Source organism: Hibiscus syriacus, unplaced genomic scaffold, assembly GCF_006381635.1.
Source record: "Hibiscus syriacus cultivar Baekdansim isolate YM2019G1 unplaced genomic scaffold, ASM638163v2 tig00110056_pilon, whole genome shotgun sequence".
Lineage (NCBI taxonomy): Eukaryota > Viridiplantae > Streptophyta > Magnoliopsida > Malvales > Malvaceae > Hibiscus > Hibiscus syriacus.
The window spans coordinates 1,753-145,931 of NW_024062580.1; the positions used below are offsets into that span (position 1 = coordinate 1,753).

A 144,179-nucleotide genomic window follows, 5' to 3' on the forward strand; every position below is an offset into this window, starting at 1 on the left:
GACCAAAACCTACTAATCTACTGGAAATAACGTGGTTTATGATTTTGATAACTATGGCTAGAAAAAGTTCAGAGTTTGGTATAGAAATTCTCTCATACGATCTTCTCATACTTGTTAATATTGGAGTGGAGTTTTCATCCATAATTATCTAGTACGAATTTAATTACCATTTATCACAATTTTCAAGTATGGATTTACACATGCATAATAATGATTAATGTTGATAATTATGAATGGCGGTTAATATCTCATAATCATTTATATTATTTAAAATTTTATTTATCCATTTTATTTTTGGGTAAAGTACATAAACGGTCCCTTAACCATATAGCATATGTTTTATTGTCTCACAACTATTAAAAGTTACAAAATGATCTTCTATAGGTAGTTGTTTTATTGAGTCTCTTGGCTATTAAAAGTTATAAGAAGGTCACCCAATTATTCATTATGTTTTAAACTCATAATTTTTCATTAAAAATTTGACGGTAGACTAAGTGTAGGTTAATCTGTCGACTAAGATATAATAAAAGTTGATCTCATTATCTCAAATGACTATCATATTTTAGTCAACATGTTAATGTCTAACTCAGATGAGTGTTAATTTTTTAACTGAAAAGGACAAGTTTGGAACATAATGAATAGTCGAATGACAATTTTTTAACTTTTAATAGTCGAGAAACTCAACAAAATAACTTCATATAGTTGAGAGATTATTTTATAATTTTTAATAGTCGGAACTCAACAAAACAACTTCATATAGTTGAGGGATTATTTTATAATTTTTAATAGTCGAGACTCAATAAAGCATTATCCTATAATCGGGATCATTTGTATATTTTATTCTTTATTTTTATATCCACTATTTTGTTTATTTTTAATTGATCTGAGAAGCCTTGCCAAAAAGTCTTGAAAAGCATCTTAATTTTCGATTTTCTCAATCAAATTGAAAAATTGTTTTATTATGTTTAAGCTTGTGTGGTGCTATATCATATAACAATTGTCATTATTTTCATTCCAGAACAATTTCCTCCTTTCTCTCATCTTTCTCGATAATCACTTTCTTTTTTTTTTCGAATTGAAATGACCGTAAACCAAAACGTTAGGCGAGATTACAAAGATGAATATAAGGCGGTCTTAAAACATCACGTGATAAAATTCCAAGTAGCTCTGTGGGACAATTGTCGTAGATTTTGAGATCGCCGCCGGGGACACCATTAACCTTGGCCAGAAAATCAGCAGCCATATTAGCCTCACATAGGATAAGTTTGAGGTTCATCCGCCAGTCGCTGTTGAGCAAATCAAAGATACTCCGGATTAAGGAAATCGGACTGTCATGGGTGGCCGATGCAACCATCTCAAAAGCCTCCATGCTATCCAACTGCAGTAGTAAATGACGGTAGCCTCTATGCCAAGCCAACTTCAAACCATCAAGAACGCTCCATAACACAGAGTGGAGCACAGTGGAGGAACCCAAGTGTTGGTTGAAACCTGCCAAGAAAAACCCATCTTGATCTCGTAAGATACCTCCAGCCGAACAAATATTGTTGATACCCAGACTCATCCGTATTTAAGTAAGATAACAACAAGAGGTGGAAATTTCTTGTAATATTAATCCAGTCCGACCCAAAGATCCATTGATTACGATGTCACGCGGAACCACCGAAATGGTCAACCCGAAACTTTCATTCAAAACATTTGTAAAACATCCATAACCGCTTACCATAATATGAATGAAGGATCATAAATTAAGGTTTACAAAATGTGGGAGTCTCCCAATAAGTACAAATACATCCATCGAGTTTTAAATCAAAATAGAGTTATGACTCGAAATCAAAACAGATTCAAGACATACTTTGAAACGGTTGATCTAGAATGTATCGGTACGATAGGCTCCTCATCGATCCTCTATTGACCTGCGCACATTCTATAGGCTGAGCTCACAAGCTTAGTGCCATGATAATAACTATGCAATACTACATGCATTCATTGCATGAAAATGTCGGTGCGTAGGGTCATGAACATGCAAAAGTATATAAACAAACATGAGATAGGTCCAACGATGTGGTCAGAGGATTTTAACATACGTCTCGGACAACATACTTGTTATCTTGAAACAGAATAATCTCAGGGTAAGAGCCGAAATTTTACATGCATTGAAATTTATCTCCCTTGTCTATTCCGCCTACTTGAGAGTTTCGGGGTGAGGACCAAAATTTTACGTGCATCAGAAACTCACATCTCGGGCCCATATAGGCTCTCGAGTATTAGGTACGATCCGAAATTTTACGTGCATCGGATGTGTACTTGGTCAAACAATATCCAAATATTTCACATAAAGGATGATCGTCATAATGCAAGAGTAACTCAGGTGCCCTAACCCTTTTCCAAAGCGTCACACAAAGGCCAATCTTATGTAATCCAAACTTGCTTAATTTCTAGGTGTAAATTAGTTATTGTAGTTGTTTTCACTTGTTTTCGAGTACATAAAGTTTATTCGACCTCAAGCCCCTAAATCTAAATACCCAAACCAAATGAACACAAATTTCCCAATACATGATAATGGTATCGATACAATGCCAACAATATCGATATTGACCCTTGGGTATCGATACTCAGGGTGAGTATCAATACCAAAATTAGCTTCGATGTTTTGAAAAATAACTCGGTATCGATACTCGTAATGGGAGTATTGATACTCTACCATTGGTATCGATACTCCCATGAGCATCGGTACCAAAATTAGCTACTAGAATCCTAAACTTGCCATCGGTATCGATACCACCCTTTGAGTATCGAGACCAGACCACAAGTATCGATACTACCCTCACAAATTACCCTTGTCTTTACACTGCACAAAGAATAATATCAATACTGTTCTTCAAGTACCGATATTGACGACCTGAAATGCCCTGTTTTAGGCACAAAATGTATCCCAAACTCACTCATTCATTTCCCTAAGGCCAAAAAATGTTATCATAGTCTTTTTAAGGTCTTAGAGGTCAAAAGGAGTCATCTTTCATGCTTACAAAATCAAACATATAACTTACCATGGGTTACTCTAGCATGTTTCATGAACTTAACTAACCATTTATGCACATATAATGATCTACATGTGGTATGAACAAGTTAAAAATGTGTTACCTTGCTGCTTAGCTATTGAAAATGTCCTTAACTCACCCAAAGACTAGCTTTTCCTTGCTCCTTGCCTTAGAGCTCTCTCCTTCCTCTTTCGCTAATCACAACAATGAAAATGAGTTGTTAACTCATTTAGGGACTTAGGGTGATGCTAGAAACATTTTCTAAAAACTAATTCTCCCAAAACGAACTAAAATCCCAATGTTCTATAATTTCCACTAAAACCCGTTTTTGGTTGATACACCCAAACCTTGCAAATGAGAGCTTGATTTGAAGCTTAGGAGGAGTAGTTTATGATTCTTACCTTAGAATTCTGAATTAGTCTTACAAAAATAAAAATCTTGAACCGTCGCCTTGACTTAGTGAGGAGAAGGTGAGAAGGAAGAGATGAAGAATATAAGCTTTTGTAAGGAAAAAGATGGGAAAAAGATGGTGATATAATCCCAATTAATGGGAATTTAGCCTTGTTTTGAATAAATGGGTTATTTACTCATTTAGTCCTCATTCTATTGGTCAATGATTAAAGGCATGCTTTTTAACTCCGATTGGGCTCATTCTAAGCTTAAACTAAAACCCATTTGGATCAAGCCTTTCACAAGCTAAGGGAATTTTATTTTAAAGCCTGATGGAAAAACCCAGATCTCTTAACTCAAAATTTGGGAAGTTACAACTCTCCCTTCCTAGGAAGAAATTTTATCCTCGAAATTTACCTTAATAGAAGAGATGAGGATATTGAAGTTGCATATATTCCTCGACTTCCCAAGTCGCTTCCTCTGTACCATGGTTTCTCCACAAAACTTTCACTAATGGAATTCTATTGCTTCTCAATTACTTGAAGTCTCTAGCTAGGATCCTGATCAGTTCTTTTTTATAGGCCATGTCTTGAGTCACCTCAATCTTCTATAGTGATATGATGTGGGATGGATGAGATAAATATCTCTGTAATATGGACACATGAAACAAGTTGTGGATACGCTCTAATTCTGGAGGAAAATCCAATCGATAAACAACTATCCCAACTCTCTCCAATATTTCATTGAGTCCTATAAATCATAGAGTTAATTTACCCCTTGCGCCCAAATTGAAACACATTTTTCTATGGGAAGACCTTGAGAAACACCTTGTCTTCTACTACGAACTCTATATCCTTATGCTTCAGGTCAACATGCAACATCTGTCTTTTAGAAACCTTTTTCAACCGTCTCTGAATCAACTAAACTTTTTCCTCGATTTCTCATATTAAATCGAGGCCTACGATCTTACCTCACTGAGCTTTTTCTAACACAATAGAGTTATGCAATTATGCTCATTTAGAGCTTTATACGGAACCATCTGGATGCTTGCCTGATTAGCATTTATTGTATGTGAACTCCATCAATGGCAAGTGATCTTCCCAACTGCCCTCAAGATCTAAGGCATTGTATCTAAGCATGTCTTCCAATATATGGATAATACATTCGAATTGTTTGTCTATCTAAGGATGGAAGACGGTGCTAAAGTGTAGCTTGGTACCCAAAGCTTCATTTAGGGCCTTCCAGAATCGAGAGGTGAAATGTGGATCTCTTTCGGATATGATCAAGGTAGGAACTCCATGCAACCTCACTATCTCTTGGATGTACAACAACGCAAAGACACACCATAACTTTGGTGCAGTAAGGAGTAAATAGATTGGATCTCATGATGGAACTCTTTACTAGTGTGATGTTTCTAAGCATACCAGGGAAAATACACGAAGATTATGTTCCATGGGAGGGATGCACCGACAAAATAAATGGTTGCAGTTGAAGAAAAATTAACCATGATCCATTCATTGATAGACAAAGAAAAAAACCTTAGGATGCTACTGGGATGAACGATGGAAGACCATAGAGCCCAGATAAAAGAACAATCATGAATAATGTGGATGATGGTTTCCTCAGAAGAGCCACAAATATATTAAAGATGGTCATGGCTAAACCCTATTTGCATCGATTGATATTGGATAGGATTTTGTTGATATACAAGCCAAAGAAGTATTCTCAGCCTTTCAGGGATATCTTGCTTTCGAATCAATACCAGTTTGTTTTTTCAATATCCCATGATTCATGTGCAAGAACTTTTTAGGCACTGCTAACCGAGAAGATACCTTGAGCGCTCTGTGGCCAGTGACAACGGTCAACACCAAGGAAAGCATTCATGGAGGTACATTCCAAATATAGTAGATGACATTTGCATCCAGGAGTGGAGAGATGCAAGACCAATCCCAACTGCCATTTGCATCCACAAAATTCGAGACTAAGACATCATTTGCCTCTACTAATTCAAATCCCCTACAAATATGAAGGGGTCAAAGATACACGACCCATTTATCATGCCAAACACGCGTGGATTCACCACTACCTAATGACCAATAGAGGTTAGCATATAATTGTGGCCAGATATTGGAGATGGATCTCCGAAGCGGGGAATAAGAAGATCGGTGGAGAGAATAGGGTACTAAGTCTAGAATCGAGTATTTCTCACACATGACTTTGATCTAAAGGGTTAGTGGAGACGTGACTATGGTATTGTAAATTTTCCAAATAAGGGTCGTATTATGCAACTGTTGTTCATTTAATCCCAAACTATCATTCTTGAAAGGTTGGCAAACAATGCTCCATTTGAAAAGAAGTATAATTTTTTCTTTGTCGCTTGATTTCCAGATGAAATTTCAGATTAGTTGTTCAATACTATTGTAGATATGAATTGGTAATAAACAGGACTACATGAAGTATGTCAGGATTACCGATAAAATAGCCTTGGCCAGGGTGATCCTCCCAGCGAATGAAAGAGCAGAAGAAGACCAATTGTGGAGCTTTACCTGGATCATGTCCAAGATGGTTGAATACAATCTAGAATGTTAGCCTCGATGTCGTACCAGAGTACCCAAGTATGTGTCCATCTCATCAAGTATATGAAATCCCAAGTGATCACAAATGGCATGTTTTTCATTAGGAGGGGTATTAGGTGAGAAATATATCCTGATCTTTCTTTTATCCACCGAGTGGCCCGATTTAGGAATTTCTGCATGTGTTATCTTCACTAAAATGAACGTATCTTGAGTTATCGATATGGGATTGATGTGATTCAAGAACCTTTGGAAAGAAAAGAGATAGATGGTTGTATCTCCAGAAGACATGTCGACCAGATAAAAACTGGATCCCTTCAAAAAGTTATTGTAAATCTGCTGCTATTAGGCCCTTATGGATGAATGCTTGAACTGCGATTTGAAGCTTGTCTTTAAGAAGTTTGGTTCGACCTCGTGTGATAAGGCCAAATGGTATAGTAAATTCATCATCCTTAGCTTTGGGGCGTGTGGTGCATGTATCATATCCCCTTCCTTAAAAGGATTCATCCACGAATTTGAAATATCAAAGGAGACAAGTCAGAAACATTAAAGGATGCACTCACGTTATACTCACTGGGAAGATTAATGCGGTAGGCATTGTCAAGGACATGGAATGGTCTATTGCCTCGTGGGTCTAGATTCGATTTCCTTTGTGTTAGGAACCACTATTTTCTCATGTGAACCCAAACCCAATCTCCTGGTTCAAAGGTGACATGTCATCGGCCCTTGTTAACTCGGTTTGCAATTGCCTCATAGGTTTTCTCCATCTTGAGTTTGACTTTCGCATGAATGTCTTTCACAAGGGAAACCTTTTTTTCACCATCTAAACTTGCAGCCTGATCTGTTATGGAGTGAATGGATCGGTTATAAACAAACTCAACAAAAGGTAATATTCTTCCTATTTACGAGTATTCTTACCTACCATAGTTCTTAGCAAAGATCCTAGAAACTGATTTATTACTTCAGTTTGTCCATCGGTTTGAGGATGAAAAGCGGTGGAATAGAGAAGTTTTATGACAATCTTACCCCATAATACCTTACAAAAGTGGCTTATGAAATTAGTGTCACGATCATACACAATGGTGCGAGGAATGCCATGAAGGCGGACTATTTCTCAGAAGAATAAATTAGCAACGTGTTTGGCATCATCCGTTTTATGGAAAGGAAAGAAGTATGCCATCTTTTAGAATATGCCCACAACCACAATAATACTATCTCGCCTTTTCTTAGTGCGGGGTAAGCCAAGTATAAAATCCATCGATAAATCGATCCAAGGAGAAGAAGAAATCGGAAAAGGCATGTACAATCCATTAGGATTTACCTTTGGCTTTTCTTGTTTGCACGTGATGCATGATGCAAAAATATTTTTCACTGTTTTGCGCATGGCCAAAAGAAGTGTTCCATAACCATATCGAGTGTTTTGTGACCACCAAAGTGTCCCACGAGTCCTCCGGCATGTGACTCGTGAATCAATAACTCTTGTAAAGAGCCTTGTGGTTTGCACAACATGTTCATGCGAAAAAGAAAGCCATCAACAAGATAAAACTTGTTAAAAACACCTTTTAAACATTGTGTATAAATCTCATAAAATCTGGATCGTTAGGATAAAGTTCTTTGATATGTGCAAAACCCAGAACAGTAGCATGCATTTGAGTGATAAGCGTGTATCGTCGAGATAATGCATCAGCTACGATGTTATCTTTCCCTTGGTTGTATTTGACGATGTAAAAAAATATTCAATGAAATCAACCCATCGAGCATGTGGTTTGTTTAACTTACCTTATCCATTTAACCATTTGAGTGTTTCATGGTCAGTGTGAATGACAAACTCTTTAGGGAGAAGATAGTGTTAGCACACCTCGAGTGCTTGGACGAGTGCAAGAAGTTCCTTGTCGTAGGTGGAGTAGTTCAATTATGCACCTTTTAACTTTTCATTAAAGTAAGCGATATGTTGTCTTTCTTGCATGAGGCCGACACCAATGCCTATGCCTGAAGCATCACATTCTTGCTCAAAGGTGTTATAAAAATTGGGAAGATGAAGAATAGGGGCAGAACAAAACTTATCTTTAAGAAGTTTAAAAGATTCTTGTTGTATCGGTCCCTATTTGAATTTAACCAACTTTTTGATGATCTCGGTTAATGGTGCAGCAATGGCTGAGAAATCTTTGACAAGGCGACGATAGAAACTTGCAAAACCATGAAAAGATATTGCCTCGGTGATGGAAGTAGTGGGCCATTCTTGAATTGCCTTGACATTTTCTTTATCTACATGGATACCCTGTGCACTAACTATAAAGCCTAAAAATATAAGCTTATCATTGCAAAACACGCACTTGTCCATGTTAGCATATAAATATTCTCGTCGAATAACTTCAAGAACCATTCGAACGTGAATGACATGAGAGTCAAGAGAAGACGAGTATATAAGAATGTCATCAAAGTAAACGACAACAAATTTACCTATAAATTCCTCAAGGACGTGATTCATCAATCTCATGAAGGTGCTTGGAGCGCTTGTGAGTTCAAAGGGCATAACAAGCCATTCATACATGCCGAACTTTGTCTTGAATGTTGTTTTCCATTCGTCACATTCTTTCATTCAAATTTGATGGTAACCACTCTTCAAGTCAATTTTGGTGAAGATACTTGATGTAGTTCATCCAACATATCATCTAGGCTTGGAATAGGATTCCTATACTTGATTTTTATCCGATTGATAGGTCGACAATCTACACACATTTGGAATGTGTCATCTTTCATTGGAACTAGGATGATGGGGACCACACAAGGACTAAGACTCTCACGGATGTGCCCTTTTTGTAACAATGAATCTATTTTTCATTTCAATTCATTCGTTTTGTAACATCCTCAATACCGGGTTAGTGACTAGATTAAAATTTTTTAGAAATTGGTGATTAAAGTAGGATAATTGAATAGTTCAATGACTTACTTGAAGATATTTTATGCATCATTGTTAGTAATTATTAGATGAAGTAAAGGGCAAAATGGTCATTTGACATGAATGATTTTTATTTTCCTTTATAATATAAGGAAGCCCACGTGGAAGAGAAAAGAAGGTAAAACAAACTTCCAGAGTTCTCTTCTTCTTCAGCCGTGAGTCACCATAGCAAAGGTAAGTTTTGTGGTTAGTTGATTATTTGTTGAAATTAAAGTTGGTTTATGATTATTGGATGATAATTAAGCTTAAGGAAAGCTTAAATTATCTTAAAAATAAAGGATGATAGAGTTATGAAAGATTAAAGATTAGGAGCTCTTGAATGAAAACTTGGAATAAAGTTCATAAATAGAATTGGAAGTTAAATTTGACTTGTCATCAATCTAAATAAGAGATATGAAGTGATAGAATTGGATTTAGAACATGTTACAAACTTGGTGTAATTCTTGAATTACATATGGAAGATAGGATTTTGAGATTTAAAGGGGTGATAAATGAGTTCAAATGGGCTTAAGTATGTGTATTTGAGTTTAGTATATGAAAAGGGGATAGAACATGAAGAATTAAAGTTGAAAAGAATGAATTTTTCGGGTTTAAATATGAATTCTGGGCTACTGTGCATCGATACACATTCAACATGTACCGATGCATCAAGGGTAATTTTTCAGAAATTATTCAGTGTGTATCGATGCACCCCTTAAAAATGGAAACATCGAATGCAGTTTGTGTATCGATGTATAGTTAGTGCATCGATACACATACTAAGGAATGTACCGATGCACTAAAGAGTGCACCGATGCACTAAAGAGTGCACCGATGCACTTCAAAGGGAAATTGGAAGTAGCCTTTCTTTTAGTTTAAGAAATGAATGATTAGAATATTGATATGGATTCATGTATTACTATGTAGATACCAATCGAGAGCAAGTTCTGAAATGATTGAAAGGTTAGAATTGATCCAGAAGAGAAAGTAAGCCATAGGAGTAATTGATAACAAGTGAGGCAAATGTGAGTGCATATTAGATCGTATATGATATTAAATGGAAATAAGACTTGCAACAAGTCTATTTCCTATAATGTTATGCATAAATTCATGAACATGAACATGTATTTGTTATGAATTATATGTTGTTGTATGTTTACATAAGTTATATGAATATATGTTTACATAATGAATAATATGCATATGTGATATATGAATATAAGAGATTAAGTGAACGAACATAGATGATATACATGATGATATAAGAATAAGATATGAATCATATAATATGGGTTATATGAGAAATATATGTGAACAAGATATGATATATATTTATGTGAAACCATGCAAGTGACATGAGCTATGTGATATGAATATGTGGAATATGATACAAAGTTATGTGATTATATGGTCACAAGAGATAAGAAATAGGTGAAAGTGAACTATATGATTATATGAATATGTGAATTGATATATTGCTAATGCCCATGTTATGTGTATAGAGATATAGAGATATAGTTGGCATGCCAAGAGTCGAGGGATATATAGTGGTCATTCGGGACATATACAGTGGTCCTTCGGGACATATACAATGGTCCTTCGGGACATATACAATGGTCTTTCGGGACAAATTTCATATGCCCTAGTGGGAACCCATATGAGCTGTGGTGATAGCATAGTGCACAACCTCAATAGACTCACATATCTATAGTTCTCACATATGTACATAGGCTAACAAAGAGATAACAATGAATATATCACATGTAATGTATATGCTTTTGTGATATGAATGATGTTATATGATTTGTATGATGATATGTGTATTGATTGGTTAAATGAATCATATGTTGATTAAAAGAATAAATATAAATGATAAAAATATTGATAGTGAAATAAAGTTAGAGATAGAAGTAGTGTGTGATATGTATATGTGTATATTACATTGTATATAAGGTGGTATTGTTTTGATGTAGCATCATTAGAGGATATGTTCATGCATGTTTATATAGTTAGAGTTCTTTTATAAGTTTAATGCCTCACTAAGTCATAGACTTAGCGTGTGATTGTTCCACACGCAGGTTACAGAAGCGAGAAAAGATGCTAAGAGAAGTAAGACAGGTCAACATTTTCCTTACGAATATCGGATCAGAAACATATTATATATTATATGTATTTTGTTTTATAGAATTTAGTTGGCATGTAATTACAAGATTTGAATTGAATATGCTCTGATTGGTTTGTAAGACAAATGTGATGGTATTTATTAATGTAAAGTATGCATTTTCTCAAAAGATGAATTTAAGATTTGGTGGATTTGTAAAGAATAGAATTTTGAAAAGTCAATGTGACACCTCGGACTCATATCCGGGTCGGATATGGGTTGGGGTGTTACACGTTTCCTCAGGATTACATCGGTAATCGGGGTGGGTTGGTATGACTGATGTCAATTTGATGATCGATTCTCTTGTAGGTGGTAAACCATCCGGTGGGTTGCTTAAGACATCTTGAAAATCTTGCAATATAGAATAAAATACACTAGGAAAATCTGTGATGTTAGTGATAGTTGATAAAACGGAGTCCTTGAAACAGACTAGAATGCACGACTTATTTTGAAAAATGATCTCTCTCCTATCTTTTGCACTCGCATAAATGTTTTGAGACACTATTTATTTTCATATTGAGGGTCACTCACTACCCGTGGGTCATTTGTTTGGCTTTTATCAGTTGTGACCTCTTTTTCCTTTTGTTTCAAGTTCCCAATCTCCTTGCAAATTCGTTGTTGATCTATGAGAATCTCTTTGGGGGGAGGTAGAGGGTTAAGTCAGAATGGTTTACATTTTATTGGAATTGTGTAAGTGTTCTTTCGACCATAATATGTGACGTCGTTGTTGTATTGCCAATGATGTCCTAAGAGGATGTGAATTGCTTGCATCAGAATTACATCACACCATACGTCGTCACAATACTTTCCCATCTTGATAGTAACGAGGCATTGTTTAACCACCTTCATCCTGGCATTCTCATTAAGACATTGCAAGCAATAAGGTTTCGGATGTCATTGGTAAGAAAGTTTTAGTGATTCAACAACATTGGAGCTAATGACATTGACACAACTACCATTGTCAATGATGATGGAAAATGGTTGTTCTTTGATTTGGCAGCGTGTGTGGAAGATGTTGGAACTTTGTATGTCAGACTCGTCGGATGCTTGGATGTTCAAGTTATGACGGATCACAAAGAATGTGTCATTTTACTCATTGCTTCCATAGTCATCACTATCTTCTTTGGCTTCAGCATGTACTGGAATGTCGGGGATGTCGTCATCGAAATCAGAATTGTAAGATCTATCACCTAGTATGGTTAGGATCTTCGTGTTTGGACAATTGCAACTGATATGGCCTCTTCCTAAGAATTTAAAACACTTGATGTCTCTTGCTCTGGTGTCGTCTTTAGGGGCTGAAAGTATGTCATTCTTTGCTGGTCGTTGTTTCTCCTTGTCGGGTTTGTCATCTCTCGACTTTTTTTGAAAAGATGGAGTAAAAGGTGAGGAAGGATTTCAAGGATTACCTTGGTAAGAGAATAAAGTACCTTGGTAATGTTCTTTGAATCAGAACCTCCTTTGGATTTGTACTTCGATTGTCATTGCCTTCTTTAGTGTATCTTCAAGGTTTTCATACCCATGGAGGTCAAGAAGATCAATGATGTTTGAGTTTAAGCCAAAGATGAATCTTGACACAGTGTCATCTTCTTCTTCGGTTATGTTAGCTCTATTGAGTAAGGATTGCATCTCCTTGTAGTAATCTTCAACTGAACTTCTACCTTGTCAAAGTTGGTGTAGTCATTGTTGAACTTCTCGTGTATAATGTATCAGTAGGAATCGGTTCCTTATGACTTGTTTGAGGTCAGTCCAATAAGTGATTGGTTGAATTTGGAAGTTATCGATTTTTTCCTTGTTTGTATCCACCAAGTGTGAGTATATCCTTCGAATTCCAAGGTGATGAGGGGAACTTGTTCAGTTTGGGGGTAGTCATGGTATGCGAACATGAGATCAACTTTTCCTTCCCAATCGATGTACTTGTCCGGATTGTAGTCTCCTTTGAAAGACGGGATCATGAACTTTGGTTTTGCAAAGAGTTCGGGTGCTTAAAAATGTGGTTGTTCTTGCCTAGGGGCCAAAAGTTCAACATTGTTTGGTCTTGGATTTTGGTTTGGTAGATCCAGTTGTAGTTCTTGTCGTTCTCTCACAGCATTGCTAAGTTGATCAAAACTTGTTTCAAATTGAGTTGTGAGTAGTTCAAGTACGACTAAGATAGTTGTAAGTGTCTTGTTGTTATTGTCGCCCATCCTGTAATCATAACACTCAAAAGAAAATTTTAAAGTAAAATAAAAATAAAAGAAAGAAAATTCAACAAAGATAGAAACCTTACAAGTCACTCCAAGAAAGTAACACAGCGAGAGGCAAGTAAGCCGATCTTGTACTCTTTAAAACTCATTTTAACAAGTAGTCTTCCACAGTTCGTATCGGAGTTTGATTATTAGCAAAGGCGATAAGAAAACCTAAAAGCTCTAAAAGACCAAACAAGGGTTAGACTCCAAAAGAATGAGAATGCAACGAAGGAAGAAATATGCAAACTCTTTAGTCCTACAAACACAAGGAGGATAATGTGTTAGATAATGTAAAATAACAATAAAAAGGAAAACAAATGAACCTAAATCACTAAGAGTCAAGAAAAAAAAAACAAAACCAGAAACCTAGAAAACGTTGGGTCAACTTGAGCAACGTTTTTGAGTGGGTTACCAGTGCCCAAAAATTTTGGAAAAATTCTTGAATGTCGTTTGATGTGTGTAGAAACCACCTGTAACTTTTCAGAACCAAATATCTTCAGTAGTATCCAGTAGACTCTGTTGAACAGTGGGTCCTCAAACAGTCTACTTTTCGCGATCGCTTTGTTCGAAGGTGTTATTGATCTCCAAATTTTGATTTTTGTGAATGATCTTCAATATATTTCAATTCAATATGGATATTTTTACCACGAAATTCCTCATGTATAATTTTCAAGAAATTCGACAAGATTCTAGATTGAATCTACCGATGAAACTTGAACGATGTATTTGAAGGCTCTAATGAACTCCGATTTGGGTGACTTTTGTACTGGAGATTAATCTTAGGATGAATATGATATCTGAAGAAAATAACCCAAAATTCATTCATTTGCAATTTTTGAATTTTTGTGATTTTTTCTTTTTTCGGCCTTTTTTTAAAAACAACAAACTAACAAGAAGAATTTGAATCTAAATTAAAATTAAATAAAAAGAACCTGAAATGATGAATCTTTTGTGAACTAGCTCCGTTAGGGTACCTTGAAGGTTTTGTGTGTAAGAACAAGCAAGATTGCTTGCTTCTTTCCAAGAATCGGACCAAATGTGATACCAATTAACAGGGAAGTGATGGTGGATTAATGAACGTTGCTCTTGTTGACGAATCAAACCTAGAAAGTTCTAGACTCGATGAAGAACAATGGGGAATGAATAAGTGAAGGTGGCGGTGGCAGGTAGGGTTCTTAGGGTTTCTTTTAGGTATTGGAAACAAGGTAAAAAGTATATTAGAATAATATAAACAAAAGATAAAGAACTTAAAAATAAAGTATGATAATCAAGAAATCAAAAGATCTCCCTTGTGAAGGTGGATGGCTAAGGTGATGATGGTGAGGATGGATTTGTGGAAAATAGATGGATAATGTCCTATCGAGCCCTCCTAGTCGCAATGAAAAGGCAAACACAATAATATGACTCTAACTAACCCTTCTAGTCGCGATGAAAAGGCAAATTAGAGTGTGAAGATTAATCTCCCTCACAAGAACTTGAAAGAACTCCAGGAGAAGAAGCTTCGAAGGCACAAGGCAATCAACACTTGCAAAAATGAACTCTCATTGTATTATTAATCAAAGAAATCTGATTTACAAAGTTGAACGAAGCCTCCTTTATATAGGGGTGAGTTCTAAAGGTCCTAAATAACTAATGAATAAAATAATAACAAACTAAACATGTCTTAACTCTAATTCTTAATAAAATAATAATAACTAAAAATAATGTTTTAACTCAACCTTAATTCCTAATAGAATAATAAATCTAATCTTAAAAGATAATGCATCATCCAATATTAAATTATATCACAAATAATCAATATAAATATTAAAAATTCGTAATATTTACAAAATCACGTATTAATCTCGTATATGAATTTCTGCATGCGTTATCTTCACTAAAATGAACGTATTTTGAGTTCCCGATATCATATTGATGCGATTCAAGAACCGTTAGAAAGCTAAGAGACAGAAGGTTGTATCTCCATAAGACATGTCGACCGGATAACAACTGGATCCACTTCAAAATGTTGTTGTAAATCTTATGCTATTAGACCCTTACGGATGAATGTTTGAACTACGATTTGAAGCTTGTCTTTAAGAAGTTTGGCCCGACCTCGTGTGATAGGGCCAAGTGGTATAGTAAATTCATCATCCTTAGCTTTAGGGCGTGTGGTGCATGTATCATCTTCAGGGATTTTAAATCATCTAATATCCTTCTAGACTAGCAATGGAATGCGAAGCTGTCAGACTTTTGATTAGCTAGGTTGGGTCCTTCAGAAGGATTATCTCATATCTCAACAGCGGTATGTTCCTTTTATTTTGTGTTCACTTTGAATTTTCTTTTCATCTCTAGTAGGTTTCTTAATGGTTAAAACCTCCAAAAATTTTCTATTTTTCATGAATCAAATGTTATTGGATTAGTTTAGATGTTGTTGTATTTGCCTTCAGAGCATACCTGAAACAAATGGATGGCTTCATCCTTTTTAAGATAAAAGAAGGTTGTCCTTCGGTAATCGAAAACACAACCAGGGTAATCTCAAGGTAACCGAAAACACAGTCAGGGTAATCTCAACCCACTCGAGGAACAAATGGCTTTAATTCTTTGTTAGGTGTTAAGTGTTCAGTTTGTGCAGTCAAAATTTCTTGATAGTACTTCAATATTTGTTCATCAATCCTTACATGCATCAAATTGGTGATCTTCAATAGGTTGTTGGAACAATGGGATATGCGGCTCCTGAATACACCCAGACGGGACATTTGACATCTAAGATCGATCTGAGGAGCTATGGGGTCTTCCTCTATGAACTCATTATGGGCAGGCGCCCCTTAGACAAAAGCAAACCCAAGAATGAGCAAAACCTCTTGCAATGGGTTAAACCATACCTATCTGATAAGAAATTCCAGTTGATATTGGACCTTAGACTGAACGGGAAATACCAACTCATGTCAGCGCAAAGGCTAGCGGTTGTGGCCAACAGATGCTTAGTCAGAAACCCAAAGTCAAGCCCCAAGATGAGCGAGGTGTTAAAAATCGTGAACCAGATCGTGGAGGCAACAGGATTCGGAAATCCGGAACCACCATTGAAGGATGTCTCTACTGAAACTTCAAGAGAACGTAAACGAAGGGCTATAGATTTCAGAAGTGAAAAGTTTGTTTGGTCATGGACTCCAATGCTCATAAGAACATGTTAACAGCAGGTAACTTGTATAACTTGAAAAACGCCTCAATAGAGTTGTAAAGGTTGTAGCTTGAAACTGACATAGCAATGCAGTGAAACTTCTTACACAAGTACATAGATGAGCAATATATTGTCTCCTTTACTACTATGTATCAGACTGCTCTCTGAACATAGATGTGAAAAGGCTCTATGATAATCTTTTGTATGAATGCATATTAATTTATTTTAATAATTAAGGTGATTATAAGAGTAATATATGTTCAGAATCTTTCTTATCCGTTAAAAGAACGTACACATGTCTTACAAATGTAATTGTTTGAACCCAAGACCTGAAGGGAGAATAATATTGCTTCTTAACCACTGAGTGTACTTGATGGGTTCATGCATATTAAAATAGAGTAAAGTATATAAATAGTCACCTAACTATAGGATATTACTTTATTGAGTCCTTTACTATTAAAAGTTACAAAATAGTTCTCCGAATATAGGATATTACTTTGTTGATTCCCTTGATTATTAAAAGTTTTAAAATGACCCCTCAATTATTCATATGTTCCAAACTCACTTTTTTCATTAAAAAATGATGATAGTTTGAGTTGAAAATTAGCATTGATAGTCTGACTTGGAAATTAACATGTTGACTAAGATATAATAGTCGTTTCAGATTTAAGATCATAGTTTATCATATTATAATCAAATTGTTAACGTCCAACACATATTGACGTCAATTTCTTAACAGAAAGGACGATATTGAAACATGTAAATAGTCGGTGGTTATTTTATAATTTTTAATAGTTGAAAGATTAAAAAAGACGATATCATATAATCAACGATAATTTTATAAATTTTAATAATTAATATACTTAATAAAACAACCTTCTATAATTAGAAGATTATTTATATATTTTATTCATTAAAATATTATCTAATGAAAGAGACATAGTTTTACATTATAATAACAATACTATGTAAATATAGTATATTGCATAGTACAGCTATGGATGAATGGATCTTAATTTGGTGACGATTTAAAAATGAGAAGTGGTACATATAATTTGGACGGTCATTAAATGTGCACTGCGACCTGTTGTTGTACCCTAGGCCAAGGCCAACCATGAAATTCAACACCCAAAGTTAATTATTTCTTTGGTGGCGGCAATTTTCAAGACTATTATTATTCATGCCGCTGTTTAAATTGTTATTATATTAATACTTCGGAACTCCTAAGCTGATGGCGGATTCGGTAAAATTGTTTCAATGCCAAGGTCAGAAACGTCATTTCATAGGACTAGACTTACAGCCGTAGATCTCCTAGCTTTTCTCATGTCGAACCCTTCGCTTTTCATAGTATTCTCTTCTCAATCAAAAACTAAATTACTCGCCTCAGAATTTAAATAAATTGAAAATGTAATAATAAAAAGGAAAAATCATGTCCGCTTGTTTGGAGGATCCAACGGTAAGAGGGGAGTCCGTGTACAACGGACGCGTGATCGTGGTTTTAATCAGCATCCGCGGGAAACAGCTTATTCTACAAGTACGTGAGTTTTATTGGTTTTTTCTATTCTATTTTTTTTTGGGTTTTCAAAACATTTCAACGTTTGATCGTTATCTTATGTGTCTAGTGCACTCCATTAATACAACAAAACTTCATTGTTTTCTTTCTTTCTTGGTTTCTTCTCTGGAATCCAAGGTTTCAAGCTTTTCTGGTTTTGGTGAGTGCTTATAAATTCCATATTTTCTAATCTTGTTTTGATTGAATTTGACTTGGGAATGATCATACATTTCTGGGTTTTGATTGATTGTTACTGTTCATTACTGTTTTCTGAATTATGGGTGTTTTTTCCTTTTTGTTTTTGAAGTTGCTTAATGTTAAAGCTTAGGTTTTGATTGAATTTTTGTATGCTTTTCCCTGCTAAGAATTGGATTTTTGATTCCATGGTTTTGTTTTGGTGGAGAAATGCAAAACATGTCTAGGCATGGATAAGAGAGTAAATAGAGAATCAACATAAGTTTTAGCCATTAGATTCATTATTTTATTGGGAATGAAATTCTATGTGGAGGATATTACGATTGAATGAGAATCTAGGCCAAAGGGGTAAAAAAGAAAAGAAATCGGGTTTATCTAATTTGACTGTTGACAAGTAAGGGTTTTCTTCCCCTTTTCCTTTTATTGAACTTTAGGAGGTAATACAATTGATTCCTCAAATAAATTTAGATGCCTGTGGCGAGCTTATTCTGTGGTATGATGGAATTCCATTAAAACAAACTTTAGTCTTTAAAATCTAATATTGGTTTTGGCTTTTGATAAAGTTGATTCCAATTTAGGGTTTAGTCTGAAAAGCTAAAACTATCTTTTTATACTTCTTTTGTTGCCTTCTTTTTAGACTAGGTTATCTGGATTCTTAACTCATAAGGAATGATGCTCACTTTAGTAATGGTATATGCAGGAGCAAGTATCCTTGGATTGAAGTAAACTGATAACTCATCATTTGTTTATTAAAATCATTTTTAGTTTCTTTTTTATACTAATTTTAATTGGTTTTAACTATATTTTTTCAAGGATTTATTTTGACAAACTTTCAATTTTTAGTATTAATAATAGTAGTTAAGTGAAGAACATGGTGTCATGTAGGTAATTGATTTTCAAGTAGTTTGACAATTCTTGAACAAGGCATAAATCAACTTGATCAATTGCTCAACTTCAGTGAAGATTAAGTTTTTTATAAAAACAAATATTATTTAAAAGATCAATGTTTCTCTAGGCTGGTAAACTAACCTGCCATAATAAGAATATATTTCTGGAGTATCTTAATTTGATGCTTGAAGCAGATCCCTTGATTTTCCAGGGTAATTGCAGTTTATATGAGTTGTTTCTTCATTCATGGAACCTGGATTCTGGATATTGAATTACTTTTCATGCGTGAACAAAAATCTAATTGAGAGTTGTTTGTACAGGCGGCGATCAGGTTTCTTTAAGTGGAATATTACTTGAAGTTGATGACTATGTATCAGCAAGATTCAGATTTTGTGCATTGGGTTCTCGGGGGTGACCCTTTTTACCATTGTGCATATAGTAGTGACATGGTGCAGCATGATGCTGGAGACATCTATCATCATCACACTCACTATTATAGAGGTCATACTGATACACAAAGCAGCCAGATAGAGAATGACGAGGTCATCGCTCGTACCCTTCAGGAAGAATTCTCACATCTTGCAGTGGCAGAAGCATCAGAATTTTCTCATGCTGGGGAAGAGCAATCACAATCATCCAGTGAACACCATGATTGGCATACTCCATCAACAACATACTATTATTCAGGTAGCTCGAAGGTTTTCCTGCCTATTTATTTCTTTTAAGGTATTTATCTGCTTATTGTTGTTTAGTAGTTAATTTGACACAACTTGCAGGCTATGAATATGGCCAGGATGAATCTGACGATTTGGTGCCACATAGTTCCTGCTCTAGCCCCAATGATTCAGAGGATTTTTCTGGCTCTTTGGAGCTAACAGAGGGTTATTTACTCGATGATGAGGAAGTAGGCAAGAGGTTTAATCAAATGATTCCTATTCCTGTAAGTTTACCTTAGAAGTTCCATTTTTCTCTAATATTTACTTTTATGTCATACATGTGATGTTCTGTTTTGGAGTTAAAATTTTTAATAGATGTTAATCTGTATTGATGCATATGACTCTGCATCTCTCCCATTTTCTTCAGATGTATTTAAATCTGTTTGTTTCAGCATGTCCCTAGAATCAATGGTGAAATACCATCAATTGATGAAGCAATGTCTGATCATGAAAGGTTGTTGAGCAGGTATTATTTGTATTGTTTTCCTTTTCTCATTTCTTAAAAGTTAAAATTTATTTTGAGGCTTTGAGCAACATGAATAAGAAATACATCTAGGTTTTTTCCCTCATGAAAGGTGTTGTTGATTGGCTTGTTAATTCGGTTTTATCAGCTACATAAGGTTAATGCTTAATATATTTCTTTTTCTATCCAGATTGCAGCTATACGGTTTTGCTGAGCTCAAGGTTCAAGGAGATGGCAATTGTCAGGTGTGCTCTCTTTTGTTTCTGGTTTGAATTCCGCGTTTCGGCTGTAATATTTATGGTCAATTTTTTTGCTTTTTCAGTTCCGTGCACTCTCGCATCAATTATATCATACACCTGATAATCACAAATATGTGAGACGGCAAATTGTGAATCAGGTTTGTTGTCCCGCAATAAATTGCTGGCTTACACAACATTAAGTTTGTTTATTAAGCTATAATGAATATATCGGTGCTGCTGTAGCTAACTAATAGTAGCTTGTTTTGCCAGCTTAAATCTAACCCAGAGGCATATGAAGGATATGTCCCCATGGATTATGCTGACTATTTGAAGAAGATGTCAAAGTATTTAATTTTTCTTTTCTTGCTACTTATATTTCGAGCTTTTGGGCAAAGCATATCTATGTTAACACTCTTTATGAATGATTTCAGGAGCGGCGAGTGGGGTGATCACGTTACATTGCAGGCAGCTGCAGATGCGGTATGCATTATAAAGTTAGCAAACACGTTCTTTGGAAGAACCATAAATTTATTTGCGATTGTTGATTTTTGTTTTGTTTATTGGTTCATTTCTTGCAAATGGATATTTCTCCTCATTCTTAGCCTACGCGATTTAATATCTTTTTAGTTGCCTGAATGTAATTCCAAGAACATTTTCGTTCAGTTTCTAAATAAGTGAAGAAATAGAGTAAATATCATGATACCATGTGTTTTTCCCAAGTGGAGAGCCCTTTTTTCTTTTGATTCACTTATGATCAAGGATCCATGCATTTTTCAATGTCTAAACTAGCAAACACTTTACATTTTTTTGGCAGTATGGTTTGAAAATTATTGTCATGACTTCCTTTAAGGACACATGTTACATTGAGATTCTTCCGAACTTCTGGAAGTCGAAAGGCGGTAAGATTTCCACCCTGTGCTTCTCCTGCAAGCATACCTCTTTATTTTCCTGTTGTTATTTTCTTCCAAATGTATTGTTTTCTTAGTTTCCAAACTGCATTTGTTTTGCAAAACCAAAAAGATAGTTATAGAAATAATAACATGAATGAATAAACTCTGTATGTGGTAAGACTAACGAGTTCTGATGTTACTGATGCAGTCATTTTCTTGAGTTTTTGGGCCGAAGTTCACTACAACTCAATCTATTGCCAAGGAGGTGATCATTTGACCCTTTCCTCTTTGTTTAGTGTCTAGCCCTACCTATAATCATTGAGCGACCCTGATCCTTCGTGGTAAAAGGGAGAACAACACTCCTTAGATGTTTGTCTGTCAAGATGTGTGCGTTATTAGTAGCTAAGAAATATTCTTAACAAATATTATTATCTTATAATCACCCCTATATTATTAAAAAAAATCTCTAACCCTACTTGAAATAAAAAAGAGGTTCGCTTGTTCCTGGTTCAAGAATCATTCCTTAAACATTGCTGTGTTCATGGTTGCAGATCATCCCTCAGCCGAGGTTCCAAGGAAGAAAAAATGGTGGACTTTTGGGAACTAACACAACAAAGATAAGCCAAGCTTCCATGCCATAGCATCTACTACTACTACTACTACTTAACAGTTGTATTGTAAAGAGAAACAAAACATTGTTCAATTTGGTCATGCATGAAATAAAGTGAAAGATAAAAACAGCTGTTATCAATAGCTTGTCTTTATTGATTCATTTTTGGTCTGCACAACGATGGTTGAACTCATTCTTTGAAAAATGCTCATGGATTTTATCGATGGTGGGTTCATTTTTCTCCTTTTTCAGCATTTTATTTACAACCAAAAGGATACCATTCAAAATACTACCCGATAATACATTATATATGTAGCTAATGGCTTTACTTTGGGATCTCTACTCTTGATTCCTAATATCTTCTTCCTCCTCCTGATGCTCTTTCTCCACCTCCGCCAACGGCGGCTGCAACAGTAATGCAGTAAATGGCATGTGTTGATACCCATTTCTTCCAGCAGTTGAATACTGGAACCCAAGAGGTTGGCACATGTCCAACCGGTAACTCGGCGCCTGTGGTGCCGTCAAGGCATACATTCCCGCAACGCCGCCGCCGCTACCAACCCCACTCGGGTGAAGTTGACAAGATTCCGAAGGCGAAGAAGCGGTAATGGGTCCGGAAGCACAAGAGATTTCATGGGCTGCAGGAGCGGTGCCGGACCCGGTGGCAGCTATGATAGAAGGCTCAGCTTGACGGAGCAACCACTCGATGGTCTCACCATCGGAGCGATGGCCGAGTTCTAGAGTCAGTTGAAAGATCCGAGCTGCACAAAGCGCCGGCATCCGAACACGACGGCTACGGCCATTCACTTTGGTGTGACGATCTTTAGAACTCAAAGAACCGGTTTTGCGATTAGGGAGAGCGAATTGGGTCTTGGGAGTCGACTCGTCGGCGACTACCGTGTCACCATTAGAGTTGCTCCGTTTAGAGGTGGCGGAGTATTTTTGAAACGCCATTTCAGAAGTCATCGGAGAGCTCACAGTAGGTTTAGAGGCGACCCCACAGAGAGAAAGGAGAGAGTGTTGTTAAGCGTGAGATGGGATTTTGATTTAAAAGAGGGGTGGGATTTATCTTGACGTGTCGAGCTAGGATTTCTTTGAGTTCCGTGAAGTGGCACGACCGAGTCGGGTCGGTCTTTGTTCGGGTTTGGATAGTGGGACCTACTCACCAGATATTGCTTGGGTGGATCCCACTTTTGGTTCCATGGATTGATAGTATCTTGCCAAAATTTTTGCATCGGTTACAACTCTACAATTACAAAGGTTTTTTTTAAGGAAAAATGGGGTTTTTATTAGGAATTTAATTCTTTTTATTCTTGCCCGTAAAATTCGAGATGTTTTAGTATTTTAATTTTTTTATATGATAATTTATGTCCTTTATTTATTATATTTTATCTTTTCTTTTAATTTTGTAAAAAAAGGGAAAATATGTATAATGGGAAAATGATTTATATTTGTTAACGATAATATTTAGGTTGTGGATTTTTTGAGATTTTGAGAAATTTCGGGGATATGATAGTCAAGAGGTATAGTTTAATGAGATTTGTGGAGGAGGTATAATAATTGTTTCTTTTCATAGAGACAATGTCATAAGGTGGTAAAATCTAAGGTAGAATACACTCTCTAATGGAGTTTGACACTGAGGTGTCTCTATAGAGTGGTTAAGACTTTGGTCTAGAGGGTACATTGGATGATTCAATTTTTTTCTTCAAAGATTTTACTAATATTTCATTTGAAATTTGACGAAATTATCTCAACGGAAGATCATTGACGTTTTCTATGAATGATAAAACAAAACGACAACATTTCGATACTATAAAGCAACAACGAAGAGGAGAATACCCTCCAGATCCTACTGTTGATCCTTTTGATCTTCCTACACAGATGGATTACGACGGCCCCCGTACAATTGTCTTATACAAAGATATCGTCACTGGTTCTAGCGAGTCCACTCACGCTTCCAAGAGTCATGAGCTCGATGATGACGATACTTAACTGCTTGATGAAGATATCACTGTCATCCTTTCGGATGGTATTCCGACCATTTATTTCTCAAAACGAGTACAAAATCTCACCATCAAAAGTATAGATTTAACGCTTGTTGTGAAAGTCCTTGGTCGTTGTATTGGTTACAACACCCTCCACAATCGAATCTATTGTATTTGGAAACCATCGCATCCTCTTAAACTCATTGACATTGAGAATGATTTCTTTCTCGAGAAATTTAATGACCAGAGAGATTACCTTAAAGTGTTGAAGAAAGGTCCTTGGACCATCTTTGGTCATTACTCATTACTTAACTGTTGAACAGTGGTCGGTTGATTTCCAGTCTTCTCAAGCTTTTCCTAGTCGTCTCATGATGTGAATTCGCTTACCAGGTCTGCCAGTTACGTTCTACAGGAGGAGTTTCATTGAAGCTATTGGTAACCAGATTGGTTCAGTGGTCAAGATAGACTTTCAAACTGATAACGACTGTCGAGATCGCTTTGCCCGCTTGGAGGTTAGCCTCAATCTCTGTCGTCCTTTAATCTCTAAGCTTCTTATTAACGGTCGGCTCCAAATAATTGAATATGAATCTTTACCATCTTTTTGTTTTCATTGTGGTACTTATGGTCATACCAAGGATTTTTGTCCACAGGTTCATTCTCGGGAAAAAACGTAATCAACGTCTGATAATATCTCTCCTCCACACGCTTCGGCAACCGCCAGCCTAGCATCGGATGAAGCTTTTGGGCCATGGATGCTTGCCGAAAGAAAGAAGCGAGTTTCACAGTCAACCAAGCAAGCAAAATCTGCCTTGAAGTATTCTACTCAAATTACATCGTAATTGAATCCTATTTTCGAGGAGGAGATCTCTGATCAGGATCAAGTCCCAGATTCTAAGGAGATTACCAAAGATCCAGGCCTTAAGTCTCTGCTCCTCTATGTGACCCTACAATCTATCGGGTTAATGAAGACATGAATCCTGTTCGTAGAAATCAAGCCTTAGAAAAGGCTAAATCCAAAGGTAAAGCTGTGGTCCCCATTAAAGTCTATTTTTGTTAGTTTAAAGAATCCTACCATGATTGGAGCCAAACTTGCCAAGCCTTAGCTTTCTGTTTCTAAAAATCCCATGCAAGGTGCACGTCCCTCCACTTTTCATGTAGAGACCTCATATGCAAAACTTGCTCGTACTAAATCGGGTGAGAACTTAGATCCTAACCAGCACCATGCTGTTAACTTCATGATGGTGATAATCCTAATATTCTTGTGGTCGTTGCTATGGGTACTCAAGTTCGAAACGACCTTGAGGCCATGGTTAAATAACTGTTTTGGTTTTTCTTTCTTTCCTCACTGTTTATCTATGAATCTCAAGATATTCATGTGGAACGCTCAAGGTTGTGGTCACCAAAATTTTGTTCGTGTTGCTTGCCAGTACATTCGTGATCATTCTCCGGATGTGATTGGCGAAACTCGTATTAGCAATGCCAATGCTGAAAAAGTTATTGCTTCTCTTAATATTCCTAATTTCTTTAGAGTCGAAGCTGATGGTTTCTCTAAAGGCATCTGGATTTGTTGGTTTGATCATGTTCATGTGGAGGTTCTCTTTAGCCACTTTCAGCTGGTTCATTGTTGTATTCTAAGCAATGTCTCCAATTGGTCTACCCTTGCTACTTTCATATATGTAAGTCCTACTCGGGCCAAGCGAAATGCTCTTAGGTCTTATCTTCGGTTCCTCTCAAATCATATCACAGTTCCTTGGATAGTTCTGAGTGACTTCAATGTCGCCTCGTCTCCTGATGATCGTAGGGGCTGTATTGGTTCTCCATCTGCTAGAAATTTTATTAGTGTGATTTATAACTCGAGCCTCCATGATCTTACCTATCAAAGTCCGGACTTCACTTGGTATAGTGGTAACTGTGTTGTTCGCCTTGACCGTTGTTTATGTAATAATCACTGGGTTGAAGCTCATCTCAACACGATGGTTCAACACCTTTAGAGAATGAAATCCGATCATCACCCCCTCTTATCTATTGGTCAATATCCTTGTAGATACCTTTTTGTCCGAGTCTTTTTTATTTTATTATTATTATTTACTTATATATATATATATATATATATATATTACATTTTTCAAGCCTAATCTGGAGCCCAAGACCATTACCAGACTAACCCACTCAAGCCCGGTTCAGCCCAATTACAAGACCCAGAACCCATATCCGACCCAACCCTGCTACAATCTAGAGACCTGATCCGACCCGACTTATTGAAACTCTAAACATATTAGGGTTTCTGATGGCGCCACACAACTTCAACCCATGGATCTGGACCCATCCAACGGTCCAAATCACTCAGGAAATTTAGGATTTTAACCCTAGTACATTTGATGCCGCTGATGTGATTATTGTTGCTGTCACCGACTGTCTCTGATGCCGTCGTTTCATCTAGGGTGACAGAAGATCCGTTTCAACAGTGAATAAATGACAATAAACAAATAAAAAAAGCCAAAGATATCCCGAGGATATCTACCATATCAATAAACCATAATAGGGCACTCATACCCCTATTTTCGGAACTCAAATAATCAAATCAGATATAGAGAGAGAGGGGTTTTAAAAGAAAAGAGACAGAGGGATTAAGTGAAACGTAGTCAAACACAGAAAAAAGGGAGAAATTAGAAAGAAAAAAGCCTAGAAAAGAAAAACCAAAGAGCAAACACAAAGAAAACCAAAAAAAGAAAAGAGGAACGAACCTTAAAGATCCGACCATAGAGCTTTCATCGGAGCTAACCTATCCCTCATCGAAGGTAAAGCCTTTCTCTTTTCTAGGTCTAGTTAGGATTTCTCTGGGTTTAGGTTATCGAAGAGGTTAGCTTTAGGGGTGAAAGGAAGCTAGAGGGAAGAGAGAACCTTTTCTGGGTATGGGTTACTCCCCGTAGCCATCGATATACAGTGGCCGGGGAGTTGGGGCTTTTATTCGATGCTGAAGAAGAAGATAGAGAGGCGGAGGATGAAGAGAGAGAGTGGTGGAGAAGAAGAGAGAGCTTTGTGGGTTTTCGGTTTTGAAGATGGAGAGAGAATGTGAGCATATGGGGATCTTACCGAGCTAAGGTTGTTCGGTCGGCCTTATATACAAGGTCCTAAACGACACAGTTTTAAGAAGGATATGGGAGGATATTTCAGTGTATGGGTAAATTAAATATTGGGGCTTCCTTGTTTTGTAGATTTATATTATGATCACTTATTGTATTTTGTTTGTTTTGTATTTCATGCCCCGAATTTGTAAAGTTTGTATCTTGGTCACTTTGCAATGTATTATTAATATTTTGTAAATTTCAACATTGTACTCTGTTTTTATAAAGTTTATATTTTGATCACTGACTCTGTACTTCGGTTTAAATCTTGAATATGGTATGTATGTTTTCATTTCCTTATTTTTTAGTCCTTTATTTATTATATGAAAGGGTAATTTGCTTATTTGGTCCATAATATCTTCCTGATGTATTTTTAGTCACTGTTTATTTAGGTTATTGATGTTTAGACCTTGTGATTTATGCATGTCTCAATTTGGTCACTGTTTAATATTGTTATATTTATGATTAATTTTTGTTTAGTCTTCCATATTTCTGGTTATTTTATTTTAGTCCTTAATATGTTTAGGGGTTATTTCATTTCTTGTACTTGTATTATTTAGTATTTTCGATTTTGGGAATCTGGTTTATTTGATTTATGTTTTAGTCCCTTAAGTTTTTTTGCTATTTTAGTCCTTTGAATGACTATTTTACTATTTTAGTCCCTTAAGTTTCTATTTTGTGAATTTAGTCTCTTAAATGTCTATTTTTTCTATTTTAGTCCTTTAAATTTCTATGTATGCTATTTTAATCCCTTATGTTTTAGTTTTGCTATTTTAGTCCCTTCAATTTCTATTTTTGCTATTTTAGTCCCTTAAGTTTCTTTTTTTGCTATTTTGGTCCTTTTAAATAGAATATGATTATTTATTGTTTTCATTATTTGTAATTTGATATGTAATATTTTTTTGTTATGATTGATTCTTTTTACATATGTATTTGTTTTACATATTTTGTAATTATATGTAAATGAGAAATTTTATTATGAGGGAAATCTACGAAGACTTCTCCCAACTAAAGGGAAGATGTCTTTTCGAGGATTTTTCACACAAATGTTGTTTTATATTAGATAATTTTATTTGTTCAACGTTTATTTATTTAGATTATTTTTCCACCGCTTTTCATTTTATTTTGTTTTATTTTATGGTATTTTAACTTTACGAAAATTACGAACAATGTCTTTTTGTAAGGGGAATTTATGGGAAAGTCTCATAACTACAAAGGAAGTGTTTTCCCCGAAGATTGTTCACACAAAAAAATTGACACTTTCTGAATAAAATCAAATTAATAAAAGGATCGTAATTTAAATATATTTTCGAGTTTGTAATTTCCAATATTTAAACAACATATAATCATTTAGGTACCAAAATTTGTGCGTTGTGGGGGGTTCACCCTTCTCCACACGTAGTCGACTCCAGAATCCTTAAAAGCGAATCTTTGATAAAATGTAGACCATTTTTTCGTTTAAGGTTTCCAACCTACCTAACTTAAATATTGGTGGCGACTCCAAATCAAAATGTTTTTCAAATTACATTCCATCACCTTCCCCGAAAACCAAAATTAAAATTTTCAAGTCTAACGGATCCCTAGGAGACGTTATGACAATCCTGATAGGAACCAACAACGACATGTTTGTTACTTTGCTGGTTGGTTGCTTCACAAGGATTTTCGTCAATTCATCCAACAATTGGGACTCCTCCCTTGCCATCATTGACATCATCCATAATTTCTATGAAGTTGCGACCATTTGAAACCGCACTATTTTGGCTCCCTCTCTTATAGAAAGTGACTTATGGCGCTTCTTCGGGGCATTCAACGTTGTTTAGACCAACGTCAAATTTTATATTGCTTGGCTCGAAGGCCAACTCCTACTTGATCTTGTGTCTATTCTCGACCAGGAAGAAATTATATGGAAGCAAAAGTCTCGCTCAGATTAGATTAATATAGGTGATAGAAATAGTTCCTACTTCTACAAGAAGGCCATCATCCAAAGAAGAACTAATCGCATCTTCACTCTACAACTGAGCTCGGGAGATTGGTGTTCCGACACTAATGTTCTTTGCAACGAAGCTATTCGGTTTTTCCAGCATTTGTACATTGCTGATGAGAATGTCAATGGCAAGCTTCTAATTTCTGGCCTCTTCCCTGGCCTCCCTATGAACAACATTCAGTCTCTTGATCGATGTCTCGATCCGATGGAAATTAAAGATGCGATCTTCTCTATGGCTCCTCTCAAGTCTCCTGGTGTTAATGGGCTCCACGCTCATTTCTACCAAAAACACTGGGATATTATGGGTTCTTCGGTTTATTGCATTGATCCAACATGTTTTTTTTTCTGGTGGGAACCTTGATCATCTACTTAACCAAATTGTGCTTGCTCTTATTCCAAAAACCACTAGTCCATCTTCTTTCAAGGATTTAAGACCTGTCAGCCTTTGTACAGTTTTATACAAACTTATCACAAAGACCTTAGCGCATCGCCTCCGACACATCATGCCCTTCTTTGTTTCTCTTAATCAGACCAGCTTCATCTCTGGTATGAGTATCACTGAGAACATTATCAATCAAGAAGTTGTTCACTCGATGAATGCCAAGAGAATGAGTGGATGGTGGTTAAAGTTGATTTGGAAAAGGCTTTTGGTCTCCTTAGACAAGACTTTATTATTGATACTTTATAGAATGTGGGGTTTCTTCCGCCTTTACTTATCCATCATTATATTTCCACCTCTTGATGCAAATTCAATTCAATAGAGGTCACAACTCAAATTTCAAACCGAGTCGTGGCATTCGACAAGGCGATCCTATCTCACCTTACCTATTATCTTGACAATGGAAAGAATCGGCAACCGAATTAATCTTATTATAACTGAAGGAATGTGGAAACTGTCCAGGCTTGCTCGTAGAGGTATTCCTATTAGCCATCTCTTCTTTGCTAACGATTTAATCCTCTATGGAAAGGCGACTATTGACCAAACTATTTTGATTGGTAACATCCTTACTGAATTTGGGTACTATTCTAGCCATAAGATTAATAAACTTAAATCGAAAGTTCATTTTTCTCCAAACACAACCTTTGAGAAATCGTTATCAGTTAGCTCTTTTCTCGGTATTACCCAAGTTCCTCATCTAGGTGTGTAGTCACGTATTTTCGTCCGGAGTGCTATTTATATACATATAATATATAATATATAATTTTGAGAACATTTTTCGAAAATATATATAATATATTTTAAAAATTTTTAAAAATATATATATATGGTTTTAAAAACATTTTTGAAATATATATATATAATATAGTTTTGAAAGCATTTTTTTGAAAACATATATAATATATAGTTTTAAAAAATATTTTTGAAAACATATAATATGTAATTTTGAAAACACTTTTGAAATCATATATAATATATAATTTAAAAAACATTTTTGAAAACATATATATATGTAATTTTGAAAACACTTTTGAAAACATAATATTATACCGTTTTGAAAAACATTTTTGAAAACATATAATATATAATTTTAAATATTTTTGAAAACATATATAATAGTTTTTAAAAATGTATTTTTAAAAACATATAATATAGTTTTTTAATATTTTTGAAAACATATAGTATATAGTTTTTAAAATGGTTTTTGAAAATACAATAAATTAATATACTATTATTTATATATTATTTATATATATATATATATTTATTATATATTTATTATATTATATTGTTATTAATATTATTTTTCATTTTTTTAGGGGTCCAATGAGTCCAAAAAAAATCCAAAGTCCCGATCCCAAAATGAAGCCCAACCGAGCCTGACCCAACAAACAGACCCGGTGGGAAGCCCAATTACAAGCCCACCTGATCCAGTGGGCAAATTGCTGAGCTCAACAAGCCCAATAGGTTAGGGGTTCAACATTTATCAAAGGCACCGCAAGCATGACAGCCGTTGGATCGATCAATTGATCCAACGGCCCACAACAAATTAGGAGACCCAGGGGTCATCGGTAAACAACGCGTAGAGGCCACGCGCCAGCAATCGGCCAAGATTTTCAGGGCAGAATAAATCGAAGCACGATTTTAAAATTAAAACAAAATCGAGAAAATGTTTTTCCGAGATCCCCGACCAACATGAACGGTGACAGGCCTGAGTAAACGGAGAAGAGAAACGTCCCCAGTTATGATTAGAAACAACCCCGTCGAGGGCTATATAAATACACCAAGAGAAATTAAACAGAAAATATAGGAACACAAAAACACCCAGCCACATACGAAAATATAGAAGAAAAAAAAATAACAAATCGAACATCAAATCACCGAAGCAAAGCAACGCAAGGACTAAAAGAAGTGTTGGTCTCAGCTCGAGAGGGAAGAGCTACTGGAAGTTGAAAAGTTCACTGGGAAAGGTAAAAACCGAGGATTTAAAACCTAGATCTACGTCGATTTGGGTGGATTTTGGGGATTTGGGCTTTGGTTTCGGATTCCCGGGGTTAAGGGCTTTCGAAAGGGGTAAGCCTTTAGCTTTTCGACCACCAAAGGTAGGGTCGGAGCAGCGATCGGCGCGGTGGGGCTTCGTCAGAGTGGTGGTGGGCCATGGACCGGTTAGGGCTTGGTTTGAGAGTTTTTTTAGAGGGGAGATTTTTTTTTGTTTTGGTTTAAAACGATATTATTTTTGGGTTTTGGGTATTTATAAGCGAAGAACTAAAGTGCATATTTAAATTCTTAAATTATTTCGCAGTCCCTCCAACTTTGATGTGTAATTCATTTTGGTCACCTGTTATAAATTGGCCTTCAAATTTTGAATTATTTTGATTTAATACTTGATTATATTTCTACATTTGCAATTTAGCATGCCCCTAACTTTTTCTTCTTGCAGCTCATTTTTAGGATCAATTTGATCCATAAAATTTTGATTTGTTTCAATTTGATCCTTTGAATTTTTGTTTATTTATATTTTATATATTTTTATTGCTTTTAATTTTAATGTTTTTTCATTTTTTATTATTCTTTTTTTTAAACATTGTTATATATATAGTACACCTTTTTATTTTATTATTTTCAAGATTTAACATTTTCTTAATTTTTTTATTTTTCTCTTAAATTTTTTTGTGTATTTCTCAATTAAATTTTTTCTCTTTGATTTATTGAATATTTTTTCAATCTAATATTTTTGACCTTTTAGGGATAATTTTAATAGATCAAAGGTAAGTAGTTCGAATTGAATTTTTAAATTTAAATTTTCACAATTAAGACAACCAAGAAATTAAAATGGTACCAAAGGGCAGTACAAGGGTGCTAATCCTTCCTTGATTGTAGCTGACTCCTGAATCTGACACATTTCTGGTAAAACGCATATCAGGAAAGATGATGTCTGATCAACCAAATTTTTTTAAAAGATAAATGATTGGTGGTGGCTCTAAAACGTTTATTTAAGTCGAAATTCATTACTGGTTCAACCTGAATGATGGTTGCGACAGTTTGGCGACTCTGCTGGGGATAGTAAGTGAGTCAGGCCAAAATTAATTTCAGGTTATCTTCTTAAGCGAAAATTGTAAGTTTAAATTTTAATTTAACTTTTTGATCCTTATTACTTATCTTTGATTATTTTTCAAATAAATAGTTGTACTGATTTTTTTCAATGATTTCAGCTTTTTAAAATTTTCATATCAGGCTCTATACCCGAACTCCAAAACCCTTTTTTAAGTGGAGGTGAAAGCGATGCCTTCGTGAGAATTTATTCTCCATATAGGCCTAGCAAGTAACCTTCGGGATTCATATATCTTATGTCTTCGTGTGAATTTTTTCTCCGTATAGACATAAGGGAATGTGTCCTCTTGAGTTTAACATGGTCCACATAAGCTTATAATGGGCTTAGGACTGAGGGTCTGGAAAGCCCAAGGGGGCACCAGTAAGGAGAACTTGGGTATCTTTCTTTAGAACCTAACCGAGATACTACAGGGAATTAAAGCCCACCCCGAAACTCTATTTCAAAACCTAGGCTTTCTTGAGTTATTTCCTTCTTTACTTTCTGTTCAAAGCATACGAACTAGAAAGATATGTGGTTATGACTAGTTCAAAATTAACAGGTGGGATAGCGATTATGTCCGAGTAGGAATAATAAGCATGTCGGGTAGATATCATGTGGGGTAGCACTTTTTATTGTCATTATTATTTTGATTATTATCTTATCTCACTAACTTTTCCTTTCATTTTTGTTTTCTTTTACTTTATTTTTTATTATTTACATCATTCAAAGAGGTGTTAATTCACAAAAATGTTCGTTAACATAGTTAATTTGCATTAATGGACAAAGGGGTTGTAATGCAAAAGGGAAAAAAGCAAAGTTTTGACTATGGTTAAGGGAAAAAACATTTTTGTTTTCTTTTACTTTATTTTTTATTATTTACATCATTCAAAAGAGGTGTTAATTCACAAAAACATGTTCGTTAACATAGTTAATTTGCATTAATGGACAAAGGGGTTGTAATGCAAAAGGTGAAAAACGCAAAGTTTTGACTATGGTTAGAAAAGACTCAGAAAGATCGAGTAGACAAATTAGAAAAAGAACAAATGAAGTCTGTTTTGAGAAAGGGGTATCAAGAACAAGTTCAGAACAATTCCAGTTTGAAAAGATCTTCTAAATATTGGAAAAGTGAATACCAAAGGACAATGAAAAAGAGACCCTGAAAGAATAACTAAAGGCTTCCCAAAGACATTTGTTAGACATTCAACACCAGAACAAACGTCTAAAGACCAAGGTAGCTTATATGGAGAAGTCTCTTAAAAGGCAACAAGAACAAGATGGCAAAATGATAGCTGAATTAGAGGCCATTGTTGACAAATAAAAAAAAAGCAAATGAACTTCAGATAGTCCCTTTGATGGAGGATTTCAATGGAATTTTTAATGGGAACGAGTTCAGCAAAGGATGAAAGCCAGAGATGCAGTCATTCAAGACTTCTTGGAACAAGTACAAAAAATAGCTCGTCACTTGCACGGTTTAGCAAGCAGGAGTGGTTCGACAGGGTATTCAGCCGGTGACAGATGAAAGAAGAAGACTAATCAACCTATTAGAAGTTGTTCGAGGTCTAGAGGACTTAGTCAGAATGTACCTTTAAGATGTTTTTGTCTCTTAAGAAATAATAATTTTCCCCAATAAAGATTATTTATAATAGCATACATGTTTTTGGATCAATGCCTCTAACATTTCATGCATCATGCATTTATACATATTTTGCATTTGTATTTTTTCTTCAAAAGAAAATATCTCATCAAAAAAGGAACAAACACTGGACATACTACCCCAAGCATTGGACACACCTCATCCTCATAACACTCGCTCAAAGAAGATAAAGGCAAAGATAGCTCAACTCGGGGAGAACATGTTAAGGTTGTAAAAGGAGTTTGAAGAGAAAATAAGTCAGAATAACCAAAACACATTGAACTCGATCACCAAAAGCCAAGAGTCTTTGGTTGATCAAATTGTTGCAAAATATCTAGCTTGAATCAAGCAAGTACACCTAGGGCAGGAAACATCTGAAAGGGTAACTATGCCACCTACCCTGCAGGTAGATATCTCACCTAGAATCTTACCAGGACTTCAAGGGGACTCTACCGCAAAAGAAAAAACCTCGTATTTCGTAAAAGTACAGACTTCTGTATCCAACCCTGAGAATAATCTAGACGATTACCATATCGAATTTTGATGAAGAAGACAAGGCAAAGAAATAGAAGAAAATTAAGCAGTTGGAAGACCTAATGAAGACGGTTAAAAGAGACCATGACTACTATGGAGTCGATGCCGCGGAACTAAGTTTAGTCCCAAATTTGGTTCTTCCTCCAAAATTCAAATCCCAGGAGTTTGAGAAGTTTAACGGGAACAGCTGCCCATCAGCCACTTTACCATGTTCTTCGAAAGATGACAGGATACGTAGGAAACGACCAACTCCTGATTCATTGCTTCCAGGAGAGCTGTCTGGTTCAGCCATCCGGTGGTACAACTAGTTGAACCGATCTCATATCAAGACTTAGAAGGATTTGTCCAAGTCATTCCTGGAACAATGCAAACATATAAATGATATGAAACCAGATCTAATTATGCTACAAAGTATGGAGAATAAGCATAACGAAAGTTTTAAAAAATATGCATAAAAAATGGAGGGATTTAGCTGTGCAAGTTCATCCACCTTTGGATGAGAAAGAAACTAGGAAACTCTTTGTGCAAACACTGAAGGTTCCTTACTTCGGACACCTGGTTGCAATCACATATGGAAATATTTTTGACTTAGTTATGGCTGGGGAAATATTAGAAATGGCCATAAAGTAAGGCAAGATCGAGGGAGAGGAGGCCAATAAGAAATCTCCTATAAAGAAGAGGGATGGTGAGATTAACAACATCAACACCTACAACACCAATAAATATGTTACAATCTCCAACCCAAAATCAATTGCAGTTGTACCGTCAGGTACTTCTAGACAAGATTCAAGGGAATCTAGGAAAGAAAGAGAAAATGAAAAATTTCGATCCTATTCCCATGACTTACAAAGAACTATATCAACAAATTTTTGGCACTCACGAAGCCCCCATACCCCAGGTGGAACCCATGAAGCCCCCATACCCCAGGTGGTATGATGAGAACGCTCATTGCGAATATCACGGCGGTGTCCCAGGGCACACTATTGAGAACTACTTCGCATTCAAGAGAATCATGCAGAAAATGCATAACAAGAATTGGATCCACTTCAACAACTCAGAAGCACTGAATATTACACATAACCCTTTGTCTAATCACCAAGAAAGTGGGGTTAATGCAATTGATGAGGAAAGGAACAAGAGAGTCAAAACAAGTGTTGTTGAAATAACGTTTCCCCTAGCCTGGGTATGGAAATAGATGATGAAAGCAGAATTTCTTGTACCCCATTCTGGTACATCAGAATGTGAAGATGGTAATAACTATTGTTACCACAATAAAGAAGGGCATGGTGTGCAAGATTGCTCATATTTTAAACCTTTGATCCAGCTCATGATGGATAAGAAAGAGTTGGAATTTTACGATGAAAACAAGGATACTTCCGAAGCGGTTGTTTGTGCAACTGGAGATAGGCCTGAAAAATGAATGTCGTAATCGAGGAACAAGGTATTTTTAGATGAGACAAGAGAAGGTCATCACTATTACCACAGAGTTATGTTACTTATGAAATGATGTCTTGTTTGAATTATCTTTTATATGTTTGAACTTTTCCCTTTTAATAAAAAAATAACATTTCTTTGAGTAATGGAGAATTGTTTGAAATTCAGTGAATATCAAGTATAATGAAATGAACATTTGAGAAATGAGCCCTTTGACATATGCCGTGATCAAATTCCTTTAAGAAAAAACAAGATCGCCATTTTTACCCAAAAAAGAAGAATGTTATTTCACTTGAACACATATGGAAGTAGACAAGATGGGGCATCTTCGATTCATGACATTGCAAGTCCAGTTAGTTTGCATGTTTGTTCCATGACGATATACAATTTTCACAAATGGAATGATGGAATAAACAATTTTGGCTTAGAAATTGAACTGAAAAATGAAATTTTCTAGTTTCTACTGACACTCATACTATAACAGATTCTTCCTGACAAACTTAGAAAATCTTGAGATCAAAGGATTAATGTGATATTAATGAAAATTTTAACAATAATGGGGCAGTCGCTGAAAGTAGTAGGCTGTTAATCTATAGAGGTAATGTCTGAAACAACTATGGTGGTAATGTCCGAACTTTATGAAGTGAGTTTCATTTGAGTTTGTCAAGTCGAAGACTTTCTGACACTTGAACCCTTTAACTAAGGGTATTCCACTAAAATAATGGGCAATGTTAAGTTCCCCAACTTTATGAATACGAGTACATTCAGATCATGACACTAGTCTCTATGTGTCGAGATGAATCTCCCAACAAAATCCAAAGTGATGACATCATGTTTAACAAAGTATAAATTAAGAAAGATGATAAGGCCTGAAATAAACGAGGATTTAAAATTAAATTTCGATGAAAGATGGACTAAAAGAGTCAGGAAACGTCTGTTATAGTTGACTACACAAAAACACTCAGAGGTTTTGTTTTTAGATGATATTTCGACACTATCTCTGCTTAAAGAGTCTGTAAAAATTGAACAAATGGAAGATTCATGAGAACTGAAATAGAAATGCTCTCTAAAGGGTCATACAGTGGAATGCATCAGTTGCGCTATTATTTACATACTATTAGAAAATAATGAAAATCAAAACCAAATCGCATTTTCTTCTCATATCACTCATGGATCTTGACACTTGTCAAAGGGTTATCAATTTTGAAAACAACTTGTGTGATTCGTTTATTTGATATTTAGTGAACTAACACTTTGCTTCAATTTCTCTGACATCATTTTTATACCAACCAAACCTTTTAAAAAAAGGGAGATATATCTCAGACAAGACATAGTTTCTTGAAAATCGGTTGAAGGACCTGAAACGATGTGAGGTATCTCCAGGTTTCTAATTTCTTCTCTTTCTACCACCTGTGCCTCCTGAGGTGATTCCTATCAAAACAGAGCTTGACATTACGAAGAAGAAGTGAATATGAGCAATGCAGATGATTTCTTTATCCAGCACGATCTCTCTTTACTATAAAGATGGTCATCCAGTAAGGTGCAAGATACCTACAACAATGCGTTGGTCGGAAAGAGTTTAGCCTGTGATGACGATAAATTCATTCACTATCGGATCCTTCTAAAGCATGAGTTTACTGTTGTACTTAAAGATATCGTATCAAAGAGAAACAACAGGAATACAAGTTCTGATGATAATGACAGAAGGAAGAAAGCGAGAAGTTTATAACTCAACGATATTTAGAGTAAAGAAAAGATTTGTTGCCATGATTCCCATGCTTGAAATTCGAAATACTCTGCGAGTACAAGAAGCAGAGAACTCAAAAGAATCATTGAGGTTGCTTGATGCCTTCTTGTTCGTCAGTCTTTTTCCAGGACAATCAGAATAATTTTACGGACATTGAAGGAGGTAGCCTTGGCTAAAGAAATTGTCATTTGAACCTCAAGCCACGTAAGAAAGCCTTTCATTGGATATTGATGCGTCAACCATGATGATGATTCGACTTGTTCCAGTAGTTGATCATTCAATCGAGATGAAAAAGAGTCTTACTCCCTCGACGAAACAAAGGCTAAAAAGAAAGCTTAAGAATCTTTGGATTAAAATTGATCCATATAACCAAGAGTGCAAGATCACCGGATTGAGCAAACAAATGAGCAAATGTCAGATATTTTCCATGAAGCCTTTAGTGCTGGGGCATGATCGATTCCAAGAACAAGACCAGAAGACAAAGAACGAGGCTCCATCTAAGAGATAAAACAAGAAATAATTCATTTTGCATACATATTAGACATACTTAAGAGCATTACATTTATCATTTTCTTCATACATAATTTTTGTAGCTTTAGAGTCAAGTTTCAACCTCACGACGAAGGATACTCGATTAAAAAAATACCTTAAAAAATCGATGGTGGTTGCTTAACTCAGCGAAGAGGAGCTACAGCTCAACCAACTTGACTTATAGAAATAAAGATGAATCTTAGAATCAACTTCAAATTGGGTTCGATGAGTTCGAGAGCCAATTCAGAATAGATTAGTTTAGCCTAACTCAACGACGAGTGGCTAATTAAAGTTTTCGAGCCTGATTTCAACTCCATGATGGATGATATCCGACTGACATACTACCTCACTTGTCTTTCTCATAAAGAGGAGTCACTCGAAGAACATCTCACATGGTTTTCCCGTGAAGGGGAGTCATCCAAAGATCATCTCACTTGGTTTAGACCCGCGAAGGGGAACAACCTGAAGAATATACCACTTGGCTTTCACATGAAGGGGAGTCATCTAAATAATTATGATCGGCTTAGACTAGCGAAGGGGAGCCATTATTCACTTAAAGAAACTGTTCGCAGTATAGCTCAAGGCGAGAAGGGTTATCTATCAACAACAACTTTCGAGTTCGGTTCCATTCAGCTCGAGGGTGTATCAACCACATGGTAGCAGCGAGGAACTATTTTTCGTTTGAAGTTTAAATTAAGGTCTTTAAGTCAAGAAGAAGACCTAGGTTGTAAGCGATTTAGCAACAAAGAACTATCTCCCAACTAAATTTACATCATGGCTCAAGGCGAGAAGAGTTATCTGTCAATGAAAACTTTTGAGTTCAATTTCATTCAGCTCGATAGTATATCAGCCACATGGTAGTAGCGAGGACTACTTTCCGGTTGAAGTTTTAAGCCAAGGTCTTTAAGCCTAGAAGAAGACCTAGGTCGGCTGCTATCTAGCAACAAGAACTACCTCTCAGCCGAATTTATAGCATAACTCAAGGCGAGAAGGGATATCTGTTAATGAAAACTTTCAAGTTCGATTCTATTCAACTCGAGGGCATATCAATTGCATGGTAGCATCGAGGAAATATCTTCTGGTCAAATTTTCAAACCGAGATCTTTAAATCGAGAAGAAAACCAAGGTTGACTACGATTTGGCAATAAGAAGCAACTTTCCGATTCAAATTTCGAATTACAATTTCAACTTCAAAACGAATGATATCATGTTCAAAGACAACTCAAGAGCCACTGACAGTATGGCTCAGTAACATGGAGTCGTCGTCTTTTATTTTTCGAATCTCAACTCCACAACGAAGTGTAATTAATAAAGATTCCACAACCTTAAGTTGGATTTCAAACTCAGAATCAACAACTCTCACAGGACCAGGCTTGTTTCCAAGCCCATATGCACCGAATGAAAATTTGTGCATTTTTGTCTTTGTCCTATTTTCGTTACACGATAATGGGCAAAGAGAGGCAGCTGTAGTCACTCATTTTCGTCTGGGTGCTATTTAATATACATATAACATATATAATATATAATTTTGAGAGAACATTTTTTGAATAATATATATATAATATATAGTTTTAAAAATGTTTTTAAAAATTATATAATATATGGTTTTAAAAACATTTTTGAAATATATATATAATATATAGTTTTGAAAGCATTTTTTGAAAACATATATAATATATAGTTTTAAAAAACATTTTTGAAAACACATATAATATCTAATTTTGAAAACACTTTTGAAAACATATATAATATGTAATTTTGAAAACACTTTTGAAAACATATATATTGTACAGTTTTGAAAAACATTTTTGAAAACATATAATATATAATTTTAAAATATTTTTGAAAACGTATATATAATATAGTTTTTGAAAACATATTTTTTTAAAAACATATACTATATAGTTTTAAATATTTTTGAAAACATATAGTATATAGTTTTTAAAATGGTTTTTGAAAATATAATAATTTAGTATACATATTATTTATATATATTATTTATTATTTATTATATATTTATTATATTATATTATATTGTTGTTAATATTATTTTTCATTTTTAGGGGTCCAATGAGTCAAAAAAAATCCAAAGTCTCGGTCCAAAAATGAAGCCATCTGAGCCTGCAAGCCTGACCTAACAAGCAGACCTGCGGGAAGCCCAGCTACAAGCCCACCTGATCCAATGGGCAAGTTACCTAGCTCAACAAGCCCAATAAGTTAGGGTTTCAACCTTTATCAAAGGCGTCGCAAGCATGACAGTTGTTGGATCGGATTAATTGATCCAACAGCCCACAACAAATCAGGACACCCAGGGGTCATCAGTCAACAACGCGTGAAGGCCACGTGCCAGCAACCGGCTAAGATTTCTGGGACAGAGCAGATCGAAGCACGATTTTAAAATCAAAACAAAACCGAGAAAATGTTTTTCTGAGATCCCAGACCAACATGAACGGTGAAAGCCCAAGTAAAACGGAGATGAGGGAAACGTCCCCCGTTATGATCGGAAACAACCTCGAAATACACCAAGAGAAACTGAACATAAAATATATAGCAACACAGAAACACAAAAACAACCCAGCCACATAAGAAAATATGGGTAAAAACAACGAATAGAGCATCAAAGCACTGAAGCAAAGCAACGGAAGGACTAAAAGAAGGGTTGGTCTCGGCTCGTGAGGGAAGAGTCACCAGAAGTTGAAAAGTTCATCGGGAAAGGTAAAAATCGAGGATTTAAAACCTAGATCTACGCCGATTTAAGGGGATTTTGGGTTTTGGTTTCGGATATCCGAGGTTGAGGGCTTTCAAAAGGGGTTAGCCTTTAGGTTTTTGACCACTGGAGGAGGTGGTCGGAGTGGCAGTCGGTGCGATGGGGTTACGCCGGAGTGGTGGTTGACCATGGACCGGTTGGAGGCTTAGGTTGAGAGGTTTTTTGAGAGGGTAGATTTTTTTTTTGTTTAAAATGATATTTTTTAGGTTTTTGGGTATTTATAAGCGAGGGATTAAAGTGTAAATATTAAATTCTTAAATTATTTCCGCAGTCCCTCAACTTTGTTGTGTAATTTATTTTGGTAACTTGTTATAAATTGGCATTCGAATTTTGAATTATTTTGATTTAATCCTTGATTATATTTCTTACATTTTGGAATTTAGCCTTCCGCTAACTTTTTTTTTCTTGCAGCTCATTTTTTTAGTAGCAATTTGATCCATAAAATTTTGATTTGTTTCAATTTGATCCTTTAAATTTTTTATTATTCTTTTTTAAACATTGTTATATATATATATATATATATATTTATTTATATTTTACACTCTTTTATTTTATTATTTTTAAGATTTAGCATTTTCTTCATTTTTTATTTTTTATTTTTTATTTTTCTCTTAATATTTTTTTGTTATTTTCTCAATTTAATTTTTTTTCTCTTTGATTTATTTAATATTTATTTTTCAATCTAATTTTTTGACCTTTTAAGGATAATTTCAATCGATCAAAGGTAATCAGTTTGAATTGAATTTTTAAATTTAAATTTTCGTATTTAATACAAGCGAGAAATTAAAATAGTACCGAAAGGGCAGTATAAGGGTGCTAATACTTCATTGACTGTAATTGACTCCCGAATCCGACACATTTATGGCAAAACACAGATCATATAAGATGGTGTCTGATCAATCAATTTTTTTAAAAAAATAAATGATCGGTGACGAATCTAACACGTTTATTTAAATCGAATTCTAATCTCGGACCCACTTGAAGTATGATTGCGACAAGGTGTTTACCTTGGTATGTTAGTTCTTCATGTGATGGGCTCTTGTGATTTGTTCAAGTTTATTTTGGACAGGATTCCGAACAAGTTCCAAGGGTGATCGGCTACCACACTCTTTTGTGGGACAAGTCAACTTGGCTAACTCTATCCTTGTTTTTATCCCTTCGTACTTTATGCAATTGAATCGCCTTTCTTCTTATTTTTGTGACGAAATTAAGAAATTGATTTGTCAATTTATATGGGGTTCATCTTCTCAATCCTGTGGTATCTCCCTGATTCGTTGGGAATCTTTACCCCAGCCTCGGAATAACAGTGGTCTAGCTCTTCATCGAATGCAACACCACAACTTTGCTTTTTTAATGAAGCTATGTTACTCTCTTGTTATGGACTCGACAAGCTATTATGTGAAGCTTCTCCGTCTAAAATATAAAATGCTATCCATTTTTCCTGATTCTTTATTTTGGCCAAATTGTTCTCAACTTTGGATAGCTTTATCGAAGGTCCGGTCAACTTTGGATAGTGCCAGCATCAGATTCTAGCATGATATTTGGATTCCCAGTCTTGGCCGCTTCTCAGAGTGGAAACTTGAAGGAGTTGATATTGGCGATGACTTTCTTGTTCGAGATGTTGCTTGTCAATCGGTGTCTGAAATTAGAGTCTTCTTCAAAAACTTTTTGTTCGTGTTACCTTACTTTTCTTACTCAATATTCAATCGCCAACGACCAATAATGGTTCTGATCGATGCAGCTGGAGACATGATAGTCATGATGATTTCTTGATTAAATCAGCTTATGCTCTTCTTTCCAGTGAAGTTTGGGATAACAAAAAAAATGGTTTGTACTTTGGAAGCCTCTTGTCCCTGAACGAATTAAACATTTCCTTTGGCTCTCCTTCAAGAATCGGTTGCTCACCAACCTGAGTTGATATACCAAGAACCATACTAATGATCATCTTTGTCCAGTTTGTGGACTTACGGATGAATTTATCCTTCACGTTTTGCATGATTGCACTATTACGGCTAATCTCTAGCGATCGTCTATCCGCCACCAGAATCTTCAAAATTTGTTTGATCTTGATCTTGATGAGTGGCTATCTACGAACATCAGCTCTAAATGCCTTCTTGCTGGAACTAATATTCCTTGGTCTGCCTTCTTTTCTTCTCTCGCCTGACAGGTTTGGAAGCGTCAGAATTCTATAATCATCAACATTGTCGACATCCATAATGATCATCTATCTCAACTTGGCAAAGTTCAGGCATTTCGCCTTATCTCTTCAAATCCTACTTCTTCAGTTTCTATGGACATACCTAGTCCTATTTTAGTCTGATAGACCCCTGCTCCCGAAGGCTGGTGTACGATTAACTCTGACGGAGCTGTTCAAAATGTTTCTCGCCTGGGATCTGTTGGTGGTCTAATACAGAATGGCTCTAGTGACTGGATTATTGGCTACAACAAGTTTGATGACGTTTTGAACCCCTTGCTTGCGAAACTTTGAGGTATCTGTGAAGGTCTTAAACTAGCATGGACATACGGCCTCGAACGACTCTAATGCCAAACTGATTGTTTTGAAGCGTTTAACCTGATATCATCTCCATCGGCTCACTTTGGTCCCATTGGTCTTGTTCTCTCTATTAGCCGCCTCTTATCCAAGCCTTAGATGTTGGATTTCCTTCTTGTTTGTTGTGAAGCGAACTCTGCTGCTGATTATCTTTCCAAACTCTCTATGAACACCGATGGCCTTCTTCGTATCTTTCCAGATGCTCCTCTAGGAATAATTCCCCATATCTCTAGGGACCTTCATGGTCCAGCCTTCATCTAACATTAATCTCTGCTTGTAATGGTTATTGACCTCTTCTTTATTAAAAAAAGAGACAATGAATAAATTCATATTACCATCGTAGAGGCATATCGACCCTCTTAATCGGACGATAGAGAAGTAGCAGCGGTATCTCTATGCTTTGATCTAAAATTTCAAATGGACGAAGGAAAGCGTCTCAATACTTAAAAGTATTGTGAACGGCTTTTAATTCTTAAACTAGGATGAGTTTTTTCAATGCATATACACCCATTGGATGATTCTCGATGTTATTTTAGAGTAATGATAAATGGATAAAGGTATCTTTACGCTTAAACATGTTGCAGAGGATCTTATCGTTTAAGTCTGTGTAAACTTGCAGTTTTACTGCATTATCATTCTACATTTTTGTGAGTTAAGTAGGCAAATTTTAGGCTAGAATGAGTTATCTCCGTACTTTTATTTGTATCACGATGAAGATTCTTAATATTTTTATAGGTAAACTACATATTTAATCACTTTTGTTTCAGTTTTATAAACTAATTGTCACTCGATTCAAAAAAACATAATTCATAGTCATTTTCGTTTTGTTTTAATTAAGATGTGATCACTAAAACGTTGACTTCCGTTAGTTTGATGATGTGGCACGTTAGTAAAAAGGGTTTAATTTTTATTTTAACCCATAAACTTTAGATAAAACACTAATTAAGGATCATTTTATAAATTTAAAGTAATTTAGAGATAAAGTTCTAATTTACCTTTTTTATATGTTTTCTTGCCTAACCCCATCTTCTTAGGCCTCACACCTCACTCTTATCTACAGCCGTGACCCTTGCCGATCTAAATCCACGCCGTCAACCACCGTTCATTAGTGGTCACTACTCTGAACACCACCTTTAGCAAACGAAGAAGTCCAAACCACTGTTAATCGGAGACAAAGAAGTTTGAATGCCTCTTCATTTTTAAAATGCCAGGCAGATCAAAGTCAGCTCTAAAACAAACTCATGGAAAATCTGGCAATCTGTCACGAAAGAGATTGAAAGAATTCACAAGAAGAGACCAAGTTGGATGGAGTCACTTGGCTTTAAGAAAGAAATCATACAATTCTTAACATGTCAGCGGTCCACATCCTGCAGTTCCACCTGCAAATGCTCTCTTCCTTATACGTTGTCGTTCGGCTCCTGCTAAGAGCTGGTTAGACGCTAACAGGGTGGAAAAGAATGAGGAAGAAGGAGAAAAATTACAAGAATGCAAGCAGAAAGATGAGGAGAAAATAAAGAACTTGAGGTGTTTGATAAACGAAGATAAAAAAAAGATGAAAGAGAGCTTAGTGGTAATGAAATAATGCCCTGATTTCCACAAAATTTCATTTGATATAGCCAAGAGACATGGGTTGTTGGTGGCATGAAAGACCCATTATCCCGTAGTCGAAGTTGGAAGAGATGAATATACTTTCCTTGGTGAGTACTCTATTTTCTTAAATAATTTGTTTTTGCTTTATTTTGAACCACTTCCCTCCACTTCATCTGAGTTATCTTCTAAGAACTGGGAATTATATAATCGTCAGCTTATGGTTTACCTTTGGAATTTTAATTTGTTTCATTGTTATGTATGATTTGAGAGTTTTATGGCCGCGTAATCTGTAAAGTTTTAAAAATGAAGAGGCTTTCAGACTTCTTCGTCTTCAATTAATAGTGGTTTGGGTTTCTTCATTTGCTAAAGGTGACGTTCGGATAGGGCCGGCCTAATACATGTGCCAGATGGGCGAAGACCCAGGGCAGCATGTTTGAGGGAGCAGTTTTCTAGGGCTTAATTTCATGTTACACGGTTATATTCGCCTAAACAAGTTGGTTTTTAGTTGGTTTTATCGCCAAAAAAGGCTTAAAATCGATCAAATTGTAAGCTATTTATCTTGTTTTGCTTTTTGAACAAATCGATCACATAGTGTAATTTGTTTTTGGCATTGTTTGTCTACTGGGAAAGGAAGAGGCAAGGTAACGAAAATTTGATTTTCCCCCCTCAATTTTTATTAGTATGGAAATGGTTTCTTTTGCTTCCCCAAAGACACGACGCCCATTTTGCTTGTAAAATTGAATCCGAGATTGACCTCCCCAAAGTGTAATATTTTGCTTCCCCAAAGTTATTACCTCTTTTGCTTCCCCAGACACGACGCCCATTTTGCTTGTAAAACTGAATCCGAGATTGAGTTGTTTTCAGTTTCCGGGATTTTTTTTATCTGAGTTTTGTTTAAATCAGGGGTTTATTTTTAAATGTTCAATATGAATTTCCTATTTGGTCTTAGCATTGAATTGAAGCGATTAGGTGTTTCTCTTTAGTTGTCCTTATTGATTTTGATATTAATGAATTTCTGGCACTCCATAATCAAAATACTTTCAAGGAATCTGGAACGTGCCTCAATGTTTTTTTTTACTTTGGGGCCTGTTTGTCCAAAGAATCATGTTCACTTTGAAGATTTTGGAAATGGTATTAGTTTGTGTTGAACTATGTTTTGATATAACAATTTAAGGCAAAATGGTTTTTGGACTTGAATTGAATTTACAAAATGTTTTTGGACTTAATTGAATTTATTCAAAGTTTTAAAAGGTTTCAAAAATAATTCAAAGTCCATTAAATTCAGATTTGAGCCAAAATGCTAAAGGGTGTCAAAGTGCATCCATGCACCCCTGCAGTGCATCCATGCATCCCTGCAGTGCATCCATGCACCTGCACTAGTGCATCGATGCACCATGCAGTGCATCCATGCACTCAAACACCGAATGTAATTAGTGCATCGATGCATCCTTCTGTGCATCAAGGCTGTGCATCGATGCATCCTGTTGTGCATCCATGCACGAAGGCTGTAACGGCTAGTTTATTTGAATTTAATGAAGGGGTATCGATGCACCTTGATAGTGCACCGATGAACCATGTTATGGGCAGCCTTTTTGAGTAGAAAAATCATCCTCAAACGGCTCCAAAACATCCCCAACGGTTATATACGACATCAAGCACATTCCAAGCTATAAATACAAGCTAAGGACACTTGAAGAAGAAAGAGAACAACTATCCAAGCAATCAAACACAAGAGAAGAGTTTTTTTTCTTCTTATTTCATATTTCTCTTGTAAATATTTTGTTCTTGCGAGCTCAATCTTGTAAACACCTATCTTAGAGAGGTTTTCTTGTTTACATCTTTTATCCTTTTGTAAAGGGAAAATGTTCTAGCTTATCCAGTGTAAAAGCTAGGGAAAGGTTCTAGTTTAGCCCGGAAAAACTAGGGAGTTGTAAGGTTATCTATTTGTCCTCAAAAGAAAGAACAAATTAGTCAATTTGTTGGAAAATCCTTGGTGATGACCTAAGGTAGTGGATGTAGACTTTGGTTGAGAAATTCGAACCACTCTAAATCGCTGTGCAATTTTCTATCTTTCAATCACCTTACTCCCTAAACACAAAATCGTTCTGACCCCTCTTTGCAAACCGTTATGGTTGTCGATTCGAGCTTCCGAAAATCCCAACAATTGGCATCAGAGCCTAACTCATTAAGAAGGTTTAACCACCTTGAGGGGATCCTCAAAGAAGCTCTACCAATTCCTGACACAACCGAGAAGATGGCTTCCACCTCCGGCTCGTTCCACATGGAAGACTCCCTACCAACTGACAAACCTCCATACTTCAATAGAGTTAACTATCATCATTGGAAGAATTAATGAAGGTATTCATCCAATCCAATGATCTTGATGCATGGGAGATAATCGAGAACGACTACTCTTCTCCAAAGAAGAAGGAGAAGAAGATGAGTGACAAAGAACGGAAGAAAGCTCAGCTTAATGTCAAGGCCATGCACATGTTGTTTTATGCATTTGGTCCTGAAATCTATGAAGGGGTTTCTTTATGTTCAAGTGCCAAGGAGCTTTGGAATAAGCTTGAGGAAATCTATGGAAACAAGAAAGAAGAACCAATAAAGGTGGTGTCTCTAATGGCTCGTGAAGAGCCCGAGGTATCTTCTAACTCAAATGAATTTAATTCATATACGTTTGATGAGTTACAAGATGCTTTTAATAGGTTATATTCGGAGTTTGAGACCATGAACTCCAAATATAAGAAAATGATTTCAAAATTTAAAATCGAAAACGATTTTCTTTTGAAAACAAAAATAGATTTTGAAAGCCAAAATGAAATTTTGAAAAAGGATTTAGAGCTTTCAAAAATAAAAATTGAAAGTTTTGAAAAAGAAAATTTTGATTTAAAAGTAAAGCTTGAATGCTTAACAAAAGAAAAAGAAATCATTTTAAATAATTCATTTAGTTCAATAATGACAATATGCTCACATTGTCATTATCATGGTCACAAGGAACATACTTGTCCTTTGAAGAAAGGAAAACGTTTTAAAATTAGACAAGTATGGATTCCGAAAGGAACAAGAGGCATTGAAAGTAACGTCAAAGGATCCAAAGCAATTTGGATACCAAAATCGAAATAAATGTCTCTTGTAGGTGTGTGAGAGCAATGGTGATGAAAGTGATGATATTCAAGATGCTTTAGCCACACATGAAAAAAGAATAGGTAACCTCAAAGCTTAATGATTTAATTTTGGTTATTTGGTTGCTCATTTGATTTTAAGCATGCATGAGTTGTGATATTAAATGATTATGTTTTGTTTTAATCTCATGTATGTTGAAAACAATTGGTATGATGAACAATTTTAAAGTTTTAATAATTTTTCAAAATTTTTAGTTCATCGTAATAAAATTTTGGTCAAAATTGGTTTTAATGCAAATGATAACTCTCTAATAATTGATATCAAATTTTAAAAAAAACTTTGATTTTACAAATTTTAAATTTTTGACCTAAATTTGAATGTTTATGCATGTGGTTTAAATGAAAATGATATCTCTCTAACAATTGATATCAAAATTTTCAAAATGCATAACATTTTTGGAAAACTTTATGCATATGCACTTAATTTTAACAAATGGTATTGATATCAAATTTCAACAATTGGTATTGCATAAAGTATTTTAGTCTTGGATATATCGAATTTAATGTGCTACTAACATATTTGTTATTCTTTGTAGAAATTCAATTTCTTTTTAAGTGTCAAGTTCTTAAAGCTAAATTTTGATTGGAATGCATTTATTAAGAGGGAGCTTTGATTTTTCAAATGATTTTTAAATGTCAAATTTACTACTTACTCTCCAAAGTTATTTTGAACTTCAAAGATCGAATTATTTTTTATATAAAAAAAAGGGGGAGAAGTTTGGTTTGAAAATTCAATTTCTAAATGAAAAAGGGGGAACTTAACATTTTCATATATTTTCCAAAAATTGTTAACAATTGATATCTTTTTCATTAAACAATTTATTAAGGGGGAGTTTTGCCAAAAACAATTTTCAAATGTTTTGTTATATCAAAAAGGGGGAGATTGTTGAACTATGTTTTGATATAACAATTTAAGGCAAAATGATTTTTGGACTTGAATTGAATTTACAAAATGTTTTTGGACTTAATTGAATTTATTCAAAGTTTTAAAAGGTTTCAAAAATAATTCAAAGTCCATTAAATTCGGATTTGAGCCAAAATGCTAAAGGGTGTCAAAGTGTATCCATGCACCCCTACAGTGCATCCATACATCCCTACAGTGCATCCATGCACCTGCACTAGTGCATCGATTCACCATGCATGCATCCATGCACTCAAACACCGAAGGCAATTAGTGCATCGATGCATCCTGTTGTGCATCCATGCACGAAGGCTACAACGGCTAGTAACGACTAGTTTATTTGAATTTAATGAAGGGGTATCGATGCACCTTGATAGTGCACCGATTCACCATGTTATGGGCAGCCTTTTTGAGTAGAAAAATCATCCTCAAACGGCTCCAAAACATCCCCAACGGTTATATACGACATCAAACACATTTCAAGCTATAAATACAAGCTAAGGACACTTGAAGAAGAAAGAGAACAACTATCCAAGCAATCAAACACAAGAGAAGAGTTTTTTTTCTTCTTATTTCATATTTCTCTTGTAAATATTTTGTTCTATTGAGCTCAATCTTGTAAACACCTACCTTAGAGAGGTTTTCTTGTTTACATCTTTTATCCTTTTGTAAAGGGGAAAGGTTCTAGCTTATCCCGTGTAAAAGCTAGGGAAAGGTTCTAGTTTAGCCCGGAAAAACTAGGGAGTTGTAAGGTTATATCTTTGTCCTCAAAAGAAAGAACAAATTAGTGAATTTGTTGGAAAATCCTTAGTGAGGAGCTAAGGTAGTGGATGTAGAATTTGGTTGAGAAAGTCGAACCAATCTAATCGCTGTGCAATTTTCTATCTTTCAATCTCCTTACTCCCTAAACACAAAATCGTTCCGACCCCTCTTTGCAAACCATTCCGGTTGTCGATTCGAGCTTCCGAAAATCCCAACAGTTTGTTCTTGCCTAATGGTTTAGAATGTTGCAGAGTGAGGTTATCCACAATATCGGACTCCATTCGTAATGTGTTTGGTTAAGACCACCATGAACAACCAAGTGTTAGCTAATGTTTGCAAGTGCTTTCTGGATCTTGGATCATGAGATTGCATTTGCTAGTAGCCTAGCAGTAGATAGCTTTCCTGTTTAATTTATCTTCTTTTATTTAAGTGAATTAGTAGGCTTAGCCAATGCAACTATGTTGATTATGGTCGATATCAAATAGTGTGGTTATGGAGTAACAAGGAAACTGAAGTTCAACTGGTGATCCGTGAACACCGAGGGTTTAGATGCACATGTAGAAAAGTGGAATTTCCCGGTTATCTACTTGAGACGAGTTCAATTAATTATTTAGTTTATGGGCTTGTTTGATTGTTTGAATTTTGATTGTGCAGTGGAAAATTTAGTTTGATGAAAAGAAAGTGGCTAAATATTTTCGTTAAAGATATTTTTTAGAGCGATTCTTCTGATTATTTTGATTTCATCATTAATTTCCAGATCAGTTGATTGTGAGAAAGAACAAGTGAGAAAGAACAATTCAACAACATAAACTTCGGTCACCGGTCATGTTGTATCTTTCCTTGCTAATATATTTGTTTTATTGTTTACTTGATACTATATTTGTTTTATTGATTACTTTTAAATATGTTACCTCGAAAACAACCATCGGGTGCCCAAAATAGAAAACGAAAAAAAAAAATAACAAGAAATGGCTAATTCTTTACATGGGTCTTTAGATAAATTTATTGTTAGACCGGTTAAACCTTTAATAATCTGATTGGAAATTCCAATGATTAACCTAATACTTCTAATAATACTATTGGAAATTTCAATGATTCACCTAATACTTCTAATAATCCTATTGGAAATTCCAATGATTCACCTAATGATTCGGTTGATAATTCTAAAGATTATGAGAATAATATATTTTTGATAAAGAATATAGGTTCTTGCTTCAAAAAATGCACGAATGCATCATTTTAGGTGATATTTGTAGCCTTGTAGGTTTTGGTTTGTATTAGTATTGATATTGTTTGACTATAATTTCTATTACATTTTTGTTTTAAAACAATTATTTATGTTTTGTCTATTATACGGTACAAGTATAGGGGCATAAAATTATTATCTCGCCCAGGACATTAAAACTCATTGGACCGGTCCTGCGTTCGGATTAGTGACCACTAATGAACGGTGGCCAACGGCGTTGGTTTAGGTTTGCCAGGGTCGCGGTTGTAGAGAAGAGGGAGGTGTGCGGCGCAAGAAGATGGGTTGGAGAAGAAAATATATAAAAAGGGTAAATTAGAACTTTGTCCGCGAATTACTTTGAATTTATAAAATAGTCCCTAATTAATATTTTATTTAAAGTTCAGAGGTTAAAGTAAAAAATTAAACTCTTTTACTAACGTGTCACATCATGAAACTAATAAAAGTAAATGTTTCAGTGTCCACATCTTAATTAAAACAAAACGAAGGTGATTACAAATTATGTTTTTTGAATCGAGTGACCGTAAGCTCAGAAAACTAAAATAAAAGTGATCAACTTTGTAGTTTACCCTATTTTTATTTGTCTAGGTCGGTCTGAACGTTTTATTTGTCTTGATCTTGGTAAAAATCAGATAGATAAATTTTAGACTAGACAAAACTAATTTCATACCCATATGTTTTGTGAAAGATTCTCAACGATTGGTGGGATGTTTGAAAAATAGTAATAGCCTGATGAAACTGTAGAGTGGGATTTGATGAATGAAGCGCATTACCAATTCCTACTAATGTTGCCTCCCTTGGGAATGAAGTGGGAGAGTGGGATTTGATGAAACTCCAAGGATTAATCCCGGATCAAATAGTCAGACATGTCATGGCTATGAGACCGCCGATTTGTGTTGCTGGTAATGACATCCCTGGATGGCGTTGGGAAGGTAATCAGTTATTTTCTACTCGTTCCGCTTACCGCTATCTACAGAATTGTGATGTTATGGTTTCTAATAGTGACTGGAAGTTTATTTAGCGTAAAGAAGTCCTTTAAAGAGTTCTGGTGTTTCTATGGCTTGCGAGAGAGCAAAAACACCCAACTCATTTGGAACACTATCGTTGACACCTTACTACCTCTTCTTTATGTCAAATCTGCAAATTGGGTGAAGAATATGTTGAATGTCCTACGTTCTTACCTTATAGCACGCAACATTTAGTCGGCTTTAATCATGGACGCTAGATGGAATGTGTTTATGAGAATGCCTTTCGAAGCCTGACTGATGTCTAACCTCCGAGTTCGGGGTCACTTTGCTGCACCAAATTACAACTGGAATGTGCTTTTCCCCATAATAATTTGGCAACTTTGGAAGTGTCGGTGTATTATACTGTTCGAAGAGAATTATGTTGAGAAAAATAATCTGCTGGCTCGCTCGTGGCAATTAGCTATGGAATTTGAAGCTAGTAATAATACTAGAAAGGCTAATGGGGAGGGTGGTTCACAGCCCTCGACACTTGATCCTAAACATTGACAAAAGCCCCCTGAAGGTTGGGTTAAAGCTATTGTAGACGGGTCTTGTAAGCTACAGACTAATGATGTTGCTGTTGGGGGTGTTATTTGTGATGAAAACGGTAATTGGCTATTTGGTTTCAGTAAAAGCATGGGTAATTGCTCCATATTTATGGTTGAATTATGGGCTGTGTTTATAATGTTGATGCATATATGGCGCATGAGTTTTTGTCGGATTAAGCTGGAATATGATAACATCGGCAATTTCTGTATGCTGAATCGTCATGTTATTGATCCGAGGAATAATCTGTTGGTTGAGGATGTCCTTGAGCTGCTAAGACGAGATTGGCAGGTGGAAGTCAGTTATATCCGGCGAAGTCTGAATGGGGTGGCGGATAATCTTGCCTCGTTGTCTAGTGGTCTTCCTATAAGGGAAATCTGCTTTAGTGAGCCTCCACCCAAGATAATCTCGTTGCTTCACAGGGAGCAAGTTGTTGAATCCCCTTTGAACCATCATGGTAATGGTCAGAGTCGAATAAAGAGTGAAAATAGAAGTTCACATGTTAATCAAAAGGCTGACCCAGGTGATTAGTTTTAGTTCTGGTCCTTGCTATTTCATATGCTTATGAGGTCTTCTTGTTAAGCTTGTTTTGTATTTTGTCAAGTTTTATATTGAGACTTTTCTGTTATTACTTACATGTATACTCTTTTCCACCAACTAGGTTGGGGAAATTTTTAACGAGGCCTATGATAGTTCCCTATTTATTAAAAAAATAGTAATAACCTGACGTTTTCCAAGGTCGAGGGTGAATTTCTATAATTTTGGTAAACATATAAATACAGTGGAGTCAAAATGCATATCAATTAGTTGAGGGGCAAAAGTATGTTCGTCTAGAAGTACTGGGGAAGCATGAATTTCTCCTTGATAGGACAAAGACAATCTTTTAAACAAGGCTTTCATCAAAACTGTTGGAGTACAAATCGACAACAATTGGGCTTTCAACAAAATGGAGGTGAGTAAAGAACAACAAAACAAGGCCCAACCTCATCCATTTTCGAGCACTAGATATTTGAGGCGTTGAAATGTAGTAAATATCTTTTTTTGTGCTGCCTCACCACTGCTCTGCTTCTTCTTTATCACTTCAACATACAAAAAAAACATGTACCCAGAAGAACAACAAAACAAGTAATGTTTTTAAGGTTATGTTGTAAAGAAAAAAAGAAATAGTACCATTTCTATCAATGGAAGCTTCAAGGAATTTTCTCTATTCTCCTCCAACCTTTTTCACCAGAACCCAACTCAAAAGTTCTATCTTTTCATCACCATCTTCTTCAGGTACCATTCGCTTATTCGTTTCCGATTATTAGTAAAATACCCACTTTTCAACTTTTATAACTACTTGTTTTGTGCCTACAGTTTTTGATGTAAATATATACATATATATATATATATATATATATATTGTATTGTTCAATTGACTTCCTTGTGCTTGTCTTCTTGAAACAATTTTTTTACTTCGTTGAACTGGAAATTATTGTTACTTTTGTTCTTCAATTTTCTTTTACTTTAAATTCATAAATTCTACTATTCTATCCAGCGGTCTTGTAAATCATTTGCATGCTTATATAACATCCAGGTCCCTTGGAAAATTATGTATGTAAATGGAGATATTCATAGATGGATAGATTATAGTATAAAATTGTGGCTGCTAACAACTGCACCGTAACATTTTTCATGGTCACAGTGACACCACAACCACATTCGCAATTTAAAAACATAGTTATTTTTTAGAAACAAATCATGTCTTAATGTCAGCATCATCTGCGGCCGTGGTTTAGTAGTATGTGATAGATAGAGAACTGGTTATATGTGGTTATGTATGAATGTATGTGTTTTGCTCTCAAATTCTTAGATATAATGATATTAAGTTCTGAATGACAATATGGACAAATATGCAGTTTCAATGTTCCACGAGCAAGCAGCTCCTGCTGCTGCAACTTCTATCCCGATTGCTTCTGTAAGTAGGCATTTTCCTACATCAATTCTCTCACAGGAGCAACACAATGACGTTAGAGCTCCGTCTGTCTTGCAATTCTTTAAAGAAGATAAAGCATATCCAGTAAGACTCCTGTTGATATATATACACCGTATATGTATCATGTCATTTGCACGCTTGCCTTGTATGTTTGTTTTCTGTTCATTTTGTTGATGTCCTTAAATATTTGCAAATCCTTATTTGATTCTAGGAAGTAACGAATGAACAGATCGAGAACAGTACAACACTTCTTGAAGGGAAGGCATCCAATAACTTTGTACGGTTGGGATCTGAACAGCAGTTACTCCAGTGGCCTGATTTAAGTAAATTGTAAATGAAATAAGTCTTACACTGCTTCCTGCATTAAATGATTGCGACTGTAATCCCTTCCCCTTGAATTGCATCCTCATGTATTGCTTCATTTTTTCCCTTTCATTACAGATTGTAACTCTTGGAATTAGGGGAGAATCCATCATCTTACTCGAATATGCAATCTGTTGTAGCTGATACCGAGGAGATTATGAATGTTGAACCAAGTAATATAGTTGCCCTTGCTAAGAAGGCTTTGTCAGCATCTAAACAAGCTGCAGCATTGGCTGAGTACCTCAAGTTAGATTTTGATGATTCTCTTTCTAGTAGGTTAGTTTCTATCTTGTCTTCCTAGTTGCATTATTGTTCTAGATTAATTATATCCTTTGATGGCTGATATGTAATGCTATTGTAGTTTGGAGTCGGTTGATTCATCTACATTGCCAGTTGAGGAGGAGGAAGCAGTTACAGTTAAGTCAACAAGACATTTTGAGAGACAGTCTAAGCGAAGGAGGCAATCTAAATTTACGGTTTCTGAGACCTACAGTTCACGAAAGACGTATGTAAGAAAAAAGTCGAGTGGAAGTTTTAATCGCAGTGATCCCCTTCGGTTGTTCTTGAAGGGTCATGAGACAACACAACTCTTGACTGCTAAAGAAGAGTCTGAATTGATTATTCAAGTTCAGGTGTCTTTCTCAATCTTCACTTTTCCTTTGAAATCATATAGGGAATGTTTGGTTCATGAAAAGGTCATATTCTTGGTTCATGTAAAGTGTAATATGTTGGGATATGAAGAGGCTCAATTGAACAACCGAAAAAGTGCAAAGGGTGTAATTGGCAATAATTTTGATAAGGGAGTAAGGAGAGCAAAAGATAGAAAGATATGACACAATGATTTAAAGTGGTTCGACTTATCAACCAAGTCTACATCCACTACCTTAACTACTCACTAAGGATTTTCTAACAAATTCACTAATTTGTTCTGTATTTTTAAAGGATCAAGAGATAACTTTTACAACTCTCTATTTTACAATTCCTTATCTTTTTCACTTGGCTAAGATAGAACCAAAACCCTTTACAAAGGATAAAAAGAAGTAAACAAATAAACCTTTACAAGGTAGAGTGTTTACAAAATTTAACTCACAAGAACAAAATATTTACAAGAGAATTGTAATAAAGAGTGAAAAGCTTTTCTCTTGTGTTTGATTGCTTGAATATGTTTCTAACTCTTCTTCAAATGTCCTTGGAATGTTGTTGTGGTCGTTTTTAGTCGTTGGAGGTGGTTTTGGAGCCGTTTGGGGTCAATTTTCGTACAAAATAAAGTTGCCCAGAATAGAGTGTATCGATACTCCTAAAGGGAGTATCGGTACTACCTTTGTTATTTTTAAATCAACTAATCGTTACTAGCCGTTGGGACTGATGGTATCGATACTATACATATGGTATCGATACTACTATACAAAGTAGTATCGATACCCCTTTAGGTATCAGTATCATTTCTACATTCTGGAATTTGAGCAATGATGGTAGTATCGGTACTACTTAGTGAGTATCGATACTTCCCTTACTTTGGTATCGGTACCATATGAACAAAACTTTGAATAAATTCAATTCAACTCCAAAAACATTTTGCCTTAATTGTTATATCAAAATATAATTCAACAATCTCCCCCTTTTTGAGATAACAAAACATTTGAAAAATTATTTTTGACAACCCCTTACTAAAATGTTTAATGAAGAATATATCAATTGTTGGAAAATATGTGAAAATGTTGAGCTTCCCTTTTTTCATTAAGAAATTGAATTTTTCAAACTCAAACTTCTCCCCCTTTTTGTTAAATAAAAAAGAATTCAACTTCAAAAAAATTGGAGAATAAGCGAAAATTTTTTACATTAAAATCATTTGAAAAATCAAAACTCCCCTCAAAAAGTGCATTCCAAACAAAATTTGACTTTAAAATCTTGACACTTAAACAAAATTGAATTTCAACAAAGAGTAACAAACATGTTATTAGCACATGAAATTCAATATATCAAAGTCTAAAATACTTTATGCAATACCAATTATTGAAAGTAAGTACATGTGCATAAAGTTTTCAAAAATGTTATGCATTTGAAGAATTTGATATTAATTGTTAGAGAGATATATTTAACATTTAAAACCCATGCATAAACATTTAAATTTAGGTCAAAAATTAAAATTTGTAAAATCAAAGCATTCAAAAAGTTGATAACAATTGTTAGAGAGATATCATTTGCATTGAAAATCAATTTGACAAAAATTCATTATGATAAACTAAAAAAATATGAAAAATCATTAAAAATTTAAAATGTTTATCATAAAACTTTTTCAACATACATGAGATGAAAAACATCAAATCATTTGAAATCAAAACTCATGCATGCTTAAATCAAAATGAGTAACCAAATAATTAAAATCAAAAGCATTAAGCTTAAAGGTTACTCATTCATTTTCAAGTGTGACTAGAGCATCTCAATTTCTTCATTTTCATCACCATTGCTCCCACACACCTACAAGAGACATTTATTTGGATTTTGATATCTAAATTGCTTTGGATCCTTGGACATTAGTTTCAATACCCCTTGTTACTTTAGGAACCCACACTTGTCTAATTTTAAAAGATTTTATTTTCTTTATGGGACAAATATGTTCCAAATGACCATAAAAATGGTAAAGCAATGTGAGCATTTTGCCATTTTCAAACATAATGAGTTTTTTTTATAAATTAGTTCTTTTTATTTTATTAAGCTCTCAAGCTTAACTTTCAAATCAATTTTTTTTCTTTCTAAATAATTGATTTTAACTTTTGAAAGCTTTAACTCATTTTTCAAAATTTCATTTTGATTTTCAAAATTAAATCATTTTCAATTTTAAATTTTGAAATTAATTTCTTTTATTTGGAATTCATGATCTCAAATTCCAAATACAAATCATTATAAGCATCTTGTAACTCATCAAAAGAATGTGAATTTAAATCATTAGAGTTAAAAGATACCATTGAATCTCCTTCGATGGCCATGAGACATAGGTTGGCTATTTCATTAATTTCATTCAATGACGGTAGTTGGCTTCATTGAAGTATGGAGGCTTATTGATCGGTTGGGAGTCTTCCATGTTGAACGAGCCAAAGGTGGAAGTCATCTTTTCGGTTGCTTTGGGAATCGGTAGAGCTTCTTCAATGATCGTCTCAAAGTTATTAAACCTTCTAATAAGTCAAGTTCTGATACTAATTGTTGGGATATGAAGAGGCTCAATTGAACAACCGAAAAAGTGCAAAGGGGAAATTGGCAATAATTTTGATAAGGGAATAAGGAGAGCAAAAGATAGAAAGATATGACACAATGATTTAAAGTGATTCGACTTATCAACCAAGTCTACATCCAATACCTTAGCTCCTCACTATGGATTTTCTAACAAATTTACTAATTTGTTCTTCTTTTTAAAGGTTCAAGAGATAACCTTTACAACTCCCTATCTTTTACACTTGGCTAAGATAGAACCAAAAACCTTTACAAAGGATAAAAAGAACCAAAACCCTTTACAAAGGATAAAAAGAAGTAAACAAATAAACCTCTACGAGGTAGGGTGTTTACAAAATTTAGTTCACAAGAACAAAATATTTACAAGAGAATTGGAATAAAGAGTGAAAATCTCTTCTCTTGTGTTTGATTGATTAGATAGGTGTTTAAACCCTTCTTCTAGTGTTCTCAACTTGTATTTATGTGTTGGAATGTTGTTGTGGTCGTTTTTAGCTGTTGGAGGTGGTTTTGGAGCCGTTAGGGATCAATTTTCGTGCAAAATAAAGTTGCACAGAACAGAGGGTATTGGTACTCCTAAAGGGAGTATCGTTACTACCTTTGTTTTTTTTAAATCAACTAGTCGTTGGGGCTTGATGGTATCGATACTATACCTATGGTATCAATACTACTATACAAAGTAGTATCGGTACCCCTTTGGGTATCGATACCCCTTTGGGTATCGGTACCATTTATGCATTCTGGAATTTGAGCAATACTGGTAGTATCGGTACTACCTAATGAGTATCGATACTTCCCTTACCTTGATATCTGTACCATATGAACAATATCGGTATATTCATAAGGTATCATACTGTAAGAACAGTATTGGTACTACTTGTCCAGAATAACGTTTTGTGTGCAATTTCACTTATAAATAGACTTTGAATTATTTTTTAAAACTTTGAAAAAAAACTTTGAATAAATTAAATTCAAGTCCAAAAACATTTTGTCTTAATTATTATATCAAAATATAGTTCAACATAATATGAAGGACATGGTCTGAATCTTCCAGATCTGCTCCATAAGGGAAGAATGGGACTTATTAAAAGCGTTGGGAAGTTCAGACCGCAAGTTGGATACCGATTTGCCACCTATGCTTACTGGTGGATAAGGCAAACCATTACAAAGTCTATAATACAACATTCCAGAACCATTCTTTTGCCGGTAACTACAATTTCTAGTGCTTATTATAGCTTGACATCAAAAACATATAGTTCTTTATTGAAAATAATAATATTGGATAAGACAATATCTCTTCAACTTGCTAGAGATTATACAAGTTCATTATACGTTTTAAGGCACTTGAACTTTACCTGTGAGACACGTTATGCCAACAATGAACCCACTTATTGTTTCTCAGGAGAACGTTTACAGTCTCTTGGGCAAAGTAGTGGGTGCAAAGAGATCATGCATTCGAGAAGGTAATCATTGTCCTTCCAAAAAAGAACTAGCAAGTCGTGTTGGAATGTCGGTTGAAAAGTTGGATAAGTTGCTATTCACGGCAAGGACACCGCTCTCTATACAACAATCCGTATGGTCAGACCAGGATACTACCTTTTAGGTACTACCTCTATTTAGCTCGATTCCTATATGAATGGCCTGCAGGCAGGCAAATATTCATGCAAATGGTTGGAAAAACAGTTCTTGGGGAAACAATGCCTACACGTACAAATTATAAACCATCCAAGAAACATTCTTTCGGTCTTAACTTGCAATGTAGGAGGTAACACCATATACTGATATCGAGATCCCGGATGTTAGTGTAGTGAAGAAACTAATGCGCCAGCATGTGCACAACCTTCTCCGCATTCTCAGCCCAAGAGAAAGGAAGATAATCAAGCTACGGTTTGGTATCAAAGAGAGTAGAGAGAATATTTTCTATGATAATTGTGATTGATGAATTATGTAGAAGAGGGGAAGTTAAGAAAGGTAGAGAGTTGATGAGTGAAATGTCTAGTAAAGGGGTTAAAGCAATGTTATTACTTATAACACAATTTTAAATGCATACGTTAAAAGGAAGGATTTTGGGATTGTGTATGAGGTTTTGAGATTGATGGAGAAGGAGGAAGTAGCGTATAATACTGCTACTTATACTGTTTTGATTGAGTATTTTGGAAAGATGGGCAAGCATGATGAAGTTGAGAAGTTGTTTGATGAAATGCGTGAGAGAAGGGTATAAATGGATATGGATGTTAATCTTTACACTTCGATGATACATTGGCACTGTAGAAGAGGGAGTCTTAAGAAAGCCTTTTGTCACGAACTTGGGCTTTTCCCCCACACTTTGGGCTATTTTGGTTATGTTGGGCCATATTTGATCTTGGAGGTTGATAGAATAGTGTAGATTATTCTAGAACACTCAAGACTTGTACATATTCTAGAAGCATTCTAGAGTCTTCCATGTTAGGTAGGAAATTATGGAGAATTCTAGAGAATCTCTCCCTACAGTAGAATCAAGTCAATCTCCACCGTCCATTGAGGAGGTGGGATGCTATAAATAGGTATAGAATCCTCATTTGTAAATCATCCAAGAGTTGTAAGCTTTCAAGCATATCAACAAGCTTTCTTTCAAAGTTATTTCCGTTCTTCTTTGTTTCCTTGCCAATCCTTTCCCACCCTAGCACGAGTTCGAGTGAGGCTGACTTAGCTATCGCGAGGGGCGAAAAAGAGCTAAGGCCGCACAAGGCTTATTGAGAGATTAAGTCCGTGACAGTTGGTATCAGAGCCGGTTAAGGCATCAATATCGTGCACAAATCTTGTAGGAATGGCCAGGAACCCGAACGAGTCAACTGTTACTGAGGAACGTGGGAGAGAAGCTGTACCCACCAACCCAAAGAAGAAGAGGGACCAGAGTAAGGCCTGCGAAGGAAATTCCTTAGAACCAATGGTGGCGGAGTTCGACGAAAGGCTAGAGAGGGTCCAGCACGACTTCAAGACGCTGAAAGACCATGTCTTGGAGCAAGTGGGCGCGCTCAAGGGGAGTGCCGAAGAGACCAACAACGAGGTGGAAGCTTAGTTCATACGGCTAGAGGATATGATCCAAGCCTTACGTGAAAGCATCGAGGGGATGCGGGAGGACGTGGCGCTCTGCAAGAGGGCTACCGTTAGCGGGGGTGCTAACATCACTGTCTCCACCCTGAGGGTTGAGTGCCCCAAGCCGCAAGGGTTCAACGGGGCAAGGGACGCCAAGGAAGTCGAAAACTACCTATGGCGGATGGAGCAATACTTCGAGGGAATCGGCCTTAACGACGAGGCCACCAAGGAAAAGACTGTTGTCTTATATCTTTCAAATACTACTATGTTATGGTGGCGTAGGAAACATGCCGACATAAAAGCGAGGGGCTTGTCGGTTAGATACATGGGATGAGTTCAAGAAAGAACTCAAGAAGCACTTCTATCTCGAGAATGTGGTCTACGAGGCTTGCAAGAAATTGTGGGAGTTGAAGCAGCAGGGTATTTTGTGGGACTATGTAAAAGAATTCACAACCCTTATGCTTCAAATCCCCAATATGTCCGAAGACGATCTCTTGTTCTATTTCATTGACAAACTACAAGGATAGGCCAAGCAAGAGATACACCGTCGGGACATTAGAACGGTTGATGAGGCAATTGCCATCGCCGAGTCACTCGTCGACTTCCAACCCTACTCCCACACCAATGCGACGAAGAATAAGGATAAATATCCAGCCAAAGATGGGGGAGAACGGCGGGAGAACAATCAAGGCAAATGAGATCGAGATCACCGAATGCCACAAGCTAAAGTGGAAGATCGAGATCGACGTCTGGGCGAAAGGGACTATGAAGAGAAGAAAAAGGCCTTCGTTCCTAAAGGATGATGCTTCTTGTGTAAGGGGCCACATCCGATGAGTAGTTGTCCTAAACTTGGTTCATTGTCCGCCATCGTCGATCGTCAAGACACAGAGTCTCAAGCCGAGATGGGGTCACTCCAAGTTCTAAACGCCTTGAAGGCCAAGTCGTTGACACCAACACCGAGTAATGGGCTCATGTATGTGGAAGCGGTGATCAACGAGAAGCTGACAAGAGCTATGGTGGACACGGGGGCTACCCACAATTTCGTGTCTAAAGATGAAGCCAACAATTTGGGCCTAAAGTACACTGGGAGTACAGAATGGCTCAAGACGGTAAATACACAAGCGGTACCACTCCATGGCGTGGCACGAGGGGTCGAGCTACGCTTAGGCACTTGGAAGGGCCAAGTGAACTTTTCAATCATTCCCATGGATGACTTCAAGGTCGTTTTGGGGTTGGACTTTCTCCGACAGGTAACCGCTATCCCTATGCATTCCTTTAGTTCAGTTTGCATCTTGGAGAAAGGGTCTCCTTACATGATCCCCACAATCGAGGCACCGAAAGAGCAAGGTCGAGATGCCAAACAACTCTCGGCCATACAACTTGGTAGAGGTATCAAGAAAGGGGCCATGACTTATTTGACCATGCTAAAGGAAGATGACGAGATCGAGAAAACGGATGACCTACCACCAATCATCCGTGAAGTCTTAGAGAAGAACAAGGATGTGATGCCGCCCGAGTTACCAAATAAACTTCCACCAAGGCGTGAGGTGGATCACAAGATCGAGTTGGAACCCGGTGCCAAGCCGCCTGCCCTGACACCATACCGAATGACCCCACCCGAACTTGAGGAACTTCAAAGGCAACTCAAGGAGCTAATCGATACGGGAAAGATTCGACCTTCGAAGGCATCGTATGGCGCACAGGTACTCTTCCAAAAGAAACACGATGGGTCGTTGCGCATGTGTGTCGATTACCGGGCACTTAACAAGGTAACAATTAAGAACCGCTACCCAATTCCTTTGATTGCCGATTTATTTGACAGACTTGGAGGAGCCAAGGTGTACACGAAGATGGACTTGCAAAAAGGCTACTACCAAGTCTGAATTGCAGAAGGCGACGAGCCAAAGACCGCATGCATCACCCGATACGGATCGTACGAGTGGTTGGTCATGCCCTTTGGTCTAACCAATGCACCGACAACGTTTTGCACGCTTATTAACAAGCTCTTCCAACCGTACTTGGACCAGTTCATGGTGGTGTACTTGGACGATATCGTGGTATATAGTAACTCCATGGAGGAGCATATAGACCACTTGAGGATTGTGTTCAAGATACTTCGAGAGAACGATCTGTACGTCAAGAAGGGAAAGTGCACGTTTGCCACTGAGGAAGTACACTTTCTTGGACATGTAATCGGCCACGGGAAGCTATTAATGGACAGGAACAAAATCAAGGCCATAACCGAGTGGGAGCTGCCGACCAAGGTAAGTGAGATGAGGTCTTTCCTTGGTCTAGTAAACTATTATCGTCGGTTTATACAGGGTTATTCAGCACGAGCATCACCATTGACGGACCTACTCAAGAAGGGGAAGGCATGGGAGTGGTCCGAACAATGTCAGAAGGCCTTTGAGGACCTGAAGGCAACAGTTAGCCAAGAACCTGTCTTGGCCTTACCCGACTTTACCATGTCGTTCGAGGTGCATACCGATGCATCTGACTTCGCTATCGGGGGAGTACTAATGCAAGAGAGACATCCGACAGCATTTGAGAGCCGCAAGCTAAACGACACCGAGAGACGGTACACGGTGCAAGAGAATGAGATAACGGCCATCATCCATTGCTTGCGGGTGTGAAGACATTACTTACTCGACGCACACTTCACCATCAAGACCGACAATGTGGCGACGAGTTACTTTCATACCCAAAAGAAGCTGTCACCGAAACAAGCCAGGTGGAAAGACTTCCTAGCCGAGTTCGACTATACGTTAGAATACAAGCCGGGCAAAGCCAACGTTGTAGCCGATGCCTTAAGTCGAAAGGCGGAGCTCGCCGCAATCTCTCTAGCCAAGGGAACCGTGTTGGAGCGCATCAAGGAGGGCCTTAAGCAAGATCCAATGACGAGAGAATTAGTAAAGCTGGCTAGCGATGGCAAAACCCAACGGTTCTGGGTAGAGGAAGGTCTACTCTACACCAAGGGACGGCGAATATATGTCCCAAAGTGGGACAACTTAAGGCGAGATCTTATCAAAGAGTGCCACAACACCAAGTGGGCTGGTCATCCGTGTCAAAAGTGCACTATGGCATTGCTAGAGACAACATATTTTTGGCCCCATATGAAGGATAGCGTGGAGCTTTACGTGAAGACTTGTCTTTAGTGCCAACAAGACAAAGTGGAGAACCGACAGCCGACAGGATTACTCGAACCTTTACCAGTTCCCCAAAGACCTTGGGATTCGATCACTTTGGATTTCATTAGTGCATTACCCAAGTCCGAGGGATACGGTTCGATCATGGTCGTCGTGGACCGATTTTCCAAGTATGGGACTTTCATACCATGCCCCAAGGATTGCACTGCGGAGGAGGCCGCACGAGCATTCTTCAAGAACGTCGTGAAGCATTGGGGCTTACCAAGGAGCATCATCAGCGATTGAGACCCTCGATTCACTGGACGCCTATGGACGGAATTATTCAAGCTCCTTGGCACCGAGTTAAATTTCTCCACAAGCTTTCACCCTCAAATTGATGGGCAGACCGAACGGGTGAACGCTTTGTTGGAGTGTTATTTGCGGCACTTGGTGAGTGCCAACCAGCGAGATTGGGCAAAGTTGCTAGACGTCGCCCAAGTCTCTTATAACCTGCAGCGGAGTGAAGCCACAGGCCGAAGTCCGTTCGAGCTTGCAACCGCACAACAATCGCTCACACCGCACACATTGACAATGTCACTTGACGAGGGCAAAAGTCCCGGAGCCACCAAGATGGCTAAGTCATGGGAGGAGAACGCCGACATCGCCCGCACATGTTTAGAGAAAGCGAGGAAGAATATGAAGAAGTGGGCGGACGAAAAGAGGCGACATCGAGAGTTCACCGTTGGTAACTTAGTCCTTGTGAAGCTTTTGCCACAACAATTCAAAGCACTCCGAAGCGTTCACAAAGGACTAATACGGAGATACGAGGGACCGTTCCAGGTACTTGCCAAGGTGGGTAAAGTGTCTTATCGCTTGGACTTGCCAAGCACACTTAAGATTCATCCGGTCTTCCATGTAAGTATGCTCAAGCCATATCACGCCGACAAGGAAGACCCAAGCCGAGGGTATTCACATCGAGCACCTCCCGTAGTAACCAAATCTTACGACAAAGAGCTTGAAACGATGCTCACAAGTAGGACAGTTCGCAAGAGAGGAGTTTCGCCGCGTACCGAGTATTTAATCAAATGGAAAGGACTACCAGAGTCCGAGGCAACATGGGAACTATCTGAAGACTTGTGGCAGTTCAAAGAACATCTCAAAGCGTACGAGGCGACGAGGACGACACCGGAATAGATGGGGGAGGATGTCACGAACTTGGGCTTTTTCCCCACACTTTGGGCTATTTTGGCTATGTTGGGCCACATTTGGTCTTGGAGGTTGATAGAATAGTGTAAATTATTCTAGAACACTCAAGACTTGTACATATTCTAGAAGCATTCTAGAGTCTTCCATGTTAGGTAGGAAATTATGGAGAATTCTAGAGAATCTCTCCCTACCGTAGGATCAAGTCAATCTCCACCGTCCATTGAGGAGGTGGGATGCTATAAATAGGTATAGAATCCTCATTTGTAAATCATCCAAGAGTTGTAAGCTTTCAAGCATATCAACAAGCTTTCTTTCAAAGTTCTTTCCTTTCTTCTTTGTTTCCTTGCCAATCCTTTCCCACCCTAGCACGAGTTCAAGTGAGGTTGACTTAGCTATCGCGAGGGGCGAAAAAGAGCTAAGGCTGCACGAGGCTTATTGAGAGATTAAGTCCGTGAAACTTTGCTCTATTTGATGAGTGGATTGAGAAATGCCTTGCTTCGAACGTCCAACGCCCATGTTTACGGGGCTTTGATTAACTGTCTCTGCAAGAGTGGGCAGATGGAGGCAGGTCAGCTGTTGCTGAATGATATGCAAAGTCAGGGGATTGTGGTAAATCATGCGATAGTTAATACACTTCTACATGGTTATTGCATAAGTGGTCGTTATGGAGAAGAAAGGTTTCGAGCCTGATGTATTTACTTACAACATTATGGCTAGTGGAATGAGTAGATTGAAACGACTCGAGGAAGAAAAATGATGGTTGTTCATGATGGTAGACAAGCGATTGAAGCCTAAAGCAGTCAACTTCACTACTTTGATTGATATTCATTGCAAAGAAGGGAATGTTGTCGAGGCGAAGAAGCTATTTCAACAGATGCAGAGAAGGGGGAGAGTCCTAATATTGTTACATATAATGTTCTTATCGATAGACAAAGCAAGAAAGGAGAACTGAAAGATGCGTATAAGCTAAAGGGTGAGATGGAAGCCAAAGGAACAACTCCAGATGTATATACATACATATCACTTGTGCATGGTGAATGTAGTTTTGGGAAGGTAGATGAGGCAATGAATCTGTTTAATGAAATGAGTTGAAAGGGTCTAGTTCCAAATGTAGCAACCTATACGGCGATGATTTCGGGATTGTCTAAGAAAGGGAGATCAGATGAAGCTTTTACACTTTACAATGAGATGATCAGTTTGGGCCTTGTGCCTGATCAAAGAGTTTATAGCTCACTTGTTGGTAGCCTTCATGCAACCTAAGGCCGATAGTTGAGCATACCTAAGGCCATGAGCCTAAACTCAGTGCTCCTTTTAAACAATGCAATGGATGGTCCTGATGTTTTATGCTTGTTGAGAATGGTTTTGGTTGACTTTGAGTATATATTTTCTACTATAGGCTCTTTACTGAGATGCTTGTTCGTTGCATCACTTTACGGTTGGTGCGGCATCCGGGAAGAAAGTCATGTTAATGGCCGGTGATTGAATTATATGACTTCTAAATCCATGCAGGCTTGTCTTTCTTATCATATATCTGTGAAATCTGCACTCGAAGAAACATAAACTCTTTGATTCAGCGGTCTCGTTTTAACCAGTGAGGCGTAGACTTCTTGTATTTGATTCAAGGTACCAGATCCTGTTATCTTCCTCAAAACGAGGATCATTATTTAGGTATATTTTAAAGTTCAGGGGTCAATTTAAAATCAGGGTCATTTTTTAGGGATATTTTGTATAGTTATCCCTTTTTTACAATAAATATATTACAATGCTTAAAACTTTGGGTTCAAGGATGAATTATATAATTATCTCTAATAACATTTTTCTATATATTTTAGTTTGATAAACATTTTTTGAAGTTATAATGTTTCAATTTAATAGTTAAGTATAAAAACAATAATTGACCCTCTATTGAATGTACTTGTGACTCTCAAACTTAGAAAAAAATCTATATGACCCTTTGATCAATGATTTCTATTGTTGACCGTTATGATATTGACTTGGCATGTCATGATGCTCACATGGCTGTCCACAATATGATTGATGACATGACTATATAGATTAATTAGGGTTTTTTTTGTTATTTAAGAGCTAAATTGTTTTTTTAAGTTCATGGATTTATTTAATTATTTTAAGTTCAGGGCAAAATTGTTTTCTTAATAAATTAAGAAAAATCTCATGTATACAGCGGTTGCTTCCAGTTTCCGGCAAAAATAAATTTCATGATAGTGTGATACCATGTATCTACATCTCATCTGATTTCTGATGAACTTGGGAACACAAAATGAAGCTTGTAGGATTAGCAATATAAGGAAGCATAGGAAAACTTACTTCCATGAAGGGGGTAAGACCAGGGCCATACTGGCGGAGTTTCTCTCCGAACCATCTTCAAGCAGCATGCAGATAGTCCCAGCTAAAGGTAATGTTTCAAAACCAGCAAATGCCAAGAACTTATTCAAGAACCAGTTGATTTGGAAAGCATTAATCTGTACATATGACTTAGGAGCACCTTGATCTATAACGTGTTGCTGCCCGTCTGAACGAATCCCAAATGGGTTCTCCTCAAGCCATGTATTTCCATTGATTTTTACACCGTGAAAATCATGCGAAGGATGAAGTTTGCCCTTTCCGTATTGAAAAAACTGTTCTTTCATTCTCATGGCAACTGCTTTGACATCAGATTGCAGAAAGACCTGAGAATCACAAAGCCGATAAATCAAACGTACGACTCTCGTTGTTGGCTTAGTTATAACTGAGCATGGCATTGTCTAAATTGCATTTATTTCATTTGATTATCGAGTAAGAAATCACTGCAATTCAGAAGTTCCATTCACTCTTGATATAAAAGATAACTATCTGTTATGTTATAATCAACAAGGGCATAGGAGATGGAAGCTAAAGAGTTCATCTACTGCAAAATGCCCTAAAAAAATGTTACCTTTCCCTTATGTGCAAGAAGATCAGCCACTGCTTCAATTAAAGACCTTTGCAGCATGCTCCACCTATTTTCCGGTTTGTTAAAATCCGGGTTTGGGCACTATATGGAAAATGTTATTATGCTTAAAGTTTGATATTATATTAGCATAAAGGAGGGGAACGAAGCCTATTTCATAATGCCATAAAAGCTATGACAAAAAAAATATGGCCATAAAAACAAGAGAATATCATAACAAGAACTCGGCAAACATCCTTGTCTTTGTCTACCTGTATTGAAACAAGAACCAATTCTCCTGGGCAACTGGAAACAATGGAACGGAACGTCGATGTTGCATTTGTACCGATTAAGTACCTAACACAGATGACCAAAGCAACATGGTGATGATACTGAAGTAATGTCAAAAATTATATTCAATTAATCTTTATCAGAGAACTGAAGTCAGATTAAAATTGATATAATAATTCGATTAGTCTTTATCATAGTACATATTTCTTCGTACTACATGCAAGACCTCTTATGAGTTCATTGTACCAGATTGATTAACTGAATCCAGACAGATCAACAGATTGGTGAAATAATAATCTCCAAACCCAGAAAATCATAAAACAGACCTTTCCATTAGTCTCCAAACCAAGAAAATTCAGATCCTTCCAACTTTGGGCCATTCCCATGATAAAGAGTCCATTGCCTGCCATAGACAATCCAGATGAAAGAATTTATTCTAAAGAGCAAAACAAGGCTCAAGGTACAAAATCATTCAACAAAGCCAGCCATTAAACTACAAATTGTGTAAAATAATAAATAAAATATAGATCACTAGAAAATGTTCCAGTCCCTCAAAAAAGCAGTATCCGGTTTTGTTATTCTTTTGTAACTATAATAAGAATAATTTGTTTAAGGAAACTAGAAGTACAGCTTCCAAAACAACCAAAGGTTGGGATGGATCATGGTAGGCAACATCCCAATCAAATGAAAATGGGTATGCCTGCACAGGGAGTATCCACTTTTAGCGGACTCCTAAAATTTGCAACTCTTGGTTCTTTAAATTCTAACCATTAGGTCCAATCCTTAGCATCTTATGCATCATTAAATAACGCATCAGCCCCGGAAGAATTGAAATATTGCATTGATGCTACTTTTAGTATCTCATTATTCATGTCAAGCACATTTCTATGTGGCCTTTGGGATTGAAAGTGAAAACTATAAGCATACGATGCAAAAAAACAAAGGAATGTACTTTGCATATGAAGTTGGTATACTCTATCTAAGGCCATAACTCCAGGCAGCTTTTGTTCATTGAGAAACTCCCATACACCTGAAACATTTTCCAGCATGGTAAAAGAAGACAAGGAGCTTGCTTAATTTTTTATTACTTCACATGCTGTACTCCCAACAATTGTTATCTCATACTCACATTGACTCTGTTTGTAAAGCATCTGAGCCAATTTAGAAGCTCCACCTGTGCATGGGCTGGAGGAACTGAATTTCCCTGGACCAATCCATATAATTTTCTGTAATATATTGAGCAAATACATAGGGTAAGTTGGAACATGATAATCATCATAATTAGCATTGAGCTGATCGAAATGGTTACTACAAAGAAAATCCCAAGACAAAAATGACACAGCCACATAAAACAGTCCCCCCGGCCCACAGACAAAAAAAAAGGGATTGAAAATTCTTCATACATGCTCGTTTTACTTCAGTAATGTTAAATCAATTAAAAAATAATTTAATGACTGACAACCACAGAAACAATCACACAAAAATTAACATCAAACTAAGGTTGTCAAATATAAAATTCAACATACTTCAGACCTCATAATCAGGAATATAAAGTGATTGATTTGTCTGCAAGATCATGGATCATATGCAACTAGGTAGACAAATTTCACCAATGTGTCCTAAAATTTCCAAGTAATGAATGTCTTAAGTGTGGAATGATAAATATCAATGATTTTCTTGCAAATATGATTTTATCACCATACTATGGATGGTAAACAACAATTTTGTATGAAGGACCTATGTTCGACCAAAAGTAATAGGCACTTGTCGTGGTACTACGAGTACCTTGGATTTTGTTATCATAGTATATTTCTTCCAATGACCTGGGTCTAAAATCAACAGGCAACCAACCTAAACCAAAAATCTGTATGAGTACTTTAAAAGAGAATAATCATTATCAATAAAACAATTTTATTATGGGTAAAGTACACAAATGGTCTTCCGACTATAAGACGCTAGTCTGTTGAGTCTCACAACTATTAAAAATTACAAAATGGTCACCTGACTATAGGGTGCTGCTTTATTGAGTCCCTCAAATATTAAAAGTTACAAAAGGGTCACCTGACAATTCATATGTTCCAAACTCGTTCGTTTTCGTTAAAAAATTGACAATCGCCTGAGTTGAAAGTTAACCTGCTAACTGGGATATGATAAAATCTAATCCCAGAGCTTTTTGAGCTAGTTTGATATTCCGGGATCAGATTTTATCATATCCCAATTAGCAAGTTAACGTTCAGCCTACACTACCGTCAAATTTTTAATAGAAAAAGGCGAATTTGGAACATATGAAGAATCGAGTGATCTTTTTATAACTTTTAATAGTCAGGGGACTCAACAAAGCAACGCCCTATAATCTAGGGATTATTTTGTAACTTTTAATAGTCGAAGGACTCAACAAAGTAATACCTTATAGTCGAGGGACCATTTGTGTACTTTACCCTTTTATTATAAAATTAGAAACTCAAACAGTAAAACTCAAAACTATATATCTACAATCAAACACACTGGAAAAAGGTTTATGAATCATAGATGCAGAGTAGCAGCATTTTCATTTCCAGCATAAACATGAATGTGAAGGAGAAATGATTCAAAATTATGGTCACTGCAATGCAAAAGTACAGCTAATAGATTGGTTCATAATTTCAAAAGTTAAGGTAAGTATGTTTTTAGATGCACAAAGAAATAACTAGAATGGAATACGATATTGAAGACTCTTGACGAAAAATTATGGTTTGAGTAGGCCTGGAGTCTTTACCCATCTCCTGCTAACCTTGGCTTCGAGAGAGTGAATGAGAGAACAACAACAACAAAAAGCACAATGTATATCAGAATGGATGCAATCCTACCATCAGGAACTCCATGAGCAGGAAAAACCTCCTATTGCTTAGGAAAGCCCTCATTCATACACCAAAATCTGTTGGACATGACATGAGAACATTTTTATCATGTGAAAATTGAACAATGTCTAAAGCTGCTTTATGTGCAACACGTTCCACCAGATTAATTGGAATAATATGTCCTAAAGCATGCATTATCGGAAAGGACATTTGTCCAACAAAGACCAATGCATCACATATAGATGCTAAAAATTGTAAAGCAGCAGCCTTGTTTTTGAGATTGCCCCCTCCAATCTGCATCAACAAGTTACTGACGAGTGAAGAACAGAAATCAATAGAAATATTTGTCCTATAATTGCAAGATAGAAATCCATAAATTGCAATAAATGGTTTTTTCTTAGTTTTTGCAATCTTCTTTAGCTGATGAAGGTTTTCTTCAAAGGAAAAACCAGCCATTGAGGCATAGCAGAAACGAGCAACACCGACTGTCGATGCAAGAATTTTATGAGACTGACCAAACGAGTCATTAACAAGAATATCAACTCCTGATGATAAAAGTTCAGCAAACTTTGAACAGTTGGCAACTTCCTCTTTATATTCAGAAAGATTGTCCAGGAGAAGGATGTCTGCTTTCTGCAGATCTTCCTTCTTCAGTGACATGTTGCAAGAAATGCATCTTAAATCAATAACTTTGTGCTGGATAACAGATTATAGGATATCAGAAATGCAGAGACAATAATACATTAACTACAGAGTAATCCTCAAACTAATGGTTTTAAGACTGGATAAAGATTGAATCATACCTCATTATTTATTATCTATATGATCCAAAACCCTCTGTTTATAGATATACATGAATTCTGAACAAGGATAATGAAATATTGTACTTTTATTTTGAGATATGACAACTCAACTATGCAAGTATTCCCCGTGTTAACAAAATAAGTGTAGGTTCTTACTGCTAGCACTCACCAGTAAAAGCTTCTTGTTGCAAACAAAAACCATCAAGAGCTAAAACTAAAATATGGAGTGGTTTAAAATACCTGCAACAGTTTGTGCAGCAGGAAGTTTGAAATTGATTTTCCTACTCCATCCACTCACGAGAATCACTTTAGCCCACATTCGTGTAAATACTTAATGGTGGAAATTGCTTTTGAAGCAGACTGAGAACTCAAATCCAGATTTTCTCCCAGCAAAATAGTAGAATCAAATCTCACCATAATAACTTTTGCAACAAGCTCCTCCCGAGGAAACTCTCTAAGAGTTTGTATGCGTGGCAAGGCCTCCAATTTTCCTTCACCGTAGACAAAAGTCAGGGGAAGAACATCCGATTTGAAGAGAAACATTAAACTCACAGCCAACTAATAATAAAATGACTTTCACCAACTTAAATCATATTAAGCTAATTTAGCCAAGAGGCCATACAAATGCAGCTATAAATAACCAGCCATACAACAGTAGAATCAATGTAATGAACCTACACTGTACATATTAAGTAGTTAATATTCCATGGAGCATGCATATGAAGAACTTTTCAGATGATCAATTAGAAACATATTCAGGCTTCTTCAAATTTTACACAGGGTCAAAGCAATAAGCTTACATAATCTTAAACTTCAAAAACATGCTATAATTATGTAATTCCTATAGAAACGTCAACTCAAAACGAAGGCCATAGTTTAAGGTACTTTTTCCTTATGAGAGCTTTTAACATGATTTACAACCTCCAAACCACCTACCAAGAAAATACCTTTGAGACAACAATGAAAAAATAAAAGAAAAAGAAGAAAGCTTGAGCCGTTAGTCTCAAAATTCATACCTCGGAAAGATGATTGAAAATTATTTGTGGGAAAAAATCGTGACCCATGTCGAAGCAACTTCTTTCTTTCCTACGAAAATTTTGGGAACTTAATTTGTTAAATAAAAGAGTTATCGGAAGTGTCTTCAAAACTTGACTCATTTTGCCCTGCCTAAAGAACAGGAAAAGGAGTTAAACATTACAGAAGGAAAAATGCTAAAAGTCCAGTCCAAATCTGCAACAAATTTCCAATACACCTGCAATTAAATACAACGAAAGCCAAGAGCTCGGAATGCAGATTTCAGGAGCGAAACTTCGTTTGTTTTACTGCATTTTCTTGGCAAACATAGATAAGACTGGAGTAGTAGAGGATGAAAAAGGCATTTAATAAGGAGTAATTCCATTTTTGTCCATTTGCTATGCTTAAATTTAAAATTTAATGCTTTAACTCGAAGTTGACATAAATTAGGCTTTTAAATCAACAAAGAGAAAAATTGTTAAAAAATTTGTAATGGAAGCTTGATTCGAATTTATTATTAGAGTTAATTTAAATGTTTTGTTAAGATTTTAAGTTTGATTCGAATTCAACTTTTTTAAAGTTTAAATAATTGAGAAATTAAAAAAAATAAAACAACATCGTTTTGGTCTTTAGCTAAGTAATTTTATTATTTTATAATTTACTCTCTAATGTGTTTGCCTTTTCAACTCTTCACTCGTTTTTAATCCGTTTTGACCCGATTTGACATTTTCCTCAACTAATGTAAATTACCTATATAGTTTTAATTCATCTTTTTGATAATATATTTTCATTTTTTAAAATTTGATCATTCAACTTTATATTATTTCTCTATTTTTAAATCCTCATTCATTTTAAGTCCATTTTTACTAGATTTAAATTAAATATTCTTCTACTATTATAGAATACATGTGTAACTTTAATTCATCTTTTTTTAAAAAATTTAAATTTCAACTTTTTTCTATCTAATCCATTAATATTTCGTTTTATTCAATTTGATCCTCCTATTATAGATCTTTGCAAAATTTTCTTCCCACCAGATCCTTATTCCTTTATACTCAAATCAATATTTTATCCTCAAAATCCATTCTCTTAAAATTAACAATAGAAATATATTAAATAATTTTAGATAATTTGTTGTTTATTAAAGGCTTAATATGAAAAAGTGTCTAAACTATACCTCGAAATATAATTTAGTGCCTAAAATTATTTTTAGCTAAAAATAGTTGCATAACATTTCCACTTTTAGGTGTATGGACCGTAACGACTGTTAAATTTGGTTGTATCTGACACGTATCACACATATAAAATTTAAAAAGTTATTTTATTTTTATAAAATAATATTATAACAAATAAATAAATAAAACCCCAAAATTTACATTTTCTATCATCAATCGGTCACCGTCGATCCATGACTGTCATTGTTGACACTATTAGAACGGTCTCGCCACCGTAACCAAAACTTGGTCTCTTTATTCATCGTGAAACTGCTTCAATCTTCATGAACAACGTCGCGAATGGTCACTAATTTTTTAGGTTTTTTGTTTATGTTTTATACTGATTTTGAAAACTACAGTCGTTCATACGTTACACAAGCACCGTTCTTATGTTCCTCATCGTGCTCCAAAAGAAGCTCGACCGATGGTGACTGCACGACAGGAGGATAGGGACAACAAGGGGAAGGGGAGTTTGATTTTTTTTTCTTTTTGAAAAAATAATATATTTATTATTAAAAAATTTAAAAATATAATAAGAAACATCTAAAAGTGTAACAAAGAAAACGTTAGACACATATTTTTATTGAAAAATTCTTTAGGTATCAAATCGTATTTTGAATTATAGTTTAAGAACTTATTTTTGTATTAAGTGTTTATTAAATAACATAACAAATCTCACATACATGAATATACATATATTGTATATGGTTAGAGAGTTGTTTAAATTAGAATCAATTGACACCATTACATTATAAAATAATTATATTTGAATTTGAATAGAAATTCAAACAAATATATCTGATTAAACTGAAGTCAAATTTTATATACTTGATCAAACTAAAAAATCCAAATAAAATTTGAATAATAAAATAATACCTTATAAATTGACTAACTCAAATTTCATTCAACTTAACTCGATTGAATGCTCGTACTAAACATAATAACACCATATAGGATTTTCTATAGGCTTGTTACTAGTAAGCTCATCAAGTATCATTGTTATTTCTCATACATAGAAGGTTAGTATTTATGTTTGCTTTTGAAAATAGGCAATGCAAACACATTTTTTCTACATATAGATGGTTAGTTTCCTTACTTTCAATTTTAATGGAGTTGATCAATTTGTTTATTTATAAACAATTAATAACGAAAGTGACCAGAATGTATTGTTTTAAAACTTTGATGACCAAAAGGGAACAAAGCTAAACAAAATTGACAATTTTTGTAGTTTGCCCTACAGTAAATTAAATAATTTTCCGGGTTCCTACGACGCCGTTTCTTTGAGAATCAAGATCTATTTTTGCGGGGCGATTCCATTTTCGCCGTGTAGACTGTGGTACTGAGTACTGATAATAAAAAAAAGTACCAAAAAGTTGAGCTTTCTGTTGGCTTTTTGGTTGTGAATCGACAGCATCAACGATGGGATTAGGTTTCGTAGTCGGGATCTTTGGAGTCCTGTTCCTCTTCCACGCGGCTTATTCCACGATTCAGTGTAAAATTCCATTTAGTTTGTATTCGTCTCTGATTTGATTTGATCGATAAAGTTTTTAAATTTCCTTTTTTGTTTGGATTTTTCCAGATAGGGGGCTGTTGAAGATTATGGAGGAGGAGTTTTCTGATCCACCGATGAACGTAAGTGATTGGATTTGATTTTGTTAATAATTTGTTATCAAAATCTAAAATAATATATTGATCTGAAAAGTGCAGGTGGTTTTAGAGTTGCTTCTAGGGTTTGTTTTCTGTGTTTCAGCTTCCCTAACTGTGCCCGGGAATTTTATCTCCATACATCCTGATTCTGAGGAGAATAGGTATGTGGAAACTATATGTTTGTTTCGGTTCTCATTGTGTATAAACATAAAATTTTGGGTAATGTAGAATCTGAAGGGTTAATATTGTATTGGGAGTAAAATTAGGCTACCGGAAGTTCTTGTTTTCATTCATATAACATTGGGGAAAAGGATGTATACCTAAGGTCTAGGGAGAATAAAAGTTTGGGTGCTGATAAATGTTATTTATATTAATATTTTTTAGGTTTCATTTCCCCCCTAAAGTATCTGACTGACATTTGTGTTCCACACATATTTCTTCATGCTTGGGTGTTGGGGTGCAATCCTCTAAATATGTGAATAAACTTAGAATATCGAGTATACATGTGTTGAGCGTATACCTTTATCTAATAGTCACCTTTTAGTCCGGGTTGTATGCAAATAAAGCTGTTATTGACTAAAAAGAAAGGAAAATTTCTTAGTAGTTCAGTGCTAATCACCTATTTTAGGAGAGGAAGAGGCAAATTAAACTGAAATTGATGTCCATGATCATGTTCTGACTGTCATTGCCATCTTGTTTAATTGAAACAAGCGTGGTGCCTCCCTGTGTGATGGGTGTAATAGTATTTCATAAACTACCTTTATCAGTTTTCAGCATGTAATCTAACGATTGTATGTTATGATTCTGATTGAATGTCGGTCAGTGATCACAGGGTTGAATCTTCACCGACCATTGAAGGTCTTAGTGTATTTTAATCTTTTGAGTATTCTCTCTTGAGGATTTCGCTCAGCAGTCCCAGTGTGAATCTTCACCAATTTCACATGGACTGATATGCCATTGAAGGCCTTAGTGTGTTTAATCTTTGAGTGCTCTCTCTTGAGGATTTCACTCAACACTCCTTCCTATGAAATATGCATATCAGCTATAACTTTTGAACAAGTAGCTCAATGAGAATCTGACGATATTTGTTGACTATTCATTCTATTTCAATACTGCAAACTTTTATGGTAATGAAACACTACATGCGTATTTGCATTTTATTAACTAGATAGTATACTTGCTCTTAAGAATCTCTCAGCTATATGCCATCATGCGTACTGACTGATTATTGTTTTCAATTTTGGTGGCTCCTGTATTTTGCTTTCTCGAAACGTAGTACTTGAAACTTCATGTCTTTCATATGTAACTCAAATTCAGTTTGTGGGGAAGTTAAAATTTTTGAAGCTATTGTTTTATTGTTGTACAATTATTATATTGCTTTTCGAAATCAAGAAGTATAATCTGGGATGCAGGATTGTTTCTTTACCGTCAAGCTTGGACTTCACGATCTTCAACCACAGAGCCAAAGCACTTCCTTTTGAAGTTGACATGAAGCTGAAGCATTAAGATTGAAGAAGCTTCCTGGTGCTTCTATTAAGGAGACTACAAGTCTGTTGTACTTTAGAGTCTGAACCTATTGTTGGTTGTTTTCTGATATGGTAGTGCTTTTAACCATTCACCTCTAGCTAAACTTTGGATGCTGGCTATCTTTTTTTCCCATTTTGTTTTGCCTGACATGTCATTAAACCTAGATTTCAGTTCGAATAATTATCAGGGCTTGTAACAGGCCAGCAATTCAATATATTATTATTTAAATTTCAGTTCTGATCTGTTTAGGGTTTGGCATGGAGCAAATTCATGGAATTCCCAATTATATCCAATCCAAGTGGGTAGAATCTAATTTCATCTTTGGGTACTTATTGTTTGTTTGGTGTTGAATTCAGCTTAGTGCTTTTAGTTATCTTTGGTCCTAGATCCATAATTAATGGATTCTTGGGGTTGATGGTTGGTGTATTATTTTGTATCCTATTATCGCATGGTTTTGAATCATGAATTGAGCCCAGCATGACAACTCCTACCCATCTTGTTTGTTGTCCTCCTGCTACGTTATACTATTTGCTTTGCTATATACCAGCATGGTGCACGATATATAAAATGTACCATTAACAAATAACATAATATGGATACATTCCTGACAATTGATTTCCAGACCAAATACCACTACTCGAAGTCAAAGAGAACAATATAAGGGATGCATATTAGGTTTGAGATTTACCCTAGAACTTGAGTTAGGAATACACCTCAAAATCGATGGATTCTGACATCAACCTAGTCCAATCTGATCGGGTGTTATTGCACCCCTTGCCATTGTCATCTCTAAGCCAGATGCATGCCTGTGGTGAACAAATTAAACATGCATGCACATTTGAGGTACAACATTTAGTTCAGGCTTCTAATGATCCAATATTATGGTTCAATACAAAAGTCTCAACAATCCACAATCAGACAGCCCCAATCTCTAGCCCTTTTCCCCTTTACCGTAACACTTCCTGTTGCCTGTATGCAATAAGAAAACTAAACAAGCAGAGGTGGCATAATCTGCAACACAAATTGGTGGACCTTATCAACACAAAACTGCAAAACAATCATCTGATGCAACAATGAAGTTTTGGATTAACCTGTGGCTCCAAGGAGGGGTCAAGTTGACTGCCTATTCCATGCAAAAATTGCTTTGGCACATTCCGAACTCGAAAATATTGTCACATGACAATGCTATGGTGCTAAAAACTGAAAATCTACAAGTTTTACGCGCTACCATAACTAAAATGATGTGGTTTACTTTACTTCCCGTCCCATGGGGGCGCAGGCATTTCCATGAAAAAATGATATCATACAAATAATAGAAGCAAATCAATGCAATCATCAAAGAAAATGTGCCAACAAATTCTTTCTCACAGCTTCATTCCTGAAGTTTCTTAGTCTTATATTTATCTAATATAGAGGTGAGAGGAAGACCACATGGATCAAAATAAGTAATAATTACCGGGACAGATTCTTCCCCTATTTATATCCAACATAAGTTAACATTACAGACTATAAAATTCCAAATAAGAGACATCTTTAAGGGGAGACAAGTTCAATTCACATGGATAAGATAAAAAAGAATAGCATAATGTTAAAAGTCAGCATCGAAAACGGTGCATTAATGCACAATTCGGTGCAATGGTCAAAAGGAGCACACAATTGTTGAAATTGCTAAATGGTATAAGTATAATTTAGTCATTGTAATTTAGGGTATTTACAAGTTAGTCCTTAAAGCTTCAACTATAAATACCCTAGCTCATTTAGTTTCAAAACCAGCTTCAAAACCATCCCAAAGCATTCTAGCTTTCTTCCAATACTAGAGAGAATTTAGAGAGTTTCTTGAGAGTTGTTTTCTCCTTTTTATCAAGAGAGAAATTATCATTGTTTTCTCCTTGGTAGATCGAGAGAGGTTGTAATTCCTATTTTCTTATAGTGAAATTCTTCTACCGTTGCCCGTGATTTTTACCCTAAATTTTTTAGGGGTTTTCCACGTAAATTTTGTGTCTCTTTTATCTTCATTTTTATTTTCTGAAATTATCAGTTGCGATTTTGCTCTATCCGATAGCCGTCTTCCGCAACAATTGGTATCATAGCTAGATTAGAGTGTGTAATATCTGCTTATTGTCTTTGTGGTTGCCACCAAAAGGTAGATCCTCCAACATAAGAAAATAAGAAGTTATTACCCATTCTTTGAAGGTTCCAGAGAACTATTCACGATAGTGAAGTAGTGGGAGCTATCTGTAGAAGAAGCTATGGCAACGAAATTTGATATTGAAAAATTCAATGAGAGAAATTTCTAATTGTGTAAATTAAAGATGAAGGACATCCTAAGGAAAGACGGGTGTCTAGCGGCTATCAATGAAAGGCCGGTGGATTTCGCAGATGACATCAAATGGAACGAGATGGACGGGAATGCTATGGCAAACTTTCATCTAGCATTAGCAGATGAAGTATTGTCAAGCATCGAGGAGAAGAAGACAACTAAGGAGATATGGGATCATCTCATCAAATTGTACGAGGCCACATCGATGCACAATAAAAATTTCCTTAAGAGGAAATTGTACACTCTCCGTATGCCAGAATCTACTTCAGTGACGGAACACTTAAATACACTGAACACCTTATTTTCTCAGCTTACATCCTTAAGCTGTAAAATAGGAGAACAAGAACGTGCTAAACTTCTACTTCAAAGTCTACCGGATTCGTACGATCAACTCATCATCAACTTGACAAACAGTAATGTCACCAGTCTAGTCTTCGATGACGTTGCAACTGCTGTTCTACAAGAAGAAAATCGGCGCAAGAACAAGGAAGACAGACAAGTAAATCTGCAACAAGCAGAAGCGTTGACAACGATGAGAGGGAGATCAACAGAACGTGGCCAAAGTAGCAGTCATAAACATGGTAGATCGAAGTCGAGGAGCAAGAAGAATTTAAAGTGCTACCACTGTGGAAAGAATGGTCACTTGAAGAAGGATTGTTGGAGTCTAAATAAAAACTCCAATCCACAAGGCAATACCGCAAATACTTCAGATGATGGAGATGCTCTATGTTGTGAAGCGTCAACCACCGTGGAAGGCAGAAAAAGATTTGCAGATATATGGCTCATTGATTCGGGAGCGACATATCACATGACTTCAAGAAGAGAATGGTTTCATCATTATGAACCTGTCTCAGGAGGATCTGTGTATAGTTGCAATGATCATGCCTTAGAGATTGTTGGTGTGGGAACCATCAAATTGAAGATGTATGATGGAACAATTAAAGTTGTTCGAGATGTGCGGCATGTGAAAGGTCTGAAGAAAAATTTATTATCCTACGGATTGTTAGATAATAATGCTAGCAAGATTGAAACACGGAAAGGAATCATGAAGGTGTTCCGTGGAGCGCTTGTGGTGCTGAAAGGTGAAAAGATAGCTACAAAATTGTACATGCTGAAGGGAAAGACATTGTTAGAAGCAGAAGCCTCTGTTGCCTCATGTAGTTCAGATTCTGCAATGTTATGGCATAAGAAACTTGGACACATGTCAGAACAAGGAATGAAAGTCCTTGTGGAGCAAAAGCTACTTCCATGCTTAACAAAGGTATCACTTACTTTGTGTGAGCATTGCATAACAAGTAAGCAGCACCGGTTGAAATTCAACACATCAAATTCTAGAGGCAAAAGTGTTCTAGAATTGGTTCACTCTGACGTATGGCAAGCACCAGTAACATCCCTAGGTGGAGCAAAATACTTTATCTCATTTATTGATGACTACTCTAGGAGATGTTGGATGCACCCTATTAAGAAGAAGTCAGACGTGTTTTCAACTTTCAAAAACTTCAAAGCGTGGGTGGAACTTGATTCTGGAAATAAGATCAAGTGTTTCAGAACAGATAATGGAGGAGAATACACAAGCGAAGAATTTGATGACTTTTGCAAGAAAGAAGGCATCAAAAGACAGTTCACAGTGGCGAACACTCCTCAATAAAATGGAGTGGCAGAGCGGATGAACAGAACATTGTTAGAAAGAACAAGAGCAATGTTGAGGGACGCAGGCCTAGAAAAATCATTCTGGGCAGAAGCAGTCAATACCGCCTGTTATTTGGTAAATCGAGCTCCGTCAACTGCAATAGAGATGAAGACACCAATGGAGATGTGGACTGGTAAACCAGTTGATTATTCAAGCCTCCATGTATTTGGAAGTATTGTGTACGTGATGTACAACGCCCAAGAAATTTCAAAGCTGGATCCAAAATCCAGGAAATGCAAATTCTTGGGGTATGCTGATGGAGTAAAGGGGTATCGCTTATGGGATCCCACTGCCCGCAAAGTGATCATTAGCAGGGATGTTATCTTTGTAGAAGATAAACTACAAAGAAAAGAAGACGATGATAGCGCTGAAAAGTCAGAGACTACTCAGATACATGTGGAAAAAGAGTTTGAAGAAGGAGATTCTTCTGAAGCAGAACCAGCACATGATGAACAAGAACCAGAGAGTTCTGAAGCTCCAATAACTCGTCAATTAGATCGTGTGAGAAGATGTCCCAATTGGCACTCAGATTATGTTATAGAAGGTAATATTGCATACTGCCTTTTAACAGAGGACGGTGAGCCATCAATATACCAGGAGGCAATAAACAGCTCAGATGCTTCACTGTGGATGATGGCGAAGCAAGAAGAAATCGAAGCCCTTCATAAAAATAATACATGGGACCTTGTGCCACTACCACAAGGAAGGAAGCCAATTGGTAACAAATGGGTCTTCAAAATCAAGCGAAATGGTGACGATCAAGTTGAGAGGTATCGTGCAAGACTGGTGGTCAAAGGATATGCTCAAAAAGAAGGTATTGATTTCAATGAAATATTTTCTCCTGTGGTTCGACTAACAACAGTTCGAGTAGTTTTGGCAATGTGTGCTACATTGAACTTACATCTAGAGCAGCTAGATGTTAAAACAGCTTTTCTTCATGGAAATCTTGAAGAAGAGATTTATATGCTCCAGCCTGAAGGTTTTGAAGAAGAAGAAAAGAAGAACTTGGTTTGCAGGTTGAACAAATCTCTGTATGGTCTAAAGCAGGCGCCGAGGTGTTGGTATAAGAGATTTGATTCCTTCATTATGTGCCTTGGATACAACAGACTTAATGCAGACCCTTATGCTGATTTCAAGAGGTCTGGTGATAACGATTTTTGTTATATTGTTGTTGTATGTGGATGACATGTTGGTTGCAGGACCCAACAAAGATCATATTGAAGAATTGAAGGCACAACTGGCTAGGGAATTTGAAATGAAGGACTTGGGATCAGCAAACAAGATTCTAGGGATGCAAATTCACCGAGACAGAAGTAATAAGAAGATTTGGCTTTCACAAAAGAATTACTTGAAGAAGATCTTGTCACGATTCAGCATGCAAGATTGTAAGCCAATTTCTACCCCTCTTCCTATTAACTTCAAATTATCCTCCAGTATGAGTCCCTAGTAGTGAAGAAGAAAGGATGGAGATGTCTCAAGTACCGTATGTATCAGTAGTGGGAAGTTTAATGTTCGCTATGATATGCACAAGACCAGACATTGCACAAGCAGTAGGAGTGGTTAGTCGGTACATGGCGAATCCAGGCAAAGAGCATTGGAATATTATAAAGAGGATCCTAAGATACATCAAAGGGACCTCAAATATTGCATTATGTTACGAAGGATCAAACTTACTAATCAATGGGTATATAGATTCTGACTATGCAGGGGATTTGGATAAAAGCAAATCTACCACAGGATATGTGTTCAAAGTTGCTAGTAGAGCTGTAAGCTGGGTTTCAAAATTGCAGTCAGTTGTGGCTACATCCACAACAGAGGCAGAATATGTAGCAGCTACACAAGCCAGTAAAGCAGCAATTTGGTTGAAGATGCTATTGGAGGAGCTTGGGCACAATCAAGAGTATGTCGCTCTATTTTGTGACAGTAAAAGCGCCTTGCATCTAGCAAGGAATCCATCATTTCATTCAAGGATAAAGCACATACGAGTTCAGTACTATTTCATTCGTGAAAAGGTGGAAGAAGGGACGGTAGATATGCAGAAGATCTATACCAAAGACAACATAGCAAATTTCATGACAAATGCAATCAATACCGATAAATATACTTGGTGTCGATCCTCATGTGGCCTGTCAGAAACGTAAGCAACATGATGGTACAAGGTAGATAGAATGGTGTGAAGATATGATTGCTCCAATCAAATCTTCAAGTGGGAGATTGTTAAAAGTCAGCACCGAAAACGGTGCATTAATGCACAATTCGGTGCAATGGTCAAAAGGAGTACACAATTGTTGAAATTGCTAAATGGTATAAGCATAATTTAGTCATTGTAATTTAGGGTATTTACAAGTTAGTCCTTAAAGCTTCAACTATAAATACCCTAGCTCATTTAGCTTCAAAACCATCCCAAAGCATTCTAGCTTTCTTCCAATACTAGAGAGAATTTAGAGAGTTTCTTGAGAGTTGTTTTCTCCTTTTTATCAAGAGAGAATTATCATTGTTTTCTCCTTGGTAGATCGAGAGAGGTTGTAATTCCTATTTTCTCATAGTAAAATTCTTCTACCGTTGCCTGTGGTTTTTACCCTAAATTTTTTAGGGGTTTTCCATGTAAATTTTGTGTCTCTTTTATCTTTATTTTTATTTTCTCAAATTATCAGTTGCGATTTTGCTCTATCCGATAGCCGTCTTCCGCAACACATAATGCATAGTCTCAACTTCCTGGCTATTAGTGCAATGAAGCAGCTGAAGGGAAGTTTCCTGTCCAATTTTATGTCACAAACCAAGAATGACAGAAGCACTAGAAGAGCTGAAAATTCGGGAACTTTAAAGAAGGGACACTTTTCAGTTATTGTGATCGAAAATGGCAAGCTCAATAAATTCTTTGTCGCACTAGGATATCTTAGATATCCGCCATTTATCAAGTTACTAGATGAAGCAGAAAAGGAATATTGTTTCAATCAAAAGGGTGCTCTAGTCATCCCCTGTGAAGCAAGTGAACTCGAAATTTTTTTATCGTACGCATGGATGAAAAGGCATTCCAACAGCTAATGTAAAGACATCATTCTGCAGGTTCCAAGTCTATTTTAGAGTTATGATTTGACATTATTCTCTTGTGAAATATGAACCCAAAGAAACAACCAGTACTTCCACTTTAACAAAAGCAGACGAGAAAGAGGATGAAAAGGCATGTGTATATAATACAACATAAATCATTCTCATCTGTCTCTCAAAGTTTCGATACATTCAAGTCAATGTTCAAACATAATTTGGCTTCCATCTCCCTAATCTTTTTTCCTTCTATAAAGAAAATTGTTAATAATTACTTTCCAGCAGCCTAAAATGGTGTGCACAGATGGAAACCTCATTTACTCAACATTGAGTGCATTAAATTTTTCCCAAATAAAAGAAATTATTAAGAGCATAAGTACTTTCAACTTGTAATACTGATCTGATAAATGGATACAGATTTTCTCATGACATTGAAGGAAAACTGTTGAATCGGTATGAAGTAAAACACATATGATGACGAAAATGAAGAACCTCATTAACAAAAAATTACTAGAGAGTAAAGCTATTGATGTCAAAATAATTGCTCCCATACCTCTAAAATATGTTTTTGAACAACGTGTTTGAGCAAGATCCACGCAAGTGCAATAGTTAGCAATGATCTTATGACAAAGTGCCTCAGGGCACTAAAATAATTAATTACTAGAAAAATATATTTATGGGATTCGAATAAAGAACAACCTAAAATACACACTTTAAGAGTGATTAAGTTCCACATGATATTCCGTGGTTTGTCTGAGAATAAACTCAGCTCTTCTTTTCTTATCATCCCTCTCCTCGTTTGGAAAAAATGTTGTTGTGCTCCTCTTACCTTTCTTCTGCAAGCACAAATCTAGTGTGGCTCACCCAAAATTTTCTTGCCAAATCTGAAATTGAAACGGACATCAGCTCTCTTTTCAGGAAGAAGCATCTTTTCACCACCTGATTCATTAGATAGCCCACCTTTCATTGCTTCAATGATCGTAGCAAATGCCCGTAGCATGGACAAATGATTGTCCTTGCTTGCTTCATCAGAAGGCTTAGCTGGTTGCAGTGGGGCAGCAAGAAAGGGGTTATTTCCAACTTCCTGTAATCTTTCCTTTTCGGCATTCGTGTCCAAGGAAGCTGAAGTTCCAGAAGAAAAATTACACACCAGCCCCTGTTGAAACCTTAGCAAAGCCATCTCAGCCTTTCTCTACTGCCTTGCTTGCTCAATCTTATCAGCACATGGCTCCACTGCTCTCTCATTCCACATAGGTGTATGAATTTAAGGGGGGCGTTTGGTTCACTGGAATGTTTCTGAGGGAATTAGAATCTGTGAGGGAATTAAAATCTATGAAGGAATTAGAATCTGTCAGGAATTGGAATTCAATTCCATATTCTGTTTGATTTGCAGACATGTCAGATGAATTTGATTTCAGTAATGTAAAATGACAGGATTGCCCTTCTTTTTTTTTTTGCTTAATTTTAGTTTGTTTTATAAATTACATGTAGCAATATATTATAAAAAATTTAAAAAATTAAATTTTAATTATATTAATTGATTATTCATTTCAATAAATTATAAAAAAACATGCTAATAAACATTATAAGTTAAAATCATCCCAATTAGGGATGACTATGGGTCGGGTTTTTGGTCCACCCGACCCGACCCGAGAACAAGGGAACCTCCATCCGATACCCGACCCGACCAAAATAAAGTTTCACCCGACCAGAATATATGAATTAGAAACCCGACCCGAAACAATAAAAAAATTATTTTTATTCAATAAAAACAGTGACTTAATTGAAAATATATATATATATATATATATATATATAGAGGGTTATTATTGTAATTATTCCTAAATATATAAGGTAAAATTATATATTTTTTGGGTCGGGTCGGGTATTTTTTATCCTAAACTCGAACCCGACCCGGCCCGAATATTACACTTAAAAAAACCCGACCCGACCAAAATAAAGTTTCACCCTACCCGACCCGAATATATGAATTAGAAATTCGACCTTGTCAACACACATTTTCGTCCTACTAGGATTCAAACTCCTAAAAATAGGATAGAATTTTGCTAGGATTCAAACTCCTAAAAATAGGATAGAGTTCTACTATTATTTAAACTCCTAAAGATAGGATCCACAAACATTATAAATAGTCATTTTAATTCACTATTGTAACACATTTGGAGGAGGATATACGAAATACCAAGCAAAAAATTACAAGCAACTCGTAGCCATTTTTCGAAGCATTTATATTTTGAAAGGTAAAGTTCATACTTTCGCATGTTATTTTTCCTTACCCTTGCTGTGTTTTGATTTCGAAAGAAAACTGAGAGAAGTGTTTTTGGCCGATGAACGGGGGCGTTTTCGAGATCTATTTTTGTAAATCTAGTTCCTGAGGCTTGTGTTTTTGAAAAACTATTCGGATTTTTATAAACGGGTCGTGTGGATCCGCGTGTTTTGTCATTTTTTTCTTCGATTGGCTTTTAATTTTGACCCCTAATTCATTTTTTATTTTAATTTAACCCTTATTATTTATATGTATATATGTATATATTTAATTATATTTTATTTATTTATTTATTATAATTTTTTTTTTCATTTTTCTTTGCGTTATATTATATTATTTTTCTATTATTATTATTATATATATTATATTATTATTTTTTTTATCTATGTTTACTTATTTACTATGTTTCTTTACTATATTTTCCTAAAGTTATATATATATATATTCTTACTTTATTTTATTTTATATTTCTATGATTACTATTTTTTTAGTTAATATTATATGTATATTTATTTTTCATTTATTTATTGTTATTATTAACTATTTAGTATTTTATTATATTATACATACATTTTTATATTTTTATATATATATTTTTTATTATTTTATTTATATTATTTATTTATTTTCATTATATTTTTAGTTTCTTTGCTCTTATTATTATTTTTCTTTTTTAAAAAAAACACTTTACCTTTTTTATTCTTTTTGTATATATATTTTATCTTCATTTATTTTATTTTATTCAATTTCATTTTTTTTTTCATCCAATTATTTTATGTTTATTATTATTGGTTTCATTTATTTCCTTAGTTTACTCTTTAGTTTTGTTACTTTCTTTTATTATTATTATTATTTTCTTTTAAAATCTTATTTTTAAGGGTATTTTTGTAAACTCATTAAGGGTAAGTAATTCGGATCAAATTTTACCTTTTAATTTAACTTGCAATTTTCTTAATCAAAGACAACTGGAAATTACGTAGTACCGAAAGGACGGTTCAAGGGTGTTAATTCTTCCTTGACCGTAACCGACTCCCGAACCCGACACATCTTTGGAAAGACGCAGATCAGGTAAGAAATAGGGTATCCGATCAACCCATTTATTTTAAATAAATGATCGGTGGCGACTCCAATCCATTTTTTTCAAGTCGAAGCCCAATTACGGGGCCCAACCGAAAGACGGTTGTGACATATTGGCGACTCTGCTGGGGAGACAGGTAAGTGAGTCAGGATAAGGTAATTTCCAGTTGTCTTTTTAATGAAAAGGGTAAGTTTAAATTTTAAGGCAACATTTCGATCCTTATTACTTACTTTTGATTATATTTTCGAGTAAATAGTTGTACTGACCGTTTTTTAATGATTTCAGCCCTTAAAGATTTTTCTTCTAAGGCTCTAAACCCGAGCTCCAAACCCTGCTTTAAGTGGGGGTAAAAGCGACGCCTTCGTGTGAATTTATTCACCGTGCGAGCCTAGCAAGTAGCCTTCGGGATTCATATACCTTATGTCTTCGTGTGAATTTATTCACCGTGCGGGAATAAGGGAATGTGTCCCCTCGAGTTTAACTTAGTCCACACAAGCCTGTGATGGGTTTATGACTAAGGGTCTGGCAAGCCCAAGGGGGCACCGGCAAGGAGAACTCGGGTATCGTTTTTAGAACCTAAACTGGGAGACCATGGAGAATTAGAGCCTACCCCAAAACCACATTTCTGAAACCTAGGATATTTTTACATTAACCATGTCTTTTTTTGCCTTTCGTCATTTATTTATTTATTTATTTATTTATTTTACTAACATTTCTGCCTTTGTGTTTGTTTTTTTTAGCATTTGCATCATAACAAGAGGCTATTGATCCTTAAAAAGCATTTTTTACACATAAAATAATCTGAATTAATGGACAAAGGTGTTGTAATACAAGAGATTAAGAACACCGAGGCACGACTATGGTCCGAGATGACTCAGAAAGAGAAGGGAGGTAGTCTTCAGGGGAACTACGTGTCAGAGCTGGTTAGCTATGCTTCTGTCAGCCTGAAACAGAATGATGTCCAAGAGTTGCGAAACATTTGGGAGAGTTGAAAGAATGACAGAAAGCAGAAGTTCAGCCAACGATATGGTGATATTGCCCTCTTACTTCATGTCAAGACTGATGAGCCCCTGCTTCGAGCACTGATTCAATTCTGGAACCCGGGATATAGTTGCTTCACCTTTAACCGGGAGGACATGGTGCCCACTATCGAAGAGTATACCACACTACTGCACTGCGAAAGCATCAGACTAGAGAAGGCATATATCAAACATATCAAGGGTCATCCTTTAAAGAACGGACTGGCCAAGATTGTAGGGGTTGATGAAAAGTGGGTGACTGATCGACTCCGACACAAAGGTAGCGGGGAAGGAATTGAGTGGATCCATATAAAGCAACTAATGAAGAACCACCCTGATGAATGGAAGACTATAGATCATTTTGCACTGGGTCTGTACGGTTTGATTATCTTTTCGAAGACCTTGGGGTGCATCGACACAGCCGTAGTATAACTATTTGAACAACTTCCAAGGCGAGTCAACCCAGCGCCGACCATCTTAGCCGAGACCTTTCAGTCTCTTAATCATTGCAGAAGAACTGGTGGAGGAAGGTTCATTGGATGTGTTCAGCCCCTTCAAGTTTGGATTCACAGCCACTTTTGGAAGACTAACGGGGTTGCCTACCACCGATTCAGCACTACCTATTCACCATTGGGAGAGTTTATCACTATGAAATGGCATGAAGGCGCTTCGAAGGAAGAATGGATGAAGGTCTTCACTCATCTTCAAGACCGGGATATTACTTGGAGAGCCCCCTGGTTGTTCTCCAGTGATGTTTTTTTCGATTTGGGGATTCTGACACTATGACCTTACTTGGACTTTGGGGTGCAGTTGGGTATGCTTCGTTGTTGGCACTTAGACAGTATGGGGCACGTCAGTTTATCCCAGCAACATACGGATTATCTACATCAGAGTTTGTGTATCACGGTGACAGTTATAAGAAGAGGATCAAAGAGGCAGCCGAGTCATGGAAGAAAGTATCCCGGATGGATGTCGTGGCTGCCATAGATATGCTTACTCTGGATTATATGGAGTGGCGAAGATTGAGAAAGAATGATAGTATCCCGATGCCAGACTGTGAAGACACCCAGACCATGGAGGAACATCTCAGGCCCGTCCTTTCTGAACTTGAGATAGTCAAGGCAGAGTTTTAAGCTGTGAATAATGAGCTGAAACATAGAGTTAAGGAACTTGAAGCTGAACGTTATCAATGGAAACTAGATGCCGATTCTCAGAAAGATAGAGTAGACAAACTGGAAAGGGAGCAGAAAAGAGTCTATTTTGAGCTTAAAGACTTGAGAAAGGGGTACCAAGATAAAGTCAAGGATAACTCCTGAGAATCCAAATGGTTGATCTGGAGAAACAACATGAGAAAGATGGTAAAGCAATAGCTTCAAAAAGCAAGCGAGTGAGCTTCAGATAGTGCCTTTCGACGGGGTTTGCAGTGGCGTTTCCGTTGGGAGCAAGCACAATAAAGGGTGAAGGCCAGAGACGTAGTCATCCGAGATTTCCTGGATCAAGTACAGAAGGCAGCTCGCCATCTACACGGCCTGGCAAGGGAAGCTGGAGTGGTCCAACAAGGCATACAACCAGTGACAGATGAAAACATAAGACTTGTCAACCTGTTGGAAGCTATTCGGGGTCTAGAGGATTTAGTCTGAATGTACCTTTGATTGTTTTTATGTCTCTTACGAAATAAAACATTTTTGTCAAAATAAGGATTATTTATAATAATGGGCACTTTTCTGGATCAATGCCTCGAACATTTTATGCATTTTTTTCATTTTGCGTTGTGCATCTACATTTCATTTTTAAGCATTTTCATAAACATGAAATTTCTTCATGGAGGATTCGATGAAGTGGTTTTAACCACGTGACACCATATGGAAGCAAGATTGTAACATCAAAAGAAAAAAACTGAAAACAATATAGTGGGAGCTTGATCAGCTGATTGTAGGACAAAGCCTGCCAGGATGATCTAAGAAAAGAATCCTCATATCCTAAGGGCTACGATGTTGAAGATGTTAGCTGTTACCACATAAGAAGCCCCAAACATTCCTCTGAAAAATGTAAGGCGTTTGCCGAAGAAGGGGGCATGGCATATATCATTTGCACTTAGAGGATTGTTTTGTTTGAACACGTCTTTGATCTTTCATGTTTGCTTAATCTTTTAAATGATTGAATTTATGCTGCTTTCTAAGGTGGATCAATTGAACAAATTTTAATCTTTAGTTCTTCAAATATTAAATGAATTAATGATTCTTTTAATTCTTCAAGAATTATAGATTTTTGACATATGGAAATATTAGACCTTTCTTACCTTGTCTCAAACCCCAGAATAAAATACCTTGATTCTTTGCCCAAAACAACTTGTGGTCATTAGCAAAAGATTGAAAGTTACACTTCGACCAACTCGACAGATTGAAAGTTTCTCTCGAAACAACACAATTTGCTCGAGAGTGGATTTCAACTTCACGACAAAGGATATCTAGCTCGAAGCCAAACTTCATAATAAAGGGGTCTCCACGGTTTCAACTTCACGGCGAAGGGAATTGTGTCCACCCGCAACATACAATACTTGGATTTCAACTTCACGACGAAGGATATTCAATTCAAGGCTCAACTTCACAACGAAGTGGCTATCCGCGATTTTAACTCCACGACGGAGGATATCGTGCCACTCGAGACAACACAAGTTCAACTTCACAACGAATGGACGGCTGGTTGTCAACAAACAACTTCCCAAATTCAGAGCCAATTTGAACTTCACAGCGAAGGATATTGACTCCAGACAACACAAGTTCAACTTCACGACAAAGGGAACGCTGGTTGTCAACAAACAACATCTCAATTTCAGAGCCAATTTCAACTTCACAACGAAGGATATTGGACTCCAGACAACGCAAGTTCATCTTCACGACGAAGGGACCGCTAGTTGTCAATAAACAATTTCCCAATTTCAGAGCCAATTTCAACTTCACAGCGAAGGATATTGGACTCAAGACAATGCAAGTTCAACTTCATGACGAAGGGACCGCTGGTTGTCAATAAACAACTTCCCAATTTTAGAGCCAATTTCAACTTCACAACGAAGGATATTGGACTCCAGACAACGCAAGGACCGCTGGTTGTCAACAAACAACTTCTCAATTTCAGAGCCAATTTCAACTTCTCAACGAAGGATATTAGACTCCAGACAACGCAAGTTCAACTTTACGACAAATGGACCGCTGGTTGTCAACAAACAACTTCTCAATTTCAGAGCCAATTTCAACTTCAAAGCGAAGGATATTGGACTCAAGACAACGCAAGTTCAACTTCACGACGAAGGGACCGCTGGTTGTCAACAAACAATTTCCCAATTTCGGAGCCAATTTCAACTTCGCAGCGAAAGATATTGGACTTCAGACAACGCAAGTTCAACTTCACGATGAAGGGACCACTGGTTGTCAACAAACAGTTTCTCAATTTCGGAGCCAATTTCAACTTCACAGCGAAGGATATTAGACTCCAGACAACACAAGTTCAACTTCACGACGAAGGGACCGCTGGTTGTCAACAAACAACTTCCCAATTTCAGAGCCAATTTCAACTTCACAACGAAGGATATTGGACTCCAGACAATGCAAGTTCAACTTCACGACGAAGGGACCGCTGGTTGTCAACAAACAACTTCCCAATTTCAGAGCCAATTTCAACTTTACAGCGAAGGATATTGGACTCGAGACAACACAAGTTCAACTTCACGACGAAGGGACCGCTGTTTGTCAACAAACAATTTCCCAACTTTGGAGCCAATTTCAACTTCACAACAAAGGATATTGGACTCGAGACAACACAAGTTCAACTTCACAACGAAGGGACGACTGGTTGTCAACAAACAATTTCCCGATTCCAGAGCCAATTTCAACTTCACGATGGAGGATATTGGACTCGGAACAATGCTACTTACTTGGATTTTAACTTCACGACGAAGGATATCCAATTCCAGGCTCAACTTCACGACGAAGGGGCCACCCGCGGTTTCAACTTCACGACGAAGGGAATCGTGTACACAAGCATCATCCATCTTTAGATTGGATTTCAACTTCACGACGAGGGATATCCAACTCAAAGAAGGATTATCTGTCAACAAAGACCTTCGAGTTCGACTACGCTCAGCTCCAAGGCACATCATTTACATCATAACTCAAGGCTAGAAGGGTTATCTGCCATCAAAATTGTCGAGTTCGATTTTATTTAGCTCAATGACACATCAATCGCACTACTTTCCGGTTGCAGTCGAGGTTTTCAAGTCGAGAAGAGGACCTGGGTTAGCCGTGCCTGAGTGATAAGCAACCATTTTCAAGCAGCATAGCTTAAGTCAAGAAAAAGCTATCTGTCAATGAAGTTTTTTGAGTTCGATTCTGATCCAAGGTCTTTAAACCGAGAAGAAGATCGAAAGGCAGCGGGAAGCCACGTGTTGATTCAAATTCCGAGCTACGGCTTCAATTTCATATCATTTCAAGATGAACTCGACTTCACGATGGAGGAGTCATCCGTAACTCAATTCGACAGGGAGTTATTGAAACATCAGAGTCAATTTTCAACTCCACTGAACGAAAAATGTGTCTTTTAATCTTTTCCCTATCCCGTTACATGACTATAGGCAAAGAGGGGCAGCTGTCAACACACCTTTTCGTCCTGTTAGGATTCAAACTCCTAAAAATAGGATAGAGTTCTACTATTATTTAAACTCCTAAAGATAGGATCTACAAGCATTATAAATAGTCATTGTAACTCACTATTGTAACACATTCGGAGGAGGATATATGAAATACCAAGCAAAAAATTACAAGCAACTCGTAGCCATTTTTCGAAGCATTTATATTTTGAAAGGTAAAGTTCATACCTTCGCATGTTATTTTTCTTTACCCTTGCTGTGTTTTGATTTCGAAAGAAAACTGAGAGAAGTGTTTTTGGCCGATGAACGGGGGCATTTTCGAGATCTATTTTTGTAGATCTAGTCCCCGAGGCTTGTGTTTTTGAAAAACTATTCGGATTTTTATAAACGGGTCGTATGGATCCGCGTGTTTTGTCATTTTTTTTCGATTGGCTTTTAATTTTGACCCCTAATTCATTTTTTATTTTAATTTAACCCTTATTATTTATATGTATATATGTATATATTTAATTATATTTTATTTATTTATTTATTTATTATAATTTTTTTTCATTTTTCTTTGCGTTATATTATATTATTTTTCTATTATTATTATTATATATATATATATATTATTATTTTTTATCTATGTTTACTTATTTACTATGTTTTTTACTATATTTTCCTAATGTTATATATATATATATATTCTTACTTTATTTTATTTTATATTTTTATGATTACTATTTTTTTAGTTAATATTATATGTATATTTATTTTTCATTTATTTTTCATTATTATTACTATTTAGTATTTTATTATATTATACATACATTTTTATATTTTTATATATATATATTTTTTATTATTTTATTTATACTATTTATTTATTTTCATTATATTTTTAGTTTCTTTGCTCTTATTATTATATTTCTTTTTAAAAAAATCACTTTACATTTTTTATTCTTTTTTATATATATTTTATCTTCATTTATTTTATTTTATTCAATTTCATTTTTTTTCATCCAATTATTTTATGTTTATTATTATTGGTTTTATTTATTTCCTTGGTTTACTCTTTAGTTTTGTTACTTTCTTTTATTATTATTATTTTCTTTTAAAATCTTATTTTTTAAAGGTATTTTCGTAAACTCATTAAGGGTAAGTAATTCGGATCAAATTTTACCTTTTAATTTAACTTGCAATTTTCTTAATCAAAGACAACTGGAAATTACGTAATACCGAATGGACGGTTCAAGGGTACTAATCCTTCATTGACCGTAACCGACTCCCGAACCCGACACATCTTTGGAAAGACGCAGATCAGGTAAGAAATAGGGTATCCGATCAACCCATTTGTTTTAAATAAATGATCGGTGGCGACTCCAATCCACATTTTTCAAGTCGAAGCCCAATTCCGGGGCCCAACCGAAAGACGGTTGCGACAGACTCGACCCGAAATAATAAAAAAATTTATTTTTATTCAATAAAAATAGTGACTTAATTGAAAAAAAATTATATATAGAGGAGTATTACTGTAATTATTCCTAAATATATGAGATAAAATTATATATATTTTCGGGTTGGGTATTTTTCACCCTAAACCCGAACTCGACCCGAATATCACACTTAAAAAAACCGACCCGATCCGATCAAAATAAAGTTTCACACGACACGACCCGACCCGAATATATGAATTAGAAACTCGACCCGACCCGAAATAATAAAAAAATATTTTTATTCAATAAAAAAATATTTTTATTCAATATATAAAATAAGTTACCAAAAGATTGATGAGGGTAGTATAGTCAAATTTCAATTCCCTCCAACAAGGGAATTGAATTCCATCATAGAATGGATGTAATTCACTTTCCCTCATTTGATGAAAAGTTGAAGCATGAGGGATTCCAATTACTTTGAAAAATTTGAACCAAATATGGGAAAATGGTGGAATTCTAATTCCTCCTAATTTCAAGAGATTCATGCGAACCAAACGCCACCTAAGTGTGAGGATCAGGGAAAGCCGGCAACCAAGTTGGGATATGCTTGCTAGGTGGGTTCTCATTCATATGCTCAAAACTTCGAATCAACTTCCTATCTCTAACAATTGGAAACTTCGGACTGGCTGAGCAAATGGGATTTCCTCTTTTGAATCCACAAACTGAATTATTTCCCTAACTGTGCCAGAGCCTACAAGACAATTCCCAATCTCGGAAGCACTGGGAAATCCATGTGAAGCTCCCAACTCATCTAAAGCTCGAGTTACGTCAAATAGATTGCATTCTTTCCTACCAGCTAATTCCATCAGTTGTCAGTCTTCCCAACGACATGCTGCTGGTTTTCACACTCTCTAGTATCTATTGTGTCCTTCACACCCACATGGCTCATGTTCAAAACCTCACATTGGGATATAACTAGCTTCTTATGCGGGCTGGAATGGAACAAGACACATCGAGGATTTGGAGGACCTTGGTGAAACTCCTCACGCTGCCTAAAATCCATATCTTCGGCTGGCAAATATGCCAGAACAAGCTACCAACCGGGGAAAAGATGGTGAATGCTGGAATGGGTGATGGATGGTGTCCCCTGTGCTTGAAAGAAAAGGAGTCCTTGCTCCATGCTCTAAAAGAAAGCCATCCACCCTCTCCCTCTCCGGTCTGAATACTGGAATCATTTGTGACAGAGCACATCATGCAAGCTGTGGCTGGAACGGGCGTCAACTATTCTAGATTCTAATGGCTTATCTCTAATGCTGATCTTACTCTGGAATGTTTGGAACATGAGGAATAAATGGGTGCATGACAAGGAGATGCAATCTGACCAGGAGGTGATTAACGCAGCTTGGACCATTGTGTCGGAGTTTAACGAGGCGACAGCGATTCAAGGCAACCCCCTCCCTTCTCATGATCCATCAAAAGCTTATTAGAAGCTACCTACATATGGGAACATCAAAATCACTGTGGACGGTGCATTTATTCAGAGTACGGGGGAAGCGGCAATTGACGTGGTAGCTCGCGGTCACCATGGGATGGTGGTAGGCCGTGTGGTAAGAAAACTAGTCCCCACAAACGCCCGAATCAACGGAAGCCATGGCTTTCATTCAAGGCTTTCGTTTGGCCGCTGAAAACCAATAGAATCATGTAACCTCTGAGGGAGATGCAGTTTCCATTATTAATTGCTGTACAATCGTCAAGAAGATATCTCTATCATAGGACTGTTATTGAACGAGGTCCATGAGTCTCTTTCGCATCACTCGAACTTCAAGGTCTTACACCAAGCTAGCGGCAAATAGGGTTGTTCATTCACTTGAGTATTGGGCATTATTAAGGCCTAATCCGTTTCGATTTATTACAACGAATCTGAACATATCAAAAACCTTGGACTTCTTGATGCCTTGGCTATTTAATGAATACCATACTATTTTCAAAAAAAAAAAAAAAAAACTCACATCAATTTTTAGACTTCATTTTCATCCCATTATCCTGTTAATTGGAAAAAGAACTTGTAACTTATGAAGAAAGAACCCAAGAACTATACACACCTATATTTTTTTTCTATATTTTCTCCGAAACAATAAAACAAAAATTGCAGCTAATTCCAAGAAACCCCACACAAGGTCTAAGCTTCTACTTCTACAAAAATCAAAATTGTGGAGGAAGAACAGGATTTAGAGGCTTATCAATCATCCATTATATTCAAATAAACTGTAAAAAGGAATAACTTCAGCTGAAACAAAGAAACAGCGTCAAATAAAGCATAGCCAACTAGAAACAAAACCCAAGGAAATACTTTTAACTTTCCTAGAGCTATTAAGTGCATCCAAAAAGGGTCAACGAAAATGGAGGGGGATTTTAAGAATTTGAAAAGAAAAACCCTAAAAAGTGCTTTTCTTTTGGGCCTAGAAGGCTGGCCCAAAACTGTATTGCTATATTAAAAAACTGATTTTTTTTTCACCCTAGAAAAGATAAGAGCTTGGCTTGTGGTTGTGAGAGAGGTGAAGAAAAAAGTGAAGCTTTGGAAATGGAGAAGTACTTTGGGAACGCGTATAGAGGTGACCCTGGAGTGCCCCATGCTACTGCGGACCGGTTCGTGAATATATGGATAGGGTCGGCTGCTTTCTCTGTACTCACTTGGTTCAACCCCTACATGTGGCAGCTCTCAAACCAATTCAAGTAATTTTGGTTCAACCCTTTTCTCTCTTTAAGCTCTTTCGTTTCGTATCTTTTGCTAGTTTTGATGTTTGTTTTAAATTTCATCTGCAAGTGTTTATTTTTTGTGTTTGATGGAACCATTGCCTTGCATTTAGGGTTTATATGAATTAAGTTGCCTTTTGAAGTTAATGAAATAAAGTTCAAATTCATTAGCTTTTAGCAATTTGGGACTTATCTTTTACCTTTTTGTTTTAATTTCCGTGTTATCTTGAGTGTATTTATTGACGGTTCAAGACATGTATAATTCGTTGTTTCATTCATCTTATGTTGTTGTTTGATTGGGATGGGCACGCTGCAGTCAGTGACAGAGACAAAATTATATGTTAAGTGGCGAATTTTTAAAATCTTAGCATGGGAATACATATTATCAATAGTAAGTACGAAGAAAATATCTAAAATATATAGTAATTTTTGGGGTCCGGGGCTTACTTTGTGGCATTTCTTCCCTTTTGAGTTTTGGTATTTCAACTTCCCAGTTTTTGAGCAGGTTTCAAAACGAACAGCTTCTGGTTGTTGAAGACTTCTATTGCTTTGTTGGCAGCATCTTTATAGCAAGTTTGCCTTTGTGCAAATTGTTCTTCTTCCTGAGTTTATAGCACATTTTCTAACCAAATTGAGCTAGACAATTTTGTTTATCGATGGTTTTTTCAGAAAGATCATTCTGGAATGCTGGAATTCATCTCCTCCTTTGCTTCACATACTTTTCTCAGTAACTTCGGTTCACTTCTGCGCAGTGCAAGACACATTTAATCTGTTTATGATGTAGCTTTACCGGAGTCCAGACCCGTTTCATCAAGTATCCTTATATGGATGCAAATGATTCGGTTTTTGTTAAGTTACTTGCTTATATTGTTGTTGCTCCAAGCCAACATGAATACTTGATGTTAATCTACTTACAGAAACAAGTAGGTTAAAATATGCATCTAAGCCACTTCCGCTGTGTTCTGCTATTTATTTTATTCATAGGTGCCAGATTCTGCTTTATACTAATCTAGCATTCATTTATACCTTCCTCATCCTCGATATTCTGCGCCCACGGTTTTCTTTTTACTTAATAATTCGGGATATGTCGATTTGCAGTTGGCATGACAGAACAATGATATTCGAACACTACCATTGGAAGAAAGCAAAGGCAAAGAATCAACCATACAAATTCAAGGTTCATTATCTGTTATTGTTTATGGACGAACTTTCTTAAAAGTTAGCATGCATGATCATTCTAGACGCCTTTTATGAAATCGACAAACGTTCTCATTAAAACTTTTTGTTGTCTTTTCAGTGGAATGAGAAGGACAAGGATTTTAGGGACTCCTACTACTACAATTGGCCTGTCTACTTCCCTTAGTTCTTCATTTGTGTAGGCATGCTCTTTGATATGTGGTTTGCACAAACCTGCTGAAAAGTTTGTTTTTCTTTATCGCTCTCTTCTTCTGGACTCATTATGCTGTTTTATTCGCCCATTCGTATTTTGGTGGACATTAAATCTTTCGAGTAATAACAGGATCTTTTGTCAATCTTTCTCGATGCTGTTAGAGTGAAATGTACCGTAAATCTGCGGAAAGATTGTTGTTGAATGGTAGGTTTAGTAAGTTAAAGAAAAATTGGCGAGTCCTATTGAGTGATAGTAAAAATGACCATTCAGTTCAGTTGGTAGAGCACAAGGTTCTTAACCTTGAGGTCGTGGGATCGAGTCCTACGGAGGGCATTTCATAATTCGGAGGTTTCTTACGGAAGCTGTTCTCAATCTGGTGTTGGGGGTAACTTACTATCTTACCTCTCCCTTATCTCTTATATATGGGAAAAAAAGACAGTCATTTATATTGAGTGATAGTACAAGCAATGGGATAAATGGTTTGAAGCCATTATGGGGATTGAACATATTAGAATAAGCTAGTTTTGGGTATTTTGAAATTGACATGATATGCTTCTTATGTACGGATCATGACGTACCTATTCTCACATATGTCATGTAAGAGTCGTCTTTTGGTGATCTCGATAAGTAAATGAAAGAAAAAGAGTAATAAAAATATGAAAACAGGTATGTGAATTTTGTCTAAAAAAACGTATGCGGTGTGTACACAAGTAGGAGAACGCTGTGCACACCGGTATGAGAACGAGCATGAACTGAATTAGACGAAGAAGACGCACATGTATTAACTTTATGTTTATTATTTAATAAATAAATGTTTAGAATGTTATATTTAACATAGATGAGTATTCGATCGAGTCGAGTTAAAAAATTTTGAGCTATTAGAGTTGGCGAGTCTTATTTTATAACTCGAAGTTGACATGATTTTTTTTCGAGTTGAGTCGAGTTTATAAAATTTGATTCAGTTCGGGTTGAATTTTTAAGATTTTGTTTAAATTTTATTATAAATATTTATAATATTATGATATTATTTGATTTTAATTTAAATGAGTTTTCTCTAATTATATACAATACATATATATTGTCTTAACCATTTTTTATAAATAAACTAATTTAAAAATAATTATGACTTTATTTTGGAAAATTTGAATTTTGGATTAAATTTAAAATTTTGAAGTCACTATTGACCTTTGGATCATGTAGGTCGAATACCTAAAAGTATCTTTTAAAACAATTTTAAGGAAAATCATTTTAAAGACAAAATTGGTCTGCCTATCACTATAAATTCATTTTGTAGGATTCGAGAGTCAATTATGCATGAGGAATGATTAACAACCCACAATGCTCAAAATTGGTACCTCTCGATTATACCTTGTCTAAGTATTGGAATTTTACAAATTCGAATTCAAAATTTAAATTAAAATCATTTTATTTCTATGATTGTTTTATTTAAATGAGTGAATCGTTTTTTTTAAATATTTGACTTGATAAAAATAATTTAATTCACTCAGTTTTATTTAAAAATGATGTCCTCATATTACGAGAATTAACGAATTGAAATCTAATTATATTAGACGTAATTTTGTTAATCCACGAAACCATACGACATTGCCTTTGAATATTTAAAGACAAGAAGATAAATGAATGATTTATGAATGTAGCAATATTAAATGGCATGTCCAGGATGAGTGAAATATCAACATGAAATAAAAATTAAACAAGGATAAATAAATAAGATAATTAAGCAATGGATAAATAAATAAGATAATTAAGCAATGATAAATAAATACATGAAATATATAAAAATGAATATTTATTTATTAAAATAACTATGCAAAAAAATGACATGTCCAATCAAAAATACATTTTTAGTTTAAAAATATTTTACTTAAAATGAATAATATGTATCTAATTAACTTAATAATAAACAAATAAAAATGAAAAAAAAAAATCTATTTGAATGACCCTCAGGTGGCGTTTGGTTCGCTGGAATGTTTATGAGGGAATTGGAATCTGTGAAGGAATTCCATATTATGTTTGGTTGGCAGGAAATTGAATTGGAATCCAATTCCATATTCTGTTTGGTTCGCAGACATGTCAGATGGATTTGATTTTAGTAATGTAAAATGACAGGATTGCCCTTCTTATTTTTTGCTTAATTCTAGTTTGTTTTATAATTTACATGTAGCAATATATTATAAAAATTTAAAAAAATTAAATTTTAATTTTATTGGTTGATTATTCATTTCAATAAATTATAAAAAGCATGCTAATAAACATCATAAGTTAAAATTATCCCAATTAGGGATGGTCATGAGTCAGGTTTTTGGTCCACCCGACCCGAGAACAAGGGAACCTCTATTCGAGACCCGACCCGACCAAAATAAAGTTTCACCCGACCCGCCCCGAAATAATAAAAAAATATTTTTATTCAATAAAAACAGTGACTTAATTGGAAATATATATATATATATATATATATATATATAGAGGGGTATTATTGTAATTATTCCTAAATATATAAGGTAAAATTATATATTTTTGGGTCGGGTCGGGTATTTTCACCCTAAACCCGAACCCGACCCGACCCGGATATCACACTTAAAAAAAACCAACCCGACCCAACTAAAATAAAGTTTCACCCGACCCGACCCGAATATATGAATTAGAAATCTGACCCGACCCGAAATAATAAAAAAATTATTTTTTTTCAATAAAAACAGTGACTTAATTGAAAAAAAATTATATATAGAGGGGTATTATTGTAATTATTCATAAATATATAAGGTAAAATTATATATATTTTCGGGTCGAGTATTTTTCACCCTAAACACGAACTCGACCCTACCCGAATATCACACTTAAAAAAACTATCCCGACCAAAATAAAGTTTCACCCGACCCGACCCGAAATAATAAAAAAATATTTTATTCAATATATGAATAAGTTACCAAAAGATTGATGAGGGTAATATGATCAAATTTCAATTCCTTCCAACAAGGGAATTGAATTTCATCATAGAATGGATGAAATTCAATTTCCCTCATTTGATGGAAAGTTGAAGTAATGAGGGATTCCAATTCTCTTGGAAAACTTGAACCAAACATGGGAAAGTGGTGGAATTGGATTCCAATTCCCCCTAATTCCAAGGGATTCATGCCAACCAAACGCCACCTCAGAGTACCCCAAATTTTTGGAGGTTTTCGATAGGTTAGTCGAATAAATTGAAAATTTTATAAAGATTAAAATATTAAAATGACGTTTATATATATATATTAAATCCTAAAAAAATTACAAGAAACATACACTCCCTATTTCACTAGTAAGAACATATATGATATTTAATGTAAAGAACACAATTTTCGAAAAAAAAGAAAAAAATATATACATAACATGGAATTATAACGTGTGTGTGTATATATATATATATATATATATATATATATATGGTAATTTAGATGGATGCGGCATTAAATTCACAACCAAAATTAAGGAAAACCAGATTAAAATATTAAAATGACGTTTATATATATATATTAAATCCTAAAAAAATTACAAGAAACATACACTCCCTATTTCACTAGTAAGAACATATATGATATTTAATGTAAAGAACACAATTTTCGAAAAAAAGAAAAAAATATATACATAACATGGAATTATAACGTGTGTGTATATATATATATATATATATATATATAATATGGTAATTTAGATGGATGCGACATTAAATTCACAACCAAAATTAAGGAAAACCAGACCTTAAAGAAAGAAAAATTAGAACCAAATACGATACCTTAAAATAAATATTAAAAGTTTCCATTTCCAATAAGCAAACATAGACTTAAATATATCATGTCTTAAAAGGTTAAAGTAAACATTATCGAAACAAAGTATTAAACAATAAAAATATGGATGAACATGAAGTATCAAATCAAAAACAAAACAGAATTAAGAGGCTAAACACGAATTCAATCCATGCTTTTGGTGACCAAAACAGGGGACATATTAAATATCTAGCTACAATCGAAAGGACATAAATATATAAAGTTGCAAGCTAAATGCGTAAAGCCACATAAAATGAGAAAAAAGGCCATTAGGATTAAAATGAACAAGAAATAAAATTAAGAAACCAAATCAAAAAATCAAAGAAAATCGATTTGAGGGAAAGATTGCATGCATTAAACATTTAAGGGCCAAATTACAAAGAACAAAACTAGGCTTCATATATAATTAAGGACAAAAACGTAAAGAGAGCAAGGTATATAGGCCAAAATGAAACAAAGCAGAACCTGTAGTGAACGCGGGAGGAATTATCCCCTTAAAGATCCACACGTGTGGGTAAAGGGGGCCAAAACGACTCCGTTTTGATGCTAATATATATATATCTTTATAGGTCAAAAACCCTAAACCATTTGTTTCCCCAACCATCAAATTTTTTTAGAGTTCTATTAAAGCCTTGCCTGATCTGTGTGCCCTCCAGAATTCGAAAAAGTCTCTCATGACGACCGTCGTTGACCAACGAAAACCAATGCCCGTCGTTGAAAAGGAAACTGTTCGAAGTGTCTCCTCGTCGTGGTTAAGGGTCCAGGTTCTATTTTGTTTCAAATTAGCTAAATCAACACGAATATGGAGATGAAGCTTCGAATTTCCTCATTTCGATGTCCCCTTTATCTTCCGGAAAATGATGAATCGAGGTAAGCTTTCTTCCTTGTCTTTTCTCTCCTTTTCGATTATATCTCTCAGTTTCTTCTCTATTTTTTTGATCGAACTCCTCCCCTCCCTCTCTTCTTTGGATATGTCTTTTATGATGATGGTGAGGCTATAATTATAGGGGAACATTGATGGCTAGGTGGATTTAATTTCATTTTTTATTAGAATTTTTTTATTGATTTGGTTTCTTGCTCTGTAACAGAGGCGATGATGACTGGCTTTGGCGGCGGTGGAGGTAGCGACTATTGAAGGTTGACAGCGGCAGTAGTGGTATGATAAGGGCTAGGTCGGTGGTGGCAGTAGGCTTAGCAGCTAGGGTTTGGGCTTAGGGTTTTTATTTGGGCCTGGTTTGGGTGATGTATGTGTAAGTGGGCCTGTTGGGTCCTTGAATGTTGGCTTGTATAATAATAATAATTACAACAACAACAGTAATAACAACAATAACAAAACGTAAAAATGGTTTCAATCCGGATAAAAATGAGTGTCTACATATATTTTTTCATATTTTTCATATATGATATACATATTCATTCAGAGTCGAGGAACTTAACTTAAACTTGAAAATCAATCCACTAATTATTAAAATTTTGAGTTGTTCGAGTTGTATTTTATAAATCGATTTGAACTTGAAATTTTTTCGAGTCTAGTCGAGTTTATGAATCAATTTGATTCGAGTAAAAAAAAATTTAATTTTTTGAGTCTAGTAAAAGTCTACATATCAAAACAATATGAGTTAATATATATACATCGTTGTCATTGTCCGGCTTGACTTATACTTATGATCGTGCAATTACGTGCCTTTGACATGTATCACACACATTTATTTTTAAATAAAATTTGTATATTTTTCGTTCATAATTTTTATTCTTGTTCTTTTTCATTTTATTTTTGTTTTACTTTTTCAATTTAAAGAGTTTTAATCTTTTTGTGTCACGTAAGTAGAAGATATTTTCTATCTTCCACTTAAACGATAAAAAATTTTTTAATTAAAAATTAATATAAAATAAATGTTAAAATAATAAATTATTATTATTTTTTTGAAGATAATAGGAGACTTGTTAAAAATCCATTCTACACCTAAAAAATGGAAAATAAAATAGTGCCCAAATTCATTACTCATAGATAGCGTCAGTTACAATTGTATCAGATAAACACATTGGAAAATCAAAACCAAAATCTTGGGACGTTGATGACGCAAGGTTCACTAATTGGTGTGCTGCTTTGTTTGCTGACTTGCATGTAGACAGAATGCTATAGGTGGGATGGGAGTCCAGAATTGCACGAGCTGATGACAATGTGAATTGGATGAACGACCGATCAGAACCATGGTGGAGAAGCTGTTGAACTACATTCACTGCATCACTTTCAACAATGACCTATGAAAATCCCAACTCCATCGCTAAACCGAGGCTAAAATAAATAGCCTTGGCCTCAACATAACCCGCTTGAGGAGGACCTGCAATACACATCGCACCACTGGCCAGGACTAAGCCCTCGGAGTCCCTTAAAATGGAACCCACAACTAGTGATCCAGAACCACAGGCACCATCCACATTCACTTTCACATGATCAAGAGACGGTTTAACCCAATAGGTAGATCGATTCGGCGACTAATGGGGTGGGTCAAGGGTCGTCGCCAAACTATTGTCCCTAGTATATGCACTCTACATTGCTCTGTTGGATGTTACCAAGTGCCAAATTGGAACCAAGCGGCCTCAATGGACATGAAGATTACTGTCACCATCTCAGAGCGATGCGGATAACCCGATCCGATCTGGAGTGTCATATTAGGGCTACCGGAGCGACCCACTGTAAAAATAGTAGAAAATTTAAAACTTTTTATCAGAATATGTAAACTCATAAAATCATTTATCAGTATTCGGAAATAAAATAGATTTTCAGACTCGTATTTCAAACAAAATACAATTACATGCCCCCTAATCACATGTACCATACTCTGCAAACAACGCCGGAAGAACTCCCTTACTGAAGTCCATAACTGCACTGATACAATTCTTTTAACCTGCAATGGTGAGTAATAGAGTGAGCTTCGAAAAGCTCAGTAATACAAAACTACCATGTGATGCTATAGGTCATATAGATAAATGAAAAACCATATAATTTCCTTTTTAAATCAGACGTATACTGGTTTCCGGAATAATCTGTAGTTCCACTGGTAGTTCATCGAGTAGAAGCCATGAAGATCTTAGGTCATAGGAAGCATTCATAGTGTGACATTTTCAAGAGATAACATAGGATGTCTAGTGTGTTCCAATAGTACAATAAAATCATAATAGGTACACTAATCAAATGATAGTTTAGTAAATCTCATAAAATCATAATGAATTTTAACTTTTGAAACTCGTAGTTTAAATCCTTCTCTTGTACACCATCCGCAGTTCCCATAACTGCGTCCGTAGGGCTTACCTTAAGCACACAGTAAAAAGGAAGCCAACCTAAGGATAGGCTTTGGGGCTTGTATCCTTAAGTTCGTAAGTCTGTAGGGATTATCCTAAGCACACAACAAAGAGAACCAACCTAATGGAGCATCTTGGGGTCCATGAGCCTACCCAAGAGTCACATTAGTTCTGTAATCATCGTTATCATATATCAGTGAAAACCAATAATCATATATCAGTGAAAACCAATAATCATATATCAATCATAGTCCATAAACCATCACTAGTAAGTCGGTGCATCATAAAACAATAACCATAGATTTTAGTGTACCACATGTTAAAACAATAAAACAACTTATTAATTTATCGGAAACATACTAGAGAATCCAGGTATTTTTCAGAGGCATTTTGTAGTTATCAATATGGATAACATGAAACTTGTGCAATCTGATCGGATTCTAGGAACGAGGTCTTATTGTAGAGAATCGATTAATAATCGATCTAATCAGACATTTAAGGTTGATACTTTCAAATTCCACTATGATTCATGTGTATCAGGAAAGTGTTCAAGAACCTTTATACAAAATAATTCTAGATCCAGATTTACTGAAAGTGATTCCATTACCCCAAACAGTCAGGAGTATTTCAGGGATATACTTTGAATTCATAAGATTTCAGCCCAATTGAACCAAATGGTTATTCATAATCTTTTCCTTTTGCATTACTTGTGTGTTCAGACATGACCGAAGTGATTTGAGATTAAAATGTAGAAACGAAGATTCAAGACATTTATAACTTATGTTGATCGATCGGATTATCAAACAACTCGAGTTACACAACTCCCAGACTAATACATGTCGACGGGTCCATCCAATGCCCTTCCAGGGTATTCACTCTTTAATACTAACAATTCTTGTCCATTGATCACCTTCAGAATCATCACTGAATACACCTTAAAGAAGCAATAGAGGATCCAAATAATCTTTATTTCTATTCACATGGCAACAATATCACAAATTGTCAATGTATTTAATTCTTGGTTCATAACCCATAGGAATCATACATCATGCAAGATCATTGGAGTTCTCAGACTCATCCAATCACTTACTAAATTCTCAGTCATTAAAGTTACTTGGTTCATTCAATAGTTAAATCTATCTCATTTACTTCAGAGTATTTCCGAGTAATTCAGACGCTTTTGCGTTTTGGATACATGTTGTACTTCCGTTTAGTTCACTTTGGTCATATACTAAAATTATTCTTTTGTATTCGTGGTTGATTTATCTCACGAATATCCACTTCTTAATAGCTTTGAGCTGAGTACTTCCATAATTATCATCAATCCAAACTTGAGGAGAAGAACAAACATTCAAGTGGTATTTATGCCATTCAGGTATTGACATAACATTAGCATTGATTGATCGGCTTAAACTGTGTTCCATAACTTTTAAGGGCAATGCAACATCCATGTTTATTTGGATTCCTTAATGAATCCAAGACATTTTCTTATCCTTGGTCATAAGGGTATTTTAGTCATTTTGGTGCTCATTGTTGTTCCTGTCATTTTATAACTTGAGGGTATCCAATGTTTTCTAGAATTGATGAAATTTGTGGGTCATTTGCATTCCAAGGATATTTTGGTCATTTTACAAATACAAGGTATTTCAATCATTTCTTTCCGTTCGATCTTGTTATTTAATTCCGACTTATCATCTATTCCATTTTCTTCGAACAATTCTGACATAAGAGCACCCTCGATAAATTTATTCTTTAGGTACTTACTCAACTCGGAGATTTCCATGTTAAATGTCTTCTCATATATTACTAACAGATTATCAGGAATTTTCCATACAAAAATAGGATCTCAACAATCAAATCAGTAATTTATCGAATCAATATGTCTTTTCAGAGTTAACCAACTTCCAGGGACAATTTTTGTCATCTTACAACATAAGGGTATTTTCGTAATTTTACCCTATATGAGTATTCTCATAATTTCCCTTCCAAGTACCTTTAACATTTGACCTTTGATGAATAAATTATAAGATACATATCCAGGCTGATTTCTTTATTACTAAACACAAAACTTGTAATTTAATTCTAACAATCCCTCAATTTCTTATAAAAGTCATCTGATCCATAATCAGTTACCGAATTTCTACTGTATTCGTATCGAGAGTAGAAATTAATTAACTACACAATGAGACCAACATTATCTTATTCATGCATTTACCAATATTCACATATTCCATAAAGCATAAAGAGGTAGTAAAATATTAACTCGATTTTCGTGCCATACTGATCGACCATTAAATTCCACTTGAATGCTCTTGATCTTGAAATCAACTTTCAATAACTCCTCAAATGTATATCAATAGAAATTACATAAAAACGGAGCTTAATTTCAAAAAACGGATCGAATCTGGTGCTAAATCAGTCAAAAACAGATTGACGGGTTCGAGTTTGGCGAAACGGACCCCAAAAATGGATTTAGGACATCAAAATCATAAAATATTACTTTTCAAAAATTTTGACTTTTCGGTCAAAGTCAACAGGTTTGACTGGAAATTTTGAGGCTTTTGGGTCTGAATTTCGAAAAACAGATTGCGGAATCGGACTCAGAACATCGAAAAACGTTAGGATAGGTATACCCGATCAAAGTTAAAGGTCGTTCAACGCCCGGTCACCGCCGATCAAAGTTCTGATCAACAGTGGTCAACGCCAGTCAACTGTCAACGGTCAACAGTTGACCATTTTACACAAATATCACCCTAACATAAATTAATTACAAAATTAGCCACATTCTACAAATATTTACAAAACTAACACCCTAAATTTACACAAATATTACCCTAACAGAAATTAATTACAAAACTAACACCCCCTACGCGCAGTGGTGGCTCGTGAACAGTGATACGGTGTCGGAAAATTCTCGAAAAAATTCTTAAAACTTATTTTAAGGCATTTTGAGACACTTTCCGAGCTCGATTTACAATTTTGAACGGTGGAGAGCTCGATTCTGAAACATCGAAATCTTTGACTTTCTCACCCCTCCACACGCTGATGACGACGGAGAAACAGTGAACACCGATGGACTCGGAACGATGCAAGGAACACGATGGTACGGGAGGTGTCAAAAATGGATGGTCGAATCGTCGTGAATCGACGAAAAACCAACTGAAATCAAGTTAAAACCGACGATACTTCCAACTGAAATTAACGACGAACGACGACGATTCATAACAAAAGGTTTGAGGGGTTTTATTCTTTGGTCGACAACGAACATGATGGTGGTTTCAGTTCATCGATCGGAGGTCGGACAGCGAGTAGATCGGAGTTGAAAGGAGAGTTAATAGAGGAGGAAAACTAGGAATTTCTGCAGAAACATACGGGAAATGAGGGTTATAATTCATCCCATAAAAAATAGGTAGCCATGAGTTTAGTCACTGAATTTCCAGCACTTCTTAAAATGGTCGACTAACTTTACGATATTACAATTTAATCCTAATTTTTTTTCCAAAATACCAAATTAAATTCACCACTTTATAATTCCTAAAATTTAGCCCCTAAATTGGGGTGTTACAATTCTCCCCTCCTTAAAAGAATTCCGTCCTCGAAATTCATTCATGTCACATAATTGAGAAATGAAACTTCAATCAATTTTATCATATCTTCCCGTAGCTTTTACAAAAGTACGAGTCCTTTACTAATTTATAACCAGTTGAGTATACACTTTCTTCATAGATCTTCATCATTCCAATAAAATAATCAAAACAGATTTATTATTGTATAATCAATTCATCCTTGGTTATGAGAATAGGCTCCTAGAGCTATAACATATCCCAATTTCATTTCTGGAGTTGGATCAAAATTTCTCAGATGAGTAACTCTCACATGGCTCGTGAGGTACTTTACAGAATTTAGATAGACGTTACTGATATTCCTTTTTGCAAATGAATAGCCTTAACAGATAGAAACTTCAGTTTGCTCGTTACAGATAGGAACTCAACCTTGAAGTTCCGGCTCAGAGAGGTACGATTGTAGTATAGAGGCATGTACTGATCAGACATATTTTGAAATTCGATAGGCTGGTCTATTTTGAAAATTTTGACTCAACCAAAGCTCTGATACCACTAAATGTCACCCCCTTAGACCGATGCGGATAACCCGATCCGATATGTAGTGTCACATTAGGGCCACCAGAACGACCCACTGCAAAAATAATGTAAAATTTAAAATTTTTTATCAGAACATGTAAACTCATAAAATCATTTATCAATATTTGGAAATAAAATAGATTTTCAGACTCGTATTTCAAACAAAATAGAATTACATGCCCCCTAATCACATGTACCATACTCTACAAACAACACCGGAAGACCTCCCTTACTGAAGTCGATAACTGCACTGGTACAATTCTTTTAACCTGCAATGGTGAGTAATAGAGTGAGCTTAGGAATGCTCATTAATACAAAACTACCAGGTGATGCTATATGTCATGCAAATAAATGAAAAACCATATAATTTCCTTTTTAAATCAGACGTATACTAGTTTCCGGAATAATCTGTAGTTCCACTGGTAGTTCATCGAGTAGAAGCCATGAATATCTTAGGTCATAGGAAGCATTCATAGTGTGACATTTTCAGGAGACCACATAGGATGTCTAGTGTGTTCTAACAGTACAATAAAATCATAATAGGTACACTAATCAAATGATAGTTTAGTAAATCTCCTAAAATCATAGTGAAGTTTAACTTTTGAAACTCGTAGTTTAAACCCTTCTCCGTAGTTCCCATAACTGCATCCGTAGGGCTTACCTTAAGCACACAGTAAAAAGGAAGCCAACTTAAGGATAGCTTTGGGGCCTGTATCCTTAAGTCCGTAAGTCCGTAGGGCTTACCCTAAGCACACAACAAAGGGAGCCAATCTAATGGAGCATCTTGGGGTCCGTGAGCCTACCCAAGAGTCATATTAGGTCCGTAATCATCGTTATCATATATAAGTGAAAACCAATAATCATATATCAGTGAAAACCAATAATCATATATCAGTCATAGTCCATAAACCATCACCAGTAAGTCAGTGCATCATAAAATAGTAACCATAGATTTTAGTGTACCACATGTTAAAACAATAAAACAACTTATTAATATAACGGAAACACACTAGAGAATCCAGGTATTTTTCAGAGGCATTTTGTAGTTATCAATATGGACAACATGAAACTTGTGCAATCTGATCGGATTCTAGGAACGAGGTCTTATTGTAGAGAATCGATTAATAACCGATCTAATCAGACATTTAAGGTTGATACTTTCAAATTCCACTATGAGTCATGTGTATCAGGAAAGTGTTCAAGAACCTTTATACAAAATAATTCTAGATCCAGATTTACTGAAAGTGATTCCGTTACCCCAAACAGTCAGGAGTATTTCAGGGATATACTTTGAATTCATAAGATTTCAGCCCAATTGAACCAAATGGTTATTCATAATCTTTTCCTTTTGCATTACTTGTGTGTTCAGACATGACCGAAGTGATTTGAGATTCAAATGTAGAAACGAAGATTCAAGACATTTATAACTTATGTTGATCGATCGGATTATCAAACAACTCGAGTTACACAACTCCCAGACTAATACATGTCGACGGGTCCAACCAATGCCCTTCCAGGGTATTCACTCTTTAATACTAACAATTCTTGTCCATTGATCACCTTCAGAATCATCACTGAATACACCTTAAGGAAGCAATAGAGATCCAAATAATCTTTATTTCTATTCACATGGCAACAATATCACAAATTGTCAATGTATTTAATTCTTGGTTCATAACCCATAGGAATCATACATCATGCAAGATCATTGGAGTTCTCAGACTCATCAATCACTTACTAAATTCTCAGTCATTAAAGTTACTTGGTTCATTCAATAGTTAAATCTATCTCATTTACTTCAGAGTCTTTCCGAGTAATTCAGACGCTTTTGCGTTTTGGATACATGTTGTACTTCCATTTAGTTCACTTTGGTCATATACTAAAATCATTCTTTTGTATTCGTGGTTGATTTATCTCACGAATATTCACTTCTTAATATCGAATGGACTCTAGCATTGAGATGAGCTGAGTACATCCATAATTATCATCAATCCAAACTTGAGGAGATGAACAAACATTCAAGTGGTATTTATGCCATTCAGGTACTGACATAGCATTAACATTGATCGATCAGCTTAAACTGTGTTCCATAACTTTTAAGGGTAATGCAACATACATGTTTATTTGGATTCCTTAATGAATCCAAGACATTTTCTTATCCTTGGTCATAAGGGTATTTTAGTCATTTTGGTGCTCATTATTGTTCCTGTCATTTCATAACTTGAGGGTATCCAATGTTTTCTAGAATTGATGAAATTTGTGGGTCATTTGCATTCCAAGGATATTTTGGTCGTTTTACAAATACAAGGTATTTCAATCATTTCCTTCTGTCCGATCTTGTTATTTAATTCCGACTTATCATCTATTCCATTTCCTTCGAACAATTTCGACATAAGAGCACCCTCGATAAATTTATTCTTCAGATACTTACTCAACTTAGAGATTTCCAGGTTAAATGTCTTCTCAGATGTTACTAATAGATTATCAGGAATTTTCCATACAAAAAATAGGATCTCAACAATCAAATCAGTAATTTATCGGATCAATATGTCTTTTCAGAGTTAACCAACTTCCAGGGACAATTTTTTTCATGTTACAACATAAGGGTATTTTCGTCATTTTACCCTATAGGAGTATTCTCATAATTTCCCTTCCAAGTACCTTTAACATTTGACCTTTGATGAAATAAATTATAAGATACATATCCAGGTTGATTTCTTTATTACTAAACACAAAACTTGTAATTTAATTCTAACAATCCCTCAATTTCTTATAAAAGTCATATGATCCATAATCAGTTACCAAATTTCTACTATATTCATATCGAGTGTAGAAATTAATTAACTACACAATGAGACCAACGTTATCTTATTCATGTATTTACCAATATTCACATGTTCCATAAAGCATAAAGAGGTAGTAAAGTATTACCTCGCTTTTCGTGCCATACTGATCGACCATTAAATTCCACTTGAACGCACTCGATCTTGAAATCAACCTCCGATAATTCCTCAGATGCATATCAACAGAAATTACATAAAAAAACATAGCTTAATATCCAAAAACGGATCGAATCAGGTGCTAAATCAGTCAAAAACAGCTTACTGGGTTCGAGTTTGGTAAAACGAACCCCAAAAATAAATTCAGAACATCAAAAACATAAAATATGACTTTTCAAAAATTTTGACTTTTCGGTCAAAATCAAAGTCAACGGGTTTGACTGGCAATTTCGAGGCTTTCGAGTCTGAATTTCAAAAAATGGATTGCGAAATTGAACTTAGAATGTCGAAAAACGTCAGGATAGGTATACCCGATCAAAGTCAAAGGTCGTTCAATGCCCGGTCAACGCCGGTCAAAGTTCTATTCAACAGTGGTCAACGCCGATCAACGGTCAACGCAGGTCAACGGTCAACAATCGACCATTTTACACAAATATCACCCTAACAGAAATTAATTACAGAATTAGCCACATTCTACAAATATTTACGAAACTAACACCCTAATTTTACACAAATATCACCCTAACAGAAATTAATTACAAAACTAACAACCCCTACGTGCAGTGGCAGCGCCTGCGGCACATGAATAGTGATACGGTGTCGGAAAATTCCTGAAAAAATTCCTAAAAATTATTTTAAGGCATTTTGAGACACTTACCGAGCTCGGTTTAGAGTTTTGAACATCGGAGAGCTCAATTCTGAAACATCAAAACCTTTTTCTTTCTCACCTTTCCACACACCGGTGACGACGGAGAAACGGTGAACACCGATGGACTGGGAACGATGTAAGGAACACGATGGTACGGGAGGTGTCGAAAACGGATGGTCGAAGCGTCGTGAATCGACGAAAAACCAACTGAAATCAAGTTAAAACCGACGATACTTCTAACTGAAATTAACGATGAACGACGATGATTTATAACAAAAGGTTTAAGATGGTTTTGTTCTTCGGTCGACAACGAACACGATGGTGGTTTTGGTTCGTCGATCGGAGGTCGGACGACGAGTAGATCGGAGTTGAAAAGAGGGTTGATGTAGGAGGAAAACTGGGAATTTCTTCATAAACATACGGAAAATGGGGTTATAATTCATCTCATAAAAAATGGGTAAACCATGAGTTTAGTCACTGAACTTCTTGCACTCCTTAAAATGGTCGGCCAACTTTACGATTTTACAATTTAATCCTCAATTTTTTTTCCAAAATACCAAATTAAATTCACCACTTTATAATTCCTAAAATTTAGCCCCTAAATTGGGGTGTTACAATTATGGTGGTACCAGTAATAAATTATTTTTAAATGAGATATATTTAAGCTGAATTTAATCTTGCTTTGAAAGAAGTTCGAGGATTCCTATAAATAAGGTCTCCTCAACTAAAGTCATCACACCTTCCTCCTCAATTATCTCTCTCTCTATGTTTCTTTTTCTTTTCTATTATATTATTCGGTTATTATGGCAAATTACTAAGGCTTGATCGAGGCATGTGTTTGATTATTAGCAAATAAATCCGGATGTAATTTTTATTTATTTATTTGAAGGAGTATGAACGTTCATTGACGTGTTATATCAACTGTTTCATGGACCCTCATGTTGATATTCTTCCGTATTTGCATGAAACTAATTTTGGTTACATTAGCACTATAATTAGTGGTACGAAGTTGTATCCTCCAGTGATAAACGTATTGCTAGAAAGGTGGAGGCGGGAGACACACACATTTCATTTTCCTTGTGGGGAGGCGACTATTACCCGTGAGATGTAGCCTGTTAACGGAACAACTATTTCTTGTATTGTCAATGGGTACTTGTATGACTTGTGTGAAGAACTGCTCAAAAATTCCTTCAAAAGAACGCGATTTGAATGAAGGAAGATCATGATTAGATTTTTGGACGATAATTTTATGTAGTTACCCCAATACCGCTCTAGTAATTAAGGAGGTAACTTTTGAAATTTATGATTATTTATTTTAATTTTTTAATTTATAATTTTTAACTTTTATTTTATTTTATGTTATTGTAATTTTTTACGATATTTGTTTAAATTTATGATAAATTTTTATTTTGCAGTGATTTGCTCGTGTTGATATTTTACGAGTTATTGGAGGTATTTTGATGTCAGATAAATCATGGAACAAATTGTATCTGATCTAGTTGTATCATCTACACGTTTTGTAGGACTCTAAAAATAAGAGTCGAGGATCAGTAGTGTTGGCCTTTTATGTTCCAGGAGCGTTGTAAAACTGTTGATCCAAACAAATAAATTATTGGAGGGTGTCTGATGTTGTTTCAATAGTGGGCTAGGTTTCGAGTTGTAATATCCAAAATTTTGGACTAGTGAACAAAATGTAAATTTGACAGTTTAGTGGTGTAAACTTGGGAAAAATTTAGGGACCAAATTGGTAATTTTTCCAATAAGAAAATTTTATCCCTACCCCTAAGAATAAAGTTTTCGTGGATTTCATATTTTTTATTCGGAATTTGTATTAGAAGCTATAAATCGATAATGTTCGGGAAAAAAATTTGGATAATCTGAACGAATTGAAAATTTAGGAGAAATTAAAGGATGATAGTATAAGGTTAATAATGTCATTTTCATATTTTATTTTAGTAGAATTTAACATGGATCATTGGATTTAAGATTTATTTTTCATGTTTAATTGGGACTGTTGGATTAAAGTGCTAAGATTGAAATTTTTAGAAAATGCAAGGGAAAAGATAGAAACTAATAAAATATTAGTTTATATTGGACAAGATGATGTAAGGAATTATGTCATGATAATGGCATGGTGGTAATTATCATGATTTAGTATTGGTAAATTTTAATTCATTTAATTAGTTATAAGACTTGTTAGTAGATTTTTGATAAGAAAATTCAAGAAAGCTCACCATCTTAAACCCTTTGGCTGTGGGTTTCATAACAAGGTAAGTAAATATTTTTTTTCATTTTCAAGCAAATTCTTTAGATTTTTGGACTAAGGTTTTAAATAGAGAATTAATCTACATCAAATTCTTTATCATTTGGTGTTAGTAGTTAATATTTTTCTTGTTTGGAAGATGGATTCAATGAAAAGGGTAGATGAATGGGTGATTGAATTTCAATGAAATAAAGTTTGATTATGATGTTATGGATGTTGTAAAATCATTTTCAAGCATGGAATTTGAGTGAAAATCATTAGAAATGCTTATGGAAGATTTGACTATGACTAGGGTTCATGGAGAAATATTGAATTTGAATTTTTTTTCTTATATAGAATTGACTGTGATTGCATGGAAATGATGTTAGGAGCTTGAATTCATGCTTGAATCAAAGTGAAAACCAAGCGTAAGATACTTTGTTATGTTTTGCCTAAAGGAAAAAACTAAGGAAAAATTATAAAAAAATTTATAAGGGTTAGAAATGATGTATGAACGATTCTACATGTTTTGTAAAGGTTTTTGGACCAATTTGAAACTTTGTAAAGTTATATGGATTTTTCAAAAAAAGTTGGAAAATTGAAGGATTGAAGTGTAATTGTTTAAAAGTTAATGTACCATGGCAGAATTAAATATTAAAATATTGATTTTTGAAGTTAGAATATTAAATTGGACCATTTTTGAAGTTGTACAATTATTGGGACCAAATTACAAGTGACAAAAATGTAGGGATTTAAAGGTCATTATGCAAAAGTTGATATAGTATGCTTGAATTGAATATTGGAATGTTTATATATGCTTTTAGAAGCTTGAATTGAAGTTAAATGGCAAGGGACCATTTTGAATAAATTTGAAAAGTTGAGATAAATTCTAAAAGAATTCATATTAGTGGTTGAAATGTGAAATTTAAAATGTTATGTAAACTATTGATCGATATGAATAGTAAAGGACTTGAAATGTCATTTTGAAGAATAAATGTCAATATTTATGTTTGAAAGAATATTTTGGAATTATATTCCTAATTTGGCTTTATGTTAGAATGATACTAACACATTATTTGAATGGTATGTATTCGGTGAATGATGCTTGTATATATTGCTATTGAAATCGAGATATAGACAAGCTTAAAGAAAAGGATAAAGTACAAAGAAGAGGTTTATATCGACATTAAAGGTTGATAATGAGGCATTTTAGGTGAGTGCCTTCTTACTTATATATATATATATATATATAATACAAGGAAGATTTTTGATAAATCAACCTCTGATGATTTTGAAGAAAAAGAATTTGAACTATAATATGAAATATTTTCATAATATTTTCTGAAATGGTTTATAAAAAATATTGGGTATGAAATGCCTAAATGCACTGATTTATAATATTCAGAAATGATTGTTGATAATATTATATTTGAACTATGAACGAGATATGAATTTTGATTATTAAACCCATTGTATGTGCATTGAGATTGATTGGTACAATTGGCAGGCCATGAGGTGGAGTGATGCTGTATCTAGTACATTTGTGTACATTTATCTGACACTATATGTGCATTCTAGGTTTCATGTTGTATTAAAGTTGTGAGCTACCATGTCTGATTTCTGATTTTAGTATAGCGATGATGTATTCTACACTATCTATACTTCTATATGGAATTGAGAGTGCAAATTATTTCTGGCAGTTGCGATTGCATATTGTGTACAATCGTCTGACTCACGTATCATGCATTCCCATTTTTTATACATTGAGTTGTCAGTTAAATAAATGTAAAAAGTGTAGGTTTATATGATTTGTTGAAAGTAAAGCTTTCATCGATTATTCTGATTTGACATAAAGTATTTCATCTTTAAGCTATTGAATTTAAATTTTTCAATTTGATACGTGAATTTTGAACTGTTGATTTTCAAATTTCAGTTTAAAGAAATGTTTAAAAATCAGTTTTACATGTTCATATATTAATATATGATAAATTTATATACTAAGTTTATGTGATATTTTATATATCAATATATTTTATTTTTTTATTTAATAATGTCTCACTAACTGTATACTTAGCGTGTGATGATTTTCAAACATAGGTAAAAGATAGTAAGTGGAGTAAGGAGCTGAGCTTGACAACAATCATCAAAGAATAATTTTAGGTATCAATAATGACATCCACTGTATTTGATTTTCTAGCTGGCATGTATATGAATAAGAAGTGTCTATAAATTATTAATATGTCATGTTCTTAAGTTAACTTAATGAGCAAAATATATACGTAGATTTTAGTGAGCAAAATATATAGTTAAATTAATGAATCTTAACAAATGTTATAGTAAAGTTATATTTTTATGAATTTATAGAGAGAATTTTAAATTAGACAATTTTTAGGTTGTTTTGTTTATGTTACGAAATGATATTGATCTGCCTAATTGCTGTCTGAAATTAGACATGAATTGAAGGTTAAAATATTTTATTTTGATTTTACATGATTAATTGATTTTAGGAATAAAGATTAAATTAGAAATTTAAAAAATAAAATTTTATCGATTGTGAATAAGAAAATGTTTTGAATGTTTGATGTGACATCTTTGACTCATATTCGAGTACATATAAAGGATATAAGTGTTACATTTATTAGTATCAGGGTTGTAGGTTTAGCTGATTCTAGGCCTAAATTGTGTTTATTTTGAGTTAAAAAGTATATACATGCCACTAGGATATAATTGTTACTGATATGGTGTTTATATGATTGATGCCTACTCCTTACTGATATAAGTTGATATTTCGTTAAGTTAGATATTTGAAATTGAAAGATTTTGATGAGTGATTGAACGTGAGGTTCTGGAAGGTACTAATAGTAAAATTAAAATCATGATCTTTTTGTTCAATCTGATTAAGTTATTGCACCAACACGATAATGTAAGATTAAAGAGACAAGAAATTTTATTAGAATTGAACACAAGTGATATAGTAGCGACTAACCTTTAGATTATAGTGCCAAGATGAGTTGTATTGATAAAGAATGTCCGATAAAGATTGAAAGAGTTAAGTTTTTAGTGAATCTAGTGAAGTTACTTTTCGAGGAATTTGATATAATTATGGGTATGGATTGGTTATCCTTTATCATGACAAAATGAATTATCGCTCAAAACGATTGATTTTAAAGGATTCAAAAAGTTCTAAGATCATAGTGGTAGGAAAATGAGTAAATTTATTGTTTGATGAGATTTTGGCAGTACTGCTAAGAAGTATTTGCTGTAAGGTTGCCAAGCTTACTTGGTTAATGTGGTGAATACTAAAGTATTAAAGATTAAACAGGAATATATTTCTAAAATGGTTTTCAAGACCCATTATGGCTAATACGAGTTTGTGGAAATGCTATTCAGGTTGGCCAATTCTCCTGCAACATTTACGTATTTGATGAATAAAGTTTTTTAGCCATACTTAGATCAGTTGTGGTGGTATTTCTTAATGATATTCTGGTCTATTTAAAGATACAGGAAGAACATGATGCATATATTCGTATAGTTTTTCAAACTCTCATAGAGAAAAAATTATATTCTAAACAGTCAAAGTATGAATTGTAGATGTTTAAAGTTGTTTTTCTTGGTTATGTAACTTCAACAGAGGAAATAAGATTATATCCTTAGAAAGTACAAGCTATTGTTAAATAAAAACTTCAAAGAATGTTTCTGAAGTTCAGAGTTTCTTGGGACTCGTTGGTTATTATTAAAGATTTGTAAAGAACTTCTTGATGATTGTTTCTCCACTTACCAAATTATTGAAGAAAGAAGATATTGATAAAAGATTCAGCACTAGTGTAATAAAAATCGGAGTTACTATGGTAAGAAATGACTCCTGAATGTTATGTGACTTTATGAATAAGTTAACTATGCAGGGTAGTAAAATCTACTAAGATTATATGATTTTGATAGTAACTTTGGAAATCGTCATCAATTCTATAGAAGGAATTAGAAGGTGATTCTTATACAGTTTGTTTTTTTATATCAATTTAGTTTCGTGTAAATCATAGGAAATTGATTCCGTTTTATATGTTAGAAGATATGAATTTTAATCGATGATAGGTTAGAAATAGGGGCAACATATTATACTCAAAATAGATTTTGTAAGCTAGATTAGAAAATTCACCCTAAATTGTACAAGTTGAATTACAAGGAGTAATTTATACGGTTAGATTTGTATTCGAGTCTAGTTTCTAATTTTATAAAAAAATAATTTTAAAATGTGTAGTTGAATATAGAATATTAGTTCTTTATAGGTAGTGTAAAATTGTCAAAATAAGGAATTGTGATAAATTATACATTTTATAAGTATTATGTGTTTTATAACGATGCATTTCATAATGGTTTGGGATTCATATTAATACAAAAAGTAAAAGTCATGGCTTATGTTTCTAGAAAACTTAAGAATCATGAAAAAAATTTGTAACACCCTAATCCAACTTGGCCCGAAGTTCACTGAATCATGATGTCACAAGGGACCACCGAGGTGGCTAACCCAAAAATTTCTTTAAAACAATTGTATGAAATCCATCTCAAGAAAAAATATAATAAAATGTGGTAAATATAAGTTTAAATATGGGGAGATCCCAAATCATTCAAAATAAACATACTGAGTTCAAAATCAAAATATAGTTACATCTTACATAAATAGGGTCTACAATAGTACATGCCCTCTAAACTAAATCAAGACATAGTTTGGTGTCACTTCTATGCTGGAACTATTGATGAGGATAATGCTCTTCGACTGGTCTCCTATGAACCTGTGCACAAAAGCACATTTCAAACAACGAACTTACGAGCTCAGTACCTCACTAATAACAATACTATGATACATGCATTCACTAAATATGAATGCTAATGCCACAATTATAAAGAGATGAGAACTACTAATCTAACATGCTAATATAGGCATCATGGTGTGACTGAGGGTTATGCTTCTTAGAGTTGACACACTTATCTAGCCTATCTAAAATACCGGTGTGTATTTTAGGTGAGATCCAGAGCTGTATTGGAAACATACACCCGATCAACTTACTTCGTCGAGTCTTGGGGCATTTGCGCTCAACTGGAAACTGAAGTGCCTTGGTACTTACTGGATATTTAAATGACTATCGTATTCTACTAAAGAGACTCGGGTGTCCTGACTATTTCCCGAGCGTCAAACAAGGCTAGTTTTATGTTATCTTACATGTTGCTATTTCTAGTTGTTCTGAGCTTATTATTGTTCTCACTTGTAGTTTTATTTGCTGATATTATGATGTTATTGGGTCATTTATGTAAAATCCCTTAATGATTGGATTACTTATTAAAAATTATCCTCTGGCAATGATACTGGCCCTTCAGTATCGGTACTGAACCATGACTTGGTATCATAACCATAGAAAATTATATACTGATTGGAAAGGGAAGCATTGATACTAGTGACTAAGTATCAATACTACTGACTGAGTATCGATACTCTAATATTGGGGTATCGATACTGTTCTGAGTATCAATATTGAAATTAGGTTCGATGTTTAAGAAAATACCTTAGTATCAATACCCATATGTAGGGTATTGATATTGGTATTGATACTCCCATGAGTATCGATACCAAAATTATCTACTTGAATCTGCTAAGTGAACTCGGTATCGATACCACCCTACAAGCATCGATACCCTATTTACAATATTGATACCCATTGAAGGAGTATCAATACTTCTATCCCTATAATCCATTTTTTTAACATCTGAAGAACGTTATCAGTAATGTTCCTCCAGTACTGATACCCATACCAAGAAATACCCTGTTTGGGCACCAATAATGCTAACTTTCTACCCCAAATGTCCAATCGAGGTTCCTAAATGTCATTTAAGTATTGTGTATGAATATAGGGATCACAAATAGTCCATAACATTATGGAAAACATTGATTTCTGAATTCAACCATGAACATGCTTAATAACTCATGCAACTTACCAAAACTCACCTAGTGATCTACATGTGGTAGAGTTGAGTTAGAAGTGAGTTACCTGATGTCCTAAGGTACTGAGAACTCCCAAAGACTCAACCAAGGGTTAGTTTCTCCTTTCCTTTAGCTTTGGAGTTTTCTCGCACTTCTCTTTCTAAGAAAAAAAACATATAGATTACTAACGTTGTTGAGAAGCTTAGGAAGGAATTTAGAACATCTCTTAAAGATTAAATCTTTAAAGATCAAGCTGGTTTGCTATGGTTTTCTAAAACCCCCACTAAACCCATATTTCAGAAATCCTGATGGAAATAATAGATTGAAGGCTTGAATTGAAGCCTTGGAGTTAGAGGTTCTGATTCTTACCTTTGTTTGAATATATTAGGATTTTTGTAGATAAATTTCCCACCTTTGAGCAAGTTATAAGGGAAACTGAGAGGGGTTTTAGGGAAGAAGAAGACAAAGAGAATTATGAAAAAGAGAAATGAGAGTGTAGATGTGAGATCACCCTTTCTTAATGGGTATTCAACTTTTGAAAATAAAAATGGTAAAATCCCCCATTTGGTCCTCCAAGTCTGGGTCAAAATTTGTCACACCCCAAAATAGGACCTAAAATTCTCTTAAAAAATTATCGAGGACTAAATTGAATTTTGATTAAATTTGGATCTAAATTCAAAAAGTAATTAAAGATGAATGACCTATATCATGATTTTGCCATCTTCCTTTTTAAGGGTTTATATAACCCGAAATCTGGGGGAAATCTTAATTATTTTTTGTTTCTCTTTTCAATATTTTCCTTTTATAGAAGGAAAGATTTGATCGTCGGTTCGTCACCGACCGTTGCTTCATTTTCGATACCTCTCGTACCATCGTTTTCCTTGCGTCGTCCTGAGTCAACCGTGTGAGGGGTTGAGGAATATCAAGTTTTTGACATTTTGGAATAGAGCTATCCGTCGATCACCGTTGTGAACTGAGCTTGTTAAGTGTTTCAAAACCCCTTAAAACGTATTTACGAATTTTTGTGGAAATTTTCCAACCCCTTACAGCCCGTACGCGCCCCCATGAGCCGCCCCCGCATGTGGGGAAAGTCCACCGCCTGGTGGACTGCTTGGAATGGGTCGATCCGACTCGACCCACTAATTCGACCCACCTATCTGACCCGATCTGACCCGGTCCAACGTTGACCTTTGACCGACCATTGACCGTTGACTTTGACAAAAAAGTCAAAATTTTTGAAAAATCATATTTTATGTTTTTAACATCCTGAGTCCGATTCCGAAGTCTATTTTTCCAAATTTTGATCCGAAAACCCCGAACTGAGCCCGTTAACCTGAAAATGCTTATTATTTTTAGTTTTTCTGGCTTATTTAATTGAGATTTAGTTATGGAATTGATCAAAGAAGATATTTTATGAAGCTACTCGTGTTTCACCCGATCGAGGGTTAGTTAGGTCCGGTGGTTCCCGTTCGTCAATTTCGCTCGATCCGCGTTCTACGAGAGTTATCCGTAGGTTTCCGTAAATTATTTAAATAAAAGTTAATAATATTCATATTAGGATTTCGATATGGATTTTTCGATTCGTAGAATCTAGCGCTGCCGCTGATCGTGATCGACAAACTCAGTGGTAGGCTTCCCTATCAAACTGCTCAGATCGATACAAGTGTGTTTCCTGATAGTGTTACATTACTGTTTTAAACTACCTATTTGAATTGTTTCAGATTTGTGATAATTCTGAATATTTTTAGGACATAATACCTGATTTCTGAATACCGCTTATTTACCGTATATTATTGATTTGATTTTTGATTACCGTATTTCTTTATATGATTTCCAAGAATGAAACATTTTCATGTCTTAATGGATTAATTACCCTTTTCACTAGAATACATACATGTTTATTACTATCATTAGAGGTATTGTTGGAGGAAGTTTCTGAAGGCTCCTCTGCTGTGTGCAAGGGTGAGACCTTACCATTTCTGAAGGCTCATCTACTGTGTGCAAGGGTGAGACCTTACCGTTTTCTGAAGGCTCATATGCTATGTGCAAGGGTGAGACCTTACCGCTCCTCGGTTTTGTGCTCAGGGTAAGTCCTTACTGTAGGCTCCTCTGCTTTGTGCACAGGGTAAGCTTTATTGGGTGTACAGGTGGGTGTATGGCTCCGGGGAACCTACACATTCTGGTGATCGGATGGAGGTAGTGCAAAACTAAAATGTTATGAATATTTATAAAAAATTAGGTTGCGCTTATGAATGTTATCGATCGCTAATAAAGTAGGTTGTAATATGGAATGTTAATATTTTGTGTAATAAATTTGGTTACGCCTAAAATGTTACTTTAGCTTTAAAAAAATATGTTAAAAGCTAAAAATGTTATGAATATCTATAATAAATCTAGTTACACTCAAGAATGTTATCTCTGAAGAAGTACCAATATTTATTCAGGGTGAATCAAAACAAGAAAAAAATAGTTCAAAAGGTCAATTATTGATACTTAATATATGATGATTGATACTTTTAAATATTAAAAAAATTGAAGATAAAATCAAAAGTTAAAATAGCAATATTTATGTGATAATGATACTTTTAAATATTGAAACAATTGATGAAAATATCAAAATTTAAAATATCATTATTTATGTAATGCCGATCAATGCTTTTATATATTGAAAATGTTGATGAAGATTATCAATAGTTAAAGTATCAATTACATTTATAATGATGTTAGATCATTTTTCATTTACATCGATTCTTTGCTTTGATATTTATGCTTTGATATTTGTAGAAAAATTCGATACTTTATAACATTTTCATTTTTTATTTTTTTAATTTGAAATTATTGATATTTGTAAAAAAGTATTGATATTTATAGTTTTCTCATTTCTTTTTTTTTTAATTGAAAGTATTGATATTTTTAAAAGAGTATCAATATTTTTAAAAAAGTATCAATATTTTGTGACCTTCTCTTTTTCGACCTTCTCATTTTCTATGTTTTAAAATTTAAAAAATGCTGATATTTGTGTAAAAATATCAATATTTACAGATAAGATAAGTTTCTCCAGTCATTTTAAATTATTTTAAAATGATTACAATCTAATACATTATTTAAGTTAATATTTACAATCACGTTAAATCGATTTTATTAATGTTCTTTTTTAAAATTTCAGATTATATCGTTTTTAAAATTTTTATTAGTTTCACATTCCTTTGACAATCCCGGTGAAATTGTGGGATTTGATAGACACAAATCTGGGTTAATATTCCTCATAAATTCCAGACTTCACACAGTTTAAAACGCTGACACGTACCTTGGTGAAGAACTATAAGGAAGCTCTTTGGATCCTATCCTTGCAACAGCAGCAAAAACTAAAACAAAAGGCCAATGTCGTTTACGCAATTCCCATCATCATGTTTCAGAACAACCCCAATTCCCACTTTTTCATTGCCCATTAGAGCATCATCTCGTCTCTCTCTGCCAACCACTCACAGCTTAAACCCAACCGGTTTCCGAAATTGGGTCCCAGATTTTAGCGCCAAGTCCTTGAATTGGGTCTTCTCTGGTGCTATTGCTCTCACTTTATCCGTAACAGGCAAGTCAAATTAGCCTGCATTGAATCAGGGTTTGGGTGCTTTCATTGTAATATTGATTGTGCTCTTAAGTACGAAGAGCTATATAATCTTTACATCATGCAACTGTGATGTTTTTCTTCTTTCTGGTATTGCTTTAGCTTATTCATGCAAAATGGTGCTTAATTATGAAGCTATTGTTTTAGGGGCTGGGTTGGCGGAGGCAAAAGTTGGGGTTAACAAGCCGGAATTACTTCCTAGAAACTTCACTCCGGTGATTGATGTAGCAGGCTTCCTCTCTGATGGCCAGGTTTGATTTCTTTCAATATTTTCACTCTGGACGTACCCAATATTTTATGTTATAGTAGGAGGATGAATTTATAAACTTTTAGGAGGAGTGAACTTATAAAATGTTAGATGCCAAAACAGATTATCAATTAAAAAAATATAAAAAATTTCAAATATATGAAAATTTGAGATTTTCAGGAGGGGCGACTTCCATTGCCTGTCCCCTTTGAGTCCATCCTGTTTCCACTCTCCCCTAAAAAAAGAATTATATGCATATAAACCTCAAGAATACAATGAAATTCAGTGAATCTTTATGTTTTGCATTGATGAAATCAACCAACTAAACATTCCACACTGTAAAAATAGAATTATCTAATTTGGTGATACAGAACTCATAGGCATTTCTTTGTGTCTTGCATAAATGAGAAGAGTTTTATATGTAAGGAAATATTTATTGTCCAAAAAAGATATCTTTTCTTATAGAGATAACTGCTAAAATGGATGCCTCTTTGTATAGATACAAGTTTGCAAACAGAAGTATGTTTCTATCGACATGATTCCATGTTTCGACAACAGTTCAGTAAATAATCATGTCTTTTTAAGGTCATGACATTTGACCATCACATAAATGTAACCCTATTTTGAAAATGTTCCAATATCAAATGTGTTTATTTGATGATTTTCTTCCTAGAACTTGTTTGCTATGAACAAATTTAGTTGATTTATTTTTCCATGAGATAATTTATATGAATAGAGTACATTGCCCCTTCCATGTTAATTGACCAATACTCATATCTAGTTTGATGCTTAATTCCATGCTTTGACCCTCGTTACACATAGTTTTAGCTCTCATGTTCTAAGGTAACATAAAAAGGGGCTTGAGTATGTTTTCCACATTTCTCGTTTCCTTATTGATTATGAAGTCATGGTGTAACAAGTAGAACTACTATTTTCAAGAAACGTGAGTAACAAAAATATTATTATTTTTCATCCTATCTTCTGTAACTCGAAACTTGATGAAAGTTTGTGACTTCACATCTGAGGTGATTGCTGAAAAGGTGCCTGTTAATGCCGATGTCCTTTGTTAAGATATGGCATCCTTTTGTTTTGAAGGATATATAGATATTTGTCTGTTTATGACTTTGTTTCATGTTGTAATATGGAATCTATTTTGAGTTGTAATCATTTTGGAAGTGTTTATGCCTCTTTTATTTTCTTTTAATAATATTAGCCTAATGCTGAACACAAAAAAGAAGGAAAAAAAAGAGCAAGCCAAAGCCTTGCTGTGGAACCAAATACAACTAATGGCAAATAATGCTACTGCCTTCTACGAACAGCAGATTAATACTAATGCTGGGCTGTTAAATGCCAGGAGAAAAGACTCGCTCAGGAGATCAGTGATATTGAAAAGGATACCGGCTTTAAATTGAGAGTTTTGGCCCAAAATTACCCTGACACGCCAGGTATGAGTAATATATTTTTCTGTCATTGGCCTCACTGAAAAAGAAAAGATTTTCTCTTCAAAACTTGAGTTATTTCTATTTTTAATTCTTGAAGTTGTTTGCAAAGTTCAAATTTACTTAACTTCTCAAATTGCTACAGGATTGGCAATCAAAGACTTTTGGCAAGTAGATGATAGCACTATAGTTTTTGTTGCTGATCCCACATTTGGTAAAGAACTTGGCTGTCATTTTCCTTAGACAGTGATATGATATATGAGTGTTTTTAATTATATATGGATTTTGGACCAGGCAATATATTAAATTTCAATGTTGGGGCTACAGTTGACTTAGACATTCCCCGAAGCTTTTGGAGCCGTTTGGCAGGGAAATACGGAAATATGTTTTACTGGAAAGAGAAGGTAAAGTTTATTTGTTCATCCATGATAAATCACAGTTTGCGCCTGTAATGTTCAGTTTATGCAATTTTTACCCTGTAAAGTAATTCCGAGTTATTTCGGCTGGAACAGGGGGAAGATGCATCTATTGAAGCTGCTGTCATGGCAATATCCAATTGCTTAAGAGAACCTGTGGGGCCAAGTAATTGCTCCGAGGTAAAATAGCACTATATCAGTACTACAAGAATGATTTGTTCCTTATGTTTTTCTTTCCATTCCACTTGGTGAATAATCTTCGGCAACTGACTTTTTATAGGTCAATGAATATATACATTATGTACTATTATAAACCTAGTGCTAAATGAATATGATTTTCTCTTTTTCGCTAGATCGATACCTATTCTCTCTACCAATCATGTAATGTTTCTCACTTTGAATTGAAGAAATGAAATTTGTGTAGCATTAGAAATTTAGAAAACAATATATGAACCATGTTACGAATCTCATATCTTGTCCTCATGTATGTATCCTTAGGCTTGTTGGATGTATATTTAACAATCTTGAAGGATGAACCCGATCACCTATTGTATTTATATCTGCATTTTGGGGGGGGGGGGGGAGAGGATAAAAAGACATCAACTTCTGATCTAGAAAACCTTCCATGGGATCTTTTTTGCAATGTGTACTTTGAACACATTTCTGGAATATTTATATCTCATAGAATGACATTGTTTCTATGTATAAATATTGGCAGATATATGAATACAAAGATCAATACACTGAAACTCTGGTGTATGTTTATGTTTCTGCTGAAGTTGTAATAGTGTATAACTTTACATGTAGGGAAAAGCAAAAACCGTCTTCATTGTTGAATTGTTAGAACCATTTTATCTAAGCATTTGAATTGATTAGCAGGAATTCAAAGGAGGAAAAAAAGGTAACATTAGCTTAAACTCCACCTAGAGGCTAGTAGTAGTTCTCTTTATTTAGTGTTCTAAGATCTTCTGCAACTCTTCAGGGTGACAAGGGAGTGTTAAAGCTCCCATTTGTTGGAATCCATATTCCTCTTTTGCTTGCTTTAGTAACATCAAAAACGCTGGATTCCTCAGATAACTCAGTTCCAAGATAAATCTCTTTGATTTCCCATCATTGACTGCAATCACCGCAAAATGACCTTCTTTCACATCCTTTGGTATATTTGTTTCTTCAACATTTTCATCGAACTCGGCGACATTTCGATTGGGGTCTCTTTTCGGTAACTCTGAGAGGAATCTTTGATATTCTACACATATTTCCATGTTTTCTCGGAAACTTGTGGGTCTCTTTTGAAACTGGAAAGCATATGTGAAATTTCGGAGAGACATTATGGGGGCATTTCATATGGTTGGAGCCAAACTATCATTTAATGCCATCTTTGATATTGTACATATATTTTTCCATGCTTTCTCGGAAACTGGTGGGTCTCTTTTTAAACGCGGTATACAGCGGCAACCTGCATGCAACAATGGCTCGGCCTCGCTGGATTCGTTGAGCCGTGTTTTCATCATGCAGTACATCATTTCACAGTAAAAAAAAGAAAGGGAAAATCATCAGCCCCTGAACTTGGATTTGTACTATATTAAGCATTAACTTAAAACAATTATCAATGAAGAGATTCATTTTAAATTCTAAACAATCATAAATTTAACCAGTACAAGATATAGGGTCGGTTCATAGGATGTCGGCATGATGGTCACATTTAATGCATTAAAACTTACCCTACTCATTCCAACTTCCAAGTTTGTTGAAATCAATAAAAAATGATATATTAGTCATTGCTTACACATTTAGAAAGTGAAAGAAAAGTCATGTTGAGTAAGCGATGTCATTTCATCATGCAACAGACAACCAAGTAACCCACGAAGCAATGAACCTCTGCTTGCTAGTTGGAATTTTCAAGTAAATGGTGTAGCTGGGTATTTGTGGAACCGACAACCGAGTAGGTTTTTTGTACCTTAGATTCGTTTCCCATCGTTATCGATCTGAAAGAAATCAAGAAAATCCAATAATTGCATTTCACAAATAATACATAATTGATTTTTTCACCGTGTTGTACGACTGTAAAATCTGCTACGGTTTTCTTGTCTGATGGTTGGGGAACAGATTTTGCGAGTATGAAACAGTAGCGTCTGCTTTGTAGCTTTGAAACGACCATAGCTGAATTCGGCATGGTTCTTGAATACCATCAACTCTCTTTTTCTTTCTGTTTTGTTCTTGAATTTGATGGGAGGTTCTACTTTGGGGCAGTTAAAATACGGATAAAAAATAGCATGACTGGTTAAATAGGTGACCGGTTCCTTAAATGTTATATGTTTTTAGCGAAAATATTATTTGTGTTGGTAATAATAATGGTAATAACCAGTAACATCATTGTTATTTGTAAAATGCGCCAAAATATTTGACTTTAACATAATCGGTTAATTACTGAAAACATTATCAACCATAATAACATAACATGTAGCGCTTATTTAACGTAATAACTAGCGCCTTTTTAAAACTGATGGGACCTTAGAAATTCGACGATAACAAAATATGTTAATTACTTAATTTGTTATCAATATTATCAACATATTAGGTAGCGTCTAAAATGTTACCAAAGTTTAAGCTGATTGAGTCTTAGAAATTCGATAATAACAAAATAGGTTAAATATTGGAAACATTATCAACCATAATAACATAACAAGTAGCGTTTATTTAATGTAATAGGTAGCGTCTGTTTAAAGCTGATGGGGCCTTAGAAATCCGACGATAACAAAATAAGTTAATTACTTAATTTGTTTTCAATATTATCAACATATATATTACAATGTACATTATTAATTTACCTATTACTTTAAAGTAACATGTTTCGAAATTATAAGTATCGATACTTGTACATTTACTCCTATTTTCATTATACTAGTAGAAATGTTTACCGTGTACATTGCTAATTTACCTATTACTTTAAAATAATAGGTTTCGAAATTATAAGTATCGATACTTTATATATGAGTATCGATACTAGGACATTTACGCCTATTTTTATTATACCCATAGAAACGTTTACCGTGTACATTCTTAATTTACCTATTCGTTTAAAGTAATAGATTTCAAAATTATAAGTATCGATACTTTGTATATAAGTATCGATACTTGGACATTTATGCCAATTTTCATTATACCGGTAGAAACATGTTTACCAAGTACATTGTTAATTTACCTATTACTTTAAAGTAATAGGTTTCGAAATTATAAGTATCGATACTTTATATATGTGTATCGATACATTTTGCATGCAAATTGTTTGAGAAGCATATTGGAATAAAAAGTATTCATACCTATATAAAAATATCGATACTTGGTATTTAGCCAATTATCAATATATCAGTAGACTTTTAACGTTTATATTGTTAATTAACCTATTACTTTAAAGTAATAGGTTTCAAAACTCCAAGTACCGATACTTTATATATGTGTATCGATACATTTTGCGTGCAAATTGTTTGAGAAGCATACTGGAATAAAAGTATCCATACCTATATAAAATTATCGATACTTGGTATTTACACAAGCAAATAATCAGTCTCCTTTAGGTATGTTTCTCTTACACGATTTCTGTTTTCGGTTATCCTATCTTCATGAGTTGGATGAAATGAATTCAATCTGGTATATTGAAAATAGGTTCAAATACCAAGTATCGATACTTTTATATAGGTACGTATATTTTTATTCCATTATGTTTCTCAAACAATTTGTACGCAAAATGTATCGATACACATATATAAAGTATTGATACTTATAATTTCGAAACCTATTACTTTAAAGTAATAGATAAATTAACAATTTACACGCGAATGAAAGAAAAGTCGAGAAAGTCTCATCTTATAATTGATTCTTTACAGTGCCTTGTCAGAATGAAATCTTTACTGTGTAAGTCACATGTTGTATTGTGTATAGGACTATTAAAATGTTTGATATACAGTTATTGTTTGATATGTTTAAGTACATTAAAATTGAAAATAATGCATTATGTTTATGGATAAAAAACTATACACACAATATAACTAAGTCAAACATACAAAACAATGTTATACACAACAATCATGTCATCAATAAATAAATTAAGCATGTTCTAATTGTACACACACAAAGAAATTAAACTGAAGAAAAAAGGTTATTTCTGAAAAAGTCCGGAACATTATGCGCCTTCGCCAAATTTTCCAAATACTCGCATATGTTTCCGCCTTTTTCTGAGGACATATATAAATAATTGAAATTAGAAAACCAAACATGTTTAATAATGTTATAATAAATCAATTTCGCATAAGTGGGCATAAATTTGTGTCATACTTAAAGCATTTTCGTTTAAAGATGAATCGTCAAAGGGATGTGGACATATGTAACTGTATTGATATATAAATACATAAATTGTGAATGAACAAATGTATCAACATATAACTTAACAAAAAAAAAACATATGGCAAATATATATCTTACTGAATTATAAATCATTTTTCTGCTGAATCATCCACCAACACTGTATTTCACGAGTTGTATTCAGAATATGCATTCCAAATATCTTGCATATTTTTATAGTAGGTTACTTCATCTTTTTTTTTTTTGCACTTTCCTTGATCTTGTTTATAGAAATATTCAAACATAAATTTGTAGGAATCATAAACAAATAAAAGTAAGCAACGCAAAAAACATGCATCTTACCCAAATGAGTATAAATTGGTTAGATAATAAAGGTAGTTGGTCAAGTGCACGATCAATGTTATGCTTGAAATTGTTAACAATTATCACGACAAATATCCAGTTGTAAATTATCCATTTATCTATAGTAATTCAATATCTTAACTGTGCTTACCTCAACTTCAAAGACCAAATGGCAACAACTAAGTTTTCTAAACAAAAATGAAGAAATTCATATACACCTGGTCTCAGTATAACATCTACAACATGAAAAATTACATTAGAATAGTACATTTATAGGTTAAATAATGTATAGAAATAAAACACATTTAAAACCTTTGGTATTTTTTGAAAAGTAGGCAAAGACTACATTGACATAAAAGATGACAAGTTTCCTTGCCGGTGGTGTTGCACACACCATATATTTGTTTGGATCTTCATCCTCATCATCATCATCTGTAATGTCATAATCTTCATTCAACACTTGATTGCCCACCGCCTTCTCCACCGATGTTATAAGAAAAGAAAATAAATTTTAAAACATGTAAATATTTAAAACATAAAGAATGAAATACCTAACTCGTATGATGTTGTTGAAGGAATTCGTTACGCAAGTTGGAGACTTCATCACACAACGATGAAATATCGGTTCATATTTCCCGATTCGGTCATTAATGTACCCTACAAAAGAATCAAAATGCTCCCAGAAATTAACCATGTACTCCATCACTGACTTCATTGTAATATCCTATCCATCCATAGCCTCTTCCTGTTAGAGTATGCCCAAAGACCAATCATATGATGATTGTAATAATACTTTTATTTACCGATTTTATTGAATAAAGGCATTGCCGCTATTATTTTCATTTATATATATGTGTTTAACATAAACTGAAAGATAATAAAGTCCATATAATGACATAATTGTTATTATTAAAAGATCCCTAGTCAAGTATTATTATGGGCATGGACAATAATAATACGCTTAAGACTAACATGTTATTGATTGATGACAATGAGTTATTATTGACATAGAGATGTCAGAATTGATACATGATTATATTGTTAGAGAACAATATATTGGATTTACCGACCTTGAGCATATGTCTTGGATTATTATGTGACAGTCATAACATTGCTCATGGTGATGACTATATGTATGATCCTAAGACTTGAGATCAATACTATCCCAACATATCTTGTTGTATGTTTTGATACAGCTAAACAACCTCTGTAACTGGTTGCTCTATAAAGACTGTTATTGAATATATCTCAATATATGTAGTGGGTGTGTATGATTAAGATAGGATTTTTCCTTCCTACATAATAGGAAATATATGTCACAGGCCACTTGATTGAGTAAGACTAGAAACGCATGGCCATGCTCGAATAAGTTGATATGAGATATCATAAACTATTCATTAATTAAAGTCTACTCTAGATATCAAGAAATAATAGATGGGCTATACAAGTGTGACTATTCCAAGACTTGTGCCTATTCTAGATATAAAGGACATAAGGATGTAATACATAAAAGAGTAATCACCAAGATGATATGTCGAATCATATTTTCTTGTAACTTAGGTGACAATGATATATTGCTAGATGTCACTCATTATATGTAATATTTAAATTGTTATAATAATTACTGTTAACGTTACAAGAACCTACAAGGTCACACCCTAGGATTGAAACGAGCAAAGATGTACAATTGTTGTATGTTACTAAAATATATATCCAGAGTTAATTAAATATATGTTTTAATAATCCTGAATATTTAATTTCAATTAATTAAATATAGATTTAATTAATTTGAAATAATAAAATCCCTAATATGATTAGGGTAACTTGGATATAAGAGGATTATTAAATTCTAATTAATTAAATATAGATTTAATTAATTTGAAGCAGCCATTGTACAACACACACTCAAAACCTTCATTCGTTTTCTCTCAAAAGAGTTTTGGGAAAAACAAAGATTGCTTTCAATCGGGTGAATTGAGTAGAGGCCGAGATGTGATTTCATGGAGGCTTAAGATTCGAATCGATCTACAAAACCATTATTCACTGTTGTCCTTGCTATTTTTCAAGGAACCCACTGTAAGTATTCACATCTCTTTATACCGATTTCAGTTTTTCGTACTTGGATCACTGGTGAGACCGTCAAGTTTTGTTTCCGATACGCCATGGGGTACGCCGACGGTCTCAACACTTCCATCGGAGCTTCATCCATCGATTGCTGGTCATCATTGTCAATGAGGTCCAATTGCTCTTTCTCTTGTTCTGCTCCAATGCCATCTTTTTTAGTCAACCAACATTTTCAATAAATTCGTATCCGGCTTTAGTCATGGATAACATGTCAATCTTCCGGGATATGTGAATAGGGTAGTCAAGAGAAAAATCCAATTTATTCTTCTTCAATAAATGGGTAATGACACATACATATGGTAGTAAAGTTGTAATGGATTCACCCTTTTTGACTAAATTAACAAGTGTGTCAAATATCAATTGTGCAATATTTGGAGTGGTTTTTGAGCTATATTTCGCTAACCACTGATAATCGGTATCACAAATTATGGAAAAAATTTCATCGGAAGGTCGAATAAACAAGTGAAAATTTTGTTGAACACTCTGGCCTCCATATCTAGAAGAACGAGGCTATTTCTATCCACACGTTTAATTGTAGGATCTAAATCAGTTTCATCATAATCCCCTTTATTCTCAATACCTATACTCACACCAATAGATTCCAAATATATATATATATGTACATCATTCCCCATTACATGAGTATTAATTTCGATGATGTTGTTCTTATTAGGATCACAGTGGAATGAAGCATTATTGTAGAACACTCGAACAAGGTTTAGGAAATATTTTTGGTTCTACACCAAGAAATTCCAACCAACCCCAATCTATAAATATATATTTAAAATCAAATTTATATTTTTCATTGAACATGAAATCCAAGTCAATAACACGTTCGGGATGAATCTTTCTTGCTTTGAAATGCCGATAAAATTTTTCTTTCTCTTAATCGATTTTAAAGTTTTTTGTATCAAATGACATGATTTGATCAAAAGACCTTGAGAAGAATACCTTGGTTGAGAAGATGACCTTGGCTGAGAATAAGGTTTTGGTTGAGAAGAATTGCATCTCAGACATTTTGGAGCCATTTTTAGGAGTGAATATAGAGGTTGTTACATGAAACACAAGCACATTAAGAACAAAACTTGTGAATCCCTAAATCACTAAAACCCTAATTTACGACAAAATTTATTTAACTTCACCTGAAAATCTTATCATAATAATTGCAAGAAATTTCTCCAGCTGAGGTAATATTAAAGAAGCTTGAATGGTACAATTTTTGTGAACGGTGATATTTGTCGGAGTGGAAGGGATAACTACCTTTTGAGGGAGCGACATATCGATACAAGTATGGAGACTACTTGAGGATCGATTCTTTTTTAAATAACTAAGAAAAAAAAACGTGTCTACCGAATAAAAACAAAGTGCAACCTAATACTTGAACATTGTTACCAGTTTGTTTAAAGGTTAATAATAATGTAACTGGTAAAATATTTACAACCTAACATGTTAATTGGTTTAATATCGATACTTGTGTTGAAAGTATCGATGTAATTTAGATCGAAAATATCCATACCTATATAAAAGTATCGATACTTGGTATTTACGCTTATTATCAATATAGCGGTAGACTTTTACCATTTAAATTGTTAATTTACCTATTACTTTAAAGTAATAGGTTTCAAAATTCCAAGTATTGATACTTTATATATGTGTATCGATACATTTTGCGTACAAATTGTTTGAGAAACATACTGGAATAATAATATCGATACCTATATAAAAGTATCGATACTTGGTATTTATGCCTATTATCAATATATTAGTAGACTTTTATCCTTTACATTGTTAATTTACCTATTACTTTAAAGTAATAGGTTTCCAAATTCCAAGTATCGATATTTTATATATGCGTATCAATATATTTTGCATGCAAATTGTTTGAGAAGCATATTGGATTAAAAGTATCCAGACTGGATTAAGAGTATCCATACCTATATAAAAGTATTGATACTTGGTATTTACGCCTATTATCATTATACCAGTAGACTTTTACCATTTACATTGTTAATTTACCTATTACTTTAAAGTAATAGGTTTTGAAATTCTAAGTATCGATATTTTATACATGTATCGATATATTTTGCGTGCAAATTGTTTGAGAATCATACTGAAATAAAAGTATTCATACCAATATAAAGAGTATCGATACTTGGTATTTACGCCTATTATCATTATATCGGTAGACTTTTACCGTTTACATTGTTAATTTACAGTAATAGGTTTTGAAATTCCAAGTATCGATACTTTATACATGTATCGATACATTTTGCGTGCAAATTGTTTGAGAATCATACTTGAATAAAAGTATTCATACCTATATAAAGAGTATCAATACTTGGTATTTATGCCTATTATCATTATACCGGTAGACTTTTACCGTTTACATTGTTAAGTTACCTATTACTTTAAAGTAATAGGTTTCGAAATTCCAAGTACTGATACTTTATATATGTGTGTGTCAATACATTTTGTGTGCAAATTGTTTGAGGATCATATTGGAATAAAAGTATCCATACTGGCATAAGAAATATCGATACTTGGACATTTTCATACTTTCCATACATGTTTTTAAAACTAATATCAATAATTTAATAATGTGTATCGATACATTTGGTGTGCATATTGTTTGACAAGCATACTTGAATAAAAATATCCATACCGGCATAAGAAGTAACGATACTTGGACATTTTGATACTTTACATACTTTGCATGCTATGGTACATATACTTATAAATGTATAAACACTTTCAACAATTCCACTGGTTTTGTCAAATTGAAATCGGTTTTGTCAAATTTCAACCTGTTATATTGTCATGTATCGACACATGTGTATAAGGTATCGATACTTTATAGGAACTATTATTGCAATTCTTTTAAATTCCTAAAGTATCGATACTTTGGAACATATACTTATAAAAGTATCGATGCAAATTTCAACCATTCTGGTAGCTCTTTATCGGTTTTGTCAAATTTAAATTTGTTATATTGTCATGTATCGATACATGTGTCTAAGGTATCGATACTTTATAGGCACTATTATTGCAATTCTTTTAAATTCTTAAAGTATCGATACTTTGGTACATATGCTTATAAAAGTATCGATACAAATTTCAACCATTCCGGTAGCTCTTTACCGGTTTTGTCAAATTGAAACTGGTTTTGTCAAATTTAAACATGTTATATTTGTCATGTATCTATACATGTGTCTAAAGTATCGATACTTTATAGCCACTATTATTGCAATTCTTTTAAATTCCTAAAGTATCGATACTTTGGTACATATACTTATAAAAGTATCGATACAAATTTCAACCATTCCAGTAGCTCTTTACTGGTTTTGTCAAATTTAAACCTGTTATATTGTCATGTATTGATACATGTCTGTAAGGTATCGACACTTTATAGCCTCTATTATTGTAATTCTTTTAAATTCCTAAAGTACTAATACTTTGGTATATATACTTATAAACGTATCGATACAAATTTCAACAATTTTGGTAGCTCTTTACGGATTTTGTCAAATTGAAACCGGTTTTATCAAATTTCAACTTGCTATATTGTCATGTATCAGTACATGTTTGTAAGGTATCGATACTTTATAGTCACTATTATTGCAATTCTTTTAAATTCCTACCGTACAGATACTTTGGTACATATACTTATAAACGTATCGATACAAATTTCAACAATTCTGGTAGCTGTTTACCAGTTTTGTCAAATTGAAACCGGTTTTGTCAAATTTCAACTGGTTTTGTCAATTTCCAATCGGGTTTGTCAAATTTGTTACCTGTTTTGTCAATTTGAAATTGGATTTGTCAAATTTCAAATTGTTATATTGTCATGTATCGATACATGTGTGTATGATATCAATACTCTATAGGCTCTTTTATTGCAATTCTTTTAAATTACTAAAGTACCGATACTTTTATGCATGTACTTATAAAGTATCGATACATGTCTACTTTTAACCGGTTTTCTTCACTTTCTTATATATTATTATATATCGATACTACTATGCACGGTATCGATACCTACCGATAAGCAAAGTTTGTCGGTTGCCAAAATTTCTAATATTTCTTCATGTTTTCCACCTACAACATTATTATCAGCCAAAATTTCCGGTAGCGCTTAATTGACTTTGATAAGTATCTTATTAAATTTCCAGTCACGTCATTTCTTAGCCGTATATTAGTCCACCTTTCCTTAGACATTCCCTAAATTTGATAGCCAACTTCTCTGTGACTTTATGAGTTCCTTTGAAATCAATGCTCCTTTATGCCAAAATTTGAGAGTATTTACATTGTTTTGCCAATAGGTGATTGAAATATCTAAACAATCCTGTGGAGTCATAAATTGATTGTTGTAGAGTGGTTAAGGATGATCATGTTGTTCTACTTTATATAGGTTAGAATCTCAGTATTTGCTTTGGAGACGTAATACCTCTCAACTTTATAAAAAAATTAACATTTTGCCTCTTGCTGTGTTCTAAAATCTCCTGTATTTCACAAGGTCGATAAGGGAGAGAAAAAACACCTTTCTACAGGAATTCATATTCTTCCCAAGCTTGATCGAGTAGACTTATAAATTCAGGATTTGTTAATTGGTCTAATTTGTTGGAAGTTAGTGGGAATCGATAAATTTTAAAAATTTTCATTATATTGATATGAGCAAAATATAATACAACACGAACACAATACTAGCTTCGACTAGTTTTTAAGAGCACCACTAACAAGGCTTTGCTAACCTATCTCTATCTCTCGTTTTTTCTTAATATACATACATATTGTTAAAATAAAACTACAATCATATATTTATAGTGTACTTAGACCGCATCATTTCCTGCAGATTTTTTCAATTGCTGCCTAGAATTGTTGCTTCAATCTTCTTCATGGTTAAGAATTCCACAAGCTATTGCCACCTCACTCCCTTGTGGTCTTATACTTCTATTAATTTGTTGCCACCAAAACATTGCTTGTCATAGTGGATTTCTCTGGCTGCATTTAGGCTACAATTACCTTTTTTTTTTTCCAATTCATTAGCGCTGCCAAATCTCCATTCTTTCATGTGTTTGTTTTTACATATTTCTTATCTTGCCATGGTGAAACTCTTTGGTTGATGCCGCCTCAATACAATATTAATTCTTAAGGCTTTCTTGAATTCTCTAGTTGTTGTCATAAGCTTATAAAAATTGCCACATGTTTGTAATATTTTATAATTTGTTGACATTCAAAGGATCAAGCTTGATTCCAACACTCACCATTAACTTGATTTTTCATTTCTAGTTTTTCTTTGAGTCTATTGAATACGTCTATTTTCAATGGCTTTCTGAAAATGTCTACTAGTTGATCTTCAATTTTGCAGTAGATTAATTCCACATTTTTTCTTCACTTGCTCTTGTATAAAGTAATACTTTGTATTAATGTGCTTGCTTTGAATATTGGAGACAAGATTCATGGCAAGAGAAATTATAGACTTGTTGTCGACATAAATTGTAGTTGGTTCTTACTGTTCCAAGTTTAGCTTTTTCAAAATATTCTTTAACCACATTGCTTGGCAAGTGCAAGTTGCTGCGACTATATATTCTGCTTTACATGTCAAAAGAACTATCGTTTATTGCATATTTGAAGACCGTAAAAATGTTGTAGAGACGATATGGAATAGATAGTTAGAACTATGTTTTCGATCATCCAAATCTCCCCCATAATCACAATCAGAATACCCAACTAACTTTGAATTTTCTGAATGTGTGTAGAACATACCATGATCTATCGTACCTTTAACATATCTTAAAATTCTCTTTTTTACAATCCAACGATCTTGGTTTGACTTCTTAATGAATCTGCTTACTAATCATACATTGTATTTCATATCTAGTCATATGATAGTTAGATACCTTAGATTACCAACGATGTTTTTAAACAATGTTAGATTCACTGGCTCTCTTATTGAACCAATACTTAATTTCATGTTTTTTTCTGCAGGAGTGGCTATCGACTTACAATCTTCCATTCTGAATTTGCTTTAAATTTTCTCTGTATACTTCTTTTGAGATATAAATATTCCATCTTGCATTTTTTTCACCTCGATTCCAAGGAAGTATGATTTCACCAATATCTATCGTTTCAAAATCTATATTAATAGCTCTATTGAAATCTTTAAACACAACTGGATTATTTCTTGTGAAAATCTTGTCGTCCACATATAAACACACTATCATGATATCACCATCTTCACTTTTCTTCGTATATAAGGCATGCTCGTATGGACATTTCATGAACCAATTTCTATATAAGTGTTTGTCTATTCTTGTGTTTCACACTCTTAGAGCTCGCTTTAATCCATACAAGGCTTTCTTCAATCAATAAACTTTATCTTCATTTCTTTTTTTAGTATATCCAGGTGGTTGCTCGATATAAACTTCTTCTTTTAGGTAGCCATTTAAAAATGTTGACTTCACATCCATATGATAAATCCTCCATTTGTTTTGTGCTACTACTGCTGTGAGAAGTCTGTTGGTCTCGATCCTAGCTACTGGAGGAAATTCTTCATCATAGTTTATACATTGTCTTTGTTTGTAGCCTTTGACAACTAGTTTTGCTTTGTGTTTCTTGATTTTTCCTTCTTTGTTGGTCTTTTTCTTGTACACTCATTTAAATCCAATCGGGTTGTGACATTCTAGTTGATTTGTTAGCTCCTAAATATCATTTCATTTTATCGATGCAATTTCTTCACCCATTGCATTTTTTGACTTATCATCTTCAATCGCTTATTCATATTCTATTGGATCACTATTTGCAAGTAAGCAGAAAAGTGAAATATTTTGTAATTCATAATCATTGTACCAATTTGGTATTCTTGTCTCCCTTGAAGATCTTTGAACTTATGTGGGAGGTACTTTAGTATTTTATATTCTACTATTACTACTGATGCTTCTTGTTGATGATGATGCAATTGAATTTTGTTAAGGACCTTGATCATCATTATGTTATTCTTGATCAATAAATTATCATCATCTTTATCTTCATTAAAAAATAGTCCTTCAAAAATTTTTCCTCTTTGCTCAATCTCTAGTATTCTGCTTCATCGAACTCAACATCTTTTAAAATTATTACCATCTTAGTAAGTGGATTATAGAGCCTGTAGGCTTTGCTTCTTTCATCATACCCAATGAAAATATATTTCTCTCCTTTATCATTGAGTTTATTTCATATTTTTCAGGAACATGGGCATATGTAATACACCAAAAAAAAATTTAAGGTGTCCAACTTCTAGTTTCAGAAAACTCCATACTTCATTTGGAGTCATGTATTTCACACTCTTAGTTGGGCATTGATTTAACATGTCATTTGCACAATGAACTACTTCAACCCATAAATTTCTCAATAAATGCTTACCTTTTATCATGCTTCTTACCATATCAAGGATTGTATGGTTCTTTCTTTCAGCAACTCCATTTTGTTGAGGTGTGTATCTTACAGTCAGTTGATGGATAATGACAAGCTCTTTATAGAAGTCTTCAAATAAATCTGATATATACTCACCTCCTCTATTAGATCTGAGTATCTTTAAATATTGACCACTTTGCGTTTCTGTCATTCTTTGATTTTTTTCAATTTATCCAGTGCTTTTGATTTTTCTTTCAAAACATAAATCCAACTTTTTCTATTAAAATCATCAATAAAAGTTATATAGTACCTATTACCTCCAAGTAATAGTATATTGAAAGGATTAGCTACGCTAGTCTGTACTATCTCTAACTGCCTTCGGGCTTGCCAAGATCTGCCAACTTCAAAGTTTATTTGTGTGTTTTTCTTTTGATGCAAGCCTCACATAATTGATTTAGAGGGTTGATCTCTTGCAATCCTTTTACAATATTTGCTTTTAATAACAACTTCAGGCCCGAGAAACCAGGATGCCCATATCTCAAAATGTCATAACCAAGAATCTTCTTTAATTGTCATCTTTATGCATCTTACTTCACCTGATTCGATATCGATGGTAAAGAGAAGATTTCAAGTCATGTAGACTTTGGCAATTAATTCTCCTTTTCTATTTTTGATGGAAAGAGTGTAATTCTTCATATGCACTTCGTATCATTTTTCCATGAGTTGACCAAGGTTGATAATATTGCTTTTCAAAGTCGATACATAATAAACATCTGAGATATACTTATTTGTACCATTTTTTGTATAATCACGACTTCTCCTTTGCCTTTTGATTTTCGTGTACAAGTCGTCACCAAAAATTACTCAGCCATGGATTGTTTCATTTAACTTCTTAAGTAGCTCTTTGGACCACAATGTGTTTGCTGACACAATTATTGAGATATCAAATATTTTTCTTGAATTCTCCATTTCCTTTATAAGTTAGGAATACATGGGATTTTTCAATATTTTCTTCTTCAATTACTGCTACATTTTTTCTTTCCTCTTGTTTGGGAGCTGATCTACACTAGTAACTATAGTGACCATATTTATTGCAGTTATAACATTGTATCTGAGATTTATTTTCTTGTTGATATCTTCCTTGGCCTCT

The 144,179-nt window shown here is 34.9% G+C and overlaps 9 protein-coding genes and 2 pseudogenes across 14 annotated transcripts; 7 read left to right on the forward strand and 4 right to left on the reverse strand.

Annotated features, from left to right (window-relative positions):
* Positions 1-16,024: 16,024 nt before the first annotated feature.
* On the forward strand, positions 16,025-16,498 carry LOC120214229 (serine/threonine-protein kinase PCRK1-like). The gene has a single exon (XM_039212183.1). It carries the CDS (start codon positions 16,025-16,027, stop codon positions 16,496-16,498), a length of 474 nt encoding a protein of 157 aa, XP_039068114.1.
* Positions 16,499-18,098: 1,600 nt separating this feature from the next.
* Positions 18,099-22,179, forward strand: LOC120214222 (OVARIAN TUMOR DOMAIN-containing deubiquitinating enzyme 10-like). The gene is made up of 11 exons (XM_039212169.1): positions 18,099-18,197; positions 19,441-19,807; positions 19,897-20,060; positions 20,229-20,302; positions 20,490-20,544; positions 20,622-20,696; positions 20,809-20,882; positions 20,970-21,018; positions 21,353-21,437; positions 21,637-21,693; positions 21,980-22,179. Exons 2-11 carry the CDS (start codon positions 19,483-19,485, stop codon positions 22,033-22,035), a joined length of 1,014 nt encoding a protein of 337 aa, XP_039068100.1. The 5' UTR covers positions 18,099-18,197; positions 19,441-19,482; the 3' UTR covers positions 22,036-22,179.
* Positions 22,180-22,257: 78 nt separating this feature from the next.
* LOC120214223 (transcription factor TCP11-like) lies at positions 22,258-23,052 on the reverse strand. The gene has a single exon (XM_039212170.1). It carries the CDS (start codon positions 23,002-23,004, stop codon positions 22,378-22,380), a length of 627 nt encoding a protein of 208 aa, XP_039068101.1. The 5' UTR covers positions 23,005-23,052; the 3' UTR covers positions 22,258-22,377.
* A 31,193-nt stretch (positions 23,053-54,245) lies between these two features.
* Positions 54,246-60,595, forward strand: LOC120214230 (annotated as a pseudogene).
* Positions 60,596-66,533: 5,938 nt separating this feature from the next.
* LOC120214232 lies at positions 66,534-67,328 on the forward strand (annotated as a pseudogene).
* LOC120214224 (tRNA (guanine-N(7)-)-methyltransferase-like) lies at positions 67,328-74,222 on the reverse strand. 4 transcript variants are annotated; one of them, XM_039212173.1, is made up of 11 exons: positions 73,936-74,222; positions 73,334-73,410; positions 72,035-73,225; positions 71,065-71,130; positions 70,409-70,505; positions 69,606-69,682; positions 69,515-69,559; positions 69,261-69,347; positions 68,995-69,093; positions 68,388-68,749; positions 67,328-67,602 (listed from the first exon to the last, which is right to left on the reverse strand). In XM_039212173.1, exons 4-11 carry the CDS (start codon positions 71,080-71,082, stop codon positions 67,488-67,490), a joined length of 900 nt encoding a protein of 299 aa, XP_039068104.1. In that variant the 5' UTR covers positions 71,083-71,130; positions 72,035-73,225; positions 73,334-73,410; positions 73,936-74,222; the 3' UTR covers positions 67,328-67,487. The 4 variants fall into 4 exon arrangements, with proteins under 4 accessions (XP_039068104.1, XP_039068105.1, XP_039068103.1 ...); XM_039212174.1 differs by lacking the exons at positions 71,065-71,130; positions 73,334-73,410; positions 73,936-74,222 and having other exon boundaries at positions 72,035-73,003; XM_039212172.1 differs by lacking the exons at positions 71,065-71,130; positions 72,035-73,225; positions 73,334-73,410; positions 73,936-74,222 and having other exon boundaries at positions 70,409-71,029.
* Positions 72,180-73,462, reverse strand: LOC120214233 (phosphoglycerate kinase, chloroplastic-like). The gene is made up of 2 exons (XM_039212184.1): positions 73,334-73,462; positions 72,180-72,812 (listed from the first exon to the last, which is right to left on the reverse strand). Exons 1-2 carry the CDS (start codon positions 73,460-73,462, stop codon positions 72,180-72,182), a joined length of 762 nt encoding a protein of 253 aa, XP_039068115.1.
* Positions 74,223-76,464: 2,242 nt separating the features above from the next.
* LOC120214216 (membrane magnesium transporter-like) lies at positions 76,465-78,554 on the forward strand. Its single transcript, XM_039212164.1, has 4 exons — positions 76,465-76,639; positions 76,727-76,779; positions 76,855-76,955; positions 78,207-78,554. Exons 1-4 carry the CDS (start codon positions 76,567-76,569, stop codon positions 78,298-78,300), a joined length of 321 nt encoding a protein of 106 aa, XP_039068095.1. The 5' UTR covers positions 76,465-76,566; the 3' UTR covers positions 78,301-78,554.
* A 19,784-nt stretch (positions 78,555-98,338) lies between these two features.
* Positions 98,339-100,101, forward strand: LOC120214214. The gene is made up of 3 exons (XM_039212161.1): positions 98,339-98,550; positions 99,670-99,748; positions 99,869-100,101. The coding sequence occupies exons 1-3, from the start codon at positions 98,399-98,401 to the stop codon at positions 99,932-99,934; spliced, it is 297 nt and encodes a 98-aa protein (XP_039068092.1). The 5' UTR covers positions 98,339-98,398; the 3' UTR covers positions 99,935-100,101.
* A 26,318-nt stretch (positions 100,102-126,419) lies between these two features.
* On the forward strand, positions 126,420-129,340 carry LOC120214225 (thylakoid lumenal 15.0 kDa protein 2, chloroplastic-like). Of its 3 annotated transcripts, XM_039212177.1 has the most exons (7): positions 126,426-126,563; positions 126,606-126,677; positions 126,861-126,964; positions 128,315-128,405; positions 128,545-128,613; positions 128,694-128,803; positions 128,912-129,340. In XM_039212177.1, exons 1-7 carry the CDS (start codon positions 126,470-126,472, stop codon positions 129,002-129,004), a joined length of 633 nt encoding a protein of 210 aa, XP_039068108.1. In that variant the 5' UTR covers positions 126,426-126,469; the 3' UTR covers positions 129,005-129,340. The 3 variants fall into 3 exon arrangements, with proteins under 3 accessions (XP_039068109.1, XP_039068107.1, XP_039068108.1); XM_039212176.1 differs by having other exon boundaries at positions 126,424-126,677; XM_039212178.1 differs by lacking the exon at positions 128,545-128,613 and having other exon boundaries at positions 126,420-126,677.
* Positions 129,341-129,737: 397 nt separating this feature from the next.
* On the reverse strand, positions 129,738-130,265 carry LOC120214221 (auxin-induced protein X10A-like). The gene has a single exon (XM_039212168.1). The coding sequence runs from the start codon at positions 130,141-130,143 to the stop codon at positions 129,766-129,768; it is 378 nt and encodes a 125-aa protein (XP_039068099.1). The 5' UTR covers positions 130,144-130,265; the 3' UTR covers positions 129,738-129,765.
* Between the last annotated feature and the right edge of the window lie 13,914 nt (positions 130,266-144,179).

Coding starts and splice junctions, on each gene's coding strand:
- LOC120214233 (XM_039212184.1), bottom strand. CDS start 73,462: ATGTTTCTCTTCAAATCGGATGTTCTTCCCCTGACTTTTGTCTACGGT. Junction 72,813..73,333: donor TTGTTGCAAAAGTTATTATG/GTGAGATTTGAT, acceptor TCTGTTATCCAG/CACAAAGTTATTGATTTAAG.
- LOC120214222 (XM_039212169.1), top strand. CDS start 19,483: ATGACTATGTATCAGCAAGATTCAGATTTTGTGCATTGGGTTCTCGGG. Junction 20,303..20,489: donor CATGAAAGGTTGTTGAGCAG/GTATTATTTGTA, acceptor TTTTCTATCCAG/ATTGCAGCTATACGGTTTTG. Junction 20,883..20,969: donor TATTTGAAGAAGATGTCAAA/GTATTTAATTTT, acceptor GAATGATTTCAG/GAGCGGCGAGTGGGGTGATC.
- LOC120214225 (XM_039212176.1), top strand. CDS start 126,470: ATGTCGTTTACGCAATTCCCATCATCATGTTTCAGAACAACCCCAATT. Junction 126,678..126,860: donor TCTCACTTTATCCGTAACAG/GCAAGTCAAATT, acceptor CTATTGTTTTAG/GGGCTGGGTTGGCGGAGGCA. Junction 128,614..128,693: donor TGTTGCTGATCCCACATTTG/GTAAAGAACTTG, acceptor ATTTTGGACCAG/GCAATATATTAAATTTCAAT.
- LOC120214216 (XM_039212164.1), top strand. CDS start 76,567: ATGGGATTAGGTTTCGTAGTCGGGATCTTTGGAGTCCTGTTCCTCTTC. Junction 76,640..76,726: donor GGCTTATTCCACGATTCAGT/GTAAAATTCCAT, acceptor GGATTTTTCCAG/ATAGGGGGCTGTTGAAGATT. Junction 76,780..76,854: donor TTTCTGATCCACCGATGAAC/GTAAGTGATTGG, acceptor TGAAAAGTGCAG/GTGGTTTTAGAGTTGCTTCT.
- LOC120214229 (XM_039212183.1), top strand. CDS start 16,025: ATGGGATATGCGGCTCCTGAATACACCCAGACGGGACATTTGACATCT.
- LOC120214223 (XM_039212170.1), bottom strand. CDS start 23,004: ATGACTTCTGAAATGGCGTTTCAAAAATACTCCGCCACCTCTAAACGG.
- LOC120214214 (XM_039212161.1), top strand. CDS start 98,399: ATGGAGAAGTACTTTGGGAACGCGTATAGAGGTGACCCTGGAGTGCCC. Junction 98,551..99,669: donor CAGCTCTCAAACCAATTCAA/GTAATTTTGGTT, acceptor GTCGATTTGCAG/TTGGCATGACAGAACAATGA. Junction 99,749..99,868: donor ATCAACCATACAAATTCAAG/GTTCATTATCTG, acceptor TTGTCTTTTCAG/TGGAATGAGAAGGACAAGGA.
- LOC120214224 (XM_039212172.1), bottom strand. CDS start 70,529: ATGTATTTGCTCAATATATTACAGAAAATTATATGGATTGGTCCAGGG. Junction 69,348..69,514: donor ATCAATCTGGTACAATGAAC/TCATAAGAGGTC, acceptor GTCATCTGTGTT/AGGTACTTAATCGGTACAAA. Junction 68,750..68,994: donor TTCTTGCACATAAGGGAAAG/GTAACATTTTTT, acceptor TGTGATTCTCAG/GTCTTTCTGCAATCTGATGT.
- LOC120214221 (XM_039212168.1), bottom strand. CDS start 130,143: ATGTCTCTCCGAAATTTCACATATGCTTTCCAGTTTCAAAAGAGACCC.